The 138588-nt window shown below is 44.3% G+C and overlaps 33 protein-coding genes across 34 annotated transcripts; 15 read left to right on the top strand and 18 right to left on the bottom strand.

Annotated features, from left to right (window-relative positions):
• Positions 1-2764: 2764 nt before the first annotated feature.
• L3040_000250 (uncharacterized protein) lies at positions 2765-3857 on the bottom strand (the record flags this gene model as incomplete). The annotated part of the gene is made up of 3 exons (XM_007297428.1): positions 2765-3434; positions 3530-3611; positions 3665-3857. The coding sequence occupies 3 exons, from the start codon at positions 3855-3857 to the stop codon at positions 2765-2767; spliced, it is 945 nt and encodes a 314-aa protein (XP_007297490.1).
• A 3538-nt stretch (positions 3858-7395) lies between these two features.
• On the bottom strand, positions 7396-9774 carry L3040_000249 (uncharacterized protein; the record flags this gene model as incomplete). The annotated part of the gene is made up of 4 exons (XM_007297429.2): positions 7396-9244; positions 9301-9412; positions 9463-9616; positions 9766-9774. 4 exons carry the CDS (start codon positions 9772-9774, stop codon positions 7396-7398), a joined length of 2124 nt encoding a protein of 707 aa, XP_007297491.1.
• A 1187-nt stretch (positions 9775-10961) lies between these two features.
• On the bottom strand, positions 10962-12924 carry L3040_000248 (uncharacterized protein; the record flags this gene model as incomplete). The annotated part of the gene is made up of 2 exons (XM_066155073.1): positions 10962-12835; positions 12915-12924. The coding sequence occupies 2 exons, from the start codon at positions 12922-12924 to the stop codon at positions 10962-10964; spliced, it is 1884 nt and encodes a 627-aa protein (XP_066013132.1).
• Positions 12925-13706: 782 nt separating this feature from the next.
• L3040_000247 (uncharacterized protein) lies at positions 13707-15972 on the top strand (the record flags this gene model as incomplete). The annotated part of the gene is made up of 9 exons (XM_007297431.1): positions 13707-13711; positions 13759-13901; positions 13951-14513; positions 14562-14729; positions 14781-15154; positions 15200-15485; positions 15533-15721; positions 15774-15849; positions 15902-15972. 9 exons carry the CDS (start codon positions 13707-13709, stop codon positions 15970-15972), a joined length of 1875 nt encoding a protein of 624 aa, XP_007297493.1.
• A 14331-nt stretch (positions 15973-30303) lies between these two features.
• L3040_000246 (uncharacterized protein) lies at positions 30304-33504 on the bottom strand (the record flags this gene model as incomplete). The annotated part of the gene is made up of 6 exons (XM_066155072.1): positions 30304-31638; positions 31691-32260; positions 32315-32953; positions 33012-33131; positions 33181-33432; positions 33490-33504. 6 exons carry the CDS (start codon positions 33502-33504, stop codon positions 30304-30306), a joined length of 2931 nt encoding a protein of 976 aa, XP_066013131.1.
• Positions 33505-35325: 1821 nt separating this feature from the next.
• Positions 35326-35815, top strand: L3040_000245 (uncharacterized protein; the record flags this gene model as incomplete). Its single annotated transcript, XM_007297433.2, has 2 exons — positions 35326-35353; positions 35442-35815. 2 exons carry the CDS (start codon positions 35326-35328, stop codon positions 35813-35815), a joined length of 402 nt encoding a protein of 133 aa, XP_007297495.2.
• Positions 35816-36646: 831 nt separating this feature from the next.
• L3040_000244 (uncharacterized protein) lies at positions 36647-37737 on the bottom strand (the record flags this gene model as incomplete). The annotated part of the gene is made up of 4 exons (XM_066155071.1): positions 36647-37050; positions 37113-37188; positions 37248-37645; positions 37698-37737. The coding sequence occupies 4 exons, from the start codon at positions 37735-37737 to the stop codon at positions 36647-36649; spliced, it is 918 nt and encodes a 305-aa protein (XP_066013130.1).
• Positions 37738-38015: 278 nt separating this feature from the next.
• Positions 38016-38559, top strand: L3040_000243 (60S ribosomal protein uL24; the record flags this gene model as incomplete). Its single annotated transcript, XM_007297435.1, has 3 exons — positions 38016-38034; positions 38117-38229; positions 38281-38559. 3 exons carry the CDS (start codon positions 38016-38018, stop codon positions 38557-38559), a joined length of 411 nt encoding a protein of 136 aa, XP_007297497.1.
• Positions 38560-39243: 684 nt separating this feature from the next.
• L3040_000242 (uncharacterized protein) lies at positions 39244-40164 on the bottom strand (the record flags this gene model as incomplete). The annotated part of the gene is made up of 3 exons (XM_007297436.2): positions 39244-39640; positions 39737-40031; positions 40101-40164. 3 exons carry the CDS (start codon positions 40162-40164, stop codon positions 39244-39246), a joined length of 756 nt encoding a protein of 251 aa, XP_007297498.1.
• A 1669-nt stretch (positions 40165-41833) lies between these two features.
• Positions 41834-42345, top strand: L3040_000241 (uncharacterized protein; the record flags this gene model as incomplete). The annotated part of the gene is made up of 3 exons (XM_007297437.2): positions 41834-42003; positions 42070-42228; positions 42300-42345. The coding sequence occupies 3 exons, from the start codon at positions 41834-41836 to the stop codon at positions 42343-42345; spliced, it is 375 nt and encodes a 124-aa protein (XP_007297499.2).
• An 875-nt stretch (positions 42346-43220) lies between these two features.
• On the bottom strand, positions 43221-43633 carry L3040_000240 (uncharacterized protein; the record flags this gene model as incomplete). Its single annotated transcript, XM_007297438.2, has 2 exons — positions 43221-43468; positions 43549-43633. 2 exons carry the CDS (start codon positions 43631-43633, stop codon positions 43221-43223), a joined length of 333 nt encoding a protein of 110 aa, XP_007297500.2.
• Positions 43634-45036: 1403 nt separating this feature from the next.
• L3040_000239 (uncharacterized protein) lies at positions 45037-46846 on the bottom strand (the record flags this gene model as incomplete). Its single annotated transcript, XM_066155069.1, has 3 exons — positions 45037-46557; positions 46617-46696; positions 46750-46846. The coding sequence occupies 3 exons, from the start codon at positions 46844-46846 to the stop codon at positions 45037-45039; spliced, it is 1698 nt and encodes a 565-aa protein (XP_066013129.1).
• Positions 46847-49318: 2472 nt separating this feature from the next.
• Positions 49319-51741, top strand: L3040_000238 (uncharacterized protein; the record flags this gene model as incomplete). The annotated part of the gene is made up of 4 exons (XM_007297440.2): positions 49319-49870; positions 49922-50026; positions 50089-51460; positions 51542-51741. 4 exons carry the CDS (start codon positions 49319-49321, stop codon positions 51739-51741), a joined length of 2229 nt encoding a protein of 742 aa, XP_007297502.2.
• Positions 51742-53089: 1348 nt separating this feature from the next.
• On the top strand, positions 53090-54205 carry L3040_000237 (uncharacterized protein; the record flags this gene model as incomplete). Its single annotated transcript, XM_066155068.1, has 3 exons — positions 53090-53142; positions 53195-53342; positions 53396-54205. The coding sequence occupies 3 exons, from the start codon at positions 53090-53092 to the stop codon at positions 54203-54205; spliced, it is 1011 nt and encodes a 336-aa protein (XP_066013128.1).
• Positions 54206-54967: 762 nt separating this feature from the next.
• L3040_000236 (uncharacterized protein) lies at positions 54968-55831 on the bottom strand (the record flags this gene model as incomplete). Its single annotated transcript, XM_007297442.1, has 3 exons — positions 54968-55422; positions 55500-55671; positions 55784-55831. 3 exons carry the CDS (start codon positions 55829-55831, stop codon positions 54968-54970), a joined length of 675 nt encoding a protein of 224 aa, XP_007297504.1.
• Positions 55832-56266: 435 nt separating this feature from the next.
• L3040_000235 (uncharacterized protein) lies at positions 56267-56751 on the top strand (the record flags this gene model as incomplete). The annotated part of the gene is made up of 3 exons (XM_066155067.1): positions 56267-56276; positions 56358-56665; positions 56716-56751. 3 exons carry the CDS (start codon positions 56267-56269, stop codon positions 56749-56751), a joined length of 354 nt encoding a protein of 117 aa, XP_066013127.1.
• A 106-nt stretch (positions 56752-56857) lies between these two features.
• On the bottom strand, positions 56858-57578 carry L3040_000234 (uncharacterized protein; the record flags this gene model as incomplete). Its single annotated transcript, XM_007297444.2, has 4 exons — positions 56858-56918; positions 56991-57005; positions 57098-57321; positions 57480-57578. 4 exons carry the CDS (start codon positions 57576-57578, stop codon positions 56858-56860), a joined length of 399 nt encoding a protein of 132 aa, XP_007297506.2.
• A 2327-nt stretch (positions 57579-59905) lies between these two features.
• On the top strand, positions 59906-61970 carry L3040_000233 (uncharacterized protein; the record flags this gene model as incomplete). 2 transcript variants are annotated; one of them, XM_066155066.1, is made up of 5 exons in its annotated part: positions 59906-59933; positions 59986-60030; positions 60174-60433; positions 60586-61075; positions 61126-61970. In XM_066155066.1, 5 exons carry the CDS (start codon positions 59906-59908, stop codon positions 61968-61970), a joined length of 1668 nt encoding a protein of 555 aa, XP_066013126.1. The 2 variants fall into 2 exon arrangements, with proteins under 2 accessions (XP_066013126.1, XP_066013125.1); XM_066155065.1 differs by lacking the exon at positions 59986-60030.
• A 7649-nt stretch (positions 61971-69619) lies between these two features.
• Positions 69620-71343, top strand: L3040_000232 (uncharacterized protein; the record flags this gene model as incomplete). Its single annotated transcript, XM_066155064.1, has 3 exons — positions 69620-69865; positions 70174-70771; positions 70832-71343. 3 exons carry the CDS (start codon positions 69620-69622, stop codon positions 71341-71343), a joined length of 1356 nt encoding a protein of 451 aa, XP_066013124.1.
• A 1203-nt stretch (positions 71344-72546) lies between these two features.
• L3040_000231 (uncharacterized protein) lies at positions 72547-74459 on the bottom strand (the record flags this gene model as incomplete). The annotated part of the gene is made up of 4 exons (XM_066155063.1): positions 72547-72610; positions 72662-73860; positions 73916-74082; positions 74153-74459. 4 exons carry the CDS (start codon positions 74457-74459, stop codon positions 72547-72549), a joined length of 1737 nt encoding a protein of 578 aa, XP_066013123.1.
• A 1976-nt stretch (positions 74460-76435) lies between these two features.
• On the bottom strand, positions 76436-78410 carry L3040_000230 (uncharacterized protein; the record flags this gene model as incomplete). Its single annotated transcript, XM_066155062.1, has 5 exons — positions 76436-76480; positions 76630-76674; positions 76791-76862; positions 76987-77004; positions 77115-78410. The coding sequence occupies 5 exons, from the start codon at positions 78408-78410 to the stop codon at positions 76436-76438; spliced, it is 1476 nt and encodes a 491-aa protein (XP_066013122.1).
• Positions 78411-81115: 2705 nt separating this feature from the next.
• On the top strand, positions 81116-83105 carry L3040_000229 (uncharacterized protein; the record flags this gene model as incomplete). The annotated part of the gene is made up of 2 exons (XM_007297450.2): positions 81116-82675; positions 82725-83105. The coding sequence occupies 2 exons, from the start codon at positions 81116-81118 to the stop codon at positions 83103-83105; spliced, it is 1941 nt and encodes a 646-aa protein (XP_007297512.2).
• Positions 83106-84703: 1598 nt separating this feature from the next.
• On the bottom strand, positions 84704-87160 carry L3040_000228 (uncharacterized protein; the record flags this gene model as incomplete). The annotated part of the gene is made up of 5 exons (XM_007297451.1): positions 84704-86540; positions 86587-86721; positions 86769-86909; positions 87033-87069; positions 87142-87160. The coding sequence occupies 5 exons, from the start codon at positions 87158-87160 to the stop codon at positions 84704-84706; spliced, it is 2169 nt and encodes a 722-aa protein (XP_007297513.1).
• Positions 87161-88024: 864 nt separating this feature from the next.
• L3040_000227 (uncharacterized protein) lies at positions 88025-90843 on the bottom strand (the record flags this gene model as incomplete). Its single annotated transcript, XM_007297452.2, has 4 exons — positions 88025-90287; positions 90344-90398; positions 90455-90475; positions 90531-90843. 4 exons carry the CDS (start codon positions 90841-90843, stop codon positions 88025-88027), a joined length of 2652 nt encoding a protein of 883 aa, XP_007297514.2.
• Positions 90844-92909: 2066 nt separating this feature from the next.
• On the bottom strand, positions 92910-95506 carry L3040_000226 (uncharacterized protein; the record flags this gene model as incomplete). The annotated part of the gene is made up of 3 exons (XM_007297453.1): positions 92910-93791; positions 93841-95285; positions 95392-95506. 3 exons carry the CDS (start codon positions 95504-95506, stop codon positions 92910-92912), a joined length of 2442 nt encoding a protein of 813 aa, XP_007297515.1.
• A 1431-nt stretch (positions 95507-96937) lies between these two features.
• L3040_000225 (uncharacterized protein) lies at positions 96938-97702 on the bottom strand (the record flags this gene model as incomplete). Its single annotated transcript, XM_007297454.2, has 6 exons — positions 96938-96946; positions 96996-97040; positions 97092-97217; positions 97266-97525; positions 97580-97646; positions 97700-97702. 6 exons carry the CDS (start codon positions 97700-97702, stop codon positions 96938-96940), a joined length of 510 nt encoding a protein of 169 aa, XP_007297516.2.
• Positions 97703-98086: 384 nt separating this feature from the next.
• L3040_000224 (uncharacterized protein) lies at positions 98087-99874 on the top strand (the record flags this gene model as incomplete). The annotated part of the gene is made up of 2 exons (XM_007297455.1): positions 98087-98099; positions 98151-99874. The coding sequence occupies 2 exons, from the start codon at positions 98087-98089 to the stop codon at positions 99872-99874; spliced, it is 1737 nt and encodes a 578-aa protein (XP_007297517.1).
• A 495-nt stretch (positions 99875-100369) lies between these two features.
• On the top strand, positions 100370-101326 carry L3040_000223 (uncharacterized protein; the record flags this gene model as incomplete). The annotated part of the gene is made up of 4 exons (XM_007297456.1): positions 100370-100407; positions 100496-100694; positions 100754-101070; positions 101125-101326. The coding sequence occupies 4 exons, from the start codon at positions 100370-100372 to the stop codon at positions 101324-101326; spliced, it is 756 nt and encodes a 251-aa protein (XP_007297518.1).
• Positions 101327-102654: 1328 nt separating this feature from the next.
• Positions 102655-103801, bottom strand: L3040_000222 (uncharacterized protein; the record flags this gene model as incomplete). Its single annotated transcript, XM_066155061.1, has 2 exons — positions 102655-103119; positions 103289-103801. 2 exons carry the CDS (start codon positions 103799-103801, stop codon positions 102655-102657), a joined length of 978 nt encoding a protein of 325 aa, XP_066013121.1.
• A 1253-nt stretch (positions 103802-105054) lies between these two features.
• L3040_000221 (uncharacterized protein) lies at positions 105055-106695 on the top strand (the record flags this gene model as incomplete). The annotated part of the gene is made up of 1 exon (XM_007297458.1): positions 105055-106695. One exon carries the CDS (start codon positions 105055-105057, stop codon positions 106693-106695), a length of 1641 nt encoding a protein of 546 aa, XP_007297520.1.
• Positions 106696-106824: 129 nt separating this feature from the next.
• On the bottom strand, positions 106825-107733 carry L3040_000220 (uncharacterized protein; the record flags this gene model as incomplete). Its single annotated transcript, XM_007297459.1, has 3 exons — positions 106825-107173; positions 107241-107501; positions 107555-107733. The coding sequence occupies 3 exons, from the start codon at positions 107731-107733 to the stop codon at positions 106825-106827; spliced, it is 789 nt and encodes a 262-aa protein (XP_007297521.1).
• A 480-nt stretch (positions 107734-108213) lies between these two features.
• L3040_000219 (uncharacterized protein) lies at positions 108214-108534 on the top strand (the record flags this gene model as incomplete). The annotated part of the gene is made up of 1 exon (XM_066155059.1): positions 108214-108534. The coding sequence occupies one exon, from the start codon at positions 108214-108216 to the stop codon at positions 108532-108534; it is 321 nt and encodes a 106-aa protein (XP_066013120.1).
• Positions 108535-108692: 158 nt separating this feature from the next.
• Positions 108693-109053, top strand: L3040_000218 (uncharacterized protein; the record flags this gene model as incomplete). Its single annotated transcript, XM_007297460.1, has 2 exons — positions 108693-108812; positions 108877-109053. The coding sequence occupies 2 exons, from the start codon at positions 108693-108695 to the stop codon at positions 109051-109053; spliced, it is 297 nt and encodes a 98-aa protein (XP_007297522.1).
• Between the last annotated feature and the right edge of the window lie 29535 nt (positions 109054-138588).

Here is a 138588-nt window from a genome sequence, read left to right as displayed (position 1 = left end):
TAGTAGCTACTAGTAGTAATTAAGTATTCGAAAGGAAAAGAGTTTATAATCGTAAGTTTTAACCGCAAAAAGTGGATTCCGATTACAAGAGTGCAAATCAAGCTTATTAAACCCGCAAGATTATCTATTTTCTTATAAATAAGCGATTAATTAGGTTTTTGATGTTCTTTGATGGCCCAAGCTCAAATCGATGCACCCAATCAACGTAGCGGCCGTAGGTCAGGTGACCGCATTTTGAACAGTTTACGGTCTTAGCCAGGATCCACATTAAGCTCAACATTATACCGGTATTAGAAAAGAGAATACTACGTAGATACCGGTAGAGGACAGGTAAACATGAGACTTTAAACATGCCTCACCCTTTCAGAAATACCCGAGTTGCACCTGCCGAAAATTTTAAAGACATAAGTAGTAAATACTACGTAAGAGCTGGCTTTCATTTACGTACGTGGTATTTGCTGAATCACTGTGCTATCGTGGCTTACAGGGAGTAACAAGGGGTCCTAGATCCAAGATCCAAGAGTTGAAGGCCCCTGAAAAAAGGCCCTGAAGAGTTTAACCCGAATGAACTTGAGCTTTCAAGGTTCATTTCAGAGGAAAGGGAAGGACGTACTGAATGCAGGGCAGACTTGTGAGAGTCGATAAATCTACCTTCTCAACCGGGCATAGTACTATAATGAAGCAGTATGTCCACCCGAGGCCACCCGAGAACGTCATACTCCAACATTCACTTTAGCTTTCTTAATAGTTTACCATCATCTGTCTTTCTCCACCTCTGTTTTTATCCACGGGTCTCTATACACTCCCTCCAAAATAAAGTTCACTCTCTTCGCCATCGCCATCGCGACTATCGTCGCCCCCTGCGTCGCATCCCCCAACCCACTTTAGAAGCCGCGAGAAAGCTGCGTACTAAACAACGGTCTTGTCAGCTGTTTCCGCATCTTATCAAAATCTCAGTATCTAGTACAGTAGAAGATACTACGTAATTAGCACTGAACACAGGGCTCTCATCTCTGCCAGGATACTATGACTGGGGTGTCCACGACCCATGCTTTGATGTACTACTACTACAAACTACTACGTACGTACGTAGTACGTACAGTAGTACTATAAGTCTCTTTTCTACCCATGCAAGAGTTCAAAAGTGCAAAAGCTCATCAACTTCTTTTCTAGGACAAATGCGCGAATGATTGGTGCAGTGATTGCAAACCAGGCTTCATCGGCTGCTCCGTGAGTACTTCCAAGCCGGAATCTTTCCCAAAGCATAAACAGATACTGCTTACTACGTAGTACGTAGTAGTAACATCACAACGTTAGGACTGCTGGGTCAACTGCGTACGTACACACCGGTTGATCAAAATCTTAATTATAAGCTTCTAAGTTAGATCGGAGCCCTGGACATACTACGTACAGTACGTAGCCCTTACAAAATTATACTTTTGCCTCTTATTGTATTGATACGGTCCGAGCCTTTCGGCTAGCGAGATCAGCGCTATTTCGCGCTCATTTTTATAGCCGACACTTCACGACGGAGAAAAAACGGGCACTTCAAAAGGGACAGACCCCCATGTGGGCAAGGCCTTGTCTTTGCACCTCCGCATCTCCGAGGCATTTTGACGGCCAACTCCGTAGTTCGGTAGAAAAGCGGTGAGGCCATTCCCGTAGTTTATTTGTTAACGGAATAGAAATACACGCACGGAGGATGTGAGGAATGGTTTGCAAACGACCTGAGAGAGAGAAGAGATTAATCAGGCATGCGAAAATATCGGCCCGTGATATGATCCGTACGAAATATACGGAGTTTGCTGACAAGAAGCGAAAGAAGAAGCCGATGTCTATAACGGTTCGGGTTTCTCGAATAGGTATTTAAATCCTCTCCGAATCCCCTTGCGCTTTCCAATATGTAAACCGAAACATTTTCAGGCAATTCGATTTCGATCATTCTACCAAGATGATGTTGATCAACGCTTTCGTCGCCGCAATTACTCTCGTGTCTCTTGCCGTTATAGCAGCCGCTTTCCGTGGGCTTCTGGGCAAAATCCCAAGATCAAACTTTGCGCGGATGCTAGCTCCGTTCATTGCATCGAGCCTCCTGCCCTATTCAGCTTCTTATACGGTAGTATAGCTTCATTTCCTAGTCTTCTAAAAGACGAAGCTTACCCTAATGAAAAGAATATCGGACCTGCTTATGAAAATCAGGTTACGTCTCTTTTATAATTATAGCAACTTATGCCGCTCCTATTAATAAGATCTCTTTCTTTAATTACAATTCAAGCTATTAATTGAACCTGTCTTCTTGATTGCGACCAACGAGCCAGCTCCCACTCATTCCGGCTCGATCTATGACTTGACCAAAAGCGATTATGCCGCTTACAATGATGCGATCTCTTCTTACGTGTGCTCTTAGCTACAGCGGTCCGATATTCTACTAGAAATTTCTATACTAGACCATAATGATATTGCAATTATGTCTGCTCGGAGCTTCTTATGATCCGTGGTTCGAAGGCTACAAGGGTTACTGGTAGTAAGTGGTTTAGAGGGTTGATTGTGGTAGTGATCGGTCAAGGTCACGTGGTTCTGCCGGCATTCTTCGAGGCATTGGAAACAATCAGCCTGTATTCTAGTTAGCCGGGAGACAGGAGACTTGGCTGGTGATACGATGGTGTTAGCATAGAAATCAACGAATGCATTTCACGAAAGCCTCGTGTTTTTAAAACGCCCAAACCCGTGATATCGTACCTTATGATACATCTATCTGCATAATTTACAGCTTCGCAACCGGCTTGATCCCCTTGTGAATCGCTGCAATCCCTCCAGTGAGATCCTCCCACCCCTTTCCAGGCACAACAAAGCCCGCTCTCTTGATCATATCCCTGAATTCCTCCTGCTTCGGGAACTTCTCGATACTCTCTACCAAATACTGATAGCTGGCCCTATCCCCCGCCACCAACTGCCCAATCAAGGGAATAGCACCAAAACTCCACCTCTTATACACGGCATCAAACACCGGGTTCGTCACCCCGCTGAACTCCAAGCACGCAAACACGCCTCCGGGCTTCAACACCCTATACGCCTCCCTCAGCGCCTTGTCCTTGTCAGTAAAATTCCGTATGCCGAAGGCGACGGTGTAAAGGTCTATGCTGTTACTTTCCACGGATGAAAGGGTCTCGGCGTTGGCAACGAGCCAGGAGAGGCGTGGGGAGTTAGCGTAGGCGGTCTGCAGGGAGCGTTTCTTGCCTTCAGCAAGCATGGCCGGGTTGATGTCCGAGATGGTGATGGTTGATTGCGGCGAGTTGTTGATGTGAGTGGCGTGGTCGAGAAGGCGAAATGCGATGTCGCCCGTGCCGCCGGCGATGTCGAGCATAGTCCAGCCAGGGGAGGGAGAGGAGCTACTGGAGGATGAGCCTGGGTTAAGGGAGCGGACGAAATAGTCTCTGATGACGCTGTTAGTACGGAGCTTGGTAGGCATCCTACTAAAAGAGCTGGTTGTAGAGAGTGTGGAGAGTAACCAAAGACTTGGGTTACTGACTTCCATAATCGATGGATACCGAGAGACATAAAGTCGTTCATCGTGTCGTACGAGGCTGCTACATTGCTGAAGACTCCCGCCACTGCATATAACTCCAATCAGCTCAGTTGACCTGCTGAAGAGCTGGAAGACTACCTCTAGCTTCCTTATCTGCTTCTGCGACTGTTTCGAATCCAAAATGTGTGGTTTTGACATTATCCGTAGGCTGGGCTCGACCAGGAGAGTCTGTTCTTCGGGTGGTGTTGGATAGACATCGGGTGGATGTTGAAAATAGGAATCGCGGTTGAGCTGCATGCAGCAGAGGTCGTATAGTTGATCTAGCTGCCATTGGAGCTCGCTAGTTTACAACCAATTGCCTACCAGGTTGTAGGCTGGACTGCAAAACTTGGGGAGTGAAGTCGCTGGCCAGGATATACAACAATTCTCCTCAGCCTCGTCGCCTAACAAGCATTCTCGGACTTGGCGATGGCTGCGGTATCACGTGTCACTTAGGGGGTCAAAGCATTACGATAGACACTTTCCTCGAATTCGCTAAAGGGTGTCATGGTTTTGTTCTCAAAGTAAACAGTGCTACTCCCTGACCAGATACTTCTTCAGCAGCTAGCAAATCCAGCTCTAGCGTCGCCCCAACCAGCTTGATGCCAACCTGCAACAATGCTCCGTTCTTTTCCAAAGCTTCCATACAAGCGCAGCCGAGGAGAGTATATAGCTTCAATTCTTCGGCGTCTTTGATCAGCTTTGTTACTTCGGAAGCGCAACTCGCTCTCACGGGTGTCGGAGATGCGAAGGTTGACTGACTTTGCTTTTGTCAGAGACGAGCACGAACTTCGGGTAATTAGCTTGGAGGGTTACTGCAGGATGGTTTAAGCAGTATGTAGAGTGGCCTCTCCGGTAATAGTGACATGCTTGACGGGAAGCTGCAAATAGAACCACGAGGTCACCTTCTTTGAACGACTCCCCGACTTTGGAGCTGCCAACCCGCAGAACTCGACCAGCACCTATTAGCAGCCAGTATTGCAGGCTCATTTGGACTACTCCAGCTGGGAACATACCTTCGCGACCTATTACACGGGGTTATATTCTTCTATATCCAATGATGTCGGTATAGCAGACTCCCGTTGCAATAACCTCTATCAGATCTCATCCTCATGCGGCTGCCGGGTCAGCAGTTCTCAAACTTCCAGTCATGCTCCCTGTAGGCTACAATGCCTTTGCATGGAATTATGGATCAGGAGATCTTTCAAGTGAGAAAGCCGAAATAATCGTAACTGACGACAGAATCATACCAAATTGAGAACCCTTTATTGAGGACCCTCAGATCTTCAATATAGATGGACATCCATCAGTTGCACTAACCTTTTAGTCTAGGATCCATATATCAGTGATGAAAGTGTAGTGAATGTTTATTTCCTACCGCGTGGAAGATGGCGACTTGTCTCCTCAATTCGGTCCAGACTGTGATGTTCAACGGAAGCAAGTGTTTACATTGCCCCCGAACTAGTCCGAGTTGGACGCCCTGCATGTGACAGCAGGGTTCGGTTAACCAGCACCGCCTGCTCGATCTGGTATTTTTTAATCTTTTCATGAAGAAAGCACTGTTTGTCTTTGCGGCTACCATACCATGGTTCGCTCGAAAGGCTCGCCATATCAGGACTCGTGGGATTTGGAACCTCCAGCTACCGAGCAGGTCGATATAGAGGAGCCACGGGACTGAGCGCTCATCAATTTCTTTGTGAAGGCGTACTTTGATATATCAACGGCTCAGGAAGCAATCGACACTGGGGAGCTGGCAGGGCTCTCGATGAGGGCACTGAAGCCGGTACAGAGAAGGGAAAATGTGGTGTCATAGCCGTGCTCTTCAATGCTGGCACACTCTTGACGACCGGTTGCCAGGCTGTGTATTCCCTTGCTGGGAAACCAAACTATGAGCATTCTTCGTTAGTTGCGTAGTAGTTACTCATGGTCCTATGGCAAACTTCTCCTGCAGTACACACCGAGAATACCCACCGGTGATTCTCATCTGCATCGTAACTATCTATCAATTTTATTCATTATGGAGGCGACACAAAGCAAGAAACGGTCTGATACTAAAGTAAGCTCTCTTAGCTATAAAACAACGACCTCAAATTTATCAAGCCTTCAGCTTTTTCGTCACAACTTTTAATCTTCGACTCTATTTACTACGTACGTACTATCCCCCCCTTTATGAACACATGTCGGACCCAGTTTAGGCCCATAAATCGTAGAGCGGTGGTTTCTGAATGGCTCAAAGCCCTGTCAAATCAATTGCACAGATTAAATACTGACCTAAAGATACTTTTCAAGGCTGGATTCTTATAAGTTGATTGGTTTAAGCCCTGGTAAGATGCCTTGCAAACTTATACTTTCGACATGTACTGTACAACGTCACAGGCGTACCTACTACGTACTACTACGTACGTACTTGGACTACGTAGTAGGTTCGCAATACTAACAACATCAAACATGCCGTTGCAAACAAATCACTAGTTTCGCATAATAGTAATAAAGTTCCGACCAAACGACTACCGATTTTGCAATGTCTCTACCCACTACTATAGTACGTAGTACTACGTATATCGTTACCACGAAACCTTGAACGCCTTTAATGTATCAGGTCAAAGTTTAGGCTCGACACTCCCCTTTCTTTTGTCCAGGGACAACACTTGACCGCTGTACCTCACCATTCCGTCCGTAGTTGTACTACGTCGCAGGCGTAATTGTTACACCCTTGAGGGTAGGGGAACCAGGTAGTAGTACAAGAGGCATTGTAAGCTTAAGATTAAATCTTCACTTTGCGTTGTAAACCTTCTTCTACCAATTCCCGTACCTTACCTTTAGGATCTGAAACTTACGCCTGGGATGTTGTACTACTGAATCTGAAACTTTCGAAGAGAATAAATACACTGGTTTAAGCTTCCAGTACATGATTCCAGGGTCCCTCGACTCTTCGAACCCCCTGTAAATAGACGACACTTACCGTGCTGTATCATCTCGACAGAGTCGCGACTCGCGCATACTCCTTTCGTAAATATAATATAATGACTTTGAATGTACAGAGTAAAACAATTTTTAAGTTGAGAAATTTTCAGAACAGGAATCCATAGGTATTAGCGATGGCTATCTACGTGATAAATATGATAGAAGGTACGAAGTATAGCGAACGGTGAAACCAAAAAAAAAACATTAACGTTGGCGTTGGCGTTTTAGAGTACTTGGATTCTTTCGGAAAGAAAGACTAACGCAAACGCTATCTCAAATATTCACGCGAATCTAACTTCAGGGTACACATTAACCATTCCCGGGGAGCTACGGAGAACCGCATAGACCCTTTAATGTTGCTTCAGGGCACACGACACGATTGAGTTTTGACCCCTTATTTGCATGCTACGATATACGTAGTACAACTACGTATTTACTTCTATACGTACGGAGTTGTACAACATCCTTCTGCCAGCCTTGGCCAGGAAACACCTAGTACCTTAAGTGAACATCTCAGCGTATTGCGTAAAGTAGTTATGGAAGAGCATTTTACAACGATTCTGCCAAAGATTCTGCCAACGATTCTGCCGTTTCAAAGCGGTGAAAAAAGACTATTTGAGGCAAATCAATGATGCAAATAAGAGGATCAAGTACATAGAGCAGAAGAGCTGTCATCGCTTCCACATCGTGAAGCAAAAGCTCGTTAAACTCCGCCTCCATCCCAAAGCGCAAATACTGTGCAAGAAACCGAATATTGATCGGCCTAATCGACACCTTCAGCTCACATGAGGTGGCAATTACGAAGATGAATCGAGTGTGGACTTTTGTTGAAAGCAAGGGAAACTCGTGTCGGGGAAAGAAACTGTTTAAGAATCACCAGCTGCGGCAGGAGTGGCGTTCGACAGTGCCGGCGAATCCTTTCCTCCGAAACCACGGCCTCTTCCTCGTCCACGACCCTCGCCACGTGCACCTCTTGGAGCACCGCGTCCCCCACGTCCTCCTCGTCCACCTTCACTATCGCTCGCACCACCGCTTCGGTATCCGCCTTGGAGGTTGCCCGAGTTGTTGCTGCCTCTGCTGCTGCCCCAGTTTCCAGCTCCGCCGCGGTTACTCGAGAATGGTCTGCTGGGCTCTTTTGGTTGAAAGATCTTAACGAGAGGGCGGCTTCGGTCTTCTCCAGTTCGCGACTTAACGTCATCTGGTAGGCCCGCAAGGATATTGTCTCTCTCCTCCAGAGTCTTGAAGTGTGCGACCTTGTTAGAATTGCCCCATTTTTCAATCTTCAAGATCTTTTCCTTATCCTCGTCCTTAAACAGATCCCGAACAGCCTCATCTGAGGTCACGTTCATGATAAAGAGGCCAATGATCGGCTCACCGGCTGGCTTAGTAACTGGCGAGGTTGGATCGGCTCCATTGGTTCCATTTCCGTTGGTCGAGGCCTTCTCGTTCTCCTTCTTGTCACCTGGTCCGGGAAGGTTTACCACGTTGGTCGGAGGCTGGGGGGTTGCTGACTTCTGTTGGGGAGCTGGCGACTCTGATTTGATGTCGGGAACAGCTGGTCCTCTAGGTGGTTGCTGTTGAGGACCACGCTGGTTGAATGACTGAACAGGTTGAGCGGGCGGAGGTCTCTGTGCTGGTCCAGTAGGCGGAGCCGCAGCTGCAACCGCATGGCTTGTTCCAGGAGTTCCAGATCCAGTTGAGGGAGCCTGAGATGCTGGTTGCTGGTTGGCTTGGGCTGGGTGTTGCTTTGCGCCTCTGTGTGCGAAGTTGAATCCCTGTGCTCTCATCTCCGTGCCAATGCGACCGTCTTGGACCTCCAGGACCAACCATCCAAACGCTGCATCTGCCAAGTTGAAGTTCCACATGTTTTTGAAAGCACTCTCGTCGACTTGTCCAACGGCCGCCGAATTGGCTCCTCCAACTGGTCCTCCGAAGGGGTTCCCACCAAGAGCAGTGCTTGGCATCTTCTCGACTATTCCAAGTGCATTGTTCAGAAGACCTTGTTGAGCTTCGTTTGCCGAGATGGCAGGCTGAACCTCGCTCTTGACCGTCTCCCATACATCGTTGAAAGATGCCTTCGAGGCAGCCAGCTTTCCGCGGTAGTGATCCAATGTAGGGTTGACACTGAATTCGTTGTAGGAGCTTCCATATCTGAAATGGAGACCGGCGGAGATCGAGAAGTCGGCCTTGAGCGTAACAGACAGCTGGTTCAAGATACCTTCCCGGGCAGGTGAAGCATGTGTAATGAAGATTCGAGTTTCTGTAGGATCGTATACACGATTCGCAGTATCGACCAGCTCACCCATCTGTAAAAGTGTTGTCCACATAGTGCCTTGTCCACCGGCAATCGTTGTTCGTCCCTCACCATTGTCGAATAGCTTGTGCATAACAACCGCCCCACCGAGCCCCAAGAGTCGCAACTTGACGCCACCGATTTCTAGCAGCATGGAGCGTGCCTCGTCAATGATGTGCAGCTTTTCGACCTTGTACTCTCCAGATCTAAATTTCTCCAATACGCGCACATCTTCACAAGCACCCCAGACCGTGTAGACCGGAACATCGAGTTTCAGACTGCCATCAAGGAATTGTGGGAGTTCGGACAGAGGGAGCTCGTTCGGATTGAATCTCTGCTTCACGGGTCCTCCAGGAGCTCCAATCGCCTTCTTTACGGGCTCCGAGATGAGGGGTGAATATTGCGCGACGTGCTTGAGGGTCCTGAGAGCATCAGGTTAGCACGGGGTCGGGTTGAGCTGATGATATTGCCATCTCACTTTTCAGCAATACGATCCAGAGATGTGTTGTCGTAGAAACCAAAGTCGCCAGTGTGTATGATGTGGTCTGCGCGAGCTTGCTTTGCGAGGTCGTTCAACGATCTAAGGTTTCCTTCCTGCTGTCAGCTTGGTCTGTTGAGGAGCGCCTCAGCTTCAGCTTACCCCGAACGTCTGCCACGCAGAGCACTCTGACACCACCGGTCTGAATTACGCGTCCGTTGTTGGGGAGAAGAGGTGCGGCTCCTGGTGGCAAGCCAGTATGTCCTGCGCTGCCGTTGGGAAGATAGCCGGGGTTGTTGTAAGGGTGAGGGCGTTGCTGGAAGAGATTTCAATTAGTATTGTACCGAAGATGAGCGCGCAGGCGAAGCAATGGGAAGCTCAATCTGCAAGTGTGCAGATAGCCTCGAGCTTGCGATAGAATCAGGGGTTTAAAGAAGGCTGGAGCTCTTGAAGGACAATACATACAGAAGCCATGATTGCGAGGTGAAGTGAAGCGTGTTCGAAGGACGCCGAGATTTAGATGGTCGAGTCAAGGTAAAGGTCGTGGTCGGGAATCGTAGAAGGAAAGCGACCTGTGGGATGTGGGATGTGGGATGTGAGATGGTGGGATGTGGGATGGGGATGAGGGGGAAGGAGTTTCCTTTTCTTAAGAAAGTGCTTTACAAAAAGATCGCGGTTGCCAGATACCTACCAGCTAGCCTGCCCCTGCTGGTCGTTGGCTCGCTACGACTATGACCAGTTACCACGCTAGTCTGTAAGCAGTAAGTTCAGTAAGTAGTAGCTTTCTGCCCCTGAGCAGTGAGCACCTCGCTCATGCTCACATTCTCACATTCTCACATTCTCATGGATTGCACATTCATACAAAATTCGTGTCCCAAAACAAATCGGTGCTGCAATGCGTGGTATAGTATCTATAGGTATGCAATAACCAATTCGAAGTCGAGGAGAATCATTGCAATTATGATCCACGACCAGATAGATACCTGAGGTGGTTCATCGAATATTAACGCTCGGTTTGTTTACTTTTATTTCCGCTTCTGCCTCCGTCCAGGTGTTGAATTTCCATCGTGCTATGTAATGGATCAAGATTATGACACCTGAGTATGGTAAGGCAAAACATGCATGCTTTGTTGTTCAACTTAGGGGGAGCTGGCCTGGCCGTGGCTCCTGAGCTTTTGCCTTGTCTCTGATTGAATCTTGGTTCAGAAACGTGCTTGCAGGCAGGCATCCTTCACCCTTGTTTTTTCTTGTCCTTGACGCCTCCTTCACTGCTACTGCTGCGCGGCAACCTCATGAGAATGCCTCTAGTTCGTTCTCTCGAGATCGACCTCGAACGTCAACACCAGCTTCCTCACCTTTGAGCCACGCGAGTGACGTGCCTGATACCATCTGACATCCAATTTCTGGAGGTATCGGATGTTCATGCTTTCAGGGGCAACAAGAGCAATCGTTCGAATCAGTGTAGACATGAGGCTCCAGAACTATCATTTAGCACATCAAAAAACCGGGAGAGACTGAAAGAGAAGTTGTACAAGAGAAGGGATGGGTATCATCAATTACAATTACCATGAACAGAATCAGATCCAACGCACCGCATTATTCTTTCCTACCCTCTCCTGACATCCGCCGGATAGTCAACTCCACACTGCCCATCTCCACCCCTAATTCGCATTCGTCGCCCTCTTGTAAATCATACCCGCCGCAAGCAGCGCGCACGCCGTCGCTCCCAACGCAATGTAAACGCCTGTGCGATCCGGTGCCTCCTCCTCACTCTTCGGGAACGCCGAGCTTGGATTCGTCGCCGCCTCCGCCAACGTGATGAACAACTCGCTAATGCTGTTCCACGTAACGCTCACATGCAGCGGCGCATTCATATTCAACATCATCGTATACTCATCCGGCTGACTCTCGCTCCTCTGTGTCGTCTTGTCTTGATCCGCCTTCAGCGCCGTATAGATTGCCGGCAACTCGTCCAGCTGTGGGTATCTTTTTCGTAAACTCACGATATGTGAAAATGAGTCTGGGTCAGAAGAGTCGTACGTGTAGCAGATGAGATCGCAAGCGTCGAGCTTGGCTTGGTTCTCTAGGATGGCGGGCTCGAGCTCGCCAAGTTCTTCGAGGATTAAGTAGCATTGTTTGCCGCTTTTCTCAACGCTGTTCACTGCTGTGCGGGGTTTTATAGTGGGCCGGTAGAGTGAGTCGAACGGGCGCGCGAGGAAGGCGTCTAAGAGGGACGATTTTCCGGACGAGGGGGCTCCGACTACGTAGCAGAGGACTACGTTGCGTTCTACGCGGCCGGCACGCCGGCGACGTTTGCGAGCTTTTGTGATCTTGAGGGCGGAGGTTGTCGAAAGGCGAGGACCACCTGCTGGCTCAAACCCTAGGTAAGCGAGGTAGGAGAGGGTTGTACTGGGTGAGACGAAGGTTGTCATTGACCATTGGGCGAGCCAGCCTTGGAGCGTGATGTCGCCGGCTTCGTTGCGGACCGTGGAAGACGGAAAGGAAGTTTCAAGCCAGAAAGATGGAAGGCCTGGAGTAGGTGCGAAAAGGGCGTCAAGCTCTGAATTATTGAGTCCACCGTCGTTGTCCTTGTCAAACAGCAGGAATAGATCCACGAAAAATCGATAACCCGCTGGGCTTAGTTCCGCCGAGGAGTATTCTGGTATCTCGAATTTGGGATGAAGAAAGCTGTCCTTCAAGCTCAGGCTGTCCGTGTAGTGGAATTTCCGTAAGATAATCCAAATGGTCTCGTGTCGTCCTTTTTCTGCAAATAGTTTGTTCAACTGAATGAACCCTCTCTGATTAATCCCCTTGTCGGCTTGAGAACCCGGCGATTCTTTGCTGATAGATAGCTTGATATTGTCCAAATCCCCGGGTGACAATGGCTTCTCAAAACATTTCGCCTGAAAGGCGTTCATCTCTTGGTCATTCAAATATCCATCTTGATCCTTATCGCATAGATAGAAGATTCGTCTCAGAGCAGCTACCGCAGCAGGCTTAAGGTTCCCCTCCTTGGAATCGAACAGAGGTGCAATCGGATGTGTAACAGCCTTCTGGCATAGGAAGAAGACCTCATTGACATTGTGGTGTTCCCTGGCACTTGTCCGTATGCAGGAGTCAATCTCCTTGAACTCTGCCATCACAGGTAGCATCTCATCCTCAACCACCTGAGCTGTATTCCCGTTCGTGGTCAAGTCCGACTTATTGGCACATAGCACGACCGGCACATTGACTCCCAGGGAGCGAAAGTACGGCATCCAAAACAGTGCGACCCGCTCGTAGCTGTAGTGGTCAGAGTATACCAGCAAGATAACATTTGACTTCCGGATTTCCTTCCGCAGTGTATTTCGCTCTTGGGGCAAGGCAGAGGTATCCACGATCGTGGTAGTGACATTCTCGGGAGTTCCGATGCTGGGTGGTATGGTAATCTGTGGAAGGACGGACTGGATCTTGTTCGTCACGAAGACATCTTTGACCAGCGAGGTGATGAGGCTGCTCTTGCCCACGCTGTCATCGCCTACACAGACGATCCTCACTACAATTTGGATTTCCATTAGCTTCTATATGCAAAAGAGGAGGAAGAGAAGAGGAAGAGAGGAGGGAGAGATTCTTGCCTGCAGACATGATGTTTCAATGTTTCATTCAGCCTTGTGGACCGCGGCTATCCTTTTTACAAGCTTTGCATCTGTAAATAGAAGTGAAGGTCGTCATCTATTGTACTGTGCTTATCGAGCCGACTTTTGCTTCGAGACAAGACAAGATCGGACAGCCCACACTGCGCTTAATTGATACTGAACTGAACACCTATTCGAGGCTTGACGCGCTTGATGTTGTGAACCGTCGGATAGGCGACCAAACAAAGCAATGCAGTGCAGTGTAGTGCAGTAGTAGCTTTCGGGACACCACTATCCAGCCGGCATTTGAAATCCAACGTGCGTGATCCTGGATCTTCGCAAGGGGTTGGCTCCTCCACTCACTTGGCTTTGACTTCGGCTTCGGCTTTGGCTTTGGCTTGTTTTCCCCATCTTCCCCATGGAAACCTCGTCCGCCCTTCTTCACTTATAATGTTTTTGTACTATCTCCTATCATCGAATGCACTTTATGTCTCTACACACACATAATATATGTACATATACATCCGTATATTCGTACAAATAAATTACTGGCGCATGCGGGTGCACTTATCACCATCTAACTATACCCTTACGAGTCACTGCGTCCATCTTACCCCACACTCTCCTTCTCGTACCTTGCAGACCGACGACCACAGTTATCTCAACGGCTCTACGAAGTTCGACATTGCACTGCTCACTTGCCCGCCATCTACACTTCCATTCTTTTTTGCAGACTTTGCAGACTTGTAGCCCGTCTGCGTCTGCGCTTGGCAAGCATCAAAGTGAGCCACCATGTTGTGAGTGAAATGATCTCTATGTGTGTGTGTATTCACTAATCATACAGTGTTTTACCTCCTCCTCCACGCTACCCTTCCCTCAATGCATATAACGCTGCCGTTGCGAATGGCAATGCTCCGACCCTCATTGAGACCAACAACATCCTGTCCCACCCGTCAGGACCCGAATACCAATTGATTGTGGGCGAAGGTATTGCGAGGCGCATCCCCAGGACGGAGCTAGGCTGAAGTCAATACAGGAACCTACGTCCTGAAAGAAGACCTACATCTATCAACACCACCCCCACATCCTTCCGAAGCTCCAATTATCAATCCAAATCCTCTCGCGACAACGCCCCAACCTGCGACAGCTGGAACCAAGATCTCGCTACTTTCCTTCAGCTCCAAGAGCTCGGCACCACTCTTGAACCGAGTCGATACAAATAGGAGTGCGATATCAGGAGCCTTAGACACTAGTATTCAAGAATATCCCAGCGAGGAGCGTGCTTCCGGAGACATTGTTGCTGGCAGTAGCGATGGAGGACGTACTTCAGTCACCGGAAGTGCGAGAGCGACAGTATCCATTGGTTCTGCTCCGGCATTTGGGGAAGGTAACTCAATGCTGTCTGCCACTGGGAAAGATGCCGGGAAGAAAAAGAAGCCGAAAAACAATATTGCGAAGAGCAATTCATCCTTTATTTCACGGTGTATAGTAAATGAAAACATAGGTAAACGGATACAGGAGAGGCCAGCAGATGGGTATTTTGCTTTCGCGAACATCAATCGAGCCTTCCAGTGGCTTGACCTGTCATCTGCCCAAAAGGTACTGAGTACCCATGTTATTGGAAACATGAGCTAAGCGAAAATACAGGCAGAACACTTGACTAAGATTCTGTTTACCAAGGGCCACTGCCTTTGCCATGACATCAACCAGGTTACAAAGGCTCCAAGCCACATCGACCTTATAATGGGATTCTCGACGGGTGAAATTATTTGGTTCGAGCCTATATCTCAGAAGTACACTCGATTAAACAAGAACGTATGTATGTCTTTTGATGATCTAGCTATATAGGCACTAAACGAGTACCAGGGAATTATCAACGCAACACCCGTTTCAGAGATACGTTGGATACCTGGATCCGAAAACCTCTTCCTTGCAGCACATATGGACGGCTCTCTTGTTGTGTACGACAAGGAGAAAGAAGACTTGGCGTTCCTTCCCGAAGAAAACGGAAACCACACCAATGGCGACTCTGAAGCCAACGAATTCGATGAGCCAGGTATCAAAACGAAGCTCCATGTTGATAAGTCTGTGCACTCCAAGAACCAGAAGTTTAACCCTGTGTCTTTTTGGAAACTTTCAAATCAACGCATCAACGCCTTCGCATTCTCTCCAGACAACAGACACATTGCTGTGGTGTCCGAAGATGGAACGCTGCGGATCATCGATTATCTGAAAGAACAGTAAGCCGTCCGGATCGTAAAATCTCAACTTCGCTAACGGTCCAGGCTTCGGGACATCTACGCAAGCTACTACGGTGGTTTCCTATGTGTGTGCTGGTCTCCCGACGGTAAGTATGTTCTTACAGGCGGCCAAGACGACCTCGTGTCCATCTGGTCAGTTGCCGAGTCTACGATAGTAGCACGCTGCCAAGGACACCAATCTTGGGTCACGGCTGTATGCTTCGATCCGTGGCGCTGTGATGACCGGAACTACCGTTTTGGTAGTGTTGGTGAAGATTGTAGGCTCCTGTTGTGGGATTTTAGCGTAGGGATGCTGCACCGTCCAAAAGCTGTAGGTCGACCAAATGGTCTTTGAGGCCGCCGCTAATGATTAGACAGGTGTCTGTAAGGCGCAAAGAGAGCATATCCTCACGATTTGCAAACCCGCTTCAGAGAGCAGAAACTCAGAACACAACGACAAGCATGCTTAGGTCGAATTCCAGTCTTTCTGCTGAGGGTGACGTCGAGCATATGATCGAGCATCCAGTGGAGCCTAGAGCAAATACTGCTATGCTGCCACCTGTCATGGTACGTCCATCCTCGTCCTCATTCATCAAACGCTGCTAATACTTGTTTTCAGTCGAAAATTATCGACCCAGACCCACTGTGCTGGCTAGAATTTACGGAAGATTCTATCCTCACGAGTTGCAAGAGTGGTAGGTTCAAGTTCGACGATGGGACAAGTCAATCAATAACATTACTCTTTAGGTCACATTCGAACATGGGATCGACCCCGAGATGGCATGAACCAGAGTGAAGCCACTTTGTACTCCAACTAATTTATATACTATTCTGGGCGTTGCTTAGATCTTCTTCCCGCATAGTCAGCCGGAAATAGAAAGATATTTTCGATTTTGAACCCATGCCATTATCTTTTTCTGCCAATATGCTCATACATATCATCCAAAGAGCTCCATCAGCGAGGATGAAGGGCGAGTACAGTCAGTCTTGTGGAGGAGAAGATGCTAAGGGATCTTTGTGAGGGAGGGGAGGCGGAACTGTGGAAGATTGGCGCTGAGAGGATGGGATGGTTAGTGAGCTGTATTCGACGGGAGATTGGAAATGGAGAGGTTAGGTGGTGTTGCTGGTGGCGAGTAGAAAGGGACTGTGGAGGCTAGGAGGAATAGGGAGTGTACAGGACTCGTCACGCGGAGCCGAGGGTGAAGGACCTACAGAGTATTATTATATACTGCTTTCACTAGCCGGCAGTTTGATTTGGACTATCGGCGATTTCCCGACCGGAGATTCATGCTCATGATTAAAGCTTTCTCCGGTATACATACGATGGCCGATGCCTCGCCTCGCCTCGAGTTGTGAACTCCAAAAGCTCGGAGTATTCCACTGAGTTTCTTGATATCGATCAAGATGCGCCGAAAATACAAGTTGCATGTCAAGTATTGAATATTAAATGATCAGACCACGTCGCCTAGCAGCCGCCCGTAAAGGCACCTACGGTATGGTAGGTATCAATATCTACTTCGGTCACGTGAGTGAAATTCCATGCACCCAATCGGGCCCCGAAACTCTGGAATCCAAAACAGACTTCCCGTCTTTAAGATGAGAATGACGAAAGTGGCGCAATCTGTAGACGTGCAACAAAACTCGATGTTACACGGATGATGATAATAATGATGATAATAACAATACTAATAATCATAATGAGCTGCGGAAGTTTACCTGGTGGCCGTACAGATACTCTGTACTCTGTACGGAGCACACGAGTGGGACTTGAGCAAGTCGACGACGATGCGAGGACAGACCTAGGTAGCCTGATGATGATGCTGGTCAAATGGAAGGAAAAAGGAGGGGAATTCGAAATTTACAATGACAGCGAGATATCCTCACAGCTTGCTTTTTCTTTCCGTCCATCTGGGTGCACAGCTCAAGACTGATAAGAGGAAAACTGCCTATCTTCTAAAAGAAGCCTCAAATCCTGAAGGTTCGAACCTGGCAAAGTTCCGTTGATCTTGTATGATAAGAGGTTTACCATTGTAAGAATAGAAAAACCAGACGAGCTGATCCAAGGTATGTGGCAAGCAGAATCTGATTGATCGTATTCTTTTAACTTGGGAGAGTTCTTTACGGCCCACCACTTTCAAATTAGCTTCGATTCCATACTTTGGCGTTACCCAGCTAAAATCAATTCGGCTCGAAAGATCGAAAGAGCCGGCCAGGTAACTTCCAGACGGCATAGCATGCATCCATTTCGGTCAGTCTGGCCTCGATTTAACCTTGCGATCGTGATACTGCATAAGGAAGGGAGACTCTTATTGTCGGACTACTGGCACGTGGGGAGGCAGGCACGTGTGGAGGCACGTGCTGCCGTGGCTCCTGCCCCCTTAAGGGGCAGCCCACTTTGTACAGAGTAGAAGGATCATCAAGAAATACAACAACCACAACACGATTGATTAATTACTCACTCCCCTTGTGACTTACTAACACTGATCAGTGGTTAGTAATAACCATAGATTCGCAAGGTACTAACGGAAGAGTCAAATTGAGTCTGGGGCATCTGCCGCTAACCTTGAATTTGAGTTAAAGGTTACTTATAATTGGTAACAGCTAGGTAACTTAAGAATTAGACAACTTTGAAAGAAGAACTAGTTCTGCGTCAATTACGCACGAGAAGAAGCAGCAGCAGATAACTTTGAAAAAAGACCTGACGCTACTTCTTATCACTAAAATTGTTTCTTAGGCAACTAGAGCTAGCAGTTCCTCGCTTTCCTCTTCTATTCACCTTCGAATCAGCTCTCTCACACAGATTCGATAAACCTTACTTTACATCCAAACTCGACCCCTTTTACTATACTATCCCTTTACTTACCGCGATCATGTCATAACACTCTCGCCGTCCTTCGTTGCAATCGCAACGCTTATATAACACTATTACAACGTCGGTGCGACTTATCCCGACAAGCTTAAAATACAGTGTCAATGTAGCAACTTAAAGAGAAGCTTTTGATATTATTAATCTAAAATAAGTTCTTTACTTATTTATAATTAATAGATATATTACGATGTATTTAGAAAGCTATAGATATATTTATGCCGGAAAACAAAGTGAATCCTTTTTAAAAGCCTTCTTAAAAGACTTTAGTAGATGGATAATAGAAATCTAGAAACATGCTTATCGATCTGCTTGTCGTTAGCTCCGAGAGCACCTTGTACTAAATAAAGTATAGTGTAAGCTAGCTAAAGGTTACTCTTAGGCATTAATCTTCTACGCTTTAATCTAAAAGGACACCTTCGTGCTATAGACCTTAGCGCACGAAGCAGCTAAGCAAGTGATTATTAAAAAATAAGAAATCAAAGAAGCGAAGAGAATTGCATACGAGCAAAAGAGTAAGGGAGCTGCTTATATACTTGCGCTTACAACTACGCTTTTAGTTGCACCAATTGTAATTGCGCAAGCACTAGCTACGCTTACATTGCACATACAAATAATAGACCCCTTTTTACTAACCACAGGCGCTAACAATACACTATTAAGCGGACCTTCTTATTCGAGCAACCTTACAAATAAGCCCAAACCGGAATCCACTTAGCGCTTTGCTCAACTTTAGACTCATATTTAGCAGAACGCTTAACATGTACCTTTAGTACCGCACTTGCTATTAATAATAATGCTAACCTTGCGCACTAATATAGATACCGAGTACCGAGTCACCCTCTCTTTTGATACTAATGTTCTCTTTTATATAAGACTGCTAAAGCCATTACATTCGGGAACTAAAGATTACGTCAAATAGATCGGTGACTTTTCTAAAGTATACTTGAATAGTAAAAAGAAGTACGGTAGTGCCGAATACGAGGTTTTCAGCGACAAGCTAAAGATTTTCTATAAAAACTACACACGCTTTAGCATACCTTAAGGCGATAAGACGGGCTACGCAATAGCTTTCTCTTTGATGCTTAAAGACGAGGCACACTAGTACTATATGATTAATATCTACGGTAAAGATATAGAGTTTTAGATAATAACTGCATTCATGAAGTTTAAGTTTAAAGTTCTAAAGTTTACTTAAAAGTACTTATCGGAATAAAGATTACTCACACTTTAATCAGTGATAAGTCGTAAAGAGAATGCCGACAAAGATAAGTTAAAATGCTTTACGCTAATAGTCAAGAAACTCTCTTTTATTCAACGCAACTTGACCCTCGAATATCACTCCGACAAGGCTTTGAGAGACGTGATTTTGAGCGCGGTACAAAGCGTTCTTGAATGCGCGTTTGCTCAATACAATCCCGCACTTACGACTACCGCTCTCGTCTCTCAATTACGATCATCGATTGCTATTACTATTACGACTAGTGTGACGACACGCCAGGTCTCCTGGACGCACTTCATATGCGCCAAGCTACTTCCCTCCTTTTTTCCTTCGTATTCTTCGTATTCTCTTATTCCTCGCTTTTGACCTATGAACTATGGTTCACGAATCCTTAGCGCTTTTATCTTCGTGTATATAGACCTTAGCTACTTTCGACTTTTACACTCGGTAGTTGTTGATTTTAAGTCATTACTTTAAGATTCTCTTAAGCTTTTATATAAACCTTCGCGCTCTCGTAAGTTCCTTCAAGTAATCGCTTAAGATCGTCACATTATCAACAACTACTTTACTCCGCCGAGAACGGCTTTAATAATATTCTTCCTTTTTAGAATTCCTTAGTAGTTAGACGTCAAAACACTCAAACGACTCTAACGGTTACGAGAAGGCTTATTTTAAGTATAACTTAAAGGATAGCACTTATACAATACAGTAACCCTCGCTCCGCGGGCAAAATCTTTCGCATACTTCTTAAAGCTGCTTTAGCAGCTCCTTCCTCTTCTTTTACGGCTTAACTAGCAGTTCCTTTTACTCAAGAAGAAGCTACTAGTAAGCAAGACGATAAAGATGATCCCTCGGCCCTTACTAACTTCGAAGAAGCTTTGGCTTAACATTAAGCTTTCTTTTAGTCTTAACGAAAGGCCGCTAAGCTTAAGAAGCTTTTCGTAGACATGAAAACTCGCAACGAAGAGCTCGATAAAAGCGCTAGCGAATAAAAAACCTTCGCTAAAAAGGCTAAAAAAGAAGCCCGTCGAGTTCGAAAGGAACTAGACCAGCTTTAAGCGGTCCTGCCAACTACGGAACGCTCGTTAGAGCCTTTTCAAGTCTCTTTCGAAGATAACTTTAAAAGCAAAGAGCTATACAAGCCCTCGATCTCTTAAACTACTTTTTTTACTTATGAAACCGCTAACCTTCGCCGCCTTTTCGCCGACGACGATAAACCACCTTCTTTTTATAAGCTAACTAACTTTCGCATTCTAGCTAAGTTCAACACTTTTAAAGCTTCCTTTTTAGCTTTTTAAAGTCGGGCTCGTATCGAGCGAATCCTTAACCTTAAACAAAAGCTCTTAAACGGCGTAAGCTACTAAGCACGTCATTAATAAGCCCGCGTCTTCGACAACTTAAAAGCTTTCGATAAATACTTTTTTACAAAACGCTAGCGCAAGAACTACGTCTTTAACTAAACCGAAAGAACAACCCACCTGTTCTTAGCCCTTTTAGTTATGAATCGTAACAACTTCGTAATCGCTTCGAAACTCGTCTAGATCGCTTTCGAGTTCTTGAACGACTTCGTTAAAAAGGTTAAAGCGTCAATTGAGTTCGAAAAACTTTATATAAAGCTTAACTAACAATTCTAAGACTTTTACTTTGTTTTCTCGAAGCTTGCCGCTACCGCCGAAATCAAAAACAAAGACCGATTACGTAAAGCTTTGCGTTTTAAGATTATTAAAACGCTGCGCGACCAGCTCTATTTAGAATTTGCTAAGACTATAACCTTTAAGGACTTTCAGACCGCCGTCTAACAATTAGCTGCTAGCCAATACGCGTTTGCAAAGCTTTACGACGCTTTATAAGCTAAGTATAATACTTAATTCGCGAAAAGCTTTTATAATAAAGCTCGTAACGAATCCCGCTCGACTTAAAGAGCAGCGGTTAAGCAAATCACTTATTACGAAAACCGTTAAAGTAGCTTAACCTTCGTTTCTTTTTCTACTTTTCAACGTTAAACCTTTAATAGCTTTAGCGCTAGTGCAGATCGATTTAATCGATCTAATAAATTCTCTTCTCTCGGAAACGCTTTTAAGTTAGCAATCAAGACTCTTAGATCGTCTCGTAAAGACTCGAATACGCCGAAGCTCTTTCGCTACTACTTAGTTAACGAAATAAAATACGGCGCTAGACTTGAATACGGCTTTTATTCGGATGACTCGGACGATAAGCCTTACTCCGACGCTTTTAAGGATTATTAAAAGCTCCTTTTTGCTGACTCCGACGCTTTCGATAATAAAAGAAACGTCGAAGCTTAAGCAAAGCCTCTTTCTTAAGCTAGCTTCGAGATATGCGATACCTCGATCTTACGAAGCTCTTTAATAGTAAAGCTATGATTATACTCGTCACTTTTACTAAGAATAGCTTTTCGTATAAAGTATTTGCTTTGCTCGACTTAAGAGCTAATAAGTACGCGCTAATTGACTTAGCGCTATTCAAATTACTTTTTTTCTTTTTTAAACCTTTAATTCAACTCTTCTCGGCCTTATTTTTTATTAAATCATATAATAGAGCTCGTAGAGCTATTATCTTACATTTTGCACTTCTTAACCTTACGGTTAACAAGCGCGTTTAATCTTTTACTTTTTTTCTTATTATTAACCTTAGAAATCATAGCGTGATCCTCGGACGAGTATAGTTAATTAAGCACTAGATTCTTCTTAATTGCGCTCGCCGTAAGCTTTATTAGCTTCGTTTTAACCCTTCGACCGCTACTTACGCTAAACCTATTAAGATTACATACTTGAATCAGCGTAAAGTAAACGCTCGTTACTAGCACGACGCTAACAAGCGTAACCGAGCTTTAGACCGCTTTTAAAAAGCTTACGACGCTAATTCACTCGTAAACTATAGTTTACGAGCGGATTAAGCAGCAACGATAATCGCAAAATCATTTCTTTCTTTTCGAAATCGTCCTCTTTTTCTTTAAAATCGTCTTCCTTCCGCTTCTTTTTTTAAAATCGTTGAACCTTTTTTTTTTATTTACTTTTTCGTAAAGCCGTCACTCTTTCGCTTTACGAAAAACACTTTTTCTAAAGATTACGCTAAATCAATATCTTAAATAAACCGTAAGCTTATGTTAATCGATATCGCTTTCGTAGAACTTCTTTTACTCGTTAAACGCTTTCGCTAAATATCTAAGTATAAAATCAATAGAAACTTTAAGATTAACGGCGTCTTCGGATACGCTTTTTATATGATCGCTCGCTAAAAAGACGTAAAATTATTTTCTACGTCCTTTTACGAGCTCGATTGCTTAATCTCTAAGCGTCAAACGATTGCTTTTACTTAAGCTGACTATTAAGCAGCGCTAATACGCTTTACTAACGGCTTTATCTTTGCTATTGACTTTACAACGGAACTATTAAAGCTTATTAACGACCCTTTTATCCTTTTCGAATACTCCGATTACGTATACGTATTCTTTAAAGCCGCTAGCAACGTGCTAGCATTATATAAGCCTTACGATTACAAAATCGAGCTTCTCGAGAAAGAAGAAAAAGCGTTTCGGTACTTATTATTATACAAGATATCGATCTTTAAGCTAGAGCTTATTAAAGCTTACTTTATCGACAATCTTAACAAAGGTTTTATCGAACCTTTAATAGCGCTATTTGCAGCTCTAGTTTTGTTTGCTAAGAAGCAAAACGGTTCTTTCCGCTTTTGTATTGACTTTCGCGCGTTAAACAACTTTACTCGTAAAGATCGATACCTTTTCCTTTTGATCGATAAGACCTTCGTACGTTTCTTAAGAGCTAAAATCTTTACGAAACTCGATATTCAGCAAACCTTTCATAGAATACGAATAGACCTAGCTTTAAAAGAGCTTACAACATTTAAAACACGCTACGGTGCTTACAAGTGCAAAGTTCTTTTATTCGGACTAATTAATAGACCCGCCACTTACTAACGCTATATAAATAACCTCTTCTTCGACTTCTTAGACATCTTTTGCACGGCATATTTAAACGATATCTTAATTTACTCTTTCGACCTTTTAAAGCACGCTTACTACGTCCGTTAGGTTTTTTAACGACTCGACGACGCTAGCTTTTAAGCTGATATTAAAAAATGCGAATTCAATACTATTAAAGTAAAATACTTAAGCTTTATTATTTCTATCGAAAGCTTAAAAATAGATCCGGATAAGACGTCGATAGTAAAGTATTAAGCGCTTTTCACAACCGTTAAAAGCGTCTAAAGCTTCTTTAGATTTTATAACTTTTACCGCCGATTCATTCGAGATTACGGCGTAATCGCGAAGCTTTTAATATACTTAATTAAAGCTAACGTTTCTTTTTCATTCAATTCTTAATGTTAAAGAAGCTTCGACTTTTTAAAGCTCGCTTTGATTATTGCGCTAATCTTATAGCATTATAACTAAGACCTTTCTTGTATGCTAAAGACTAACGCTTTCGATAGCGTAGTCGCTTTAGTCCTTTTTTAAAAGCATAGTCTCGACTAGCTATTAATCGCTTACTACTTTAAAACCATAGCTCTCGTTAAGCTCAATTACGTCGTTTATAATAAAGAAATGCTAGCTATTATACGCTTTTTTAATAACTTCCGCGCCGAACTCGCCGGCTCCTTTTACTAAGTTTAAGTAATCACCGATTATAAAGCCTTAAAGTACTTTATAACCTTTAAGACCTTTAACGCTCGTCAAGCACGCTAAACAAAGCTCTTTTCCGATTATAATTTTATTATTACGTATAAACCAAGTAAAGACAACCCGCTAGTTAACGCGCTAATACGCCGCACCGAAAAGCTCTTTTCTTAAAACAGCTTTAAGCGTACTTAACGCTTGCAAACGCTACTCCGCGCCGATAACGTTGACTTACGATTTTTAATCGAAGAGCTACGCTAACTTACGCTTTCGAAGACCGCCGTTACTATCGAAGAGATCGCAAAGCTCTTACCGATATTCCGAGTTATTAATTAAGTCTTAAAAGCTAACCGGACCGCTTTTAGTTTTATAGCACTTCGAATTTAAGCTTTTAAAACTAAGTCTTTACTCGTGAACCACGGTTCACGAATTAAACTCATTATAAAAAGCGACTTGCTGCTTTATAACGGCCGCTTATTAATTCCCGACGTTTAAAACTTGCGCTCGTTATTCGTTCGAGAAGTTTACGATTAAGTATTTACGACATACTTTAGCTTTTGCAAAACCTATAAGCTCTTTGCAACATAGTATTACTAGCACGGTATAGCTAGATTCGTCAACTAATATTGCCGCAACTGCTACGCTTGCAAACGAGCTTTAATGCTTCGCGATAAGAAACTTAGTTTGCTTTAATCTCTCTCGATCTTTTCGCGCTTTTAAAAGCACGTTATTATGGATTTTTATAGCTTTAATAAAGACAAATACGGCTATAACAACGTCTTTATAATAATCGACCGCTTTTTTAAGCAAGCAATTTCGATCTCTTATCACAAGTCTATCGATGCTAAAAGCTTCGCTAAGCTTTATATCTACTATATCTACAAGTATTTTAAAGCTTTTCTAACACTGACTTTTAATAAAAGACTTTAATACTGGTTCGAGTTCTAGAAAGAATTTAATAAGATCTTCGGCATTAAATTGATTTTTAGCATCGCCGTATACTTTAAAACTAACGGTTAAATCGAAATCTATAACTAATACTTGCAAAAGCGCTTCCGTCCTTTCGTAAGCTACTATTAAGACGATTAGAGTGAGTTCTTTCTTATAATAGACTTCGCTTAATTGACGCTCTTTTACGACTCTTTCGGCGGCCTTTTCTTTTTTAAAATAATTTACGGTTACGCTTTCCGAACCACTTAGAATTAAAACTTAAAACGACTTGACGACCAAACCCTTTCTCGCAAGCTCAATTAAAACGAAGCTCGCGCTTACGTTAACCGCTACTTCGGAGCTTGGAACCTCGCTAAAAAGCACTTTTAGCGCGCTTAAGACCGCATAGCTAAACAAGCTAATAAATCAAAACGCTCGGTTAACTTCGACGTTAATAATAAGGTTTGATTAAACATGCGCCCGTTCTTTACTTTTCGATCGTTAAAGAAGCTCGATAACCCGACGAACGGGCCGTTCGAAATTACCGACAACGTTTATAACAGCTTCGAATTTAAGCTCTTCGAGTTAATAAAGGTTTACTTAGTCTTTTACCTTAAACGGCTACGAAAAGCTTTTAATAACTTTACTTTCGAGCAAATTATTTTTAAACCTGACCCGATTAATATTATTAACGAACTTAAGTACGAAGTAAAAAACATCTTAGCCGTACGTTAAACTAAGAAGCACCTTAAGTACCGCGCTTCTTAACTCGGCCGCGATATTAACTTTACTTAATACCCCGCTTCCGACTTCATATACGCTCTTTTTAAAGTACGTAACTTCTACTTAGAACACAAAGAGCTCTTCGGCCCTTTCGCGAAGCTTTTCGAATAGATCAAAGCTTATTCGAACGGTATTAATGATTACGATCACTTAAATAGTAATAAAGCAATAAATAAACGCTCGAGGACGAGCTTTTTTCGGACGAAGAGGTAGTGTGACGATACGCTAAATCTCTTAAACGCACTTTATATGCGCTAAGCTACTTCTTTCTTTTTTTCTTTCGTATTCTTCGTATTCTTTTATTCCTCGCTTTTGACTTATGAACTATGGTTCACGAGTCCTTAGCGCTTTTACCTTCGTATATATAAACCTTAGCTACCTTCGACCTTTACACTCGGTAGTTGTTGATTTTAAGTTATTACTTTAAGATTCTCTTAAGCTCTTATATGAACTCTCGCGCTCTCGTAAGTTCCTTCAAGTAATCGCTTAAGGTCGTCACAACTAGACCTTCCACCGCTTACCTTATCGATGCTACCGAGTCGGGAGACCAATACGAAGACGAGGTCTATTACGTGGACCGCTAGTATAGAAGCAGCGGAGGCAATAGAGGCCGTGGCTATAACGGTAATAGTAAAGGAGGCTTTAGAAGATACTCGAGAGGAAGCGTTAGAAGCTAAAGTAATAAAGGAAACTACGGAGGTAGTAATAGAAGAGAAGGCAATCGTACTGATCGCACTAACAAACGTTGTTTTGTTTATAGCGAGTTAAGTTATTTCTTTACGCAATATAGCGCCGAAGAGCGTAAGAAATCTTACGATAATTAGAAGCGCTAAGCTCAATACTATACGGAGGATATAAGACTTAAGGAATATACTTAATACCTTATGCAAGTCGAAGGAGTGCAAGGTTTTGATTAGCAACTCTAAATTACTTTTGATTAACAATTAGCGGCCGCAACTCAATTCTTTACCGAATTAAGAACCATTGACGGCCAACACTTTATAATAGCGTTGCTTAAGAACGCAACCTATCACACTTTTATCTTTATCGACTTATTCAAACCACTTCTAAACATCATCTTTTTAAAGCATTTTTTATTTGATAGATATTCAGCTTGCAAATTCCAAGGGTTTATTCCCGATTCTAAAGCAGCCAACTTCTCTATAGCGAGAGAGCAATAAGTTGAGGCTCTGCGAAAACTCCTCCTTTTCCGAATCAATCGAGAAGCAGCCGATAAGAATACTATCAAATTCGAAGGTAATACGATACGGGTTATAAGCTTAATAATAGTCGATACACCTATTAAATCGATCGAATTTCATATTATTAATGTAAAGACTCTTTTCCTTATCTTACTCGAAAACATAAACCGACTTTAAGTCTATTATAACAATCTTGATAATATGCTCGTCTAAGGCTACAAGCGTATTTTAATAATTCGCAAATAAGGCTACCCATTTTTTATGCTACAACTTAAAGACGCTTTTGCGGACGCGCATTTTACGGAATAAGAACTACGCTAATTACACCGCAGATTCGGCCACTCGTTTGTTTTACGCTTGCAAAAGGTTTTTAACTTTAGCGGCTACGATAATTTCGATCTCGAGACGCTTTAAAAGATCGAAAAGTTTTGTTATCAATATCAGATATACGGCGCAGCTTTTAATCGCTATAAGTTCTCCTTGAAAGATAATCTCGAGTTCAATTACTTTATCATCGTAGACGTGATGCACTTAGATAGCAAACTAATACTATACGTAATCGATTTAGCTATTACGTTTTAAGCTAGACGCTTCTTAAAAGATATATTAGCTATTATTACGTAAAACGCACTTAAAGAGTGCTGGATTGATAGCTACTTCGGTCCTTTTAACTTAATTGTTCACGACTTAAGCACGAACTTTGCTGCAATTGAGTTCCGAAGTCTAGTTAAAATGATGTCTATCGATATTTAAAAGATGCTTACGGAAGCTTATAATAGCGTAAGAAAAGTAGAAAGATACTACTAACCTCTTTGACGGGCTTACGAAATCATCTTTAAAGAGATGCAAGACTTAAGATTGATTAAAAAGCAAATCTTATAAATAGCAATTAAAGCTGTTAACGATACCGCCGGACCAGCAAGCTTAATACTTACCTTTTTAATCTTCGGTGCTTACTTCCGCATGACTTACTTAGATCCGCTAGCTCTTTCTATTATTATTAAAGCGGAAGCTATTAAAAAAGCGATGCTAAAAGTAAGGAGATTACAAGCTGTAAGGCAAGTGATAGACGCTTTAAACATGCGCAACGGCCTTTTTACTATTAAAACACTCGCTTTTCTTTTGCAAAGCCAAGTGAGAGTATAAAAGGAGAAGAAAGGAAAGCAACGCGCGTAATAGATTAGCCTTTACACTTTTCTTGCAATTGAGGATTATACGTGCACGGTCTAAGTTAATAACAAGGCAATTAAATTTAAAGCAACGGTAATAAAACCGTACTATCAAGAGGATGGCCTAGTACGAGCTAAAGAGGAACCACCGGAAGAAAAAGGTACACTAGTACTAGTAGAAAAAGCGCTTCGACGAAGTGGCAGAAATAAACGACCTTTAGATCGCTATTATACTGAAGCTAAAGAGCTAGTATAATTTTAGACCGCCGCGGCAATTAAAAATATAAGCGCGTTCTTAACTCGAAAGGAACAGACCGATCGCGAGCTAGCTACGAAGCTACGAGCTAAAAGCGTAATCATTACTTTTAGCGAGATTTTCGAAGACTCTTAGCGCCGGGAGATCGAAGGCTTGATTACATAAGACGTATTTGAATTCATCTTTTACGATCCCGTAGAGCACGTAAGTTAGCGTATTTTCGGTTCTCGACTTATCAACGAGCTAAAAAGCAAAGAAATAGCCACTTTATTCGAGAAATCAAGATTCGTTATCTAAGCTTTCGCGGACTAAAGAAAAAAAGTAATTTTAACTTAATCACTAGCTATTTAGCGCTTAAGTCAACGATTGATTATTGCACTAGCACTAGCACTCTTTAAGCTAAGGATTTGCTTTTACTTTCGGGATATCATACAAGCGTATACTTAAAGTGAGCACTTGCTAAACAAACTTATATTAGCACGACTGCTAAAAGAGATAATTAAGTATTACTTCGAAAGTACGATCATAAGAGTCTTAAGAGCTTTATATAAAATCTTCGAAGCAAAGACCTTTTGATAATCAACGTACTACACTTATCATAAGGAAAAGCTGTCTATAATCACTTCGACTTACGATCTTTGCCTTTTAATTTGCACCGAAAAGGATATGTTCGAACTCGTAAGAATGCAAATAAACGATACTTATTACCTCGCCGACGATCGATTTACAGCTAAAGAGAGATCAGAGCTTAAGAAGGCTAGACTAAAAGCTAAGGACGAGACCAAGCTCAGCTACACAACCGACATCGGCTTTAATAGCTGTATTTTAAAGCTATAAGAAGACGATACTATGCTTCTTACGCAAAAGCAATAAAGCTAAAAGCTCGCTTTTATATCAGACGGTCCGAACTTTAAGCAAGAGTACTTCGAGCAGCGCGCACGCGGAGCATATATTGCTTTTACTTGTTAGCTAAAAGCTTTATTTGCTTTCTTAATAGCTGCTTAACACAAGGACTTTAATAAAGCTGACGTCACCGTACTAAATAAATGCTTTTAATAGATGATCGACAATTAAAAAAGAAGCTTCAAATACGTCTTAATCGACTTAAACTTAGCTAAACTTTTTGTATTCGTCGATGGCTTATTCGCGAATAATAAAGACTTAAGTAATTAGATTAAATATATCATCATACTAGCGAATAAGACGAATACCGGACCTAATACCTTTCGAATTCACGGCAACGTAATATACTATAGCTTTACAAAGAGCAAGAGAGTAACAAGAAGCGTATTAGCTTCCGAAATCCTCGGAATAATAGCTAGCGTAGACATAGTAATTGCTTTTAATACGACTTTAAATCAAATCACGGCACAACTCTCTTTACAAAAGATTCCAATAGTAATGTATACCGACTTTTATTCACTCTACGAGTACTTAATAAAACTTAGTACTATTAAAAAGAAGAAATTGATGATCGATGTAATAGTATTGCGTTAATCTTACGAAAGAAGAGAGATCGCCGAAATACGCTAGATTAACGGGAAATCTAACTTAGCAGACTATATGATAAAAGCTACGCTAAATAGAGCTTTCGAAAGCTTTATCGACTACAATACGCTAAAGGTCAAGGTTGAAGGATGGGTAGAACGCGAGAAGTAAGGAATATAGAATAGAGCTATTCTAGCCAGAAATAAAGAGTTGCCAGTGTCGGACTACTAGCACGTGGGGAGGCAGGCACGTGTGGAGGCACGTGCTGCCGTGGCTCCTGCCCCCTTAAGGGGCAGCCCACTTTGTACAGAGTAGAAGGATCATCAAGAAATACAACAACCACAACACGACTGATTAATCACTCACCCCCCCTGTGACTTACCAACACTTATTATGGTGACGCGGAGCCATCGATTTACCCCATGCACGATAAACTATCAACCATAGGTTCACCCGGGGTGTCGAGATTTTTGCTGCGGCATACGTTTTGGTGGTCCGAATCCATGCAGGGGTTTACGACCTGGGCGAGTAGAAAGATTGGGTAGCAATTAGAGGTCAGTTGGCTTGAATATCTTTGTTCAATTACTCCAAGGTAGGAGGAACCTCCATAACACCCCTGCCAAAAAACTCGCTGATGGTTCCAAACTTGTCATTACTCCGAGCCAAAGCATCCAGAAACATATCGTGTCTATCAGCACTCTCATCTTGTGCCCTCCTGATGGCTCTGATGGTGTCATTGTCTTTCCGACAATTTGGGCAGCTACCCTCGACGTTACCGTCTTCGTCAATGTCCATATTGAGACAATGCTGATGAAAACTATGCTTGCACAAGAAGTGCACTGCAGGTAATCCCAGTTGGTTTCCGCAAGACGAGCACCTAGAGTTGTTAAAGGTCTGCGGCTTGGTAGACAACTCTTTTATCTCTTGGCGTTTGTCAAGGGTTTCGTTGCGATATGAGGTGATGAGCCGACGATTCGATGCGATTTCTTTGCGTTCACGCTCGATAGTTTGCTGTAGGTAAGGCTTTAACATACCCATAGTTGCCACAGCATTAGTACTAAGTGTTTGGATAACCTGCAAAGGTGCCATGAGCCCGTCCTCGTCAATCTTCTTCAGGACAGCATCGAGTTCATCACCGGCCTCTTCGAGTATTCGCGGGTCCGAGGTGAAGTATGCTAATGCGGCGGGGTATAGCTGTGGTTCTTCTGAGCCGTACTTCCTCAGCGCCTTGATGGCGCCACGTGTGTCCTTTGCAGATGTATATGATCTGAAGATATCGAACCGCAGACCGGCTTGTTCGCGAACCAGAACGGTGCCGTCTTGAAAATTTGAAAGATGGGACAGAAGGAGCACGTTGGAGGTGTCGATAGGAATGTCTTTTCCGGAGATGAGTGTCTTGGCCTTCGCTTCCCACTCCTCTCTATTGGCGCCTTTCTTTTCATTCGACTTGTGCAGATACATTTCGAAGAGTGTTGTGTAAAGATCTATCTTATCTCGTTGTTTCAAATCCTTACCTTGCAGACACGCTTCGAGAAATACGATGAACTCGTCTGGATGGTCCACAAAGGAAGAAAATGCGGTCCTTGGCTGTGGTGGGGTGTACTGAGGAAGGGCAATTTGGTCTAAGCTCTCCACGAGTTGGTTGTCACTAATGGTAGTAATTATGTTGTCTTGTGGAGGTGGTGAAGCCACTGCCGATGTGTTCATGTATGGTAGGGGGAGAAGATCTCTCAAGTTTTGAACAGCATTTACGGCTCCGGCGGCGTACCCAGGCTGTTGCACAACCACTGTCCGGGGGGCGACAATCTCCTTCTTTGGTTGATAAAGTCCTGTGAAATATTCAATGAACAAGTCTGTCGTATCTTTCGAGCAATGTTCCAGAAGAACTCTTGCGTACTTCATGAAGTTGGGATATGCCTGAATCGGGTTAGTACCATACATATTCCTGACAATTGACAGCGTAACTTACTGCATCTGGCTCAAGTCGCCAGATATACTGCAAGGCCTCCGAGTAAAGTTTCGAGTCCTCGATTAAGATATCGACCACAAGCTCGTGCTCCCCGTGTTTGGTGGCAAGGTAAGCAGCTTGATCAAAATATCCACCCTGTCTGCACATTGAAATCGCCGTGTCAAGGTCAAATTTCAGATCACCGGGTGACTTGATGAAGTTTTCAAGTTTACCGATATCTTTAAGCTTTGCATAGCAGTTCAAGAGAAGAGTGGTGTGGTCTGCTGCCGCTTTGTGGTGTTCGTGCAATTCTTCGAGATACTCGATCAGATTGTGTATCCTCTGCGTATCCAAGAACTTTCGGATGACTTGCGATGGCTCGGTATTGTCAATGGCTTTCAGATACTGCTCCATGGCGCCATCATAATCTGCCCTCTGGTACAAGTAGTCGCCATATTTGCGATAGATAACGTTCTGCTGATGCGAATCCATGCCCGACCTGAGAGCTAAGCTAATAGCAGGCATGAACAGATTTCTTTGATACAGTATCTCTAGTCTCTGTTGCAGAGACTTCTCATGGTATCTCCATATCTAGATTGTTTGTCAGTAAAGCCCTGCTGCCACTCATTTCGCAGATTTTCTTACCTTACCATCTTGAGTGAGCGAGAAGAGGTCTCCCCAAATTGAAAACAATGTCTTGATTTGGGACACCAAAGATTCAGAAAGCGAAACAAACCGTAGACCAGTATCTAGTAGCGTGAAAGTTGACGTGTTGAAAAGGTCTTCGGCCTGAGAGCCCCCGAAGCGCCGTAGCCCATTTGCCTTGGCAGAAGTGGTGGCGATCGCGGGTGGACATGCAAGAGCAACATAGTCCTTGTAGATAGTCACCAAGCTTTTTGGGCCATCGTAAGCGTAGCATGGACCCCGTCCATCGACTCCGTAGTAGTAAATCGCATCATCTCGGACAACGACAATATCCCCCGTTCGTTTGTCGAGAGTCATACACCCAACACCACATCCCAACTCCTCGACTGTTTTGGCAGCCTGGCCTGAACGCCCAGAGATAGCAAGCTTCAGTATACGTGATGTAGTCGATATGTATAGGGTGATGATCTTGTTCTCGTCTCGAAACTCGACTCCAGTGATAGGCTCCTCGGATTCATGAACGGTCCTTTGCTTTGCGCCCCGGTCATGTACCAAATCCCCCCTTATGACGGTCACGGATCCATTGGCAAATCCCACGGCTAGCTGCGAAAGATCATCGAGGGCTGTGAAGGCTGAGATCTGCCATTGAAAATCAGGGAAATATTCCGCACAGCGTTTTCCTGCAGATACCACATACCGGAAACGGTTTCCTCCCATTTTGTATACTGAGTGTTGACTGGCAGGTTGGAAGTCCGGTCTTCTTCACTTGCTTGTCCAGCGCCCATACTTTCAGTACCGGCTCATTAGATATGTCTTCCTATATCAAATCAGATCCATAGAGTAGCAGCGCTGTCACAGACACACACCGATATTGTTACTAACAACGCTGTCCCTTCCACCTGCTTCATATGCGTGATCGAGCCGCTTTCGTGCGCCTGGAAGGTTCGCAATACCTTGAAAGATGGAGAGAGGATACGAACGCTGCCATCGTAGCTACCAAGGAAGAGGTTCTCGGAGCCCGAGCAGACGCAGCTGATTTCGTTGTTCTCGAAGAAGGACTGGCTCTCGTCGTCCGCAGGGTTGACTTGGCTCACTTCGAAGAAATCGACCGTTTTCCACTGCAGTGTATTAGCAAGCTGATATCCAATAAGACCAAGGTTGAGAGGAATAGTCACCGAAAGCAAGGCCATCTTCGCAGTCGCAAGAGATCATGGCAGGTCTTACGTGGTGGAAAGTCTGGGTTCGCGCGGCGTCATGTTGTATTGATGCCATCAGGTTGCAGGTTACGTAAGCCCAAAATACAATAAGTGGGTCTTGCCCTAGAAGTCTGAATGAAGCTCATGTTCTCTCAACCTCTGACAAGAGAAATAATGGCCAAAGTCTTCCGCAATGCAGACAAGAAATGATGCTTAACTTGCGGTTGCCGATTATACAATATTGACCTGGCTCTCCGCATAAATCTCTGAGCCTCACAAACCCGACTCGCTAATTTCAGGAGCTTCCCTTCTCGCTTCTGTATTATTTAATTGATGCTGACCATAGGCCCGTCTACAAGGTCTTTCTTTACTGCTAAGATATTGGAGATGTTCGTCACATGCTATTAATCTCGACTACTCTACTTATTTACCGGACCTACCTCAAAAGCAGTCATCGACTACCTTTACGGTTATCGATTACTTATCTTGAAGGTCGCTCGCGGCTCGAATTCGACGGCTCCGAGCTCCAATAGGCCTCTCGCCGTCTCACTCTCATTTTAGGCTTGCGCTAAATCTAAGCTAATGCGTTAATGATCAGAATAATTATCGTCAACAAACGTTTCTTTTGGTTCCATTTTGCTTTCGACGGTTTAATTACGCTCAGCTGCTTTGCGAGAACGGCGTCGTCTAATCTTAAAGCTAATCGATCAGGAAGGTTTAAAATAGCGAAGCTCAAAGTTAGCGAAAGACTAGGCCGAAAGAGGGGATTTTTTGAGGTACCGGTAGTTAACCCGGACAAGAATCCCACCAGCATGTTCTCTATACAACCTCTTAAAGTACTGTTAATCAGAGATTAGTAACATGCCCATATATCCTCTGCGACCCGTTGAATATCATAGGTATCGTAAATGTTTTTTTCGTTCCGTATCAATGTCTGACACCTTCTGATCATCCGGCTCGATTGCCTCAGCAACGTTTGATTCTTGTCAGTTGACTTGTGGTCGCTCCTTCTTCTACCTACACTGCTTCTTCTGCTTAACTTTGACGAGCTTATCCAGGATATTGCTGTTACTGACATGTTTTTATCTAGGGTTCTGCTTTCGATTATAATTTTACCCTCAGCCCTCAAGACTAACGTACCGGCAGTCTCCTAACATGAAGCTTTTTTTATCACAATATACTACGTCGCAGGCGTAAGTATTACCCCTCGAGGGTAGGGAAAACAGGGGGTTTAAAGTAGAAACTAAACTTTTGAGGCACCCTCGAGGGGTAATACTTAGGCCTGTACCGTGGTAAATGCATAAACAGCTCCGCCGAAAGCAAACAAGTAAATTTCGATAGTCTGAAATGGGTTTGACTAGGACCCTCCAATGAAGTGATTTTGAACGTCACCTGATAAACTTTACAATTTTAGACGGAATTCGGATGCTTGGTTAACTGATTTAGTCACCCTGACTAGACCTCCACCAGAAGTTTTCTAAAGAGCTTGCCAAGGACGACTCGGAAGATAGCTTTTATACTCACGTTAGTGTGGTCCAGGTATGATCATCTGATTCTGTTTTTGAGGTCGAATTGTTAACGGCTCAATAGGTGAGGCTTGGCTACAACAATTGACCCTGTTGCCCAAATGTCCTCCTGGAACTGTCGACTATTTAAGGCGATAAAACCCCCGCCACCGAGTCTCCTCAAACTTCATCATAGCAGTACTCTTTCTTCGGCCTCTAGAAACCTTTATTAACACCCGAACAAGTTCAGGTGTCATCAAGTATTTTCATCAAGCCTTTAAATACAGATTTCTCTACTATCTCAGCCAAGATGGGTTGGGTTGCTGCTAGCGCTGATGGTAAGGAAATTCGGGTAGTGGCCATCTGTCATATTGCCATTGTCTCAACAGTCTATGCTTTGAACGACTGCTGACTTCCAATCGTCAGAATATCTGGCCATAATTGGTGCCAACATTCACAGCCTGATCCAATACCTCATGATCGAGAAAGGAGTCTATACCGAACTGGCCAAGGCCAATGCAGACGCTGCGCGTGGCTTGAACCTCAAGATGACAATCTGGAACACTGATGCTCAAGCTGGCGGAGAGGGTGGCTCCAAAGGTGCTGGCATGGGTGGCATCGATTCCATCCGAAATATATACGAGATGCTTCCTACATTGATGTCGACAACCAATGAACAAACAAGTGTCACACTCCCCGAGTGGCAATCCGGCAAGCTTGCCAATCAGATCTCCGAGGGTGAAGTCAGCGACAAACAGTTCAGCGGGAAAAAGCTCAATGGCATCAATGGCAACCACTAGATCGCTCCTCTCGACGCAAACACTGCACCGTCAACGTCGTCGTCGTTGTTGTTGTATTCATTTGCGTCTAGCGGGATACAGCGTCGCAAGCTCATCGCCTGGGACTTCCCGAAGGGTACGGAGGCGTGCAAGGCGAAGGATTTATTTTCAAGCCCGATCACCATTTGCGGCAGACGTTTAATTCCCAAATCAACAATCGCTTTTTCTTTTGTCATTGACAGCAGATAGAATATCCACTTCAAATTGTTGGTTACGAGTAGGGTGCCCTTATTCTGCACTGTGCATTAGTTTGGACAGCTTGATGTCGGAATCTCGACGTCAGGGGCTCATCAGGGCTACTTGTACCGTGTGTGTACTTGCAATGATGAGAGATATCTCTTACAATTCTATGTTTCCAGCGGACCGTAACCACATAATACAAAAATTATTTATATAACCCAACCATTCCCTTTAATCAGGCTCCACAGATGTTTCAAATGTGATCTCTAATCCGTGACATTGGCTGGTGGCGAGGTAAGTAAAGCTGTTACATAGTAAAGAGTCAGGTCATCCATCAAGAACCCATCGCGGTCAATTAGTTTACCAGAGTAAGAACTTGTTCGGTGATGCGATAAGTATCACCAGCTGATCATTATGAAGTGTAAGTCATAGTACGCCTATACCACATGGCTTGTGCATCGCAACCTCAACAGCCTCGCTTAGCGACTCTGTGACAACAAAAATTGCTCCCCAGCTCAACAGTTCCGGCTTAATAGATCGAGCTTTAGCGACCTGCTCAGAGTCGCCGTCCCACAACACAGGTGGCAGAAAGTAAGTGGATTCTCGTTTCCTTCACTTCCCAAAAACCCCTGGGAAGAGATACTCTACGTTCTTTACTCCCTCCTCCCCTCTTCCCTCTTCCTTCGTCATGAATTTAATCATGCCCGTGGTGCTCCCCTCCCAATGCTTCCCCTTCACGAGATCCGTGTGATCTTCTTTGATCAACTCGTCAAGCACTGCGCCCACCAAGCGCCTAGCGTTACCGCCGTTGGCAGACATGTGGCCCATGACCATGGCGACGTCGACATCATCGGTACTGTGCCAACAGTCGTAGTCGGTCGCCATACAGATCATTTGGTAGACCATCTCGGCTTCGCGGGCGAGCTTGGCTTCGGGGAGGGCGGACATGTTAATTACGGAGCCGCCCCAAGAGCGGTACATGTTGGATTCGGCACGGGTTGAAAACTGTGGCCCTTCTGTGCGCGGAAGATGCATCAGGACTGGTACCTCCAGTGTCCATGGAGCTAGGAGAACGAACCCATGCAAATAATTGTTCCCTTGTCATGCATCGTTACTCCCTCTCCAGCTAGAGCATGCCCACAAGCACTAATAATCTATCCGTATGAATCAGCACTAGCCTCCCAAGATGTCTCATGTGCAAGTTGTGTAATACCTTCCCAATCTTTGCATCAAACGGATCCGCAAACCCCACATGTCCAACGATCCCCTTTTCAAAAAAAGTGAATGGCCTTATCCCCTTCGTACGATCAATGACCTGATCCGGCACAACAAAATCTCTTGGCCGGATCTCTTCCTGCAAACTTCCCACGGCACTGAACGCAATCACCGTTCTGACCCCAATACTCCTCAACGCAGCAATGTTGGCGCGGGAAGGTACTTCATGGGGAGCATACTCGTGGGAGGCACCATGACGGGAGAGAAAGGCAACGGGGACGTTGTTGTGTTGGAGAATATGGATGGGTGCGGAGGGATAGCCCCAGGGAGTGAGCGGGTTGACGGTTGCGATTTGGACGAAGCCTTCGAGTTTTTGGAGGCCGGTGCCGCCGATCACTGCGATGTGAACGAGGTCTGAAAAAGGTTAGTAAAGTAGAGGATAAAGGACAGACGTTCTTCCCTTCGAAGGTAGTTGGGAGATCTGCCATTTTGAAAGACTAATAGCTAGTCGCTGAAGAAGGGGCAATACGAAGTAGAAGGATCGAAGTGTAAGGATCGATATAAATTTTTACTTGCTTACCCCTCCAACCAACCCCACCATCCCACTTCGTCTCACCCCGTCACATGACTGGGCCAGAAGTCTCGCTTCTGAGCGCTTACTAAGCACGCACAAATGGCTACTCAAAACTCCAGCGAAGTTTTGTATCTTGCGAATCCATCGACCAACGACAACACCGCCGACCGACGTTCATCACCAACCGCCAAGATGACCAAGATCAACTCCTGTACGTCTATATTCTGTGGTCACCTTCATCAGAAACCAATCGTACAATCGATTGCGCCAAATCATAAAACTAACATCCGCAGCCCTCCACTCCTCGCGCAGAAAGTCGCGCAAGGCTCATTACGATGCCCCCTCAAGTGTCAGACGCACGATCATGAGCGCCCCTCTCAGCAAAGAGCTCCGTGAGAAGTACAACGTATGGACCACTCTCCGCATACACCTCTCGGCCCCCCTTAACATCTCCCAGGTCCGCTCCATCCCCATCCGAAAGGACGACGAAGTTACCGTTGTCCGTGGCTCCAACAAGGGCCGCGAAGGCAAGATCATCTCTGTCTACCGTCTCAAATACGTTGTGCACATTGAGCGAGTCGTTAAGGAGAAGTCCTCTGGCCAATCTGTCCCCCTCGGCATCCACCCATCCAAGGTCGTCATCACCAAGCTGAAGATCGACAAGGACCGTGAGAGCATATTGGAGCGCATTAAGGCTGGCCGCGAGATCAAGGAGAAGTTGAAGGCGAAAGCTTAGATCAGACCTGACGACAAAAAGCGACCGAGCGATCTTCGAAAACTGGGCATAACGGCGTGTTGGCATGATTTGTTATTTGCACACTGGGTTGCCTTGCTACGGCTGGCGCCTGGCGCTGCTAGGCACAGGGAATGAATACAAGAACAAAACGTTATGGCCATTTCACATCCTCGGTGCTTGCACTCTGGTTTTACATGTGAAATGTTCCATGGGAGGTCCTCCCGAAGCAAAGTGCCGTGTTTTATACACACGGCCCGTTGGCGTTTTGCTATACCGAAATTTTGCTTTGGGAGGTTGCCCTCTTGCTAACTTCTGCGCAGGATCGAGAGCAAGTGCTTCAGCTATGTCTGTATGCCCGCGCTAATTATCTCCGCGTCAACCTCCTTGAAAAAGGCCCATGGTTCTCGAGGTAAACAATAGCGCGAGAGGAAACACGAGTTCGGATCTTCGGATGATGAACTCCCTTACCTGCAGACTGTCTCTAGATTTTATCTGTGATGAAGAGAGTTTTGATGGTGAGGAATATGCTTAATTCCTCACGTAGTCCGGTTTTCTAGCGCAAGTGGCTTGCTGGTGAAGTTACAGTATCGTCACTGCAAAATTCCAACTTTCTCGATGCCTCATTTCATCCTTTATGTTGGTCGCTTAGTCTCAATGTCTATCCTGCAGATATATGTTCCCTGACTAAAACTTCTCCACGAATGGCCTCATATCCAATTCTTGCGTAAAGTGGCTTCTGGGCTGCGTATGCAGATACCAATATGAATCAGCAATGGCATCTGGGCTGATTTTCCCATCCTCGACTCCCCCATTCACAGCCCACTCTTTCGTTCTCGGGATATCAATCACGCCATCTATAATCGCATGTGCGACATGGATTCCTTGCGGACCGAACTCCCTCGCCAGACTCTGGGCTGTTGCTCTCAAGGCGAATTTGCCGCTCGCGAATGAGGACATAGATGCACCCCCTCGTAGCGATGCGGTGGCGCCTGTGACGATGAGAGAGGGTGGGTGTGGAGAGGACGGGACGGAAGACAAGAGGGAGGGGAGCGTTGCTTGGGCGAAGAGGAAGAATCCGGTTCTATGGCATTGTAAACACCAATATACGCCCTCTCAAACTTACCACGTCTACCACATCTCGCGCGAATTCCAAAGCAAAGAGAGAGAGAAAACCTACCCATTCGCGGTATACCCGGCCTCGTACTCATCCTTCGTCAACTCCAAGAACGGCTTTCTAATAAACTTGCCCCCAACGTTGTACACGGCAGCCGCGAGCTTCTTCCCCTTGAATTCCTTTTCTATCTCTGTGAATGCGTTCTTGACAGAGGATTCAGACGACACGTCCGTGGAGACGCCAATTGCTTTCCCGCCTGCAGCATTGATTTCTCTGACTATGGATTCGTAGTTCTCGGGGTTGCGGGCCAGGAGGGCGACGGGGTAGGTCCTTGCGAACCTGAGGGCGACGGAACGGCCTGCACACATAGAGTATTGGTATCAGCGTTATGCTTTAGCTTTGGAATGGAGAGCAGGTTCGCAAATACCGGTTCCCGCGCCCACGCCGGCGACGATGCTGTAGAATGTGTTTGCAGCTGCTGCTGCTGCCATTGTGTCGTTGAACTGTGGCGTCGTTGGTTATTGAGCGGATCAGAGGGGATTGGACGAAGAGGTCGATTGGGGCAGAGTCAATAGGGTGCAATGCCGCTCGTTGATTGATAATGCTCCCTACTCGTGATGAGGGGTCTCGGATGACGTGATTGATCAGAGCTGCAAGTGCATTTTCTTTCACGATAAGTCAATACATGTTATTTGTCTTTGAATTATACAACAGAAGCCTTCGGAAGCTCACGGGGAATAGAGAATCGATGCGCTCAGATCTCGAGATGTGTTGATGTTGCAGCCGTACTTTACATGCTATGCTACCGCTATCGCTACCGCTACCGCCAACGTCTCGATACCTATCATACCATTGATACAAATCAAGTTGCTTATTTTGCTGCACGTCGTAAAATCCACCACCAAGTTTCCCCAAACTCGATCTTGGTCCTTGTTATTGTCAGAATGCAGCATTGTTGGAAATCAACGGTATTGTCGTCACCGCCGTTGACATTGACGTCGACTGTCGCACCACCCAACAGAGCAGGCCGTCGGGCGATTGTGTGACCTCAGCTGGCACTGCGATGTGCAACAAAGTGTTGAAAAGCTTGGGTTGTGGCTCATACAAAACAAAGGTGGCTTGTTGTCGGTGCTGCTGTGTGTACTTTCTTGCGTACGGCGCATTCTCCGTGCAACAACAACTCAACCTGCTGTGGAACCAAGAACCAAGAACCAAGAACCAAGAATCAAGGATCAAGACCCAAGAGCCAACCGCTAATTAATCGGCTGCTCTCTGTTGACTTCGGATTCCTGATCCGACCAACATCTTCTTCCGCGGCTTACGAAGTATATTGATCAACGTCAAGCACACCTGTTCTCTTCATGGATCAATTACTAAGGGCGCGCTTGGTCACTCCCCTCGAGTCCATTTTCGAGGGCGTTTGGTAAAAGGGATTAGAAATTGAAACATGGAAACGAAACCTCGAAATCTCGAAACCTCCGAAATCGTCTCGAAACTAGAAACTGCGCGTTCCGTCTTGAGATAAGGCCGGACGAACGATCTTCGGCATTGCGATTCAACTGGGTCCTCGAGACTGGACTTGTTACCCAAAACGCGAATGACCATAAATCGCCATATCCATCTCACCTCGAAACCAGCTGCGAGGTTTCATTTCCACGTCTTCATTGCGAGAATTTCATGCTCCCCGATTTACCAAACGCCATCTAAATACCGCCCCCCAAAAAAGACATGCAATCCTTGAGTATAGCCAGGCTGACGAGCGATTCACATTCCCGTGATGCATCAAGGTCACACTATACTCTCGTCCGAAATGCTCTTGAGTCTTTGCGAATATTCAAAATGTACTCGCTCGCATCGGACGATATCCGTAAGTAGCTCGGCTGAATTAGCCAGGCCGATGCGCACGCAGGGAGTACTGTGATAGCCCTCGATTTGCACCTGAAAGCTGTGGAGCACATCCATCGACTCCGATCTGTTGATGACAGAGCTATGTCATCCTTGCGAATGGAATGTTTCGAGAGATGCGAATCTTTAGTATAAGATGCTCCATCCTCGGGCAGACAGAGAGAGAGGCACAGCATTCAAACCGCTTCTCTCGTTTTCCATCTACTACCCCTTTCGTTCATTTTCGGTCAATCCGAACCCCAAATCATCACCATCATGCAGTTCTCTATTGCCACCTCAACATTCTTTGCCCTCCTCCTTGCCTCAATCTCAAGCTCGTCTCCCATCCGGTCTCGAGACGTAGCTTCATGTGAAGTAGCAGCGTCAGCAGAACACGTCAAGTGCATAGAAGAGGCGGAAAGGAACCCGGCCGCTGTCCTCGCATGGTCAGCTCTCTCTCCTGTTCTCGCTCCGCACATCCTGTGATATATAAACTAACGCCTGCACTACAGTACCGCGACAGCTGTTGGCAGCTACGTTGGGTGCGCCGGCGTAGCGGCGCGAGACGTCTCACCTTGCAAAGCCTCGGGGGCATCCGACGAGGCGGCTTGTGTAGGAGCTCTGCCGACGGGTGATGATGGGAAGAAAGATATCGCCGCCGTCATGCAGTGGTGAGCAGGCAGCATCTCTAAACCCCCTCATCTTTTTCACTGGGTTCCAGCGACTGACACCTTTCCCGCAGTGCGCTTGCAACGGTCCAGAATTATGAGACGTGTGCTAGGAGATAGACCTGTAGATTTTTGAACGGAAGGGAGAGATGAGATGTGTATATGGTGTCTGCTCGTCCCTCGTACGAAAGATCTGTCAGATTCCTCCCGTGGCAAGTAAAATATGAATCACAGTATCCTAAGCGACGAGTCTTGATCTGGTGCAACGTGGAGAAAGAGCTCGTGGCGAAACTGCCACCAGAATAAAGTAGGTCGCAGCCCACCGTATGATATGATCTCCAGCCTGAACCGGTCTTTTCAAAAGACACTTGAACCAGCAAAACTTCCAGCAACATGTGGTGTTCTCCAAACCTCCCCAACGCCACATTCCCAGTACCGTAATCCCCAAAACATAGTCTCTAAGCCGGGAATTCTGCAGCTGAGAGCCCTTAACATAACCCCAGCTCCGCCCGGGGATTGAATAGATAGGAGAAGACGGCGCAGAGCCGCCGACGCGCAGTCGAACCGCGGCGGCTCTTCTCGGAAGAAGAAAACGACGACGACGACGATGATGATGATGATGATGGTGATGGTGATGGTGATGATACAGCGACCGGCACCACCAACCCACGGCCACGATCCAAGTAGTGATCGAGAAGAGGCAGAGAAGAGGCAGAGACAGAGGCAGAGACAGAGGCAGAGACCCAGGCCAAGGCCTCCACCTGCGCCACACGGCCGAGGACGCATAGAACTCCATCTCAGGAAGCCAGGCGTCGCCCGACGTCTCTCGAGGAGGGTCGCGATCCTCCTCCTCCTCCTTCCCGGCTGCAGCTTCGGCGGTGGCGGTGGCGGTGGCGGTGGCGGTCCCGTCGGTGGCAGCGAACTCGGCTCCCCGCTCCTCGGGAGCTGTCGTCGAGTCTAGGTCCTAGGATGAGGGTATTCCCCCCCGGTCGTCATCATGGCTGTTTCTGCAAATCGTCGCGCGGATGGATGTAGAGAGCGCGTCGGTGTCCCGTGGGTATGGATGGGGTGCGTACATACGTGTCTGTTGCGCTTTTGCAGGCGCTTGGTGGGTGGTAGGTGTCTGGACTTCTTTGGAGGGCGTGCTGGTTGTTGTTGTTGGGGGGGGGGCGGGGTTCGGGTGGAGGGGTCTGCTTGGGTAGGAGGACTGGTAGGCTGGGAGCACTCCTCGAGGTTTCGACGGCTGTGATGACCGTTAGCGCTTGATCATCTGGTGTTGGGTAGCCATCGATATCGACATCGCCATCGGCGTGGTTGTCCTACCTTTTGGCCTGTCTAGACACAATCTCCACCCGGCGGTGGGAGTCGCCCAGATGGCTAGCCAGAAGACGCCGTGCAAGTTTCTCATCCTGTCAAGAAGCAGAAAGGGCTTCCCAGCTTCTGGGCAAATTGGACTGCGAAGAAATCGATGAACATGAACAATGGATGGCAAGGGTAGATATCAAAAGCCAAGGAGAGATCCCTCAAGCGATGCATGCGAAAGACTGTGAGAAATGTCCTTGCAGCACATTCATCCCCATTGTCGAGTCTACTGCAACCGAATACCGTGCCACGCCTCTCCCGCGCTGATGGAAGGTAAGGAGAATATCCGGTCGGAATTCATATGAGATGTCACTTGGACTTGGAAGAGCGGGTACCTTCCATAAACGTCAGCCGGCTGCGTTCACCTCCCACACCCCCCGATGTACAGTATCCCCCTTCCCCCCCCAAAAAAAACAATGAAGACTGCCCCTACAGGAAAAGAATGGAAATATGAGGAAATCCTTCTCGAGATTTATATAAAGCAGAGATCCTAACGAGTGATCTTTGAAAAGCTAACCACGCCAGTTGTTCAGAGTCGTCGACACGTCCTCCAGGAAGCCCCACCGCGGCGGCTTCCCAAGTCCAGAGCAGCGGAGTGAAAAGAAAAAATACCCAGCCGCGGCCCCTGATGTGAATCAATCGTGTCTGAATACCAACAACGATCACTTCAAGCCCGAATATGAACGCATCAGGAAAGGGCGAAGCATTCGCCAAGCTTGATGAAAATGAGATTTCTGAAATAGGAGCGTGATTTCTCGCAGTAGGACCTAGGCAACTTCTGCTCTCGCCGTGGACTCGAGAGAATCAGACGTTGAAAATTTAAGGGGGGAAGGCTGACGCAGGTAGGCTAACTCACTCACACTCGACAACTCGCAGGCTTTCGGTCGACTTTCAATCTTCTCAACCAGTTTTTTGTCAAGAAATGGATCGTATCCGTCGTCCTCCATCTGTGGGGGCCAGGAGTGAGGAGCAACAACAACTGGCAAGTAAGATCTGCAGCCACCGCGCCGCACGAATAACTTTTTCCCCTTCTCGTGCACCACGTAGCGCTCGGCACCACAGCCTCGAACACCCGCTCGCCCTCGTTGAATGCCTACCTACGACGAGGAAAGACAGAACAGCTGTAAAAGAGAAAGAAAGGACGAGGGCCCGGAGCGGTTACTTGAAAGTTTGTTCATTCGTTGTTCTGTGAAAGTTCAATTTTTGTCGGAAAGACCTGACTGGCTGGCTAGCAAGCTAGCTCTAGCTATACGCGCAGCAACTCCTGGAATTTGCGAATTGTGATCGAGAAACCCAGTTCCAATCAAGGACGGCATGACCACCGGCCTTGTGATATATCAACATGCATATGTACCCTTACTTGACAGTGACTCCGTGCCGCATTCATAACATCTCGTACATTGTGGGATTTCCCATCGGCTGTTGATCTCGGCTGATCATCCATGCCGTCTAGGCCGATTCCTCATCGTCGATGGCCTCCTCCTGCTCGACCAGCCCATCGAGCTGATTTCTCAACTCGCCCATGTAGTCTTGTTTCGACTCCATCTTGGCAGCCACCAATGCAATGAGTGCAGCCCCAACACCAGACCCGTCGTGCGCGATGCCGATGCGGATCTTGCGCTCCCCCGCAGCGCCGATCTCAGGCATGGAGCGGAGAGCCTCGCGCATCGAGTCCATGAAGCCAGGGTAGAACTCGACGAGGGAACCGTCCACACCAATATCTACAATTTCATCCTCGTTGACGCTGAGACCGGCTGTGTCGGCAAGCTTGCTGGCGGTGGCGGATGCGGCGTCGGCAAGCTTGAGGTTCTTGACATCGCTGATGATGGAGGCGGCGGTCGGTACGGGCTTCGTGGGTGGTCCGGTGTTCAGGCGACCGGTGTGGATCACGATTGCGCCGATGGCCGCAGCCGCGAGGCGCGCAGCACGAAGTCCAATGGCGTGGGAGATTTCCTTGACGGCCTGAGCATCCTCCACACTGGCTGCTGACACCCCCAGGTTCATGTAGATGGCCTGCCGCACAGCACGGAGTCCATCACTGTGGTCTGCCTCGGAGAAGGATAGAATACTACTATCCACCGCGTTCTTGATGTGCAGTGGAGCATTCGCTTCAACGGATGCTGTGGACCGGTAATCATTCTGGGAAGAGTTGTCGTCGCTGAACAAGGGGACGGCGGGATCCTTGATCATGGAAACCAAGGTCAAGCGCAGAAGCTCACCCAGGAACATACCGGAGATGCGCTTCTCAAACATTTGCATTCCTGGGTTGATACTTTCTGCATCCAGTTGGATATCGGCGGGAGTACTTGGAAGCGTCTTGAGACCATTGTCGAAAGAGCCCCATTCTGTGTTCACCACCATCTCTCCCGTGCGCTTGTCAAACTCCCCTTCCAGTGGCTTAGTGATAGCTGCTAGCTTCTCAACATAAGCACCATTGGTTCCCGTGCCGAAGATGGCTCCAAGCAGAGATCCAGTCTTCCCAGGCGAAGTGTAGCCACGGGCCATGAGAGTTCCAACCGTGTCGTTCACGAGGGCCGCTACCTTGACGGGCAACTTGAGCGCATCAATCTCCCTTTGCAGCAAGATGCAGACATCTTGTCCAATTGCGTCGGGGATATCAAAACCCTTTGTCCACCTCATCAGTCTTCCTCTGTTAATGCCAACTTGGTGGACCGGAAAGCTGAATGTGAAGCCCAGACGGAACACATGTTCATCACGGAACCCTTCTGGTGTGCTGATTGTCGCACGCCGTCTGATGTGAGCAGAGAATTGGTCTTGGTGGTGGGTCTTCAAGAACAGCTCAATCTGCTTTGCTAAGAAAGCGAAGAGTTCCTTGGCCGTCTTGGCCCTCATCAGTTCTTGTGGAACCGCAACCTTTGATTGTATCAGGTTGAAGGTGGTATCGCCATTCAGCTGGATCGAGCAGACTCTGAAGTTGGTTCCTCCCAGATCGACAGCCATGTACAGACCCTAGGCCCGGGGTCAGTATGCCATATTGAGAGAGAGGTGTGCGCAATGTAGCGACATGCCTTTTCTGTTCCGTCTGGTACAGCTGTGACGTAGGTTGGGATCTGTGCCATGGTCGTGTCATTCTTCTCCAGTCCCTCCTCTGTAAATATAGTCAATACCACTCTTCTGATTGCAGATCGATCTGGGACTTGCTCATTTCCCAGATGAACTCCTTGACAATCTTCTGCAGATCTTCATCCAGAAGGGTAAACTCCTTCACCACCTTCTGTGTTGCTGCCTGGAGAGCCATGGTGTGTGGTTTCGATATGGGCGATGATTGGGAGGGGACAGGACCAAAGGGTGTAGGATTTTCGCAGGTGCCGCTTCCGACTTGCGCCGGAAGAGATTCGGAGGTTGAAGAGAAAGGATTCACTCGCAGGTAGTTTGGTGGGTTATCTGCGAAGTAGAACTGGGCTATCTATGACCTCCGGGTCAGTATGGTTGGTGTATAATCTCACCCACCTTACGATAAGTGACTATCGGGGGGAGGGGGGGGGGGGGGGGGGGGGGGGGGGTTGCTCACGAGGACAAGCGCAAGTAAGGCGAAAGATGCAAGCTGAACGAGGCTGAAGGGGTTGCGACTCAAAGTCGAGACGCGGTAGGACTGATAAAGATTGGATTCGTCAATTTGAGGGCGAAGAGGGAGTGAATGAGAGGGAGATGAGAAGGGCTTGGGCGAGAGGGCCCGTCGGGTTCTTAAGGACGTAATGATTGAGGTTGTGGGAGTTTGGCAGGCCAAAAGTTGGCGGGGTGGGGGAGGGGGAGGGGGAGGGGGAGGGGCTGTCGTTACCAGCTCCGGGCGCGAGAAGGCCCGAGATGGGTTTGGGGAAGGGGAGGGGGGGGTGGATTGCGGAGGGGGATGCGGAGGGATGGAGTGGGAACGTGGGAATGGGAGTGGGAAAAGGAATAGGAATGGAATGGAAGGGAATGGCGAGTGACTCGCGCCAGCCGCCGACAAAGCTTGAGAGTTTGAACTTGGCACAGTACTTCGTATCTCTCTCTATTCTCTCTACCCGGGCCGGCTCTCTGAAAGTCTTTGGCTCTTTGGCTTGTCGGGACTCGGAAGGGGGACGATGGCGGTTAATGGTTGACGGGTGGAGTTGACAAAGGATGGCATTGTACCGGTAATGGTACTGTCATCGTGAGCTAGGTAGTTAGCTGATCTAGCTAGCTAGGTAGTTACCTAGTTAGTCACACGGACTCGAAACCTCAAACCTCCGCCTAGTCGGAGCTGATGATCCATATGCGAGTTGTATGTAAGGTTAGTTTAGTTGGTCGATCCGGGATGTCATGCAGCTTCACGGCTCAGCAGTTGATGACTTGGTTGATGAATTGAGAGAGAGATTGATAGATAGGTAGATAGGTAGATTGATTTGATTAGCTATCTATGAGTGACTGTGAGTTGAGTAGTACTTACCAGTAGTGGTAAGTACCTAGTACCTACCGGTACCTAGGTGAGCTCCGTAGCACAACCAAGAGCGTGCATGCGCCTGGTTTGAAAGGTCCGCGAAGGAAGCGCCTGGCTGCTCCCAGGATCGGGATCCTGCATCCTGGGTTTGGATCTGGACCCGGATGACGGCGGCCCAACTCGGCCTCGGCTTGGGTTCTATGGAGACACCTACCAGTACCGGTACTGTACCGTACCGTACCTACCGGTACCTACTACCTAGTCCTTTGCTTCCCCAGTCTCCGTGTCCGTGGAGAGGTCCGGGGACTCATCGCGTGATTTCTTTCTTTCTTTGCATCCTTTTCTTTTCACTTCCACCTCCACTTTCACTTTCACTTTCACTCTCATTTCACTCTCACTTTCGTCTTCATCTTCATCTTCCTCTTCATTGACACCGATACAGCAGGCAATACGGAAATTCTCAAGCATCTGAGGCTGAGCAGCGACTAGATTCATGTTGAGGTCCAAGAGCCACACACAGCCCAGCCAAGCCCAGCCAGGTGGAGGGTAACAAAGATGATGATCATTCGTTGCGAATGCCCTATTGCTCCTTTTACCTTTTGCCTTTTGCCTATGGCCTATTGCCTATTGCCTATTGCCTATTGCTCGCCCATTGTCTATTGTCTACCTATTGTCTATTGCTACCTGCGGAGCTGCATCGGGAACAAAGCCAGCAGATTCGGTTAATAAATAGCACACCTCCACGCTCCACCAACGTACCTTTTCTTTTTCCTTTCAGCCAGAACTGACTGATTGCTGCTCTCGTATCCCCCCGCCTTGACCTCCAACTTCCAACCCCTCCAACGCCAACGCCAATCCAGCATCTCCTCTGCCAGAGCCAGGAACCACTACCTATACCTGATCCCTACGTCCCTACTCTACCGAGCAAACCAAGCTCAGCCCTGTCGCCGCCTCATAGCGCCGCGGCTTCTTGACACTGACAGCCGCAGCACTTCGAATCACGAACCCGAACCCTCCAACCCTCCAACCCTCCAACCCTCCAACCCTCCAACCCTCCAACCCTCCAACCCTCCAACCCTACCCCCCCCCAACCCCAACCTAACCTAACACCCGCCCCCCCCCCCTTCCCCATCTCCCGCTCCCGACGCACTTTGCTCACCCACTAACTCACTCACTCACTCTCACTCTCTCACTCTCTCACTCTCTCACTCTCTCACTCTCTCACTCTCTCACTCCCTCTCTCCCTCACTCCCTCACTCCCCTTTGTCCCTTCTCTCCATACCTGAGAAACCTCGTGAGCAACCCCTCGACCTTATGAGTTCCATGAACTCGCGCTTCAAAGGCCTTGGATTCGGCTCCAAACGCAAATCGGGCTCCAACGCCCCGACCATCGCACAGAACCCTGGTGGGGGACCCAACTCCTCCTCAGCGCCACAGATACGACCCATCTCCGCGTCAGCAACCTCGTCCTCGTCCAGCCTCCCCATGAATCACTCAGGAGCAGGTGGGCGACCGCCCAGCTATACCAATAACACCTATCCGCCAGCGCCGACTGGCATCAACGGGGCCCGCACCACGAGCCCTATGGCGCAACACCCAAGAACTCCTCCGTCGCAGGTCATGGGCGGTCCGCCTCCTATCAACACAGCGTCGACAGGTAACTACCCTCCTCCGGGACATCCTGCAGGCATGGGAGCACCTCAGCAGGCTGCCGGACCGCCGGGATACGGTCCACCGCAGTATGGCGCTCAGTTTCCTCCCGGCGCGAATAGCATGGCCGCGGCCCAGTATGCCAACAGAAACAATGCAGTGGAGGTGGAGGGAGCCGGCAGAAGTAAGGCGCAACTGATTGTGGGCATCGACTTTGTATGTACTTCACTACCAGACGGATAAAATGGCTCCATCTAACTAACGCAGGGAACTACATTTTCCGGTGTCGCATTCGCCTTTGCAACAAATACCGAAGCCAAGGAAGATATCATTACAGAATGGCCCGGTGCTGGATCGTACACGAAGCAGAAGGTACGCGAGAAACCCCCCCGCCCTCCCCCTCTTTCCAAATGGATATCACGCTGATGATCTAGATTCCGACGGTTCTGTACTACGATCAATACCAGAAGGTTGTCGGATGGGGACCTGATATCGCAGATGCGCTGGCTCCGACCGGCTATCCCAAGCCAGGAGTGCAGAAGGTGGAATGGTTCAAACTCCAACTCATGCTTTCCGGAAACACCTACATCGATCCGATCAACCTTCCGCCCCTTCCACCCGGAAAGTCCGAAATCGACGTGGCGGCCGATTACCTCTTCAAGCTCCGACAAGCGATGCGGATTCAGCTGCAAAAAACCCTCGGAGAGGTATTCAACAGAGAAGAGCGGAACATCAGATATTACCTTACAGTACCTGCGATCTGGAATGACGCGGGCAAGGCGGCGACGCGAGCTGCTGCTATCCAAGCGGGTTTTCTCCGCGATGAGAATGACAACCGACTGACCCTCATCACCGAACCAGAAGCTGCCGCGCTGTTCTGCTCGAAAGCTGGACTCTTGAACCTCAAGGTCCACGACGCTGTGCTTATTGTTGATTGCGGTGGTGGAACTGTGGATTTGATCGCTTACGAGGTCGAAGAGGAGTCTCCCTTCACGGTCTCCGAGTGTACCGCCGGCTCTGGCGATTCTTGCGGGTCGACAGCGCTCAACCGAAACTTCAGTAACATCCTGCGAACGAAAATCCGAAAGATGAAGCTGCCAGACGGATCAAAAACGGCTGGCCGAGTCTACGCGAAGTGTATCATGGATTTTGAGAACAGAATCAAGGCTGATTTCCGAAACAACAATCAGAAGTGGGCCGTTGATGTAGGTATCGAGGCAGAGTTCCCCGAAGCCGGTATTGAAGAAGGATACATGACTTTCACCAACGAGGAGATCCTGCAATGTTTCGAGCCGGTGGTGAACCGAATATTGGAGCTGGTCCGAAATCAGATCATCGCCATTCAAGCGCAAAACAGAACTCTCCAAAACGTTCTGGTGGTCGGTGGTTTTGGTGCTTCCGAATACCTCTTCCAACAGATCAAGCTTCACGTTCCACCTCAATTCCAGGCCAAGGTGGTGAGACCCATGGACTCCGTCGCTGCCATTGTCAAGGGTGCTGTGACCGCTGGTATCACCGAGCGAGTCGTCACGTCCCGTGTCGCTCGTCGGCATTACCTCATGGCAACTCTCCAACCTTTCAAAGAGGGACACCACCCCGAAGCTTACCGCGTTCCATCCTTGGATGGCAAGGACCGATGCAAGTTTACTCGACAGATTTTCGTGCAGAAGGGACAGAGAGTGAAGATTGGAGAGCCTGTCAAGGTCTCTTTCTTCAGACAAGTTGCCCCGGGCGCCACTCTCATGTACGAGGATATCTTGTATGCTTGTGACGACGATGTTTGCCCGGAGTACACCAAGGATCCCCGTAAGTGATAACGATATTCTGCTTTACCTAAGTGTCTACCTATAGGTATATAGAGATGTATATACTAACAGTATATTGCAGGAGTCAAGGAAGTCGTCACCCTTACGTCAGACCTCTCACGCAAGAACCTCGAGAAGGACTTCGAGAGGATGGATACACCGCAAGGAACGTTCTACCGTGTATACTTCGACATCTACCTGACGCTCGACGGATCCGAGTTCAACGCCGAGCTGGTCTGCCAGGGCGAGGTCATGGGACGATGCACATCTCGATTCAAGTGATGGCGTTTTTCAAGAAGAAAAAAGATACCATGGATATAGACGAATTTCTTTTAGTTTGCCCCTGCAGCCCCAATGCGATATTGATGGTCGGGGGGATTGGCGAGGCATGTTTGAGATGTGTTGTTGGCATAGGATGCAGTTAGTGCAGAGGGAGCAAGAAGGGAAAGCATGGGTCAGATGGAAGGGAGATGGGGTAAAGGGCTATGGGCCAGGCGCGGTTACCCACATGTGTCGATCTCTGTGGGTTCTCTATATTAGAGGGATAATGAGGGTGGCAGCGATGTCGGCCAATGTGCCGCCTTGAAATTCTAAAGCAATTTTCCATATGATTTTCGGTTCGGAATAGCTTCAGAACCAAAATCGAGCGGGATGGACGGACCCTGGCAGTCCTTATTAATGGTCACAGGACTACTGGGATCGTGGCTGCCGCTGTCACGACCCTTGCACTTGCGTCATCTCTCTCCCTCTCTCTCCCTCTCTTCTCTCCCTCTCCCTCTCCCTCTCTCAAAGTCAAAGTCAAAGTATCCGGATAATCAATCGCCTCTTATACCACATTCGCTCACGACGCCGGCTCGGCACCTACACTTTCTTATCTCCTGTGCCATTCGGACTTCCTCCTTCTATCTTCTCCCTCTTGTCGTCAGTTTTGACTCTTCACAAATAAAACAAATAAACCTTCCTTTATCTTTCTCTGGTCAGCGCAATCAGCGCGGACCCCAGAGACAGATACAGACGAGAGACGAGACAGGGATTTTGCCTTGCCTTCGTCCTATCTTCTCTTCCTCTCGGGCTCGATCACTACGGCCATTCCACACTACTGGTACTGTATACGGCTAACATCGATCGGACATCAGTCACTAACTGGAGATGCTGGCCGTCTCAAGGACATAATTGCTGATTGTTAAACAAGGACGAAGTCGAGGACGAGGACGGAGACGGGCACAAGACAGAAGGCCCGCCTGCACCTTCCTCCCCCCAGCTCCACCGATCTTGAATAGTGGAGATCTTGGCTGGTCGTTGGTGGAGACGGCTTGACGCCTTCTTATGTATACCTGCTTCTACTGCCCATACTTTTTTTCTGGAAAACCAAACCTACGAACCACGGCTTGTACAAACATCTGCTACGACTATACGAACTGATGATAGAGATGCGCCTCCGAGACTCGACTCGCCGAGCGCGCAGGTCTCCGACGTTGCGCTCTACCTTCCTTCTTTTGAATGTGATACCGTCTGCCTTCTGTTATACCACGAATCCCTATTTTGCGAGAAATCCAAATCCCAAGCCTCGGCCTGCAAGATTCGGTCCCCCTATTAAAAGAGATAGCGTTCCCCTCGTTATTAGCAACAAATGCGAACAGAAGATATGGCCTGGCATCGGAACCCAAGCTGGAACTGGCGCAGGTACTGGGGGGTTTGAGCTTGATTCGGGGGCATCCAGATTCCTGACAGTCAGCGCAGACTGGCAAGGACGAGTCTGGGGACGAACTAATTGCAGTTTCAACGACCTTGGAACGGGGGCGAGCAATTTGAATGGGAATAACGGTGCTGGAGCAGCTTGCACAACTGGTGACTGTGGAGGGGTAATGAGTTGTGTCTTGACTGTTCGTGCCTTTTCCTTTCCTCAGGGGAAGCGGAAAATGCTAATACTTCTTAGGGCGAAACTCCCGTCACTCTGGCTGAGTTCGATCTGGCAGGTGGCGTGGATGGTAACCAGGTCTTCTACGACATCTCTTTAGTTGACGGCTACAACATACCTCTTTCAATTATCTTCATTCCAGGCGATAATCCGAAACTCAAGGATATTCCCCCAAACCTTACGAATTGCGCATGTATCGCAACAGCGGGCTGGTTAGCACCTCCAGCCGCTTCCGGCACCTCAGGCAACGCGACAACCGACGCCAACCCACTTCCGTACGAACCTTCGTACACCAATGAGAAAGTCGCCGACTGGTGCCCCTGGGACCTTCAAAAGGCGCAACCCACCAAGCCAGGCGACGGCGTCTACCCCTACCCCGACGACAAAATCCAACGTCCAATCTTCGACCCCTGTCTCTCCGCCTGCTCCAAATCTCTGTCGCCTGAAGATTGTTGCACAGGCCCCTTCAACGACCCTAAAGTCTGCAAGCCCAACCTCTACGCCAGGTCTGCCAAAGCCGTCTGTCCAGACGCCTATTCCTTCGCCTTTGACGACCAGACATCAACCTTCATCATCCCGTCTGGTGGCGGCTGGGAAGTCATTTTCTGTCCGCCGGGACGGAGCACGAATATCCTTGCCACCTTCAAGGCGCAGATGCAGGCTCTGAGCCAGTCGGGCGTGTCGAAAGCGATTGCTGCAGACACTGGAAACATTACTTTCATTGAGGGGGCGGCGAAGAAGAGTGGTGCTGATGAGATGAGGATTGATGGCAGGAGTTTGAGTCTCGGGGCGTTGGTTGTGGTTGTGGCTTGGGCCGTGTTGTGGTAGACCGTGACTCGCTTAACGAAGTTACGCTACGAGTTTGGGAACAGGGGCTGGCTGGATTGTATACGGATCTTGAGAGATTGGATTAAGCGAGAAATGGATTGGATGAGAGAGGCTTGGAGGCGAGAGAACCAGAGATGGACAAGAGGTAGATTTGCTTTTGCCTTTCGGCGCGGATACCCTATGAGTTACGATTCGATACCCCTTCTTATTGCATAGATAGATGCATGCTCCAATGAATCAGATAGACAGACTGCAATGAGCTAGAATGGCGACGAGAATGAGAGCCAGATTACGATAATGCCATGTACGCCTCATTCGTCACTGTTCAGCTACTATTGACATGGGCTTAGATGTAATCTCGCTTAGCGAAAAGAGTTGTTGCGGAACTTGACGCTCTCTGGCTGTGATGATGAGGCTGAGTTGATGGGTAAAGCTTTCTGCTTTACATTATCATGTTTCTTGGCGAATGCAACGCTATCTAGCAAGTAAATCAACGCACGCAGATACTCTACCGCTCCCGGTCCCCAACATTGGGCATTACCCCGCACACCCGAGGAGAGATGAAGATGTCACCGCCCGCGCTATGCAAATGCGACCGCAAGACATCCATCCAAACAAAACACCCAAGCGGTGGCTGCGCCTGACATCTGAGCCCATCATACCATAGGATACGTACAGTGCGTGAGTCAGTCCGATGGCCTTGTGTCTTGCTCCAACGCCGAGATTCGTGCTTTCGGATCAGAGAAAGCCACAAATCCCCTCTCAGACCTCGTTTGCGCTCTTGTCCTTCCTTCTCTCCTTCTCCCTCTTGTACTCCTCCGGGTCGAAATCGCTATCGCTCGCACTCCCTACATCGTCGCCCTCTCCGCCCACGCCGAAATCCCTCGCGTCATTCCTCTCATCCTCGATGTAATCGCCCTGGTTCTGCGTCACGTCCACCGCGTCCTGCAGCTGCTGTCTCAGTTTCTCGTTTCGCGGGTCTACTAGTTGGTAGGGCGTGAGGTTGGCTTTGTTTTTGAGGCGTGGGTCCGACCCCGCTTCGATCATCATGCCAATCAGTTCTTGCGAGAAGGTCGTTACGGCGGGAGTCAGTGGGGAGGATTCGGTGAGTGAGTTAAGGTAGCGGATAGCAGAGTGGAGGGGGGTGTCACCGTCGATGCGGGTGAGGGGGTCGCATTCGAAGCCCGGCTGGTCGAGGAGCATATCAATTACTTCGTCTGTGACAGTCAGTATACATTTGGAGGTAATTTTATACTAGGCTCGAGTTCTGATTTGCGGTGGTTTCTGGACATACAATTCCCTCGCAACGCAGCCTCGTGGTAGATGTGGTTCCCAAGCACGGTCTTCGTCTCGTTCAGGATTTTGGCGGCTTTATCCTCGTCGCCAATGCTGTCAATGGTTTCTTTCAGGAGATCGGTATTGTTTCGGCGCGCAGCTTCGATAAGGACTTCGCCTATAGAGGCTCCCTGTTATATAGTTAACATGCCGTCCTACTAGAGAAAACATATCCACCTATTTCGGGGGATAGTTGTTCAAGGAACCGGATGGCGGGGTAGATAGAGGGGTTAAAATACGGACCTCGTGCTCCTGGTCCTGTTCAGGATGTGCCCTCAAGTCTTTAGCCATTTCGTCGTATTTCTCTGTTCCTCCTTTCGGTAGAGTTGTTGTTCCTGGTGAAAACTTAAGGGTGCGTGTCTCGTATTCAAGATAAAGGCTGGCTGAACTGGCTGTTTGGGCGGAGCTAGCAATCTGAAAGGCTAGGAGAGTCACTCTGGAAGCCGGGCAAGTTTTCGGGATCGAGAGGATGTCGAGGGTATCAAGCAAGAGGAGGATTGGGAGAACAAGAAGTGGTCAGAGGAAATGACCAGCGAACGCTTTCGTCATGTTAGTGAGATGCTTCAGGAGGTCTACGGAGTAGCGAGGCTTAGCGCGGAGTTATGTCGGGCCGGCGATTAGATTAGCCGGAGCTTTGGTGGATTGGTGGGATGGATATATTTGAAGTCAGAACGTTGTGCTTTGGAAAAACTTCGCTCATGAAGTCCGAGCCTGCGCATATTCAAAATGTTGCTCTGTAGGTACTCTTCTACCCTCCCCCGCTCATAATCTCTAGTACTAGTACATTGCATCATCTAACTGCGCCGCAAATACCAAGTCTGCCCTTCCTGCAGCAACCTTCTCACAGTGTCCAAGACTGTTAACCCAAACGACCCCACGAACGGCGAAATCAACCGCCTTGAGTGCCAGACCTGCCCCTACCAATACCTACTCGAGAGGCGTTACTTTGAGCGCAAGACCTTTGTGCGCCAGGAACGGGATGATGTGTTTGGAGGCCCAGATTCTTGGAAAAATGCCGATAAGACGAAGATCCAGTGTCCCAAGAACGGATGCAATGGCGATGAGGCGGCCTTCTTCCAGATGCAGATTCGAAGTGCAGATGAGCCCATGACCGGGTTTTATAATGTGAGCTCTTGTTGCTGGTGGTGAGGTAATTCAGAGCTGATTGGGTACAGTGTATGTCTTGCGGAAACCGATGGAGAGAGGGTTGAGCTGTGGGAATTGATGAGGGGAGGAGAAATGGAATGTTGGTCTGGCTGGGAGTGCTTTGTGCTTTATTTGCATGCGATTCAGCAAGGCGTACGGAAGGTGTGAAAATCACGTTGGGTTGCAGATAAATATGTCTGCTCCTGGCTGTTGCACAGGTCTCTCTAGTCGGCTTCGAAATGCAAAATCAGATTCCCGTACGAAGTCCGGATATCCCCTCGGCAGGACAGCAGGAGTATCTAACCTAAACGCCTCGTATCTGGGTATCATTATGTTCCATCCCCACCCGATCTCCATGCGCCTTTCTAATTCCCAGGTCTCGCGAGTGCACTTCTGGCCCCCTCTTCAAACAGTCTAGCCACCGTTTCTGGGCTCAAGATATCCTTCCGGAACTGCTCTTGCTGCAACAGCTCTAGGTTCTTCAGCGTAGGGCCGGGATAGTTGATGTACTTGCTGTAGGGAGGGTTGGCCCAATATTGTAGATAGCTGAGGTAGGCGATGAAGTCTGGATTCTCGAGGTATTTCTGCGAAGCTAGGTGGTTGAGGTAGAGAGGAGAAGCGAGGGATTGAATGAACTGGAGGGCCATCAGCTGAAAATCCATTGTGATGAGAAAGAAAGGAGTCGTGGGAGGGCTGTTGGATCGGAAGGGATCCGAAGCTCCAAGCAGTGAGAATCTGCCTGCTAGATATTCTGCAGCGGCAGAGCACATCGGAGAGTGGATTGTGTGTGTACCTCAAGCTCGATCTCGAACCTCGTAAAGCCCCCATACTTTGGTTCGTCTGGTGGGAGGGGTGGAGGCGTTGGGTTGCTGCCTATGTTGATGCCCTCCATCTTATCTGGTGATGCTGAGCCAGACATTTCCTGGAAACCCCTCTCGGCGGAGAATCTATTCGGAGAAGATGGTGTCGATGGTGAGGACACCGACTGATGGTGATGGTCTTTGAATGAAAGAGACGAGGCTGAGATTATAGCTTCTTCAGAAGCTTGGCTACGGAGGTCCGTTCGAACACTGAGGTGGTCAGTGTCATTCTGTTTCAAAGGGCACCTGTGACGTTCCTTTATTATAGTTGTACAAGTAGTAGTACCGTACTACTACCAGCTTGGACATTCCTTTCAGCTGGGATAATCCTTCCACCGCCAGAGACGTAGTATGCTTATACTCAGTATTCAGTACTCTGCTCTCTGCTCTCTGCTCTCTGCACTCTGTACTCTGTACAACCACTACCATGTTGTACGGATGATCCCAATTCCATTTTTTATCCCTGGCGCCCCTATCACGGGTTTATGCATCATTGCAGATCAAGTAGTCCGTAAAGTATGGATGAACCTCACCGCTTTGCATCGTACAAGATTCCAATCTCGGCCACCTCATTTCCAGAGCTTCAGAGTCAACACCACCCCGTCTTCGTCACGGGTACGACTATTATTATCCCGAACGGATGAGTAATGCGGAATGATGTGTTGATAGGGTACGGGCGAAGCAGCTCTGCCACGACGTCGACGTCGCATTAGTAAATCCTTTGAGCTCTTGGTATAGCTCAAGGGGACGATTGATGCATCTGGTGTAGCATTCTAAGTATACCTACTCCAAGTTCCGGATGCGTTTGTGGTATTACGTATGATGCAAGCAAACGAGTACCTAGTACAGGTAGTCGGTAGTCGGTAGTCAGTCTAATTCTATCTTTCCGAGCCCAGCCAAGGGTCCCAGGGATCCCTTCCCTCATACAGTAGGTAGTAGGTACCGGTAGAAGACAAGCAGACAAGGAGGATAAGGCCCATTCGTACATGTCTCGACGTCAGTTGTGATGAGCAATGAGCAATGAACTTCTATATCTTTTTTTTGGGGGCGGGGATGGGGGAAAGGAGAAATGAAAAATGAAAAAAAAAAAAAAAAAAAAAACCTAAGAAGAAACGCCAACCGGTCTATATATATATATATAGGATTACCCCTACCTTAACCCCTCCTCCCCCTTCGCTTATTCTCCCTTCCGTGCCCCTGGCTAGGGCAATGACCATTGATGTTGATATTACGACGTATATTGATGGGATAAGTAGCATTGGATCCGATTGTATTGCATTGCACTGCATTGTGTTAGGTATTGATTGCTCTCTCTGTTCTGTGCAGTCAGCAGTACTGTGCGACCTTGCTACCTACCTAAGGTACTTACCAACGGCTACACCGACTCCGGCCAGCCGGGCTTTTAGATTGGGGATACGGATCTACTACGTACCTACCGTAGTGCCCTGCGTGCTTCCTCTCCCTCGGTATTTGGCTCACTTCTTTACCCTCCTCCCTACCTCCCTCCCTACCTCCCTACCGACCTACCTCCCTACCGACCTACCGACCTACCGACCTGCTCCAACAACAATTCTATTGCTTCCCCTATTTATCGATCCGAATCAAGTCAATACGATACGATACGATCGGATTCAATTCAAGGCTGCGTCCATCTATTCAGCCAGCCGCAGCCCGAACTTCCTTTATCCTCTCTTTTTCCCTCTCTTTTTCCCTCTCTCTCTCTCATATCCGCTGCCCCTCCAAGACCGACACAGACCGACCTCCCCAGACCTTCCAGACCCCCCCCGCCCCTTGCCCCTCGCCCGTCGCCCCTCGCATGTCGCATGTCGTCTCTATCCACCCAGAGATCAGATGGTTTTCTCTTCGCCTAGAAATCGACAACATCACCTTACAGAGTACGTCGTCCCCTGAATTGGATCCCATCTCCACCTGGGTCACCCCGGCTAAACAGTCACTGCCTATTAAGTACTTATTTAAGGTAGTTGGGCGCCGCAGGACACTACGCGCCCTGACTCCCCCTTAGCTCTACGTCTCGGCCTCGGCCTCACGAACGCCTGACCGACCGCTCACTTTCGCGCATTCACTTCTTCACTTCATTCCCAACCCAACCCCAACAACATCCAACCCACCCACCTCCCTCCCCCCCCCCCCCCCCCCCCCCCCCCCCCCCCCCCCGCCCCAGAATACATACCGGTACAACTCGGCGCTGGATTACTTTATCCCATAGCAGGATAGTGAGGCTTATCGCCGGCCCGCCTTTCTTCTCCTCTCGATAGGCATCAGCAATCATTCATCTCCTCCTCTTGTTAATTTACAACGACTCTAAGAACCATCCCTGGGTCGAGTGCACATTACCACCATGTCGCTCGCCCAAACAGATGGAGCAGGTCAGTTCTCCTGTCCCCGTCCGTGAGAGACACATTTCCATCCCTATTTTAGAGAGCGCTTCGACATGCTCCCACGACCTCCTTAGTCCCACTTATGGTAGGGTCTGGTGTATCACATTGGCAGTCGTTCTGTTTCAACTCCCGGCCAACTCTCGTCATGGACATGGACATGGACATGACATGGACATGAACATGGACATGCATGAATCCGCCTGCTAATGAGATCCTTTTGGAATATAGATTCTGCACGCTCCCACCCGTTGCAACTCAACCTCTCTTCGAACAATCCCTTTCGCAATCGGGCTGCTTCTCCTGCTCCCAGCGGTCAACTCTCACCACTCGACGCTCCTCCAAGACCCGTGTCGCGAAACCCATTCCTTGACTCTTCCGTAGAGCTATTACAGCCAGCCACCTATTCCGGAAGACCTATCGATTCTCCTAGCAACATGCCTTCTGCTCAGCCAAGACCTGCACTGAGTGGTGCCGCCGCCGATCTCTTTGTACGTTATACTACTCCAATTTAAAGACTGTTGTATTCTCTCAACCAGTTGATCCCTCCAGTTTGCTTCATAATTTGGTCGCAAGCTATCTTGTGGAGTTGAATTAAATGGAAGCTGAGGTGGAACATCGTTCGCTGATCGAGATACTGCAGGATAACCTGACCCTCGACGACAAGCCTAAGGGCAGCAATATCACGCGCCCTCCCCCCTCTCGACCCAACGCTGTTGATAAGATGCCTCCTCCATACACAACCCGTGGCGAGAACATCCCACCCCCAGGGGCCTCAAAAAACTCACCTGGTCATCGTCCGTCTCGATCTGAAGAGGAAGCTATGCGTGCTCGCAGGCTGGCTGGGGGATCTAAAAGCAGGCCCATGCTACGAGAGGAAGTGGACATATTCGCCGACCCTTCTGACTCATCACCGGGACGGAGATCCGGTTCTAGACGCCCTCGCCGAAATTCCGATTCTTCAATCATGAGCAAGACGATGGACTCCGAGGAAGAGAGGAGGCGACAGGAGAGGAGGAGACGTGAACGCCGAGAGCGACGAGACCGTGAAGCCAAGGATCCCAAGAGAAAGCCCGACCGAAAGCTAGACATCATCGATAAATTAGATGTTACGAGTATCTATGGCACTGGATGTGAGTAGTTGAAGTCTCTGACGTCTGTGGGCAAACTGACAAACTTATAGTATTCCATCATGATGGCCCATTCGATGCTTGCAATCCCCACCGAAACCGACAGGGCAGCAGACGTGCCCCAATGCAGGCATTCCCCAAGGATTCATTGAACAATATCATGGGAGGCGGAGGACCACTAAACAAGAGGCCTGATCACTCTACTTTCCTTGGAAACAACGACGAGGAGGCTTTCAAGGACTATTCCAAGGGCGGTGTTGGGCTCAATGGCTTTGAGTCTTACTCCATGGACGGCTCTAGATCCGGTAAACAGCCAGATGTACACAGCGCCACCACCCGAGTAGAGCCAATCCACGGAGACGAGTCACTTGGTCTGGGAACTTCGACTTTCTTGGAAGGAGCCCCCGCTTCCCGAGCGGCATTACAGCGCCGAACTAGTGAGCACGCATCGCCAAACGAGTTCGGCGGTGGCTTGGGTCGTAAGAAGTCATTGGCTCAGAAGATCCGTGGGATCAATGCCCCCCGACGTGACTATGGCCCATCCGGTAGAGCTACAAACCCCGAAGGAGCGTACTACCCCGAAATGCGTACACCTGGCGGCAACAAAGTCAGCGAGTCCAACCCCTTCTTCAACGAGTTCAGCACGGGTGATGACACTACTAAAAAGGGGGGCGTAACTTTTGTTGAGCCGGAGCGAACTGGTAGAGCTCGCGCACCAAGCAGCCCAGGACAACGCTACGGCGATCGCCTTGAGAGGAATGCTACAAACGACTGGAATGACCCCTCTATGCCACCATCCGTCACTCCGAGGATGGGCGGTGGGTTCTTGTCACGCGTCAAGTCTCTGAAGGGTGGCCCGAGAAAGCCCAAGGTTGATCGGCCCATGCCACAAGCGTGAGTCTTGCAACCCCGGCGAAGAACAGAACGAACCATACCGCGAGCATACAGCCGTGGAGTGCATATTCCCTATGGATGACCGAATCTCATTTCCCCTACACCTTCTCTTTTCCTGCTTATTCCGTCTTGGATAGCATGGTTGGAGATGGACCAGGAGGTCCGCACCATGACCGGTTGACTGTTGGTCACGCTAATTTTTCTTTTTTTCGCTCGACGAGTCGTTGAAGAGATCACAATTCAATGAGACTGAGGAGATGAGTTGTGTGTGGGGCGCCGAGGCCTCAATCCGTTTGGTTCTAGATTTCGTTACACGCCATTGGGAGGGACGCAGGCGCAGGATGGATGAGTTCTTTGTTCCTGTTTTGCGGACCTCCGTTTCCCTGAGAGATGAGTTGTGTAGACGGGTACGATGGGAGGGGCAAGGAATACTTTGGGTGATGATACCAGGCAGCCGGCGTACGCAGGAGCGGTGGCGACGAGGCTCTCGAGGGAGCGAGAGAACTAAAGTGATTTGGGAGTTAAATTGACTGACTGCATGAATGAAATGACGATTCAGTCTCTGGGTTTCGTTTCTTCGGTGACGCTTGGGGTTTGTCTGCTGCAAGTGACCGTTCCGTCGGCTTTAATTGTTGCGGTTGCATGCCAGGCTAATGTAGGGTTCCACGGCCTGCATTGCTTGCTTGCCATTTCTTGCTAGGCGGGCCTGGGCGAGGCTCTTATACTTTTTTTTTTTTTTTTTTTTTTTTTTTTTCTCAAAAACGTGTGTGTGCGCGTGTGTGCGTGTGTGTGTATGTATTATATTACGCCTCTATCTTTACCTTTACTTTTACTTTTACCTTGACCTTTACCTTTACCTTTACTGACATTTACGGAAGCGTGCTCTCCACCAGCCAAGAGCCAGGCCGAAGTGGCTGGGGAGATTGTCTGTTGCATCTCGCAGCATTATTCACTTTTCACTTCGGCTACCGTATATACTACGTACGTCTCCAAGCCCACGTGGGCAGACAGATACCGTAGCGAGCGGATACGGTCCCGTACGGTACGGTACCGGTACTCCACTCACCTTTTCCCTCGCCAGTTTCAGCTAGAGCGCACCTGTTGCACATCGCCGTCTTGTTTCCTCCGGGGAAGCGAGCCGGCCGTCACAGTACAGTACAGGCCTCGCGCCGATGTAGCGAACCAGCCAGAGCGCCGAGCCGAGCCGAGCCGATCTGAGCCGAGCCGATCCGATCCGATCCGATCCAATCGATCGATCGCAACGGCTTGCGGAGCTGGTGCCGTCTTACAGGTACGGTACCGACCGACCGTCTCAGAGAGGGAGGGTCGTTTGGCAAAATCGATTTCATCAATCAATCAATCAATCGTGCTCTGCGCGCGCCTCGGTGCCGGCTCGGGGACTCGGGGCTGGGAGATGCGGCTGTGGGTTGTGGCGCGACTGGTTGGTTGGTTGGCCTTGGTATGTGGGATCCCGAGCGCGGGGAGGAGCGTGGGGTGGTGAGAGATGTACGGTGGAGAGTGTGGTCGGTCGGAGAGGAGGGAAGATGAGGTTGGTGGATGATAAGTAAGTAAGTAAGTAGGTGGTCCTGTTGGCAGCCGTGGACGCCATGACGTTGTGGGCGGATGCCTGTCGGCCGGCATGTGAGATGGCTCGGAGGTTCTGTTGCATGTCGTAGAAATGGCCAAGTTGAGACCAAGAACGTGGTCGTCGACTTGTCGGTCGGGCCGCTCGCAGGGAAGACGGGGAGACGGGCAGACGGGCAGACGGGCAGACGGGCAGAAGGGCACAAGGGCAGACGGGCACAAGGGCACAAGGGAAAAAAAAGGGTCAAGAGGCAGTCACGTCCATGCGGCACTTGGCACCCATCCTGCCCAGATCTTCCCAGAAGCTTATTTCGCCCCAGACTCGGCCTGAGGTACGGTACCGGTAGATATGAAGTTCACTAGCTTACTTACTAATACTGTAATACTGTACTGTATTAGACGGACTGACTGTGCTTCTCTCTAACTTTTCTTCTTCTTCTTCTTCTTCTTCTTCTTCTTCGTCTTCTTCTTCTTCGTCTTCGTCTTCTTCTTCTTCTTCTTCTTCTTCTTCTTCTTCCGCCAAGTCTCTCGTCACTTTCTCGATCACCTTCAACCCGTCTGGATCACTTCCCACTTGGCGGCTGCTGCTGCTGCTGCTGCTGCTGCTGCTGCTGCTGCTGCTGCTGTTGCTGCTGCTGCTGCTGCTGCTGCTGCACGTCGCAATCCCGGCCAAGCAACCAATACATCCACTCAGGTGATCCACTCCATCGACGAGCTCGTGCCGGGTGCGACCACAGAGATGGGCAGGCGGGCGGGCTGGGCGTGGCCTTCCTGCACATGCCGTTTGACAGAGGCCGCGGGAAGTTGGCGTGCTTCCCTCCTTCCTCTCCAGCCAGGGATGCCGGCCGTCTTTGTTGCACGTCGCAAACACGGCCAAGGAGATACCGGAGGAATGCATGTTCGAATTCTGCAATTCACTCCGTCCGAGTGCCGAGCTTTGCTTCACCGATCGGCGCGGGGTGGTGGGAGTCGGTTGTGGAGAGCTACTACGCCTTACGAGTGGGCTTCTGACGGAAGATCAATTTGCAACTGAGTCATGCGCACATGTTTACCGAGGCGTGACTGACGGTGAGGGTGAGGGTGAGGGTGAGGTGAGGGTAAGAGTAAGGGTGAGGTGAGGGTAAGAGTAAGGGTAAGGGTTGAGGCCACCGGCTAACATTCTGTCGAGGCTGGTAATCGACCGGTTCCATTCAATATCGTGAGATGGGAAAATGGAAGAAAGACGTCTTCGCCCCATGCCAAGCTAAGGGACACGACTGATACGGAGGAAACAGGAAACGGGGAACAGGAGTCATAACATGATGATTCTCACCTTCACCCCCTCACTGCAAGGTCCTACGGGAAGGGAAGGGAAGGGAAGGGAAGGGAAGGGAATGGATGAGTGAGTGAGCCTGCAAACTTCAGTTTGCCGCTCCGCTTCGTGGGCCTGGCTGGGCCTCTGATGGCATGAGACGAGCGTCAGTGCACGCTCGGGAATCGAGATCGGAGGCGTCAGAGGGGCGGTCGTGACGTTGCTTGCATCTACCTATCTGAACGCAAGATCATCATGTGTATATTTACGGTACAGTATCGACTTTGATAGGACGATGTATTCTGACCCGCGGATTGTGTTGCACTTCGCAGAAAACGCCCAGCAGACGACGAGTGCTGACGATGGGCGTGCGAAGTCTTGGTCTTGGTCTTGGTCTTGGTCTTGGTCTTGGTCGTGGAGACGGGCTCGTAACGGGCAGTCAGACAGATCCTTCGTGACGAGGCCTTTGCCGACGCGGCACCAACCACTACGTCGGATCATTCCTTCCAGAGCAAGCCGCTTCCAGCTTCCAGCTTCCAGCTTCAAAGATCGGCAATTTGGTGCGAAGTCAACTTCGGCTTGTTGCAGTTCGCAGTTGATGCCAATCAATGACTTGGCCGTATCACTACCAAATCCGCAGTTGGCCGGCCTCTGGAACGAACTTCAAGCACAGCACCCGAGCCGCCAAGCTATTTCGAGAATGCAGGATGGGCTGAGGATGCCAGCCAACGCGATGCCAATCCTGCGCACGCATTTCGGTCATTGGTGAGAGACGAACAGACTCTCTGACGCTCGCTGTTCTTGTTGCCCGGCTCGCATTTGCCCAAGGGCTTGGACTCATGCTAGCTCGCTAGACTCACGCGCGGGCTGGATCCGTCGCCGGCAACACACAAGTTACAGCCTGCCTGACACGAGTTGATCCCCATTATTACTCATGCCAACTTGGTCGTGCAGAGATGCATCAATCAGCGTCGGTAAGTCAGTACAAAGACAGTCTCTTGTTGCACGTCGCGATGAGTGCCAACTCTTGGCTTCTTTCTCGGTGACTGACGGTGTCCTCGGTGGAATGACTGAATAAATGAATGAATAACGGTCTCCTCGGAGGAATGACTGAATGAATGAATGAGTGAATGACGGTCTCCTCGGTGGAATGAATGACTGACTGAATGAATGAATAACGGTCTCCTCGGTGGAATGAATAAATGAATAATAAACGAATGAATGAATGGATGAATAGGAACAGAACCATGGAGCCGACCCAGCCAAGACTGCCCGCCATACTCCTACAGCGAAAATCAAGTCAAGTCAAGCCTGACTGATTGGCTACCATGAGTCCTTGTGCAGTCCGGGGAGAGAGAGAGAGAGAGAGAGAGAAAGAGAGAGGTCGAGCTTTTGTTGCACGTCTTCATTTCTGGGCGTCAGTAGTTTGGACCACCACTTCTTGGGTCTTGGGTCTTGGGTCTTGGGTCTTGTCTCGCTGTACGTACTACGTACGTAGTACATACGCGGTACAACTACCGGTACCGGTACTACTGTAACTAACCAGCCGAAGGTTCGGCGGGGAACTTCCGGGCAGCAGCAGCCAAGCCTTGGATCAACATTTCCTGTATGTACCGTAAATCTCCGTATGCTTGGTGCTTGGCTGGGGGCCGGGGACGCACAGAGAGAGAGAGAGAGAGAAAGAGAGAGAAAGAGAGAGAAAGAGAAAGAGGAGAGAATGGAAGTTCGTTGCATGTCGTACATTCTCCCAAGGATTGCTTGATTCCAACGAAAGCCAGCCCAGAACTCTCTCTCTCTCTGTCTTTAGCGAGATCAAGGCTGCTGCCCCCTTTTCCCATCTTCATCGGCGGGAGCAAAGACTCGTCGTCAAATGACGGACACGGACGACGGGCTGCTCTTTAGGTTCCGTAGAGCTGCGTGATATTGTACAAGTACAAGTGCAACTACTACAACTAAACTAAACTACTACAACTACGTCCCAAAAGCTATGTCCACAACATGGTCCGGCCGTGGGATTTGACAGAAAATCTTAACCATCGACGATAAGGCTGAGAGGACGAGGGCCCAAAAGCATATTCAGATTGCGCTCAGCTGATCTCGACGCCCTTTCCAAATATTTCTGTTTGTTGCACATCGCAGCTCGCATGCACGAGAGTGGATTTGGTCTCTGTAGTAGTTTAGAGTCATTCCGGTGTCTCAGCGTGAACGGCGATGTTCCAGAGCATAGGTACCGTAGAGCAGCATCGTGTGCACTTGTGAAACGAAAACAACAAGAACAAGAACAAGAACAACAACAACAGCACATGACCGCCAACCTTTTCTTTTTCTTCTTTTTTTCTTTTTTTGATGCACGTCGCAGTTTTTAAGGATCTGCGTCTAGAACCTGACGGCGGCTGCTAAGCTGCTGGGACTGCTGGTGCCGGGACCTAGACCTGGACGGGGACCGGGGCTCTGATTACTCTCGGGCGCGTGCATCGTGTGCATTTGCCATTCTCCAAGCCCTGCACACGGCGGCGGGTGAGCCAGCTTCAGCTCTCCAGGCAGGGAGGACTTAGGAGGAATATGATATCGACCGGGCTGCACTTCGCTTGCAAGTGCCTCCCCAGCTCACCTGTCCTGTCCGGTCCGGTCCGGTCCCAGGAGCGGACGAGAAGTGCTGCAGAGACGATGCATGTATGCGGGATCAAAAGTATCGTGCGATGCTCGGGTCAGCAACACGGTTTGGGCGACGGTGAGCTGGGGATCACAGCTGGATGGTCACACAGAAGACCGGCAAGGGATTCTGTTGCAAGTCGCGATTTTGTGGAGATGGTCGCTTGGACCGGTCTAGAGGCCGCCGTTATTGTGTGACCGATCGGTCGCTTCCATGACTGCATCTCAGCCTCTCTACTGTACAAAGCCTATCAACTAGACCTCGCCGGTCAAACGGCATGGCAGCCGCCGAGAGGCTCTACGCTAGGATGGGGATGGGATGGATAGATTTGGATTTCTGGTGCACGCGGGCAGTTCGAGTGATCTACCGGTACCGTACCTATGCTTCCAGCCGGGCATATGTGGGTGGTGGGTGGTGGCCTGAGATTCGCGGATCCGCCCTCACCAACACTCCTCATCCCGATCTGTTACACGCACGGCCGCCTGCCGCCTGCATCAGCAAGAGAAAGATGCCGTGGCCGAAGCAGGGTAGAGAGATGTTTCCAGACTTTGTTGCACATCGTACGCATGATCTTGGGTTTCTAAAGGTGCGAGCTCGGTTAGGGAGACTTTGGTCAAGGCATGATGAACCCCGTCGGGTCTTCTTGTGTCGTCTGCGATATCACCAAAGTTTTTTTGATGCATATCGCACAAAGAAGATCTGCGCAGCATAGAGCGTTCGAGTCCCTTCAAATGCTCCCGAAGATGCAGTCTTGGTTAGAGCCACATGGCCCCCGCTCACACCTGTCTGTATATCAAATACTTACAGCGTAAGTATGCCGTAGATGATCGGCAAGATAGAGATAGAAGAGGTCTCAAGTACGGTACCGTCCGTCGATAATGTTGAAAAGGGAGGGCATCTACCAGTTCCCGTCGCGAGTGACTACGATGTTTACTACACACTCCCAGGTCCGCTAGGACTGGCTTGGGAACAGGACGTACTGCTACCGGTAGTACAACAAGCTGCTGCGGAGAAGGTCAAGTCTGAGTTTCTGTCTCCCCGGGAAAGAGTTCTGATGAAAAGTTTCGTCATCATATCGCAACGATCTGGAAAGCGTGTGTGTGTGTTGGGAGCGTTCGAAGATCACGCCGGCTAAGTAACGCTGCCGGCCATCATCACGACTGAACCCCATTGTTTTTCGGTTGTTACAAGTACCGATTCTATATTTAATGTAGATCTATTTGCATGTACGGATATATATCCCCTTATACGTCTGTTGCACATCGCAGAAGATCGTCCAGTTGCCAAGCGGGTTATTGATTGGAGAGCCGAGACCATCCGGATCCTCAGAAGTATCCAACATCCGATTCCCAAGCCTTCCCTTCCCTTCCCCGGGAAAGGCCAGGGCTTTGTTCAACCGTCGGACGGATGGACCGATGGACGGGTTTGGAGCAGTCTAGACCACGGGTTAAGAGGTTCGGGGCGTCAGCCACGGTCCGCGAGGTGTGAGGTGTATGACTGAGTTTGACTGTTCCGTCTACTCCGTACTTTCGAGCTGGAACTTTGTTGCACATCGTGAATTTGGGGATCGACAGTATAGAGTGTGTGTGGTCTGAGTTGCCAGGGAAGATCGTCGTCGCTAAGGGCCTCCAGCTCAGGGCGTATCACATCACGGAGATATCACGTGTCCCAAGCAGCTCCATGGTTTGAATCGAGCGGGCCGGTCGGGGCTGTTTTCTGGGATAGTCCAGATCTGTTTAATGTGTCCAAAATATAGATCTTGGAATAGACGCTGAATGAAGTGCGAGGTTTGCAGATCTGATATGTCACGAGCTAAAAAGCTTGGCATCAAACGACCGTCTCGTCTCAAGCGAAGGAAAAGCTCACCTCCATATTCACGTTAAGCACTCTTTCATCGGTGGTGAGTCCTTCAGGCGCCTGGACGACTTGGATTCTCATTTTATCCTACAAGTCATAGCCATGATCTGTTCCTTCCCCTCGTTTCTCTTCATCTCACACGTTCCTGGATGAGTAGTATCTCATCTCGTTCTGATTCTCATTCTCAAAACATCATCCCTTCTTCCCCTCGTCAACCAGCGCGAACCAGCGCGTGCCAAACAACATCTTTCACTTCCGTCCATCCACCATGAGACACATTGACCACAACTTTTTGAGCAATCAGCCTCCTCCGCCTCCCGAGCCTGCAGCCCCGATCCTCGCCTCACATCTCCTTGAGCTCGAGGAGAAGCAGCATCAGCGATTCGAGCGAAATGGAGGGTCGGGAAGACTGAGCACTGGGTGCAGAGACATCGATGAGCTGCTCGGGGGAGGTATCGAAAGAGGTGTTGTGCTGGGGTTGAGCTCAAGTGTGGAGGGGTTCGAGGGCAGATTGGTGAGTGGGAGTCTCGTTATTGCTACGCAGCGTGGTATTGTAAGGGCTTCAGTTGAATCGGCTCTCTCAGGTGGGAACAGTAGCGAGCCATCATGAACTCGTGATTCAAAGTCTCTTGTTGGCATGATACATCACATGCTCTCTAGGGTTGAAATGGCTCGCTTCATGGTGACTTGCTCTTAATTTTTGGTTCTCGTGATGGTCTTCTGCTACGAGAAATCTCTTCCCCAATCCCATTCATCTGGGAAGCTGGCATTCTAGCCCGAACTGCATCCTCTTTACACGAAAGCCTTGCTAACTCACCCAAGTTGTCACTACATATTCTCGCTTCGGCTCTCATCCCTCGACTCGCATCATCGAAACCTGGGACAAAGGCAACTATCATCGACACGACTGGTTCCTTCCCTGTAGCCCTCTTTTATTCGATCCTCCGGTCCCGGATCCTCGCCAACCGTTCCCAGTCGGCCCAGAACACAGGAAAGCCTGGGAATCATCCGGTCCAGAGGCCTACTAAGGATGGCGGCGGTACAGATCTCGATGCAGACTTGCAGAGATGTCTTGAGATGGTCGCCATCAGCCGGGTGTTTGATATTGAGGGGCTTTGGGAGGTGCTTGGTGAAATTCAGCAAGACATTTCCTCGGAAGTAAGCCCGAAAGGTGGTCTTGTACCAGGGCGTGGTTCCAGTGGACATGAAGGAGATCTAGACCTTTCACCCGAGATTTTCGACAGCCAAGAAGAAGACCTGATGTCGGAAGATGGACTTCCCATCCCATCCCCAGCGCCGAAAGCAGCCGGGCCAGGAGATGTACAGTGTGACGAAGTCGTAGACGGGATAGAATTCATCATCATAGACAACATGACGCACATTATGAACGAACTATTCGCCCGCAAGGAGAGGAGCGATGGTAAGGCCTCCCTCCGAGCTCTGGCTCAGGTATCCAGATACAAAGCTAAGACCTCAACAGCCCACAGCCTCCTCACCCCCCTCTCATCCACACTCCACACCCTCACCAAAACCCGAAATCTCCTCACCATCCTGCACAACACCACCACCACCACCGCCGCCCCCACCAAAGTCTCCTACCAGCCGCAACCCAATCGACAGCAACTGCACACCACGACGCAGAAATCCATCTTCGCATCCCCCACCACCAAGCCAGCCTTCGGGCAGGTCTTCTCCCAGTTTCCCGACCTACACATCTTCCTGCACGACCTGCCGAGGGGCCGAGTCGATGCCGAGATCCTCTACGGGCAGGACGAGGAGAGCTCGCTGGGTGAGACCGACGCCGTGACCTGTTGCACCGTCGTGGAGGTTCTGAAAGACGAATGTCCGCTTCACGGCTCTGACAGGGATATCATGACGACGGGGCAGAGGTTTGGATGGCGCGAGCAGAGGTGGACGGCAGTCGAGATCAACGAGGCCGGGACGGACCTGGTTGCGACTTTCCTCGATGGGGGCGGGGGCGGGAGGAGGTGAATACCTATCGATGGAGGGGGCTGCTTTTTTTTTGGAACGAACGGGGGGTGTATGTAGGAGATGTGGTCCAGGATGGTGGGGATTTGAAGGGCGGAGGGGTCGAGGCTAGGTCACAGAGGGGATTAAGTACGCATAGGTAGACTACCCGTACCGGTATGAGCACCGGTCGGCTTTCCAATCTTCTTGCCGAGAGGGATAGACGGTTAGTTAGTAATAGATAGATAGGAATGGATCAATACTTTGCGCTCCTTGTCAGATATCGTCCTCGTTTCAATTTTATTGGAGATGCCGTTTGCAGCAAGCACGCCCTGTCCGTCTATCTATGATTAAGGTATCTATAACAAGCAGTAAACCGCCATATCCCAGCTAGCACAAAAGCACAAAAGCACTTCCGTAGTATACCGGTACAATCACCATCCCAATCCACAAGCAGCAAACCCCTTTCCCCCTTCCTCCCCACAGCCCCCATCCCAACTCGGAAAGCAAGCGTGCATATCAACCTACCAGCCAAAGTGGGGAAAAAAAAAAGCAAAAAAAGAAAAGAAAAGTCCTCCCTTTCCTTGTCCTGGCGACGACGACGACGACGAGAGGGAAGTGAACTGCTCGAAAAGTGTATTGGGATGGGACGGGGACGATGAATAAATACCAGGTACAAATTACCCCCCCTTTCCTCACATCCGTCCGTCCCTCGTGACAGAAGTGATAGAGTAGGTAAGGTAGGGAGCTCGTCGGTGCTGCAGCCGTGAGAAGGCCGCTATTGAAGGACCCCAATCTCAACCAGGCAGTTCTGCTGCGACATGGGAAAGACAATAACGACCTCCATGATCGGGCCACATGGTTGCCCAGTCGTCGTTCCTGTCGCACGTGACTCACTCACTGTCAGCTCCACCCTGACAGAATCCAATTTTCCACGGGCAACCGACGTGTCACCCGGCATAGAGAGGTATTCCCCGAAAGCACAATACGTCAAGGATATCAATTCACCTCCGCCCATCTGGTTATTATTCACACGAATTGTCTTCCACTCTCAATCTTCCAAAGCAGCCTGAAACGCCATGCTGTCGCAAACGACGAACTTAGGTATACTCTAGAACCTTTTTGCTTGCCTGCCCGCTCCCATCCCTATTCTGTACACTTGCCGGATATCGTCGCGAAGAAAATATAATTTCGAAGTCAAGGAAACGATCAAAAGAAAAGAGCCGTTCATGCCGCCCATTCGACTACTTCCAGGGCGCACATTACGAGGATGAGAGTTGAAGGCAGGATCCTGCTTCCCGTTAGCAAGGTAGAGTGGAGAACTGGGGACTGGGTAGCGTACCAGATAACGTAGCTCTGAAACAGCAATTTGCTCATTACGCCCTCGTAAACACCGTTGATCTGACAAATCTGCGCCAGTTGCAACGCGCTCGGCGCACCCGTGAGTAAGAAGCAGACGATGACGAAAATGGGATCGTCGAGGATGCTGACTGGTACGTATTTCGCCGCAAGAGCAAGCAGAGGCGCCATGATGAGCGTCGGGAGCAACATGCGCGAGATAAGCGAAGCAACCAGGAGCTTCGTGCCAATCTTGTTCTCCTCGGAGTTCTCGTCCAAAGATTCTTTGGGGAGAGTGTTGCGAGCCAAGTTGGCGCCGAGAACGACTAGAATCAAGGGGACAGCGACGCCACCGGATTGCGAAATGGCTCGGGTAACGGAGTTCGCAATGAAGGAGCCGTCGGCGAAGAAGAGGTGCTGGAGTTTGGGGATTGAAGCTACGATGATGGCGAGCAGCATGGCCCAAAGAGGGGGGTTCATGAATTCCCAAGCGCTGGCGAAGAATCTGAAGAAGGCGGAGTACGTGTATGCCAGCGCGGTTTGCACGGGGGAGGGAAGAGCCCCAAAGACCTTTTGCGAAATTCGCTTGCTTTTGTGGGTGACATGGAAGAGTCCACGTCTGGACTTCAGATGGACCATTGGAATGATTCCTCGGACACCACGGGGAATTTCCCAGTCGTCGCCCGGAGCAGGGGCTCGGATACTTGGGAAAGAGGTTATGTTGCCGCTCAAAAAGTCACTAGGTAGGACATTTCCATTTGCGGGAGTCGGATTGATAGTTTTGATGGGCTCGTCATCGTCCGAATCCACCGAGTCTGGATACTGGGCGTTTGTGATGGGGGTCCTTCCTCCAGACTCAAACGACACCGTAGACGAGGAATTGTTCCCGTGCAACCTCCGGTGTTCCTCGACGTTGGAGCCATCCAGACCAGGAATCAGCTCCGGGTCGTCTGTATATCGGGCTCCTTCAAGATCCGACGTCTCCACCACTTCGTACTTATCGGGTGATGCGAGCAAGACGTGGTACCCCCAACTCCAACGTACCAATTGTCCAAGTTGTTGGAAGATCAGCAGGTAAAGAATACCTCTTGCTGCCACGTCGTCGTCGTTGTCTCCTGGTATCTTGTCCCAATGTAATCCGCGCAGGGTTTGCGATAGCGAGATGACGAGCGAGATGGGGAGCGAGTTGGAATTTCCAAACACCTGTAGCGCTTAGCGACTTGCAGAGACCAATTAATGCATGGAGCACCAAACTTACACCCATAGCCGTGACGAAGTTGCCAGCTCTCTTATTGAATCCAAAGCCCCTTGAGACAGCGATGGACACCAGGTAGGAGACCGTGGTCTGGATCACGAAGATGACTGGAATTACAGCCAGCTCCAGCAGCTTATCCGCAGTCAGTTGGGACGCCAGTTTGGTGAAGACTGTTGCATGTTAGTTAGCCAGCTATCCTCATTCGCTTCCCCGGAGATCCATCTGTCGTCGTGCACGTACTCAGACACGGCGTGAACAGAGAAACGTTCAAATTCGCCACGAATTTCTGCTGATCGGCATCGAACATGCCTTGCCTCGCGACAATATATCCCGGCAAGCTAACACACACCACTTCCATCACGGCCTCGAAGACCAGCAGGATGAGATGGCCCAGGGCGGGATGCGAATCATGATCGTTGCGTGTATGGAGGGAGGCGAAGTTGGTGAGGGTATGGGAAGTGGCGATATGTGGGCTGGAGTCGCCGCCTGCAACGAGGACGTTGAGGGGATTGAGGCGGAAGGAGGTGGGGTTTGTGAAGAAAGGCATGGTGGTGGTGGTGGTGGTGGTGGTGGTGGTGGCGAAGGCGAAGGCGAAGTGATATTGAGGTAGAGCTGGCGGGGCGGGTGAGGAGTGACCTTCTCGACCGTTGGAGTGATTTTTGCAGTTGTTGTCGATGGGCGAGGAGAGATGCCGGGGCCCCTCGCGAAGGAGGAGGTGGAGGTGAAGGTGGAGGCAGCTTTCTACAGTACGTAGTATGTTGAAGGTTCGACAAAGTTTGAAAAAAGAAAGGTTGAGTTGTTTTTTTTTTGGTTGGGCGGGTAAGATAGATCAGGGGCCGGGACCGGGACCGGGACCGGGACCGGGCACAGCTGGTGGGGGGGGGGGGGGGGGGGGGGTGATGAGTGGGTTTGGCTGGTGAGTGGGTTTGGCTGGCTTGACTTGGCCCCAAGAACAGGGCTGGGCAGGGCTGGGCAGCTGAATGATTGATCTCTGGGATGTTGAAACTCGATGGTAATCTCGATGATCTCGATGATCTCGTTTTCAAGTCAAGGTCGAAGATACAGCCCGACCGACCGACACCTACGTAGTACTACATAATCTGGGAGGTGACAGCAAGAAGAGGGGAACAAAGAAGCAAAGAAGCAAGAACCAAGGCCGGGTCCTGATCCTGATCCTGATTCTGATCCTTTGCGGTATCCGCATGTAGTACTACGTACGTATCGTAGTAGTATATGGTTTGTCTGGTCGGTTTGGTCGATGCACCTCGTCGTCAGAGTGTCAAGCCGTGCGTCTTGTTTTCCTTGTGATTGGCCTCCTGGCTTGGAGCTGGAGCTGGGAATGATTACTGGTGGATTGACAACGCAGGTGGCAGTCGCATTTGGCTCGAGTCACCTGATATCCATGTGCTCGTCGGAACTGCAGTCAGTGTGGGACTCTGTCTACTACGTATATCCAAGTATACTACGTTTATAAAAATATGTGTGTACCTTACATACCCTCTTTTACCAGTATCCCCTCACTTTCCCTTCATTTCCTGCAGTACCGTAATCGTCGGTGACCTTTAAATAATTCCTGTAAAGTTAATCCCCACTTGCCCTGCAAGTCGGCTCCACCAAGGCGGAGCACCCAGCAAAGTGGAGACACTTTCATCAGATCACTTACAAGTAGGTACCGGTATTTAAAACAAACAATTGATAAGAATATGTATATTTTTGGGGGGGCAAAAGTCTACATGCTCGTAAAACATTGCTTTACAAGTGTGCGTATCATAAATGTAAAGAGGCATCCACTCATCGCAACTCGAAACATGGCGATGTCGTAGTGAAAACACGGCATACCATCAGACCGTACCCCTCCCAAAGTCCCATCTTTACTACTTTCACCCAGCACAATAATGGAACAAAAATAGATATACAAATTCGTATTAGGTACGTGATTGCTGCTAAACTCCACACGGTGCATATTCTCATACAGAAAACAACATGCGATCTATAAGTGTGGAAACGATCGTCGTGCAAAGGGCTCTGATCGCCTTCTGCGGTAATCCCCTGGGCTAACCTTGATCGTGACTAAACCCCAGCCACCCTCCTTCTTCTTGCTGATATTCGGCGGCTAATCGTCGGCTCGCTTAGGTGGGCCCGCGTCCTACCTAAGCCGGCTAGCCGACGATCCGCATTAGTAGTAGGAGTTACCGGTGGTTGAGCTCAGAACTTCTGGAACCCATCCCGATCATCTGCTCCCATATCAAGACTTGTCTTGGGTATAAAACAAAATTTCAAATTTCAGTACAGTACAGGAACCCCATCATCCAAAGCCCAGCAGTCAATTTTATCCTCCGTCCCAAAAAAAAAAAAAAAAAAAAAAAAAAAAAAAAAAAAAAAAAAAAAAAAAAGGAATGCCTAAATACAGATATCCGCACGATTGTATTTACATCCATTCACGAAGCAACCAATAGACGCCGGTGACCCCTCTTTGCTCGTCCTTTCTATAAAGCTTTCCATAAAGATGATTGTCCGCTGTATTTAACAGTTGAAGAAAAGGCAGAGTGCTTGCTTAAGGACGGGTTCCTAGAGATATCTCGTCAGCTTATAGATTCTCATGGCTGAGGTACTTGTTGGCGACTAGGCAGTTGTTGGAGCCGATGCTTGGTGGTTTTTCGCAAAGAGAATAACAAAGTTGAAAGTCGCCGGGGGTGTGGGGGGGGGTGAAAGCTTACCTTTTCCTTTTTCGGTGCCTCCTCTGCGTTCTCCCCAGCGCCCTCCTGTGATAAAAAGTAAGCATGACATTCGTATTATTCGCTGAGCAGACGAGGATTTGCTCCGGAAAGAAAAATCGAGGGCCAAGAAGGGAATCTGCGAACTGAGGACGGGGACTTACTGGGTTACCGGTCGTCTGGGCAGCTCCCTCTACTCCTTGTTGCTGCTCCTCCATACCCATCTTCGCAGGCCCCTAGAGATATCTTGTCAGCTCACAGAGTCTTGTAACTTTACTTATTTGCGAGGAGGAAGTTCAAGCCAGTCTTGATTTTTTGCGAAAAAAAAAAAAAACAAGTGTACAGGAGGGAAATGCTTACTTCGGTCTCCTCGGTCTCCTATAGTAAAAAGTTAGCTTGATATTCGTACTACTTTCTGAGCGGACGGAGATTCCTTCGAAAATCGAGGGCCAGAAAAAAGAAGCTGCGAATTGGGGACGTAGACTTACAGAGCCCTGGGTCTTTCCGAGTCTCTCATCCTCGCCTCCGGCCTGTGTGAGTCTCTCATCCTCGCCTCCGGTCTTTCCGAGTCTCTCATCCTCGCCTCCGGCCTGGGTGAGTCTCTCATCCTGGCCTCCGATCTTTGTGGGTCTCCCATCCTTGCCCTCGACCCGTGTAAATTCCCCATCTATGCCGTCGGTCTTCGTGAGTCTCTCATCCTGGCCTCCGGTCTTTCCGAGTCTCTCATCCTCACCTCCAGCCTGTGTGAGTCTCTCATCCTGGCCTCCAATCTTTGTAGGTCTCCCATCCTCGCCTCCGGCCTTGGTGAGTCTCTCATCCTCGCCTCCAGCCTTTGTGAGTCTCTCATCCTGGCCTCCGGTCTTGGTGAGTCTCTCATCCTCGCCTCCGGCTTGTGTGAGTCTCTCATCCTGGCCTCCGGTCTTGGTGAGTCTCTCATCCTCGCCTCCAGCCTTTGTGAGTCTCTCATCCTGGCCTCCGGTCTTTGTAGGTCTCTCATCCTCGCCTCCAGCCTTTGTGAGTCTCTCATCCTCACCTCCAGCCTTTGTGAGTCTCTCACTCTGATCTCCGGCCCGGGAAGGTCTCTCATCCTCGCCTCCGGCCCGAGAAGGTCTCTCATCCTCGCCCTCGGTCTGTGAGAGTCTCTCACCCTGATCTCCGGACCGGGAAGGTCTCTCATCCTCGCCTCCGGCCCGAGAAGGTCTCTCATCCTCGCCCTCGGTCTGTGAGAGTCTCCCACCCTCACCTCCGGTCCGGGAAGGTCTCTCATCCTCGCCTCCGGCCCGAGAAGGTCTCTCATCCTCACCCTCGGTTTGTGAGAGTCTCTCACCCTCACCTCCGGCCCGGGAAGGTCTCTCATCCTCGCCCTCGGTCTGTGAGAGTCTCTCACCCTCACCTCCGGCCCGGGAAGGTCTCTCATCCTCGCCTCCGGCCCGGGAAGGTCTCTCATCTTCGCCCTCGGTCTGTGAGAGTCTCTCACCCTCACCTCCGGTCCGGGAAGGTCTCTCATCCTCGCCTCCGGCCCGGGAAGGTCTCTCATCCTCACCCTCGGTCTGTGAGAGTCTCTCTTCCCCCTCTTGCTCGTCTTGGTTGTTGCGGAAGCCGGTGGGGCCGCGCGCGTCCCTGTCATCTTCGCGTCCTTGGCGAGGTTCAATTCTCTCCGAGCCCCATGTTGGAAAGCCCTCTGCGCGTTTCTGAACCGATCGGCTTTGAGCAGGAAGAGGTGATGTGTTGACGGCCACCATCGCCACAGTGAGGACGGCGAGTGTTGAAAGATTGAACTGCATGTTCACGGTAATACGATTAGCTTTAAGCTTTAAGGTGAAGATCAAGTCTTGAAAACGAGTGTGTGTGTAGGTCTTGAAACGAGTGTGTGTGTGACGATGTCTTGTAAACGAGTGTGTGAGTTGATCCTGTAAACGAGTGTGTGAAGATGTCTTGAAAACGAGTGTGAGTGATGACTGTGATGATTTGATGAGACCAGGTGGAAATGGACTTATATACTTCTTCACAGGCCAAATACCACAGGGTCTAATTACAACTTTTATTCCTAGGACGTTACAATTACAGCTCCCGAGGGTCAGAAATAGAAACGTCTATAATAGGGTAATAGGAATCCAAGCCCCCAAGGAATTTATTACATGAGGCCTTGTAGAGTATTTTGGTACCCATTGCATCAGAGGGATTTCGCTACCGAGGGAATTCATTATGCGTAATTACTGAGTGAGCCCCATTCTTAGTTAAATGAGTTAAATCTCGAAAGTGGATTTCGCAAGGTCAGTTAACTTGTTTAATTATCCTAACTAAATTCGGAATAGAAAGCTTTGGCTTTGTTTTTGGCGAGTATCTATATATAAAAAATCATGCGCGATCATGATAATTTTAATGCAATCCATAGCTATATTTAGCGAATTAGAGAGGCTTTCGTGTTGAAAGTCTGAATACACAATTACAATCTAAAGTAGCAATTTACTACGTACGATACCATCCTTTGCTCTGACAGTCGAGCCAAAGATAGACTAGGCCGTGTGGAGTATCCGTATCTCGAAATAGGCAACTCTTGCTTATAAGCGAGGTCTATTCCCGGGGCGGCCATCCGCTGCGCTCTTGGGGCCTGAGGACCTTGCTCCGCAACGGTCGCGTATAAAGGCTGTTGACATATCGCTACATCAATTTCCTAGGTATAAAAAATATGCATTGTAAAATTATGTGTAAAGGATGCAAATTATCTTGAACTTCAGCCCGGACGTACTCTTAATAGTAGCTCTTTGAGGTGCAATGCAATCAGCTATCCTTCGAGCTTTGAATCCATAGCAATAGCCCCCTTTCAGCCTCCTTTAGCGCGATGCAGCCAGCAGTTTCTCGAGCATGTCCCTCCCTATTATTAATTAGTTATTAACTAGCCATCAATCAGGTATTCGAGAAAAGAAGAGTCCATAATCGTGGTTTTCAACCGCAAAAGGTGGTTTTCGATTGCAAGTGTGCAAATCCGGCCTGTAAGATAGGTAGAAGATTCCTCCTTTTCTCATTACTCAGCGCTGAATCAAGTTTTTGGTATTCCTCGATGATCCACAAAACGCTCAATACGTACAATATACGAAGTAGAAGAGAAGATACGCAACTCGATAGGTCAGTGATCGTTGTCTCTTGAAGCCGTCCGTCCATCTTAACTAAGCTCTTGGCTGTGGCGTCGACTTCATATTTAGGATAACTCAGTGAGCTGATTCGGCAGCGAAATGCCTCTCCTGTAGGTATGGTATCTCCGTATGCTCGGGCTGGTTAGTCCGTACAGAGTATATTATTCCGACCGGCGACCAGTCTCCATGCAGAAAGAGAGAAGCTTGACCACGAACTCTGAAAATCAAAGTCAATCGTGCAGATGCCGGTGAACGGGCGAATTGATGGACCGGACTTGACTCGTGGGTGAGTGGGGGTGACTGTGAGGTCGACAGTACTGTATACAGGTAGCAAGTAGTAGTAGTAGTAGTAGTAGTAGTAGTAGTAGTAGTAGTAGTAGTAGTAGTAGTAGTAGTAGTAGTAGTAGTAATGATAATAATAATAATAACACAAGTACCGGTACCCGACGAAGGATATCGAATGTGGCTTTGGCGGGCCCGTTCGGAAACATGGCGAGGAGAGACTATAGAGACTGACTACCTACTACCTTACCTAGAAATTCAATACAGACTCTGTATCCTCACTCTTGAGTCTTTCTTCCATCGTATCGGCCGGATGCACTTGTTACCGATCAAGTACTGACGGCACAACCAACTGTCCGCCGTCGACTGGTACAGTTCTCGTACCGTTCAAGTACTTAATTTGAACATTGTAAGAAACATACCGTAGTTGCAGTACAATTCTTATTTTCACTTTTCGTCAGGCTCGGACTCGACTCGACCCGACCCGACTCGACTCGACCGGACTCGACTCGACCGGACTCGACTCGACTCAACTCGACTCGACGCGACTGATTTACTTGGCTTTGGGCAAAACCCCTTCACCCCACTCGCATTACTGACGCCGTCCCGAGAGGGTAGGTAGTCGATCCAGTCGCCCCTCTACTTACTTCTCTGCCGACTTCCAACTATCCAACTACCTACCCATTACCCACCCACCGCACCGCACCGCACTGCACTCGAGGAAACTCTACAGAAGAAACCCTAGAAACCCTAGAAAACCTAGAAACTCTAGAAACTCTAGAAACTCTAGAAACCCTAGAAACTCCCCTCCTCTCCCAATCCGGCCTGCCTGACCCGAAGCTTGCGGCGGCATTTTGACAACAAAGTTGGTCAGTCGAATTTTCAGGACCTCACTCCCACTCCCACTCCGCGCGGACCCTGCACTGCCTTGCTGACCATGTGCCCTCCCCCGATCAGATACCTCGAAACCTCTCCATTCCCGCCATCGAGGCCACATAGTCTGGACAATTCCCATCGTTCGTTGCTCATGTCATCGAGATAGACAGATAGCTACGGAGCATTCTGCAACAACCATGGCTACCCCGCCAGCCCCCGCGCAAATCCCTTTCGAGGACTCCATCGAGGCTATTGATTTCGCAAACCCACAATCGCCAGGCTCTACCGACGATGAGGATGAATCGCCGTTACCAAGCCCGACCAAAGAAACCCCAAATGGCCCTCGTCTCCCCTCACTGCGACCCGCCCTCGGCCCTCAAGGAACCACTTCGATGACTGCTTCCTCGACACCCCTCGGCCTCCTCAACAACGCGCGAAAACCACCCGCTGCAGCGAGCATGTCGAGTGCGCGGACTGGACAGATGCCGATGGCACAAAGCATAGAGCAGAAGATGAAGGCATTCCACCTCACAAGACAAGGCGCGCCACCGACTCGCCCAGGCGTTGGTGGACCCTCACTGTCTGCCGGCCCAGGACCCGTACCCGAAAAACCTAGGTTCGGCGGCGGACCAGCTTTTGCAGGCTTGCCTGGCGGCTTACAGATGCCACCGAGCATGCGTCCAGTAGCCCATAACTTCAACTCCGCTCCCGCAGTCCCGAAGATGCCTGCGAAGGGTGGCGGGTTGAGCGCACGACGAGGTATGAAACTACCAGGAGGATTACCGGGTGCAGGGACAGACACCCCAAGTACACCCAATATCAATGGCGACTCAGGCGTTCCATCCCGCGGGACCGGGACTGCGTTCGACAACTTCACGGAGTTTCTCGACACCAAGAATGGGACTTTGAAGTTCAAGGGCAAGGCAATCATTGGTCGTGATGGTATTGATTTCAGTTCCGGCAATACCTTCAAGATCTCGCTGGACGAGGTGGATACATTGGAAGAGCTGGGCAAGGGAAACTACGGGACGGTCTACAAAGTTCGTCATTCGAGACCTCGGATGCGTAGACCCGGACTCGGATTGGCGGGTAATAAGTTTCCCTCCTCCATGTCAACAGCCTCCCTGAAGGACATGCCCTCGGAGATTTCGCCCCAGGACATGGGCTCGACCACTGGAGTTGTTATGGCTATGAAGGAGATCAGGCTGGAGCTTGATGAGGCCAAGTTTGCAAACATCATTATGGAGCTTGACATTCTTCACAGATGTCTAAGTCCTTACATCATCGACTTCTACGGAGCTTTCTTCCAAGAAGGTGCAGTCTACATCTGCATCGAATTCATGGACGGCGGCTCTATTGACAAGATCTACGGAGATGGTATTCCAGAGGGGGTCCTAAGGAAGATCACATATGCCACGACTCAGGGGTTGAGAACACTGAAGGAGGACCACAACATTATCCACCGAGATGTGAAGCCCACCAATATCCTGGTCAACACAAGAGGTCAAGTCAAGATTTGCGATTTCGGTGTGAGTGGAAACCTGGTTGCCAGTATTGCCAAGACGAATATTGGCTGCCAGTCTTACATGGCTCCCGAGCGGATCTCTGGCGGTGGGATGAGTGCGTCGGGAGCCCCTGGCGGCACTTACAGCGTTCAAAGTGATATCTGGAGTTTGGGGTTGAGTGTCATCGAGTGTGCGATTGGAAGATATCCTTACCCACCTGAGACATACAACAACATCTTCTCGCAATTAAGCGTAAGCCTCCCTACTTTGAATTGCGTATCAAGTTCTAACAATCCCACAGGCAATCGTAGATGGCGAGCCCCCCGGTCTCCCAGAGGAAGGTTACTCCGCCATGGCCCGCGACTTCGTTCGTGGCTGCCTGCACAAGGTTCCCAAGCTCCGGCCCACGTACTCCATGCTGCTCGCCCACCCCTGGCTTGCCGGCCTCTCTAAACCGCTTACCATCTCCGAAGAAGACGAAGACCAAGAACCCGCGTCTCCCGTCTCCGGCAGCGAGGCCCCGAAGAAGGAAATGGGCGCTGGTAGAGGCACCGAAGACGAGGAGGTGGCGGAGTGGGTCAAGAATGCCATGGAGCGCAAGAAGAATGGACTGATGGGCGAGAGCGCAAAGCCGGCTCTGCATGCGGCACCGCTGGTTGGGCAGGCTGCGACTCCAGAGTAGGCTGGCCTGCTGTCATGGTCACGAATCCAGTGCGTACAGTACTGGCCTTCGAGAGCATGATCTTTGGAGTGGGAAGCAGGTCGCTGTTTCCTTCTCCAGTGTTCCCGTGGATGGCTATCAAAAATCTGAAAGCCTCTACACACTCTCCGCTTTTTCTCTTTTAAGTACGGGGCTTGGGGGACAAGAGACGAGAGGGTGAGGCGACGATGGATGACTTTGATGATTGATGCATACATTTGGAACGTTTACGGCTTCGTTTTGGGTGGATTAGATTGTGCTCGTGGGCGAAAGGAAAGATACATGACACACCTCTTACGACCTCTTTCTCTTTTGTTTCTCTTGGCGGAAGGGTATGCATGACGAGCGATGAGTTGAGATTGGTTTTCGACGAAGGGAGGCAGGGAGGGGTGACTGAATAAGGGATGGCTTTGCCGCAAAGATCTCGTGTTGTATACATGATCGAGAGAGTGGGGGAAAGAGAGAGAGAGAGAGAGAGAAAGGAGAGCACGGTGAAGAATGGATGAACAAATGGATTGGCTGATGAGAGTTAACATTAAGACATGAGTCTTTTTTCTTTTCCCGTGTTACTAATAAGTGAACTCATTCTCCGCCAGTAAGTACGTACGTACGTGCGCGGCCTCCCTTTGTGCGTAAGGTATATGATATAATTGAAAAAAAAAAAAAAAAAGCTTGCTCGAATCGGCCAGGTACTGCGGTTTGGTAGGCAGGCAAAAGCAAGCTAGCTGGGGGAGACGATGGGTCCGCTCCACTGTAACCCTACTTACTACCTTCCTACCTACCTACCTACCTACCCAACCCTACTTCTTTCCTTCTTCTTCTTCTTTCCGTCTTGACTGTTTTTGTTTGTTCTTATTCTTGTTCTTCCACGAGAAACATCAGTAATGCTTTTTCTCGGGACACATCATTGCTTTCTTTCGCCCTTTCTTTCGCCCCCTCGCCCTCTCGCCCACTGTAAAGAAGGGAAGGGGCCTAAAAGCTGCGAGGTCAAGTCCTGCTATCAATCAGGTATATGGTATATTCCGTATGGTATGCGAGATAGAAGGCATACACGGAGGCCGGCTCATTCTCAAAGTTTGGTTTCTTTGTTGTTGAGTAATAGGAGGCGTGTTGGTGGGTAATCTCTACGGAATTTGTTGAATTTGGTGCGAAGTTCTTGAGTGAGGGAGGAATGAGGTACGAGGTTTGAGAATATGGTTAGTTGGTTGTGTGGATGAGAGCGGGCGGATGTGGGTTTTTCTTTTGAGACTCACAATGTGGAAGATTTCAGATATCCCCCCCGCCCCCTACCCAGTTGCTATAGTCACGGACAGGGATCTATTCAAGTCGCAGTTTGATAATTCAGTAGTACAACGTATGTGTGTATTCAGCTTAGCAAGTTGTTTATAGCAAAAGGGTATCTCCAGAAACAAGAGCAGGCCCTTAGATTTGTAGCAATTGGGTATCGTATCCATCCATCATCAATCGTCATCATAGTAACAGCCCACAGATCCAAGCAATATGTATAGCTAGCAAATGCATGCATCCCTCTTCCAGACTCATAATACTCGAACATTAGATCGTCCATAAAACGCACACTCTCAAGCTAGTACACCAATTCGGATCTCTCCAAACGGCTCCAGCAGCTCCGCATCGACATCCTGCTCAACCCACACACGTCTCTTGGTCGCAAGACTCAACACATGGTAGAAAGCCTGCGCGGCAACGACGCTGGAATTAGACGCCGTCGCGAACAGCTCCTCGAAAGTCACCGTCTTGCTCTCGACCTCGACATCCTCATCACCAAGCTCGTCGCCGGACTTCTCCTCGATGGTGTTCTTGACATACTCGAAGAAATTGTTGCTCTCCCGGTCCATGACATCCTTCATCCACTGCGAAGAGCCAGCAGTTTGGGTGTCGACGTCGGCAGCGGCGCCGAAAATCTCAAAGTCGTCTCCGGCACCTGCTTGGCTTGAAGTGCCAAATCTTGGGGCAAGAGCAGATATTTGGCTGGACATTCCTAGCCCATCGTCGGAGCGGCCGTACATGACCATGTCTTCGTCGTTCATCATTTGAGAGAAGTGGTCCAGCTCGCCAGGGACGTTAGAGCCACGACCGATGAGGGGCGAGGTGAGTCGACGATCCTTGATGGAACCACGTTGAGAGCCCAGAAGACCGATACGACCTTGGATGGAAGAAGATTGACCACGCTGCAGGGAGTGGAGGGACGAAGACATGTTCCATGGCATAGCGGAAGGCGGGTGATCGGTCAAGGCACTTTGGGCTTCTCGGCCTATCTCGACGCTATTGTCGCGGTATTGATCGTCGTCCATGTTGAGATTATTGTCGTCCTCGTATTCACCACGGCCAATCTCACCTTCTCTGGCTCTCTTGTTGGGTATATCGTCCCCGTCAGGTGATACGGGTGCTGAACGCTTCTTTGACTCCGGCTCAACAATTGGCTTGCCAGTGATTTTGGCCAAGAATGCATTTCCAGAGAACATAGCAAGCGGGCTGGCGAATTTTGAAGATCCAATGCCTTCTCCAACACCACTGATACCAGAGCCGCAAACGTAGTGAAAGGCGTTCTTCTTTGCGTGGAGCGTGGCCTGCTGCTTGACTCTGGCATTGTTACCCACTTCCATATTCTGAACATACTCTTTTTGCCACCGTGCGATCTCAACGGTTTTCAATATTGAAGCTTGATCAGCCTTGATAGTCTTGACTTTTTTTGCCTTCTTCTTCGTCATCTGAGCTTCGGCAGAAACTGAGGAGTCTTGAGAGGCATCGAAAACGCAATCCTCATCAGACAGATGCAGAGGAAGATCGCTACTACCTAGAGCACCAGTCATGACAGGGAATGGGTCAGCTCCCGGGAACATTGGCAAGTCTTCGTCGCCATAGACAGGCATATCATAATCGCCATCGAAGTCAAGTGCGCGGCCAGCAATACCAGCGAGAGCATCCTCGTGTTCCTTCCGGACGCGTCCACTTGCAGCAGAACCACTCCCCGGGCGGTACTGTGGCTTAGCGCTACCAGCACGACGACGTGCATCATGCTCACTTGCCGGGATCTCGCGAAATTCACCATCAGCACCAAACTCGAAGAGTTCCTCGTCTTGAAAGGCCATGTCCTCCTCATCGTTGAATATACCCGGACCGGCACCGAATGGCTTCTGTATAGAAGAGCCACCGAAAGGATCGAGCATTGGGAGTTGGTATGATCCGCCGTTGCTTGAAGGAATATTGAGACCGAGAACTGAAGAGGTGTGGGAGACGACAGAGCCACTTCGACCGCGGATGGATAGCATGGACTGAGACGAGCGCTGTGAGTCCCCCTTGGGGTTGAGATCCATGTTCGCGAAGTCGAAGTCGGGCAGGGGCGCCGGCATATCGATGGCAAAAGCCGGATCGTCCATCATAATGAGCAGGTCAGGGCTGCGACGCGTCAGTTTCGCACTTTCTCGCGCGGACGGCAACTTACTGGGACTTTCCAGCACTGACATCAAGATCGTTATTGCGCGCAGTTTTAAACAGAGTTCGGACCATGTTCTGGGCAGATTGCGCGTCTACGAGGAGGTATTCCCATTGCTGATTGTAGACTCTGGAGACACCGTAGCTGTGATCTGTCAGTGGGAGATCACCGGCGCAGGGGGAGAGACCTACAGAAGATTGCTTTGAAGTCTCAATGCCATTGGTGCTTCTGGCTCCATGATGGTCTTACATGCCTTCTTGACGTCGACGTCGAGGATGGCCTTCTTCGAGACTTTCTTCGTGTTTGACTTTGCGCCGAGGGTGGCAACCAACCTATACTGTCAGCTCAGGTACCGGTTACTAGGGACCTGTCGAGGCGCAAGAGATGAGGGAACTAAGCGGTGCGCAGACCAAGGGACGCGTTGAGATGAGAAGAACAAGATAGGAGGTACGTACCAGACGGTTGCAACACCATACTTGCGACTGGTGAGGACTGGTGAACAGGGCAATAGTAAGTAAGCTATGCCCACTTGTATGTAAGATAGACGGAGTGGAGGGGACTTACTTTCGTGGCTGTAGAACATCTTGACTCTCCGTCGCGTACAATGAATGGATGGATGTGCTTAGGATGAGATGGCCTCCGACTCTCCTAGAAAACGGCAAGGAATTCTAGGAAGGAACAAGAGAAGGAGATCAAGAAGGAGACGAAGAGGAAGAGGAAGAGAAAGAGGAAGGGGAAAAACGAAAACACCAGGAAAACAGTAAAGGAACGAATTGTGTACGAGTGAAGAGATCAAGAGGTAATTATATGGAAGAAGATGGGAACTACAGTATTCACGACGAGTGGATCACGGTCCGGTCACGTTTACGGTCACGCTCACGTCACGCTCACTTCTCGCTTCTGCTCGGTAGCGCCCATGTCGTTCATCACTTACAACTCCAAGGCGACGACGGACAGGATATAGTATAAACCACAGCAACAATATTCAGCGAACAAGAAGAGAAAAAAAAAGAACCATGAAATTGCCTGAAATTGGTATAGGGAGAGGAGGGCATCCGGGAATCACTGGTACTGTATACATCTCGGCCAACCCCCCAATGTCTGTCTGCCCGCAGATCTTGCCCGAACGCCTTTGCCACAACGCCATACCGTGCCATCGACCTGGAAGTTTGCTCAATTAGTTACCATCGGAGCCGTGCTATACTTGCAAGCCCCAAGCCGCGTCCGAATGCAAATGCGATTGCTCGCCGAGCGGAACCCCAGTTCAACGGCTGCTGTCGAGGCTGACCGAACTCCATATGGAACTGGCTGGATAATAACGCCTAGGCTTTGCAAGAAACGGTTCTCCTCACATTACAACCCTTCTACTTTTCCTCCCTTATCGCATCTCTAATTCGTAAAGTCGTAACCACATCAAAATGTGTCTTTGTTTAGCGGATGCGACACGTTAATTTGAGAATTGCCTTTGATGATCTCTCGTCGGGGTTGAATGTCGCAAGTTGCTGTGCGAAGCAGCAGGTCGAGCCAGCGGTGCGGGTGATATTGAGTTGTCTGCTGCGTGTTGACCGCTCACGTTTCTCAAGGGGATCGTGAGCGGCGAGCCTGCTCTTGTACCATCATCACGCCAATTCTGAAAGTCGCGAGAACTCCAGCTTGCTCTGTGTACCCTGGCCCCATAAGGAACATTGCCGTATTGACTTCGCATGCTGCCTGCCACACTATTTGCCACACTGTTGGCTCTGCTTCCTCGCGGGCCAGCCAACGAGGATGCGGAAGCCATGGAATTCAGACCGTTCGTGCCGGGGACGAAGTCTAAGTCCTCATCTTCGATCTTTGGAGCGCGACGGACGCTGTTGACGTTGAAGTAAGGTTCTCTTGGCTCCTCGGGCTCGGGCGGTGGAGGAGGGGGAACGTCCTTCTCCTTGTTCTCCAGATGTCCAAAATACTTCATCCGAATCTTTCGTAAACCACGAGGTCTGAAGTTTTCGCTCTCGCGATTACGAGTAAGAGACATGTAGCTGGAAATAGCTCCGAGGACGATCAAGACCAGTAGACCAATAACGAGGAATCCTTGTATGACGATAATAAGGACGCCAATAATGGTAGTGGGGATTCGTGCGAGGTTGAGTTGAGGAAGAAACGCAATTGAAAGACCAGCAGTCGCGACTTTACTGACCCCAAGCATCCACACTGCTAGAGCCGTATTCCGTGCACCCTCGAACGGATTGATCCAGGCAATGGCCACGAAGGAGAATATTTCCCACACGAAAAGACCGATGACTTGTGACTTGGGATTGTGGCGCGCGCCACCAACGAAGCAAGCCCGGATGAACTGATAGATAACCCAGAATGCGAAGAACCACCATCTTGTGCGACGATATCGAGCAGAAAGCCAGCCAAAGCGTGTGGTGAATTTTACATTCTGATGAACGCTTTGTTCTGCCTCGTCATTATCGATGAACTTGATCTGGAAGAACGAAACAGACCCAGCGGTGTTTGCCTTCTCCTCTTCGTCCAACGAGCTTTCTCGAACGGCTTTGTACCATGGAACAAACCTCATGACCTTCTTTGGCTGGAAGTGGATCCGATCAGGAGAAGACTCGTATTTTCCGAATCGGACCCTATAGAAGCAGGCGTAGGCTGAGACTCCCAAAGCTCCGACGAAGAATATGAGAAATACGATGACTGCAATTGCAACTGGACCTGCTTTTCCACTGGAAGAAAACTGAAACAAGGTCAGGGTCATCATCATGAAGAACGCAATAAACATCGTTCGAAGGACGATGAGACCGACGAAGCCGAGCCAGTGATCGCGGAAAAGCAGAAAGCGGTCCCGCTTGATCAATTTCATAGAGCTTAGTCCTTCGAGAGACCATTTGAAAAGCATCGTGGCCCCAATCAAAATCGCAATGAGGATCAGCAGCCAAAGGAATCCGATCATGAAGGCATCCGCTGCCGGAACCTCGACAAATTGGAGCGTACCAGCAAACCCAGACCAGTTCCCGGGCGTGGGTAATCCAGGAGAAACAGGAAGGCCAGCCCAATCGAAAAGTCTAGCTCCTTGGGTCTCATTGACGGCACGTCTGTACAGATGACTAGTAGCTTCCTCGCTGTCTCGGGCCAGAGCCTCTATTGAACGTCCATAAATCTGCTGCTGAAGTCCACCGTTGTTATTCAAGACGGTAGATCCAGCACCACCAACCTGGCTTGAGTTCCCTGATACTCCAGCAAAGCCGTTGATAGACTTGACCATGGACGAAGTGGAGATCATGCCAGCTGACCAAGCAAAATTGCTCCAGAAAGCAGGCAATACACTAGGCCAGTTTAAGGACAAGGCGCCAGAGAAAAGGATTGACTGGAAGACTTCGAAAATCACAAGTACGGACAGGGAATGGGCGTAATGGGTTCGAATGTGAGGTACGCTGACTCCGTAGACTGCCGTCGCGAAAGATGCGAAAAGAGCAACAACAGTGAAAATCCCGAGGACAGTACCCACTGCTACAGGATGGGAAAAGCTCGCTCCATTTCTCATGACGGCCGAGAAGCATGCTATCTCAGTCTGCGAAGAGTTGGAAAAGAAGCTTAGCTGCAAGGTTCCTTCGAAGTCAGGAATACCTAATGCAATATCAGGAATGGCCGCGACGTCGTTTGCTGATACGGGAATGACAGCTCCACCAGCAATTGGAACACTGGCATTCAAAGGACATAAACTGTGTATGTTAGAAGCTTTATCGAAAGGGTCTGCCAAAGTCGAAGAGGTACTGACCTATAAAAGTTTGCATTGCAGGGGTTGAAGATCATGCTGAACCTATTCTCTCCATCTGCATACAAAATCAGTAGTTTATTTCCCATTGGGAACACCAATTGGCTAACTTACAGGCATACACGGATATGTATACTAAAGTATAGATTAGTCAGGCTTCTGAAAACAAAACAAGCGCTGGGCGGCTTACGCATCAAGGATTCGTCTCGCAGATTGGTTGTTCCTGCGAGGTTGAACAGCACGGTCATATTATCAGCGTAATAGGCTCCGTCGAAAGACGTAAGGTTAATCAAGCTCTGTCCTCCCATACAGTCTCCGAAGTCCCCACTGTAAAGGGCTGGATATCTGTCGACTAGCAACATCTTCGTCTCTCCCTTGCCGTTGGTCCCTTGTATCGTATCCAGGTCTCCTACCGTCGCCGAAGCAACTAATGTACTGAAGAGCGCAATGAGGCAGACAAACATAGGCGCCCACGATACCGAGAACCGCGGAATTCGTGCCATCTTCGGAATAGGGTATGGATGATCGCCAGATAGTTTTCGACTCCTGCTTAGGCAGGAGAGAACAATGGGGAAACTTTTGTATGGTAGCAGCCCACCCAGTCCAAACCTTGGGTAAGGTGAACTTGCTAAGGTTCGTCCCGCCTCCAGACGATCAAGCGATAGGCGTTTCGAAACGTCTGATTTCCTTGTGCCGGATCGCGAGAGGATGTCGAATCCCCGTCTGCAGCTAGGATAATTGATGTTGTGGTGCCAGAATCGAGTTGTTATGAGATTGGATTGATCGTAAGTATGTATGATTCGTAGCCAGTGCAGTGATTAGATATGTTGAATGGGTGAGGGGGGGGGGGGGGGGGGGGAAAGCGCTCGGACATCCAACAGCATTCAACTTCCAAGGAAGACGGTGTATTAGAGAGGGGACTGAGCAGAGATCTCCGTATCATTGAACGAGTGTCGTGCGTGCCTTAGGGTGGTGGTGAGCGAGAGAAAGAGAGAGAGAGACGGAGAGAGAGAGTGAGAGAGAGAGAGATAGAGAGAGAGATACAGAGGTCGGAGTTGGGAACGAACCTCTGCTTGGAGCAGCGAAGGGGAATGAATGGAAGTGAAGGAGAAAGAGAAGGGAAGGCTGACTGACGATTTTCCTTGGCGGGGCCTGGGATCCATTGGCGCCGGGCTAAGCTTGTGGATGCTTGTCATTGCTTGTGGGGGTGTCACGTTTGTCACGGTGTCACCTGTGTCACGTGTACCGAGATGCAACCGACAAGTCAACAAGTCAACAACCGAGCACAAGCTACCGACTAAGGCTATTGAGTCAAATACTTCTAGGTAGGTGCGACGGCGAGTCATTATGACCCGAGATCACGGGCCAGTGAATACACGAGTAAATATACAAACACATACTCCGTACGTAGACACATATATGAAAACCTATATCTAGGTGGCTTCTAACCTACTGAAGAATTCTCCGGCAGCCACAGAAACAAGCTGGAAACAGATGCCGTATTGACACCCTGTGGCCTCATCCTCACCACCCACCCCACAGTCCGGGTCCAGTCTACCTAGCCTCCCGCCCAGCCCGTATCACGCTCGTACTGCCATTTACCAAGTAGGTAACCCCGCGGGTTGTGGGATATCTAAAGCAAAAGTACTACTTTAGCACTTACCAATGCGCTTCTGAAGCCCGATTGCGAGAAAGGCATATATCTGCTATCTGCAGGCGTTGGAGCAAAAAACTTTCATGCAGTTTGCTTTGCTCTGCTGGGGAAGGGGAAGGGGTAGGGACTGCAGTAGAGCTTTGCCGAGAACTCGATTGTGGTCGAGGATTCCCATTCTCCTTCTGGCGTTTTCCCCCGTCTCATCAGTATCCATGCACCAGGACACCCATCCCTCCGACCCTGACTCTTTTGCGTCCTGTCTTTGGCCTTTCGCTGCCTTCCCTTCGGCCCGCAGGGCATTGTATTTGCTCGATAAAACATCCCGGAGACGGCCAGCATTGACATTGGCATTTCTTGCCAGATCCGGCGGCACCACCGGAGCCTCGAAGCGAGAAGAAAGTACGCCCTTGAAATCTGTGATCGGTAATAGACATAGCCTTCCGACCAACACCAACACGTCGACCACAACTCCCTACGCCTTGCTGTCTCTCCTTACTTCCAGCCCAGCCCAGCCCAGCCCCCCCCCCAAAACATAAGCTCGTCCCGTTCAAATCGCGGCAGCTGAAAGGTAAAAAAAAAAAAAAAAAAAAAAAAAAAAAAAAGGCGCGCGCCTCCGTGCTGAGGGTCAGGAGTCAGGAGGCTCGGAGGCACTTGCCATTCTGACTTAAATGCACTCCGTCGTGGCATGTAGAAGACGGTCGGGGGGAAAAAGGTAAGTACCGAGGGACATTCGTTCAGTCGCTGCAAGGATATTCTAGGTACGCATCGAAGAAGCTATCTACCTACCCACCAGCCCTAACACCAGACTCATCATCATCAGTCATAAGCGTTGCTCGGAGAAAAGACCCACTTCCCACTCGCCGCTCAGTTAGGTTCCACGGAGCAAATGCCGAAACCTGTCTCTCGTATGTGAACCTAATACTCGACAATCTTCAACTTCTTCAGCAGATCCTCCGGCAACTCCTCCTTCTTCACAATCCCCAAGCCGACCACATCACCCCAGAAGAACAAGGCCCGATCCTGCGCATAAGCGAGGTAGTCAAACTCGTCCTCTCCGTCATCCGCTGCCTCTATCTCCTCCTCCCCTCCATCAGTCTTCGTCTCGCCGGCAAGACCTTTGGCCTCACCAAGCGCCCCGTGGACCTGACAATCTTCTTTGGGCGCATTCACACTGGCATCTCCCAGTGGCGCTGGCTCCTCGCCTTCCTCGGGACTGGGAACCACCGGCTCCGCGCTCTCATCAAGACCAGGAACTTGAGCTTGCACGATACCCCATGCAACCCATTGAGCGCTGTTCGCAATACGCCAGATGCGGACTTCCTTAATTAGGTCCTGGACTTGAAGTTCCGTCTCGTGCTCTCTGCTGGCCTCTTCCTCAAAGTAGTTGCTGGGAGAAGGGAAATCCGAGGTGCTGCCGCCCGGGGTTCGAGAGTCAAGGTAGAAGTCCGAGATACTATTTCTGGAAGATGCTTCCAACGGGTTCAACTTGGGTGTTGTGGACGCCCTTGGGTTGAACTGCGGCCGGTGATTGAGGTAAGACCGAATAAAAGTCTTTTGTTGCTCCAACGTTGGGTACGATTGAGTATTACAAGCCCAGGATCTGGTGGCATCATGGTAGTTGTAGCACCACTCAGTGAAATGATTGGCAAACTCCAGGCCCGGGGTATTGGCTGACGCGTACTCGAAATCAATGACAATCAATTGCTTGTGCCTGTTCTCTGGGAGGAGCAGTGGAGATGGTGCTGATCCTACGGTTGGAGATTCAGGTACGAGGCGGAGGATGTTGCCATACTGTGTCTGTCCAATAGTTAGAAGGAGCTGGGATGAGAGCAGAGATGAAACCTACATCGTTATGAGCAAATACCAGTCTCCGGTAGACTCCCCCTTTCCCGTAGTAGCTGTCAAGCCACTTACGGTACCTGTCAATAGCAGCCTTGAATTGTGGCCATTCGACTCCACAAATCAATCCTCTTGATCGCCATAGCTCGCCCTTTACCTCTTTGCCGCCACCAATCTCCTTATCAAGATAGCTGATGATCTTCTCGCAAGTGTTAACCCACTTGTCCCAGTTCAACCAGACAAATGGCCCGTCTTCTCTCTCCTTCTCAAGTAGGTCAATGCCATCATGCAATTCTCGCATTCGTTTTGCAATCTGCTTGCTGGTGCTCTCGATCCGGAGATCATCGAACGTCAGGGTCTCCGCATTGAAAAACTCCTCGAAGCGTCCATTTTTGAAAGTACCGAGTAATCTCGGACCAATTCTTTTACGAGCCAGACGTCTGAGAATGGAAAGCTCATTCTCGCGATCGATGAGGTGCTCAACCTGGGGGCCATAGATACGTAGAAGAAGCTTGGCAGGAGGTTTCAGCCCAGCCTTCCCCTCTGGAGTAGGCAAGTCTTGAGGTGGTGAAACAACATAAACAGCGTTGGTAAGAGCACCGCTCAAGCGCTTGACCTCAATATCACCTCCACGCTCCAGTGGTACACGCCTCCAGCCCTTCAACCTCAAGGTATGTGCCAAGCGTAAGATCTCACCCTTGAACGCCAGCCAAGCCTTACGTTCCTTCTCGGCTTTCTTGCTGTTGCTCAGAGTCACTGTTTCCATGGCCGAATCCGAAGCCCCGCCTCCGTACGACATGGTCTTCGAATTATCCAGTACCACATCGCACGAGGGCAATACCACATCACCGTCCTGATATTCAGTATCAGAGCTTCCCACATACGCCTTTCTCATTGACGGCCGCCTTCGTGAATTATGACTTGGATGACGTGCGACCGGTGATGGAGAGGTCGAAGGGACGTTCTCAATTCCAAAGGAGCTCATGTTGTCTTCCAGAATCTGCTGCAGCTTTTCTAGGGAGATAGCGCTGGCGTCAGAGCTTTGGCTAGATGTCCGTGGTCGAGCGTATCTACTATTTTCTCGATCCTCTGGCCCATTTCCTTGTTTATGCGCCTTCCTCGCGGCCCTCTTGGCCTTCTCTGCTTGTAGCCATTCCGCGACCTGCGACAGCAACTTTTTGTGGCGATGCTCGTGGTGATGGTGGTGCAGTGTCTCATGGTTAGAAGGATGTACATGGTGCTTTGGGGCAAGAAAAGAGGTTGTTGAGTTGGAAGCAGGAACTGAATCGTCGGCGCTGACTATCGACAGCCTAGAGGACGCGCTCGAATGGAAACTTGGTCGACCCGTCATCCTCCTCTCTGATACACCTGCTTTGAATTGCTTCGGTCGAGTTGTGTCCTCGGAGCCAGATAGAGGGGTTATGCTTTCTGGCTCTTCGACGATGGAAACAACTATGTAGTTAGACGACGAATTAGCTATAGTAGATGGATGGTTCGGTTGGTTGGTTGGTTGGTTGTCGTATGGATGTGAGCATGATACCACACGCGCATGTCTTACCTTTCACTGGACCGCTCCTTGGGCTTTGCGCCTCGTCCAAATCTCTCAAGGCTGGTCGCAAAGGCAGAGGCAGAGCCGAGCCGTTCTCTGAGGGGCCGGGGCCAGGGCTGGACATGGTATCCGATGCGTCCTTTGTTTGTCGCTGGGTTCTATTCGGCGGCGCAGGATAGCGCAGAGGGGGGCTGAGAGAAGACGAGTTCGAGGGAGAGAGAGATAGGGAGAGGGAGAGAAGAGGAGGAGGAGGAAGAGGAAGAGGAGACGAAGAGAGAGAAAGAGAGACCAAGTATTCCGTAGATAGATAGCTCAAAAAGTTGAAGGAGAGCCAGCAGCAGGTTTCACCATCTGCTATCGTAGGTGGTGCTATCGTAGGTACCGACAAGCTTCGGTCTTGGTCTTGGATACTTTATGTATATCACCCATGACATCGACAGATCCAGGGACTGACCCAGGGCCATGTCCTAGGGTCTGATGGGCTGTGCGTCACGCACGTGGGCTGGGTGTACTCGGTAGTACATATAATATATTATTCAAGCTCCGTAAGTAGGTACCTATAAGTCGATCAGTCTGATATTACAAACTCGTAATATGACTATTTATGAGTATTCTTATATCCATCTACCCCAATCATCTATTCTAGGTACCTCCCTACTAAATCTCAGCTAAATGCTTGCCAGTTCCCGAGATATCTGCCTACGGGTAATCTCTGCTGCGCCGTTCTCTTCTTATTCCTCTCGTCCGCCCTCATCGACATATCAATCTCTCCGCGAGATCACGAGAAGTATGTAAGTAACATTTCGGGGAGAGTGTCTTCTTGTTCCCCTACTCACTCTCCTGAAGCTATCCATCAACTGTATGTATCGCTTACAACGTCCTTGACGGCTACAAAGTGTACGGCCGCTGATGCGTTACACAGGCGAAGAAGTGCAAGCCTCATGCTGGCCAACTCCACGACAGGCAGTATTGTCTATAGTTACCCAGTCGCTCTACGACTTCGCGCTGTCTGATATGGATGGCCAACGTCAGCGTTGATAATCAAGATACTGATGTCATCGAAGCATCGCTCGAGGAAATCCAGGGAGAGTACATCACCGATGCAACGTGCTGGAGTCGAGCGAGATTGGTTGAGGCATAGAGGCTGTTCAAACGATTGCCGAAATCTATCTTTTGTGGACGTCGACGGTGTTAATTATTGGCATGAAGGAATGGATTGACGAAGTGTCTTATCGCGAGTAGAAGTATTGCATCGAATATTCTATTTCTCCTCAGACCGCCCAATCAATCGAAACGTGCTTGACCAGTGATAACAGTACCGCCCGTGAGCAATTCAGCAATTGTGACAAGGACAACTTGCCCATGCCAGGCTTGACACCACAGGATGAAAGGTGATGTGAGATAACATCCGCCCACAAATTTATTTCATTTGTGATACTGAGTTGATCACTGGATCTTGTCTTCTTTCTAATTTCCCAAATGCCGCATGATCCATTCGGTGCTGAAGACCTGCAACCACCGAGCAAAGCACCACACCCCAACCGCAATGTCGCTTTTAATCGAACTAATGCGGCATCAGTAACAAACGGCCACCACAAGCTGAAGTTACTCACAGGTGTCAAGAAGGATTCTGCTACGAATCTTGCTCGTGCATTTAGCTACACGCTTGTCAGTAGTGATCTCTGACTAGAAAGCAGACAAATACCCACGAATAGCTTCATTTCCGAAATCTCCTTATCGACCTCCTCCATGAACTGTATGATGAAATCCACCAGCTTATGCTTCAGCATCTCCTCGGTATGGAAGTTCGTGATCAGGAATGAAATGTCATAGCCCTGGCATTGTCAGTTTGGTCTCTGATGATCAATCCATCCCCAACCTACCTTGACCGGCTTTCGCCGCAGGATGAAAAAGGCCTCTGCTCTTTGCGTGAGAAACCTCGTAAACTTGTGGACCAGGATATGCTCTATCTCGTCTGCTTGTTTGATCTTGATGCTGATCCGCACACTGTTTATGCTCGGCTCGATCAGGACTCGCTCGTTCTCGTTCCGGGCGACGGTCAAAGGATTCAGCAGGACCTCGGGAGATGTCTGGGCCTCCACTTCTGGACAATTGTGCCGTTCACTGGTCTGCGATCCGAAGTCTGTTGAATGAGCGATGCGCAAGAGATATATCTATATCAGGGAGGGGGGATTACTGGAAAGACAAAGCGCGCTGGTCAAGGACGACCTGACGCACTGCAGATAGGGCCTCAGTGATGTACTCTGCGGCAGATTAGCAGAAAATCGAGAACTGGAGGTAGGGTCCTTGAGCTCACCATGGTGTTCGTTGTGGAGTTGATTGACTGCTGCCGTTGTCTAGACCCCGTCGTCGCTTTGGTGGGGTTGAAGTTCGGCGTTAGGAGGCAGGCATCGCTTGCCGGTCCTCAGTCACGCTAAGTACTGTAGGCGCCTTGCGTCTCGGTCTCCATCTTCTCCCACACATCCTCTCCATCTCTCCTCTTCGGATCACTTGTCTGATCAACTCCCTGTGCGGCGTATCCTGGGCCGACATTGAAAATTCCCCTCCGCAAAGAATCTACGATCGGTGATTCCAAGCTTCTCTAGACGAGAACTTCCCCCCACCGCCTTGGACCCCGAGGCCACTACAAACATTTCCAAAGTGCCGGCTCGTTTTGAAACAACGAAAATACCAGCTAGGAGCTATGTCTATCCCAGGTAAAGCCCTCCCTGTGCTCTAAATTGTAGTTGCTTGCTAACATTTTGCAGTCATCGTCAAGCATCAGGGCAAGAAGTACGAAGTTGACCTTGACCCTACATCACTCGGTGAAACGTTCAAGTACCAACTATTCTCCCTCACTGGTGTTGAACCAGAGCGGCAAAAAATTCTCGTGAAGGGAGGACAACTCAAGGATGATACGGACCTCTCAAAACTCGGCGCGAAGCCGGGCCAGACGTTCATGATGATGGGCACACCCCTTGGTGCAGGTGTTCTCCAGCGACCCAAGGAGGCGATCAAGTTCGTGGAGGATATGACTGAAGCTGAGGCCGCTCAACAAGTTGGTGCCACGCCTGCTGGTCTACAAAATCTGGGGAACACTTGCTATATGAACTCGGCTTTGCAGACGTTGCGAGCGATTCCCGAGCTGCAACAACAATTGGCCAGTTATACCGCTGCTCCCACTCCTGGTAGCGCGGGCCCATCTGGCTTAGGGGATCTCGGTATGTTCGGACTGGGTGGCTTAGGAGCCTCGGCGGATCTTACAGCAGCTCTTCGGGACCTGTATACACAGATGGGAAAAACTCAAGACGGATTCCCGCCATTGGCCTTCCTCAACGCCCTACGTACCGCATTTCCCCGTTTCGCTGAGAAGGCTAAGAATGGCCATGGCTTTGCCCAACAAGATGCTGAAGAAGCTTGGTCGGAGATAGTTTCGCAACTGCGTCAGAAGCTGATGATCAAGGATGGATCAAAGGAAACTACATTTGTCGATAAGTACATGGCTGGAAGATTTTCATCCATTACTGAATGTGATGAGCAGGCCGCGAAGGATCTCGGAGAGGAACCGGTGAATGCTGAAGTCGCATTTCTGAAGCTCGATTGCCATATCAGTGGAACAACAAACCATTTGAGAGACGGCATCTTGGCTGGTCTGGAAGAGAAGCTGGAGAAGAATTCGGAACTTCTCGGCAGAAATGCCGTGTATACCAAAAAGTCCAAGATCGCGCGTCTGCCAAAGTATCTGACGGTACATTTCGTTCGATTCTTCTGGAAGCGCGAGGCTCAAAAGAAAGCAAAGATCATGCGCAAGGTAACCTTCCCGGACGAGCTGGATGTTGTGGAATTTTGCACAGATGAGCTCAAGAAGATGCTGGTTCCAGTCCGAGACAAGGTCCGTGAGGTACGTAAGGACGAGGAGGATATTGAGAGAGCTCGTAAACGCCAAAAGAAGATACACGATAAGGCGGTTGCCGACGAGGCTGCAGGCATCGTTGACTCGGCATCGGAATCTAAGAAAGCCGACGAAAAGAAGACGGGAGATGCCAAGAAGGACAGCAAGGCTGCGTCTGGTGAAGACACTGTCATGGAAGATGTCGTCTACAAGACCGACGCCGAAATCGATGCCGAGAAAGCTGCCGCTGTCCTCGAGGCCAAAAAGGAGCTCCATGCTATGATCCATCCTGACCTGCTTGCAGATGATGGGTCCAATACGTCAGGACTCTATGAGCTTCGTGGAATAGTCACTCACCAGGGTGCTAGTGCAGACAGTGGTCATTATACTGCCTATGTCAAAAAGCAAGGTCCGCTTGATCCCAAGACCGGAAAAAGAGGCGAGGAAGATGGAAATTGGTGGTGGTTCAACGATGACAAGGTCTCGGAAGTTGAGGCGGACAAGATTGTCACCCTCTCTGGTGGCGGAGAGTCTCACTCTGCTTTGATCTTGCTCTACAAGGCCATCCCCTTACCATCAGCCGAGGGCACCGCGGAATAACCTTTCACGACGTATGAGAAGATTCATGCATGGTGAGGCGTTTGTCGGCGCAATTTGAGCAAAATTGGTGTGGTGTGTCATTGATAGATCGAATGGGTGCTGAGAGTCAATAGATCATTGATATCAAATACTTGAGCACATTCGTCCATCTGCTTGCTTTTGAACGGGCGCTGATCTGATAATTTACTGCTACTAAACCAGGCTGCTCACACGTATGAGTTGTGCCTTGTCAATTCCTCTGGTCTCTTCAGCCCATGTCTCGAGTAGGTACATGTATGTTGACCTGGGCTGCCTCTGATTGGACAGCTAGAGTCTAGGGTATAAGTAGGCGAGAAGTACCCGGAGTTAAGCGAGTTGGTTTTCATTGACGCCGGCCCTCCATCACCACCATCACCTCCATCACCTCCGTCACCTCCACCACCCCCATCACCCCCATCTCTACCTTCATGATATTTAACTACGTACCTACGCCTTCAGCTTTGTTAGATAGAAGAAATGTCCGAAAGCACTCAGCGTAACCACGCCCACTGGAAGTAGGTTTCTTCTACTGTTACAGTTTCTCGCCTGTATGAAATAGGCTTCATATCAGACAGGGTCATTGCTGACTGCTATTCAATGTAGTGAGGCGTCCTCAACGTACAATTCTAGGTTCGCTAAAACCTTTCAGCAAGTCATCGACGAGATTCGAAAGCATCATGAATGGATCGGTGTAGACTGGGCTGAAGACTCTTCAGGCTCTGAGAACGAAGATTCGTCGGTGGCACCGAAGAAGACTGTGCGATTGCTAGACTATGCATGCGGAACTGGTCTGGTATCACGTGTTGGTCGCCCTTCTTCCTCCCTTTAGGCAAAGGTCGGGAATTCTGACATATTGGACAGGCACTCGCACCCTATATCACTCAAAGCATCGGTATCGACCTCACTGAGGGCATGGTGCACGAATACAACACCGCAGCCCTGAACCAAGGCATCTCAGAATCCGAAATGCACGCCACACGTGGCAATCTTATAGACGCAAACAACCCCAACCCGCCAGAGCTTGCGGGGAAAGAGTTCTTCGACTTTGACATCGCCGCTGTGGGGTTAGGGTTCCATCATTTTGACGATCCCGCTTTGGCAGCGAAGAGATTGGCGGAGAGGTTGAAGAAGGGTGGCGTGCTGATGATCATCGACTTCGTGCCACATTCTCATGTTTCGTAGGTCTAGTACTTCGTTGCTGGTTCGATGAGAAGGAGAGCTGATTTAAACAGAGGGCATAGTGATCATAGCCATACGGCTGCTCATACGGTTACCCATAATGGCTTTTCGCAGGATGACGTGAAGAGGATGTTTGAGGATGCTGGCGTGGGTGCGAAGTTTGAATACAAGGTGATTGGGCATGGGTTTGTGTTTTCGGAGAACGAGAAGAAGAATAACAGGAGTTTGTTCTTCGCCAAGGGGGTGAAGCTATAGGTAGGGTTGTTTGTGGAGCAGAGCGGTATATGCAGTCCCGCCAATATTCAATAGACAGCAATGTTTATATGCAGGCAATCTTTGATCAGGAACTATAATTGCTGCCATGATCATTGACACATTCGAACCTTTTTCTTGATTCCTCTGCAGGTACAGGCTTCTGTGATGGTTGTATGATGTCCGCAATATATCTGAGCATATGCTTCATATTCCTGAACAGCGTTTTTACTCGTCATTTTGAAAGATGAGTCCTAAGCGTACCTTTCACTTGGAATACATCCTGGACCTTGTGGAGGGACATGAGCTCGCGAGCCATATGGCTGTTTAGGCTCGGGGGGGGGGGGCGCCTTTGCTGGAGCTTTTAGCTGCCTTGCAGCTGTGAATATCCTTCCGAGATGGCTGACAATAGGCCAATACGGCGCATGATAGGAAAAGGCGTTCGAGATGAGCAGTGCAAAATAAATGCTGAAGTATTGGCCCCAAGTCTAGAGCTGGGCGACCCCCAATGTCACCCCTCCACGTAGCCCATCACGCCTGTCGCGTAAGGAACTAGTTGCAAACGACAGGAAGTGCTTGAAGAGTTGAATGGGAGGGTTGATTTATGCGACTCTTGATAGTGGAGATAGAAGGTACTCTCGCTGGGCTGGCTGAAAGCTACCGGCAGTGAAGAAGGTAAGTATGTGATAAGAAAATTACGGGGCGTCAAAAATAGAAGAAAATCCTAAATCACTCCGAATCACCAAATCAACCCATTCATCAGCAGATTTAGCGAGGCATCTGGTCCCAATACTGCAGGATCGTATTGACTGGCCATCTGCCTATTCCCATCATAGGCTTGAAGTTGTAGTAAATCACAGTAGCTGAAAGCCTCATCACAGCGAGTACGGCAATAGGAACATGATCCTGCCTGGCTCGGAGCGTCGAATTTGGAAAACTAGATACGAAGACAATATCAACATGCACCTCAGGATAAGGCAAACCAACGATCATAACACGGCACGCCCCCAAAGACAGAAACGAACACTTTGATCGGCTCGCTGAACCAACACTGGTCCACCACTCTCCACACCTGGTCCGAAGATACAAACAGACTCGAGATAGAAATGCGTGAATCAATAAAAAACCAGAGAAGAAATAAAGTGTATGTGAATCGAGAGATAGCTGCAATATATTTACGAAAGTGAGGAAACAGATTAATCAGTACAAAAGGGAGGTATAGGTCACATGAATCTTCCCGACATCCCACGCTATGTAAATCAACATGTCCTCGTGGGAGTTTCTACACGCGCTCGCTCCGGCCTGGTATTAACATATCCGATATCCCCTCGTTAATAATACAACTCCCGTATAACCTCGACAATGACACCGTGATCCTCATGTTGCTTCAATCCACTTACGACAACGACAGCAACAACCCCCTCGACGCCTGTGACCCTGATCGGAACTCCGCCACCGTGGATAGCATATTCCCCAGCACTGTTGCCCAAGCCATACCTGTCGCGAAATGCGAATTCGTCGCCCTCAAACTTGCAGTGCATATACCACGTACTACAGCCCCATCTCAGGACCGTCTTCCGCTTCCTCGAAACCCAATTGTCATTGTCTGGCATCACGCCAGGATGTGTACAGGTGTGGAAGAGGACCTGGTTCTGGTTCGCCAGGGCGATGTTGATTACGACGGGCGTGGGGATGGGTAGCAGACGGTTTCGCAGCGCAGATCCCAGCTCCCACGCATCGTTCGTGGTGAAGTGTTCAAAGACGAGAGATTTGTCGATGTAGGCTATCGATTCGAGCTGTGAGACGGCATTCATTAGCTTTTCCATCTTTGCATCCTTTTTCCACTTATCCGTCTATCTGTCTATTCATCTATGCATCCGTCCATCCTGCCCTGCTTCTTCCCGCGGCAACGTCGTCGTCGCTCTACGGGGTCTTCATCTCTGGTGTTGATATTCACACACTCACATCTCTTGGTGGGGCCGCAATAGGGCGCGGGGTCTCGGGCGTCCTACGACCGGACATTATAGACGACATATTCGCTGCTGCTCGCGATTGCTTCGGATTGTTTGCTGGGCTCGAGAGGCGTTCTTCAAAGCGAGTCCTTTTCGTCCGAGGTCGAAAGCCGCGGGCCTTTCTCGGCTCGGTTTCTGGAGTGGTGGGCGTGACAGGAGGTGGTGGTGTTGGGTGGCCGTCGGAACTTCCGTCTCTCTGGCTGCCGCCGTCTTCGAGGTTCTCCAGGATAGTACTCAACTGGTCTTCTCGCTCCCAATCGAATTCAAAGTCCGGCGAGGATTTGCGAATTCGTAGCTGCTCGTTCCGTTCCGAGTCGTATATATATTTATCCTCGTCGACCGTGATGAGACCCGCATCGCCGCACCCATCGAGGAGTACTGGCTCTTCCTTGCCTTTTCCCTTGTCTTGCTTTGCCTCTCGTCTCGGACGTAGAGGCGGGGGTCTGCGCAGGCCGCAAAGCGACATGGAGCATTGTTGAGTTGATTTTTTGTCGAACAAAACGATTACTTCGAGGAAGTGGTGGGCTGCCGTGCAAGTCGATCCTGAGATTCTCTCTTAATACCAGGCGGATATTACCCCATCGTCCGCCTGGGCTTTCCAAGGGGCATCATATTTCGGGAGAAGCCACCGCGTTGGGCGATCATGGAGAGGTCCTTCATGCGAATAAAGTGTTATCGTGTGCATCTTGCAAAAGAGGTACGCCGCTGTGCACTTCCGGGCTGGCCGAAAGGGACGCTGGCTAGCCAGTCCCTTGTGGAAGTGGCCGTACATAGGACATCGAATCTGAGTTCAGCCTCGATGATCCTTGTCCAGTGAGATTGATATCCCCCCTCCAAGATGACCGCAAATGCAAAAGGCCAAATGCAAAGGAGACGTGTAGGAAGCTACCTATTGCAAGATTCGAATGCGAATGGGATACTCTTACTCCCCATGAGTCGGGACTCGAGGGGCGGAACACCATGTTTGTTTACATCGGCTACGTATGTATTTCATTCAGCTCGACCAATCTCGACGACCATCAAGCGGTGGTGGATGGGCCTTATCGGAAGGTTACTCGATTACCACTCGGCTCTCGCTCTCAGGTAGGAAGAGGAGAGGGCAGGAAAGTTTTGGGTCACTGAATTCACCGTATTTACAATCCTACCCGCGACAGGCGAGGTGTGTTTATTGGATATACAGGTACAGTACATGCTGTACCTATATATACCGGTACCGGTACTGCCTATGTTGCCCAAGGAGAGTGATTAGTCAGCACTTCCGTACCTTTTTACAACCTAATCGACTCTGTACCCATGCGTCGATCAACCGTTCGCTTCAACCCGGGACCGAGAAACTTCGTTGACTGCAGGATATTTTTTTATCGTTTTGATGCATCGGCTCTCACAGAATGTCTGGAATATCGACGGGCTCGGGTGGACACGATTCAGTCGTTCCCCCGAAAGGCGGTCAGACTGTCTGGCTGTCTCGACCCGGACTCGACTTGACTCGACTCGACTCGACTCGACTCTTCCACAACCCCGCGGGGGCGTTGTGGTCTTTGTCTCAACAGTCGGCTCCCTTATATACATGCCTATGATGCCCTTCCACTATCGCAGAGGATGAGATTCCTCTTCTCTCCTCTCCTCTCTTCTCATCAACTCACCTTCTCATTTAAAGGCACTTAGCCGCATCTCGAGAGTACACCTACCCACCCATCTTCACATCCACCGCCGGCCGAGATGGACCCTGCCATCACCACCGCTCTACACGAGTTCAAAGACGATATCCCCTTTCGAGCAGTGAGAAATCATACCCAGTCGACCTGGGCCCGTACCTTCCACTCCTCCCCCGAGCTATATGTCCAGCCTCAGTCGATCCAAGAAGTCGAGAAGCTGGTGCACCTCGCGCGACGATGCCGGCGTCGCCTGACAACCGTCGGATGCGGGCATTCGCCCTCAGACATGACATGCACCTCGTCGTGGCTTGTTAACCTCGACAATTTCAATCGGATTTTGAACGTCGACAAGGAGAGCTGTGTGGTCGTCATGCAGAGCGGCATACGCCTCTTCACCGTGGGCGAGGAGCTGGACAAGCTTGGCCTGGCTATGCCCAACCTGGGCAGCATCAACCAGCAGAGCATAGCTGGTGCCATTTCCACGGGGACGCATGGAAGTACGCTTCGCCATGGCATCTTGTCTCAGTCGATCCTCTCTCTGAAGATCACTTTGGCGAATGGCAAGACGGAAACCTGCTCGCCATCCCAAAACCCGGATCTCTTTCGGGCAGCTCTCATCTCCCTGGGAGCCTTGGGCATCATCGTCGAGATCACTTTCCAAGCCGTGCCGGCATTTACACTGGCCTGGCAACAGGTTGTCGACTCGGACCGGAAGATGTTAGATTCGTGGGAGAAGGAACTCTGGACACAGACCGAATTCGTACGAGTATGGTGGTTCCCATACACCCGCCGCGCTGTAGTGTGGACCGCCGAAAAGACAGAATTGGCTCCGCAGCCGCCCCCAAAGAGCTACTACGGTGACTGGCTCGGATACACCGTCTACCACAACCTCCTCTACTTTTCACAATATGTGCCGTCAGCTCTCCCATGGATCGAATGGTTTGTTTTTGGTATGCAGTACGGCTTCGCCGCCGGCTCGAAGACCTGCGCCATCCAGAAATCGCGGGAAGCTCTCCTCATGAACTGCCTGTACAGCCAGTTCGTCAATGAGTGGGCGATTCCCTTAAGTAAGGGTCCCGAAGCCCTCCGTCGTCTCAGCTCATGGCTGAACCACCTCACGCCCTCGGACCAAGACTACGTCCCCCATGGGATTCCTTACTCCGCAGACGGCCTATACGTGCACGCCCCCGTTGAAGTTCGTGTAACCGAGACCTCGAACTCGACCACTCCCCGTCCACACCTCGACCCAACCTGCACCGAGGAAGCCACGCTCTACCTCAACGCTACTCTCTACCGTCCGAAAGATGCAGACCCCCCGTGCCAGTTCAGATATTATCAAGGCTTCGAGTTCCTGATGCGAGAACTTGGCGGGAAGCCACATTGGGCGAAGAACTTCGAGTGCACGAGCCACGATATCGAAGAGATGTATGGCGAGCGTTTGCAGGAGTGGAGGAAGATCCGGGCTAATGCGGATCCTGAAGGTATGTTTGTGGGCGAGTGGCATCGACGATTTATCATGGGCGATGGGCCGAGGTTGGCATTAGAGGAGTGTGAAGTTCGTAGAGAGAAGTTGGCGAAGGGGGGTGTGATGGTCACGGGAAAGATTTTTGACATTGAGGATAGTGAGAAGGAGTTGAGCGGGAACAGTAGCGAGGGGAGTTTTGACCATTTGAGAGCGAGCGATGTCACGATTATAGCGGATTAGATGAACCATCTACCGATCGCTGAACCTTTGCTGGCACGAATTCCCATTAAAGTCCGTTACTCAGCAAGTCTATCGTTCAACTATCTATATATCTCTAGTCGTTATTTCTAATTGCTTCCTAAAGCTTGTTCAATTTTTCTCTAGAAGGTTCATTTCTTCCTTCTTCCCCAATTCCTCTCCCATCTCCACGGCGTCAACCATAAAGCTACCACCCAGCAGTATGGCTGGCTCATCCAGGCTGTGATGTTCGTAGCTCAAAGTCCCAACGCCACCAGCCTCAAGCAAGAATGTCGGTCCGTCCTGGAGCGTTTTGCCTACCCACCGCATCGCAAAAGCTCGCAAGATATGGCCGTGGGCTACTAGCAGGACGTCTCCGGGTGGCGTCTTGCACTTCGGCTGGCCAATGACTGAGGCATGATACTTTTCCCGAATCTCTTTGATGAGGCGGTCCAATCGGTAGGTGACCTCCTCTGGGGATCTGTGCGGTCCATCAACTTCCATTGTGTGAAGCAGCAACCTAACGGGGGGGGGGACTTTGGACTGACTCTCCTCCCGGGCATCCGTCGCGCCAAATATCCCAAGGAGGCAATCCCGCCTTCTTCCTCATCTCTTTGATCTGCGGACTTGTGATACCCTCATAATCTCCGTAGTCCCATTCCCGAATGTCTTCTGTGATCTGAACATGGGCCTCAGTCCTAATGTCTCCGTCACCGACCGGTCGCTTCTCTTGCCATGGCAGTTTGGCTCGGCAGCCTAGGTAGAGGAGTTCGAGGGTTCTTTGGGCGCGTGTTCTTGGGGAGACGTAGCTAGCTGAAGCTTAGAATTGGACCTGAATCCTGCAAAAGGAGAGGGGATGAACATGTGTGCCAAGTTCTTCGGGACAATCAATCGATCGTCCCCGACCAAGGCCTTTCCAGTGGCAATGATTCTCTTCTCCCCATTTGGAGTCAAGGGGATGTCGGAGGTGCCCGTATGCCTGCCATTCAACGACCATTCCGTCTCGCCATGACGCACAATGAAGACGCGGGGCGTGGTCATGGTTGGTGTTTGTTTCCGAGGTTCGAATGGTCTGGTCAACAGTCTGAAGCGAGTTGCACTCGCAGTCGCAGAACTGTATCAGTCGCAAAACAGTATCAACAACCACCGTGTTGAGGTTTGGAGAGGGCAGCTTGAAACGGGAACCCGAGAGGGAGTGATGGCGAATGGTTATGATGCTGCTGCCCACCCTACCCGGCCCCCACCAAAAAGGCCCGCCTGGTGTGCTGTTTTCGATGCGCTTGCAAAACGATAGAAGTACAGCAAATGTAATACTATCTTTGCAACTTTCCCTTTGTTTCTCCTCTCGTCAAAAAGACAAAGGAAAAAAAACCCACCCCCTTTCCCCGTATAAAGAAAGGTACCTGAGCTCACCTCCTCACCTCCTCAGCTTCTCACCCCTCCCGGGCACGGCAATACCAATATTGACCAATACCTACATGTAGGATACTACGAATTCGAACTGAAGCAAAAGTGAAGAAAATGGCCGACGCTGCACTCCGCTTGCTCACCTCATCCCTTCACATCATTGCATCTGCGGCCAGCTCCGTCGCCTCTCCCTCTTCCACAACAGATCCACACCTGCCACACCTGCCACCCCTACCGCTCTCGCGCAGAACGTCGTGGGGATCCGTGGTCTCTGCATCTTCATCGACGGACACCACGGACACGACGGACACCGAACTGCGCCCGTGGGATTACTCGCGCAGAAGAGAACAGGACGAAGTGAGAAGGAAGCGGCAGGAAGGCAGCGTGCTGAAGGATAGGCTGGCAGAGCGGACCTGGAGAGAGTTCTGGGGTTGAGCGCTGGTGGTGGGTGCAGCACGACCCGCCCAGGCAGCCCCCCAAGCTCTGACCTCCCTGCGCCTGACGCTTGACAACGACCGTGGAGTACCGGTACCTACTGTGCGACGACGAGGATTCAGAACGGGCTGGGCTGCCTTTGATAACATCGGAAAGACATGGCTTCTGCACAACAGCAGAAGATCCGCCGAACTGTCTGGACTGGAGCCATAGCTGCCGTGACAGCGACCGGAGCTTGGTATGGGGCTGGGCTGAAGACTCGGTCCGAGATCAAGCAGGTACGCTACTCGAGTATCCCGTCGAGCCTGCATGTTATCCTCGCAATGCTGATATATCGTTCAGAAGGTTGAGAAATCCCGCGAGGCGACAACTGCCGACAAGATCGCTCAGCTCGAGGAACAACGAGGTGCATTGATTGCCAAAAGATTGGGCCTCGAGAAGAAGATTAAGGAACTGGAGATGAGGGCCAATGGAGCAACGAGAGAGGAGAGTGTGCAGGGACAAGAGAGGAAACGATGATAATCATCTGGAGAAGGGCCCAGGAGTATCGACTGCGGCGCTTACTTGAGCAGGACAAGAAGATTTCCCAATAGAGATGGCAGAAGGAACAAGGCTTGCATCTGGTAGAGATCCGAGCCCGGATCGCGATGAACGCATGCAAAATTGCTTCGTCGAGCACCACTGCCGGATCATGTAGAGGTTTGTTAAGGAAAGCATACAAACTTTAGAACTGGAATACAAATAGGCATAAGCATAATATAATCTATATTCTTTTGATTCTATATTTAAAGTCATTAATTCCACCTTTAGTATACCTCCGATATATACTTAAGATCCTAACTTACCTTTATAGCAACTTTCGAATTTGAAGGATCCTGTAAGAAGATAATTCTTCTTAATGATGGGGAAGCAGAAGGTGGTTTTAATTATATTAATTTCGGTTATCTATGACCGTTTGACGACCTTAAGCGATTACCTAAAGGAACTCACGAGAGCGCGGGGTTCATATAAGAGCTCAGAAGGATCTTAAAGTAATAATTTAGAATCAATAACTACCTTAAAGGCAGATAAGGGGTTATTTAAACCGTCAGCTGACAATCCGATGACGGTCTCTTTAAAAGACGGTTTCAAGAGGTTGGCATAGCTAGTAGATCACCTTAAGCCGATACTTAAAATTGAGTAGAATCTGAAAACAAACGATTTAAATTATTTAAATCGTAGCTAAAATAAAACTATTTTAATCGATTAATTCGTTTTTTATAAAAGCTCGTCTTTTCGTTAAAAAATTATTATTAAAATAAGATTGTTTTGATCGATTAAATAGTCGTTTATAAAAGTCGGTCTTTTTATGAAAAGACCGTTTTAAGACCGTTTTGTAGCCGTTTTATGGCCGTCTTAAGGCCGTCTTAAGGCCGTCCTCGAACTTGAAACCGTCCCCGAAAACGTACATTAATAAGCAAATAATCTTTATTTTCTTTCAATTGCATAGCAATGTACCCTTTACTATCACCCCACCCCCCCTCTTTCCTACTTAGCAAGCGATACAAGGAACAACATGCGCGGGTGAACTTTTGCTCAATCGATCGATTCCGATTATAAAAAATTTAAAGCGTTGATATACCAGGGCAAAGGACCAAGTTCTTTGTAATGTCACCAACGGGCTAATTACTCGATTACCAGGGCAAAGGACCAAGTTCTTTGTAATGTCACCAACGGGCTAATTACTCGATTATAAAAATCTTTATATATTTAAGTAAATTATAAAATAAATAACAATAAAAATTAAATAAATATAAAGGTAATAACGTAAGAAATAATTAATTTAATGATTTATTATAAAAAAAAACCCTTTTCAAAACCTCTTTTTTACCGGAAAGACCTTAGACCCTTTTAAAAATTACTTATATTTAATAATTCAATATAAGGGGGAGACCCCCTTAAACCCCCCTTTTTGCTAAGGAAATCTTATACCTTGTTGCGAATTACTTATATATAATAATTTATTATAAGGGGGAGACCCCCTTAAACCCCCCTTTTTACTAAGGAAATCCTATACTCTTTTGCGAATTACTTATATTTAAGGCAACGACGTGCTTTACGTGTGGCAGCCTAGCTGCCTTACGTATTACGTAAGGCAGCGACGTGCATTACGTGTGGCAGCCTCACGTAGGTTACGTGTGGCAGCCTTACGTAGGTTACGTGTAGCAGCCTTACGTAAGTTACGTGTAGCAGCGACGTGCGTTACATATGGCTGGCAGAATCAATAGCGGTGGCTGAATTAGGCTTAGCTGTTGTACATGAATTAAACGGGCCGACTCGTTCCGAAAAAAGTTCAATGGATTGATATGGAATAAAAGTCTTGGCACGCTCAGACATCTTGCCAGACCGGTATAGAATAGTCTCACGTGATTGGATGACTAACCACTACCATAACTACTGGAATTTATCTTAGGTCACCGTAGGTGACAATAAAATAAACAATAATAAAAATTAAATAAATATAAAGGTAATGATGTAAGAAATAATTTATTTAATGATTCACCAGGGCAAAGGACCAAGTTCTTTGTAGTGTCACCAACGAGCTAATTACTCGATTCATAAAAATCTTCATATATTTGAGTAAATTATAAAATAAATAATAATAAAAACCGAATAAATCTAAACGTAATTGGCGCAAGAAATAATTTATCTAATAATTTATTATAAAAAAGAAACCTCTTTAAATACTTCTTTTTATAAGAGAGACCTTAGACCTTTTTACGAATTACTGTAAACACCTTGCTTGATGGGGCACCTGCTATGGCACTAAGGCCACACTAAACGGACCCATCTTCTATAAGAGAGGGCACACATCTTTTAGCTAAGACAATCAACGAGCTTTCTACTTATTTTTTTTAGCACTTCTTTTATAAGACTATAAGGTCTAGCTTTAAAGCTAAGCTTTTATACGGTATATCTTTTTTAAGTGCTTCTATATTTTTAATGACTTACGCAAAGAGTCAAACCTTTAGTCTTTGTCTTTATACAGCTATTACAATCGCTTGATTCGCAGTCAAGTTGACTTTCGTTTATCATTCGGTTCTTTTTTATACTCAACTACAACTTCAAAACAATCAAAAACCTATTCTCGATAAGTTCGGACACTAAAACGCCGCAATAGCCGAAGTGTAATATTTCGGCTCTTCGGCAAAAACTCTTTTTTATTATTAATAAAAAAGAATTTTCATTTATTAATAAAAATACCTTTTTATATTTTAGCTTTCGTCTTGAATTGAAGCAGTTGATATAGTCTAAAGTAATTAGCGAAGCTAATCAATTAATTCTTAAGTTTTTTATAGTTTTAATTTTAACTATTAATTTACTTTTATAAAAAGTCTACTTTTTTTAATCTCGAATCGAAAATACTTTGTAAAAATCGCTTATTTAGCTCGTGAACCCGGTTTACGAATTAAAATCAAACAATTCAAAAACCTTTTATCAACTCGATCATTTTTATTACATATACATGTTTGATCTTTAAAATACCGAAAACTTTTTTAAGATTTTTAATATCGAAGTCAACGCCGAATTACTTTTTTTTTTATTAGAATTCTTTAAATTTATTAAATCTTTTAATCGTATTCTTTTAAGCTTTAGATTATTTTTATTTTACTTCGACTCTTAATTAAAACCTTTACTTTTATCGGAAACAATTGCTTTAAAAATGCTTTTTAAAACTAATACTAGTTTTAAAACCAATACTACTTTTTTTCTTTTTTCTTTTCTATTAGGTCTTATGTTAGTTATAATCGATCCTGTTATCTTGCACGCTTTTATAACTGCTCGCATGCTATTGCTAAGTGCTTTAAGAGCTCTTTGTTTTAATAGTGCTAATATTATCGACTTTATTAAAAAGTACGAAAAGACTTGCGATAACTTTAATATTTTTATTAACGATCGCTTCGTTAAGCTTTTTCGTTATTATAATAACTTTCGCAAAAAAGTTATTAAGAACTTGCTCGAATAAAAAGTTAAAAAAGATTAAGCTGCTTTCATTAAGGCTTTAAGAGCTAAGTTTCGTAAAAACGATACTTAGCAGATTAAAAACTCGATTGCTTTCTTATAGAAATTTGCTATGTAAAAACAAGACGTTAATAACTTGAAAAACTATTATCGCACTTTCTTTCGAGTCTTCGAAAGACTTACTTTAATGCACTTCTTAAGCAAAATCGAATAAAGCCGCTTGTTCTTTTTTAAATTGTTCGTCGGAATCCGAAACAAAACGATCAAGCATTATAAAGTCGACGAACTTAACTTAAACTTTTATGCCGCTTTCGAAAACTTCGCTGCATTCGCTTTTAAAACCGATTAAAGTGCTAAGACTATTAAAGCTATAAACCGAGAAAAGTCTTTTTTAATTAACTTTATTAAAGATATTTAGACTTTAGTTAAAGAGCATACCGAGCTAGCTAGCGTGTTTGAGTCTATTAAAAAAGCTTTAATAGTAATGCCGTTTACTCGTGAACTACGGTTTATAAATGAAAAAAAAGAAATTAATAAAATAAGTTTTATAATTAAAAAGTTTTTTAATTTGCAGATCGGTGCGATTTATAATCGAATTGATTACTTCGAAGACTAAGTCGCTAATTTACTTTCTCGACGCTTTATTTAATCTTAATTTTAAGTTCGATTCGAAAACTACGACGAAGCTTTTATTAAATATATTACTTAAGATGCTAAAAGTAAAGTCAGCTTCAAAAAGAGAGTTTATATTGCTGCTATCGGCTACGGACTATAAAAACGAGAAAAAAAAAAAGTAAAAGATACGAGAACTAAATGTAAGATTATAACTTTTGCGAGAACTTCGAAAATATAACTTAAGCTTTTTATTAATATTAAGATAAGTATAAAGCTTTTAAAGACATAATTAATAAAAAATATATTTATATTAGTGATTATAAACGCTTTTGCTTAAGACTTAAGAAGATCGATGCTTTTATTATTTAAAAGAAGCAAAAAAAGACTTAGTTTAAATCTATTATGCTAAACGTTCGTAAAACAAAATACGATAATATTTTAAAAAATCGATTTATTAGCGGACTTAAGACTTATAAACATTTGCTTTTTTATTAACAACCAATCTAATAGCTAGCTTAATATCAGCTAGATCAAAATACGCAACGATTAATTAATTAGTTAAGTGAGCTTATTATTATCTTTAAAAGATTAATCGATATTAAAAATATCAATATTATAAGATAAATTAATACGCTTAATTATTTATTTAGTATAAAAGTTGCTTCGGTCGAGATCAACGTTACCGCAAAAGACAAAGCTAAAAAGCTTCTTTCGCTTTCGAAAAGATCTAAGCTTATTAAGATCAAAAAGAATATCCGATAATAAAAAGAAAAGAATTACGGCATTTTTAAGGCGCGTGCTTCTTAAGAATCGAGTATTACTATTAAAATAAACTTAGAAGATAAATTATTCGATAATATAATTAAAAAAAAGTCTTTTAAACTAGCTAAAGCCGACGAAGCTATAAAAGATATAAAAAGAGAAGTTAAGATTACTTAGCGAATGTTAAAAAGAAAGAAGAAGAAGACTTATAAACGAAAGAAGTTTATTGACCTTTACGTTATTATTAAAGCTTAAGAAAAAGCAATAGCGGCGATTGTAAAATCGAGAATCGAAGTTTAAATTAAAGACTTATTCGGATTTAATTTTCGCTTCGATAAGCTATTAAGTTATTATATTTTAATAGTCTTCGATGCTAAAGAAAACGTAAAAGTCTTTTAAAATAAGCTTATTTTAATAAACGCTTTAACTATTAGACGTTTAAGTCGGAATAAAAAAAGCAAGCTAAACTTTTTAGCGACGCAAATTCGTAAACAACTTATCGTTCGCAATTGCTCTGAAGTAACGATGAAAACCTTAAAAGTTTTTATTAATATCGACGGTATAATTAAAAGCAAATCTTTTTTCGATAGCGGATCTAAAGTCAATATAATAAACAAAAAAGTAGGCTGCTCCATGGGGTGAGGGCCCTATAAGGTTTTCCTCCCCATTCCCCTTATAAGGTCTTGGCCGATAAAGGACTTTTTTTTTTAAACCTTATAAAGAGGATTTTTTTAAGTCAAATTCCTTACGAAAGATAAGGAAACCCTATAGGTTTAAAATGAGATAGCTAAAAATAATATATATAAGGCCGCTAAAAATAAAATAAGTTTACGAATATTTATTAATTTTATTTAATCATTATATTTATTTATTATATTTATTAATCATATATGTTATACTTTATAATTATATTGCATTATATTATAATAAACTAAAATTACTAAATAAAACTTTTAGTTATGATTTCTCGCAATTTCTTAACCAACGTTATATCTTTGTTTTAAATCGTTACTCGTTTAACGTAAATAGCATATAAGTTCGTTATTAAAAGTGATTAGTAAATCGATTAGTAAATCGATTAATAAATAAATATATAAGTACTTACTTTTAAACTCTTTTACGAGGAATGCTTTTAAAGCTTCTTATAAACATTTTAAAGCACCGCTTTAAAATTTAAAGTTTTGTTTAAAATCGTAAGTGATCTTTCGAATAAGACGCTAAAAAAGAGTCTTTTTAATAAAAAGCTCGATGCCTTTTTAATATCGTCGGATCTCTTTTAACGCAATAGCTATATAAATTAGTAATTGTACTTAAGAATTAATTTATTAATTAATTGAACTTACTTTTTAGCTTATAGCGACGGCGCTTTCGTTAGCTTAGACTTTTTTTTTTTGCAACAATTGCAGACTTTTTAAAATACTTGCTTTTTTTAGATTTTTAACGAAAAGAAGTTTTAGCTGCCGAAAATGATTTGCTAGCTAATAAAACGAAGCGAGCAGCTTTAGCCGTCGAGAGTGATTTTTTAGCTCTTTTATATTAAGAAAAAAGAATATTATTTTTACTTAAGTTTTCTTTATTATCGCTTTACTCTTTTTCATTTGTATTATTATAAAGCATCGTTTTCGTCGCGGTTTTTATAGCTATAATTAGGCTCGAGATAGTAAGAGACCTTTTAAGAGCCTTTTGCGCGAAAGCTTTTTTAATACGATTGTTAATAAAAGCAAAAGAAAGTTTAGCAGTTGCAAAAGAATTGTTTTTAATATTTAAGTCGTAAGACGGATCTTCGTTTTAAAGCTGAGCTAATGCATTCGCTTAGCTCGTCGATTATTATATTGCTTTTAAAGCAGTTTTAAAACAATTAGCGAACGAAAGAAAAAGGTTTAAAAAGATTAAACTTATTAAAAGCTATTAATACTTATGCTAGTATTATTAAAAACGATGCTTTTATTTATTTCGGATTGAATAGCCGAAGTAAATTTGATTGCGTTTATTAAAAAAAAATTTAATTAATAAATATTTATTAATTATGAATTAAAAATATTATCGAATCGAGGTTTAAAAAATAATAAATACTAGTTTATATTTGCGCGAGAGTTTATTAATATTTAAAAAGCGTCATTTAAAATGATAGAAATTAGCAATTATTAATTAATAAAGTAATTAATACTTATTAGCTTGACTTTAAGAAATTCGGCGGGAAAAGGACGAAGATAAATCGGTTTTTTATTATATACTTGTAATACTGCGCAAGGTTTTAAGAATTTTTGTAAATGCTTATTAGCTATTTGCAATTGATTTATTAATTAATTTATTAATTAAATATTAATCGGATAGCTATCGAGTTATAATAGCGCGGCGCTTAGCAAAAGTAAGGTTAAGAATTTTTGTAAATGCTTATTAGCTATTTGCAATTGATTTATTAATTAATTTACTAATCAAATATTAATCGGATAACTATCGAGTTGTAATAACGCGGCGCTTAATAAAAGTAAAGTCTAGCGCATCCGTAGCTAATTAAGCTTTGCTAAATTAAAAATAAAGATTTGCGTTAAGCAAAGTAATTGAAAAAGTATTAATAATACTTTAATTAATTAAATATAAATTTATTTTATTTACTTTGCAAATTTAAGTTTTCTTTTTCTACGCTTTTATTGCGTATTATATTTGCTTTACTTTCTTGTGCTTCGTTTTCATTTGCTTAACTTTTAGCCGCTTAACCTTTAGCCGCTTAACCTTTAGCCGCTCGACCTTTAATCGCTTGATTTTTAATTGCTTTATTAATTAACTTATTTTAGCTTGCGTTATTTTCTTTAGCCGTAGTGCTTGATATATCGGTAAAAAAAGGTCGGTCCGAAAGCAAAGGTTCGTTTAATAAAAAAGCTATTTAAAAGTATTAATAAAAAGACCTGATCGCGATAATCTAATTTACGATTAATAAATTGATAATTTTAAATAAGAAAAGGACGACCTTATAAAGCAATAAATAGCGTTGTATTTAAAAGCGTAGCAAATAAAAAAGCGATAGTTGTAATTGATTATTAAATAATAATAAAAAGAAATTAGACTTTACTTTATAAAGTAAAAATTGCGCGAGGCGGCCGCTTTATCTTAGCTGCGGCCGTTTTATCTTAGCTGCGGCTGCTTTATTACTTCGTGAATTTATTAGCGGCCGCGTTAAAATGTTTTAAAAATAGAATGTACGAGTTTACTTTTAATCTTAATACTTTTATTTTATTACTTTTGATTTTACTTTAAATAATTACTTTTAACGTTTAGCTTTCTTATAATATTATTTAATATGGCCGCTTATCAGCTTGATTCGATAGAAAGTATTATTGCAAATACAAATCAGCTTGATTTAATAAAAAGGATTAAAAAATCTATAATAAAAATCATTTTCTTATTTATTAATCTATTTATTAATTAAAAACGTTTTTCTTAAAAAAAAAATGCGGCCGATACAACGGCAATCGTAGCGGCAAGCAATCCGGTGCTAAGAAACTTTAGCAAGCGCAAAGTAAGTATTTTTTTTACGAAATATTTTAACTTTTATTAATTTATTAATTTTTTTTAAAAAGGAAAGCTAAAAAGAAGTTAATTATCAACTAATCTTTATACGATAAAAGCTAATGCTCGTATAGCAAAGCTGAAACAAGATTTTTAAGCAAATAAGCTTCGAAAAGCTCAAGGACGAAATCAAGCAGCCGTTAATTAGCTTTTTGCAATTTAAAAACAAACTTTAAAATATTCTTAAGCATTAAAAGCTAAAAAGAAAACTCGATAGGCCGAAATGCGAAAAAATCTTATAAATAAACGGTACTTTTTCATTTTTTTTCATTTACTAAGCAATTTATTAATCGATTTTAAAAAAAATCGAAGCATTCACGCGGATAATCTTGCTATGCAAGCCGTTTTTTTGCAGCTAAATTTAATAATAAAAAATACTTGAATAGCGATTGAATTAATAAAGCATTTAATTTAAACGAAAAGGTTTATAAAGAATTTAATTTGCGAAAAGACGAAAAAGAAAATAGTAATATACTTTACGATAAATACGTTTCGATTACCGATAAAAAGATAAAAAAGGTTACTCGGCAATTAATACGTTAACACGCATAAGTAAGCTTTTATTTTATTTAAATATTTATATTTTGCTAATAATATAAAGTCACGCTATATAATAACCGTTTAGCAATTTCGTCGCTATTAATAAAGTATAGCGCGGTCTTTGTTAATAAATTGCCGAGCTACTAATTTAAAAAGTAAAAAAGCTTTCTTTAAATTGATAGCTTAAGACTTAGCAAGCACGGTTTTAAAACGAATTAAGTAAAAATTCATTTTATTATGCTTTTAATTAATTGAACTAATATTATAACTTTTAATTTTTATTTAATCAAGCCTTTTTACGTTTACTTTTCTTTTAATAAAAAGAAGTATTAGCGAACTAAAATTAAAGCAAATACCGATGAAATTGAATACGAATTGCCGAGTTTAACCGCTTAATAAAATATAAAAAAATTCGAAAAGAATATTGAATTTAAAAAAGCTGATTGCGATCTTATTTTATTTTAACGCGTTATACAATTGATTTAGAAAAAGGACGAGCTAGCTTTAAAGTTGTTTTACGGCGTTAAAGATAGCGATACGGAATTAAGATTATTCTTAAACTCAATGCTTAAGTTTATATAAAATAGAATTTACGATTAATTATAAATTTTATATTTTATAAAAATACTTTTATTTATTTTATTTATTAATTACATTTATTAATAATATTTATTAATTATATTTATTTATTATATATATTAATCATATTTATTAATTACATTTATTAATTATTATTAAAATGCTTTTCGCGATCGAAAGATATATTCGTAACTTCGGAAAGTCGTAAAGTATATATAATTGCAAAAGACTTTATTTGCTTTTTAAAATTTAAAAGAGTTGACTTTTTTTATATAATTAATAGAAATTAAATGTATTAGCTAACTATTAGGTTTTTTATTTAAGTTGAAGGTTTTTTAAGTTATAATATAGTAAGCTAAGCATATTAAATGACTTATAAATTACGGTTTACGAGTAAACTCTTTTAATTATTATTAATTAGCTTAAGTTTAATTATATTTATTAATTACATTTATTAATTATATTTATTAATTATATTTATTAATTATATTTACTAATTATATTTATTAATTATATTTATTAATTATATTTACTAATCACATTTATTAATTATATTTATTAATCGTCGGTTTTTTGTATAACGATACGCTAAGTCTTTTGGACGCACTTTATATGCGCTAAGTTACTTTTTTCTTTTTTTCTTTCGTATTTTTCGTATTTTTTTATTCTTCGCTTTTGACTTATGAACTATAGTTTACGAGTCTTTAGCGCTTTTACTTTCGTGTATATAAACCTTAGCTACTTTCGACCTTTATATTCGATAATTATTGATTTTAAGTTATTACTTTAAAATTCTTTTAAGCTTTTATATAAACCTTTGCGCTTTCGTAAGTTCTTTTAAATAATCGCTTAAAGTCGTTACATCTTAAAGTTTTAAATCAAAAGAATTAATCGACTTGCTATATTTAAAATCGATATAAATATATTAATAAATTATTTTAATATTTATATTTATTAATTATATTTATAATTAATTATATATGTATTTTATTTAATATAATAACGATTTTAAAACTATTTATATAAACTCATTTATCAATTTATAATAATGAAATTCAAAAGGCTTTCGCAAGCTATCGAATTTATTACTTTCCTTTTTTGCGATATCTTTTTTTTATATATAAAAAGTCTTTTGCTCGTTAATAATATTAATTTTATAATATCCGTCGTTATATTCGTTTTTATTAATTTATTTAACAAATAGCTTAATTTTATAACCGTTATTTAAAAATCGCTTAATTCGATATTCGTTTATTTTAATTAACTAGCTACAATTACGTCCTTCTTTGTTTAGCATTTCTATTGCATATCGAGCGTTTCGACCGTTCGTTCGTTTAATAGAAAAAAAATAATAAGTTTTATTATCTATTTCGATAAAGATCGAGTTTAATTAGTTTGCAATCTTTAATAAATTAATAACTTAATTAATATATAAATAATAAAACGGCACTTATAAATCAATCGGCAAGCGTCCGTTAAAATATGAATTTCTTTTATTTATTTATTAATTATAATAGATATTCGAGCTTGTAGATATAATTATAAGCTAATACGATTATAAAATGTTTTATCGTTTTATATAATAAATTTTTAATTAAATGCTTTTATTTTTAATATTTATTAAATTATATTAATTTTATTTACCGCATAACAGCAGCTAAAAAGAAAGCTGCAAAGATTATATTTAAATTAAGATTTCTATAAGCACTTTATCTTTATATACTAATTAAATTTTAATAAATTTAAGTAAGTATTTGTTATAACGACTTTAAGCGATTATTTAAAAAATTTATAAAAAAGCGAAAGGATTATATAAAGCTTAAAAAGATTATAAAATCATTATTTGAATTTGAAATTAATAATTATTAAAAGTAAAAGTTGAAAAAAACTAAGTATTAGATTTTTTTTAAGCGATTAAAAAATATATTCGTAATTTCGTAACGGTCGTTAAAGTACTTGCAATTGCAAAACACTCGATTATAAAAGTATTTAAATTTTAATTGCTCTTTAAGATTTAAAAGAGCTAATTTCTTTTATATGATTAGAAGGAATCACGCGCATTAGCTAATTAATAAGTTTATTAATTAAGTTAAAAGTCCTTTAACTAATGTAATATGCTAAGCGAAGCATATTAAGTAGCTCGTGAACTCTTTTAAATACTATTAGTTAGCTAAGGTCGATATAGATATACCGATATTAAAGTTTATATATAAAAAGGTTATTCGTAATAATCAATTTAAGTAAAAAAAGCTTAAAAGCGTTAAAAGATTTAATTATAATTAAGCTTTAATAAAAAGGAAATAAAAAGAAATGAAAAGATAAAAAAAAAAACCGCTAAGTAAAACTTAACGCTCGCAAGAATGCTGTTTAAAAAGAATTAAGCGTAAGCAAAACCTTTTTTAAAAATAAACTAATTTAATAAAATATATTTAAATTATAAAATAATATTATATAATATTTAAGTATATAAGACGTTAATATATAAGTTCAAATCAATAGTTTAATAACAAATTCGCTAAAATCTAAATATGTTTTCTTAAGCTATTGATTCGTTTTTATTTTAAATTACTTTAATTACTTACGAAGATACCGATTTATTTTAAAATCAAAAGTTCGAAAGCTTTATAATTAATTTCTTTACCTTAATATTATTAGCAATTATTAAATGTTTTAATTAATATTATATTTAAAATATTAAAGAGATTAAGACTTTTAATACTTGGTAGTTATAGACTTTATAGTATTTTTAATAATAAAAGGCTAATTAAAATCCTTTACGAATCGATTAAAATAAAAAGAAAACTTTTTTTATATAAATTAGATTCGTTTAAGCAGCTAAGAAATTAATAAAAAAGCTTATAATATGCTATAAAAAGTGCGACCGAGCTTTAAAGCATCCGAAGCTAAAAGCTTTTAAAACGAAAGCATTAGCCGATCATTAGAAAACGGACGTTTGCAAACGCGTCGTAAGTAAGCCAAAATAAAAGCTTCGGCAAACTTAATTAAGATTTAAATTTCTTTAACGCAATTTAATACGTTTGTTTTTATTTATAAATTCGGTTAATAAATCTAATAAATCTGATTAATAAATTTGATTAATAAATCTGATTAATAAATCTAATTAATAAATCTAATTAATAAATTTAATTAATAAATTTAATTAGTAAATCTGATTAATAAATCGAATTAATAAATCTAATTAATAAATAATAAAATTAATATCAAATAAATATATTTATTACGAAGAACGCTTTCGCATTAAGATTTAAAATTAGCATTTCGAAAAAGTGTTTTAAATATTATATTATTTACGCGAAGCTCGTTTCGAATAATTAATAACTTGAATTAGAAATCTTTTTGCGAATTACAAAACTTATATCTTAAGCTCTTTAATGCTTTAATTATTAAGCGAGACTTCGACGATAAGATTTTAGAAATTGATCGCTATTTATTAAATAATTTACTAGCTAATTAAAAACTTAGCATTTTATTAGATTATTAATTTAATATTAAGCGCTATTCTTTTATATACATAATCGAAATTGCAATTATAAAAGATTAGCATATAATTTAGCTTATACTTAGATTTATATACGTTAAGTTTAATTATATAAAAAAAGAATTAATAAGAATTATTTACGAACGCTTTATTAAATTAAGCTTAATAGAAAGGATAATCGCGATTATAATAGATAACGCATTTTCGAATAATATAATAATAAAAGAGTTGCTTAAATGCGTCGAAGATGCGTTTAAGAAAAAGCTTTTTATAAGCTAAAAGATTTTATACGTTTCGTATATAGCTTACGTTTTGCAATTATCTTTTAAAACGTTGCTCGGACCGCGATTATCGTTAACGAACGAAAGCTTAAAAAAGCATTAAGAAAAAGATTTTAATATAAACGAGCTAGAAAAAGCAAAAAGACGCGATAAACGAAAGATTGCATATACATTTACGATTATAAGTTTTTTTTTTTAAAAAAAAATATTTATTAATTATATTTATTAATTATTAATTAACGTACTTAAGTTCGAAAGTTTATTAAGTATATTACGGCTAGCTAACTTCGAAAATCGCGATTTAATAAAATAATAAAAGCTTTTATCGACGATTTAAAGCATTTTTTAACGAAAAGCTTAAAGCTTGTTTTAAATGTTATTATAAAATAAGATTTTATATTTTATATGCTTAATCGATTTATAACTTTTAAAAATGTTATTTAAAGATATTATATAAAGATCGATAAGATAAGTATTTTTAAATTATTTAAAACTTAATAGAAGCAAATCTTATAGCTATTCGATATCTTTCGATCGTTTCACTTTTTAATTATGCATTTAAATAAAGAGCTTAATTTTATTATTTAATACGGATTTTTAATATTCGATAAAATATTCGAACGTTTAAATAAAGCATAAGCACGATTAAAGTTTAAATATATAAAGATTTCGGAAAAAGATCGCAATGATTTTAAATAGATCTTATAATTAAAAAAAAGCGTTATTAATGCTATCGAGAAATTAAATAAGTATTATAAGAAAACGCAAAAGCCGTTAAAAGATATTTTTGCTTTCGCGATAATTTTATATTTTGCTATTAAGTTAAAGACTTTCGATTTAAAGTTTTTTTAGTTTTACGAAAGTAAAGATTGATTTGCAATATATCGAGCGAAATTCGAAAGGCTTTTTAACGAATATTATAAGTCTTTAATATTTATAGCTTAACGTATTAATAATATTAAAGCAATCGATCGTTAATCGATAGCCGCTTTATTATTTCGCGGCAGATTAATATTAAGTTTTTTTTATAAGCTTTTTTTAAAGATATAAATTACGAGTCGTCGGAAATGCATGATTATCTTTTAATTCGTAAGTTTAAAAGTTTAATTTAAAACTTTAATTTTATTGATTTTTATTAATTAGGTTTAACGGTCGACGGACGAAAGATTTTAACTTCTTGACGAAACCTTAAGCCTCGATACTTTAATTTAGCTCGAATAGCTAAAGATTTTCTATACATCTTTTTAATTAGTATTTGCGTAAAAAAAGTATTTAATATTATAAAAGATATTTGCGATTATCGTCGCGATAATTTATCGCTATTAATAATCGCAAAAGAAATAATTGCTTTATATTTTAAGATATATAATACTCGCTTAAATAAAGCTCGGCACTTATTCGAATCGATTTTAATAAATTATAATGATTTAAATAAAGATTAGCTTAAAAAAGAATTCGAGTAAAAAGTATAAAAGTTTTAAAAATAGCAAAATCGTTAATTTCAAAGTTTATTTTGTTTTAAATATATTTTTGCTTACGATAATCTTGCGATCGATTAAGACTTTCGAATAATAAGTTTTAAGCAACGAAAAGCTAAGTTAATAATATTAAAAGCTAAAGTGCGAGAATTACGTAAGTTTAAATAATATTGATTTTATAAATATTTATTAATTATATTAAATAAAAAAGAACTTATAATAAGTTTTAAAATATTAATAAAGATGTTTCGTTTAAAATGCGATAACTACGGTACGGAAAGTCTTTAAATTACGAAAGGCATTTAAAAAGTAAGTTAATTTACTTGCGATATTTTTACTTTTTATCGATTTATTAATCGATTTATTAATCGATTTACTAATTATTATATAAAATTATATAAAGCGCATTCTTCCGTTTTTTAAAGCAAAGTCGTAGTAAATCGATTATATTTTTTATAAAGAAAACTAAGCAAAATAAATCAATCGAAAGTAGCTACGGATTTACTTTTCGATAAGCAAACTTAAAATAATACAAATTAAAACGTTCTTAATAATATAGAAAACGAAAACGATTTAGAAAATTTAAATTCGAACGGTACGAACGAATCGATTAGCTTTAAACGCTATATAAACTACAAAAATAAAATGCAATAAAGTACGATATTATATAATATACGCTTTTATTTAAATATAAATTCTAACTTAAATATTAGCGATAATAAATTTATACGATTAAAACGATTCGAATGATATTTCTTAATTAAATTTATTTTAACGCGAAAGAAATATTAAGCCTTAAGCAAAGTGATAAAAAGATAATAAATAGAAAAGAAGCTGATAAAATACCGGACTCGGCTTCGCTATTTTATAGAACTTTAAATGCCGTTTAAACTTCGAAATTTAATATTTCGAAACTTAAAACTTTTTTAGTTGTTATTTAAAATTAAAGTAAATTAATTATTATATATAAGTTTAACGACTTTAAATCTAATATTTTTATAAGCGAACGAATTATAAATCTATTATCAACTTTAAAGCGCAAACGAATAAAAGAAAAAGAAGATGATAAAGCGAGATTAGTATAAAATAAAAAAAAAGAAGCTTCTTTTAAAATCAAGCGTTTAATTGCAAAGAGTATCGCTTTTGCTAAGTTTTATAATTAGCGATTTTGATTTCGTTTATTAAATTGCTTTTTTTATATTATTAAGTTTTTGTATTTACTTGTTTAAAATCGATTGTAATAATTAATTGAATTCTTTTTTATCGATATCTTTAGTTTTTTTATTATTATTAATATATTTATATCGACTTTAATTAGCTAGCTAAGAATATCGGTAATAATAGTTAAAAGAAGAGTTTATCCGTGAACTATAGTTTACGGGTTAGTTAGCATGCTTCGCTTAAAATGTTATATTAATTAAAGGACTTTTAACTTGATTATAAAACCTTTTAATTAGCTAGTGCACGTAATTCTTTTAATTATAAGTATTACTTTTATTAAACTTTAAAAGAGCTGATTTTTCTTATAATTATTAAGTTTTTTAATAAAGTTAAGTTATTCGTAAAGCTATATAGCTCGTGAATTATAGTTTACGAGTAAGTTACGTGTAATAGCTTTACGTACGCTACGTAAGGTAGCGACGTGCGTTACGTAAAGCAGCTTTAAGTACGTTAAGTGTAGCAGCTTTACGTAGGTTACGTGTAGCAGCTTTAAGTACGTTAAATGTGGCAGCCTTACGTAGGTTACGTATAGCAGCCTTACGTAGGTTACGTATAGAAGCTTTACGTAAGTTACGTGTAGCAGCCTTAAGTACGTTAAGTGTAGTAGCTTTACGTAAGTTACGTATAACAGCTTTACGTAAGTTACGTGTAGCAGCCTTAAGTACGTTAAGTGTAGCAGCCTTACGTAAGTTACGTATAGCAGCTTTACGTAAGTTACGTGTAGCAGCCTTAAGTACGTTAAGTATGGCAGCTTTACGTAGGTTACGTATAGCAGCCTTACGTAAGTTACGATAGCAGCCTTACGTAAGTTACGTATAGCAGCCTTACGTAAGTTACGTATAGCAGCCTTAAGTACGTTAATTCTTTTTATGCAGCATTTATTAATTAGATTTATTAATTAGATTTACTAATTAGATTTATTAATTAGATTTATTAATTAGATTTATTAATTAGATTACGTACGGTAAAGCACGTGCTATAGCCGAGTTATAGCCGAGCTAAGCACGTATAGCAAAGGGACGTGCAGCAAGCAAGGTTTCTTTCCGTGCAGCATTTACTAATCAGATTTATTAATCAGATTACGTACGGTAAAGCACGTGCTATAACCGAGCTAAGCACGTATAATAAAAAGACGTGCAGCAAGCAAGGTTTCTTTTCGTATAGCATTTATTAATTAGTTTTACTAATCAAATTTACTAATTAGATTTATTAAGCGAAGCGTTCTTTTTTTGTTCCGCGTCGAGTTTGTATTTTAAATATTGTAATTTACCTTTATTAAATCGAAGCATTGCATCGATTATTATTAAGCGACGCGTTATTTTCTTTGTTTCGCGTCGAGTTCGTGTTTTAAATATTGTAATTCACTTTTATTGAATAGAGGCATTATATCGATTATTATTAAGCGACGCGTTATTTTCTTTGTTCCGCGTCGAGTTCGTGTTTCAAATATTATAATTTACTTTTATTAAATCGAAGCAATGCTCCGATTACGATTAAGCTACACTTTTATTTTTATATAAATACTCGCTCTTTTTCTTTTTCTTTTTCTTTTTTTTATTATCATCATAATTACATTTTATTCAACTTTTCAACCTTAATACTTAACTTTAACTTCTTAACTTTAACACTCAACTTCTTAACTTTAATACTTAACTTTTTAACCAACTTTAATACTTAATTACAATTATATTTAACTTAAGTAATTATTTTCCTTTTGATTCTTTGCTTTTTGATTCTTTGCTTTTTGATTATTTGCTTTTTGATTTTTTGCTTCAAGCTAATTTAGGCTGCTCTATAGGGCCCCATGGGGCCCCACGGAGTTTTGGGTCCTTCCCACGGGGGAACCCACGAGGGGTACAAAATTCTGCCCTTCCTTATAGGGAAACCTTATAAGGCGTAAGGTTACTTTATAAGGTTTATATACATAAAAATATGCATATGCATAATTATTAATCAAGTTTACTAATCACATTTACTAATCATATTTATTAATTACATTTACTAATTACATTTATTAATTACATTTATTAATCATATTTATTAATTACATTTATTAATTACATTTACTAATCACATTTACTAATCAGAGACTCAAAGTATTAGTTAAATTTACTAGTTATAAAGGCTTAAGGGTTGATAAAGACCCGTTCTTTAGCTTAAGTCTATTAGTTATAAAGAGTTGATAAAAACCCGTTTTTCTACAGTTACGTAAAATACGTTCAACTCGATCTCCGCCTTTAGCTTAAGCTCTTGCTTATAAGCATAGTTCAGATAAATCTCGTTTGACTTAAGTAGCTCTCTTAGCTTTTAGCACTTATTGGTTTATTTAAACTCATTTTCATCCGAGAACTTGAAAGTGAAGCGTTTATATGCTAAAGTGTTATCGATAGTAAAAAGGTATAATATTAATAGCTCTTTTAAGATGCTTTTAGCTTCGGTATAATCGCTATCGAAAAGCTTAAGAGTAAGATTACTTAAGATCAATCGAACCTTAATATCTTTATAAATGAATTGCTTTTTAATTAAGTTAAAGAAAGAGATAAAATAGTCGAAGAGATAAAAGACTTAAGCGCTTTCCTTTTAAATAAAAAATCAATTAATAATTATAGAATATAAATATTATTACTAACTTTGTTAGCACTGTAGTGTTTGATACCGAACTCGTCGACAAAACCTTTGCGACTTTTTTATTCGTAATCGAAGCCGATTAGTTTTAAAAACAAAGCGGTATCTTTTTCGTTATAATAAGTAAATATTGAATTAATAACGTTATTATTAGCATAAACAACTACGAAATCTTTATAGCGATTAAGTATCTCGTTGATTAGCTTATTGCTATCGGTACTAAAAAAGTTGACCTCGATTATAGCGTTATAAAAGAAAAGAATCGATATTGCTAAATAAAGAAAATAATTAGCTTGAAGCAAAGAATCAAAAAGCAAAGAATCAAAAGGAAAATAATTACTTAAGTTAAGTGTAGTTGTAATTGAGTATTAAAGTTGGTTAAGAAGTTAAGTATTAAAGTTAAGAAGTTGAGTGTTGAAGTTAAAGTTGAGAAATTGAGTGTTAAGGTTAAGAAGTTGAAGTTGAGTATTGAGGTTAAGGTTGAGAAGTTAAGTGTTAAAGTTGAGGTTAAGGTTGAGAAGTTGAATAGAAAGTAGTTGTAATGATAATAAAAAAAAGAAAAAGAAAAAGAAGAAAAGCGAGTACTTATATAAAAATAAAAGTGTAGCTTAATCGTAATCGAAGCATTGCTTCGATTTATTAAAAGTGAATTATAATATTTGAAATAATAAATCGACGCGGAATAAAGAAAATAACGCGTTTTGAAATAATGAATCGACGCGGAATAAAGAAAATAACGCGTCGCTTAATAATAATCGATGCAATGCTTCGATTTAATAAAAGTGAATTATAATATTTAAAACACGAACTTAACGCGGAACAAAAAAAGAACGCTTCGCTTAATAAATCTGATTAGTAAATCTGATTAATAAATCTGATTAATAAATCTAATTAGTAAATGCTGCACGAAAAGAAACTTTGCATATTGCACGTCCTTTTGCTATACGTGCTTAGCTCGGCTATAGCTCGGCTATAGCTCGGCTATAGCACGTGCTTTACCGTACGTAATCTAATTAGTAAATCTAATTAGTAAATCTGATTAATAAATCTAATTAATAAATACTATACAAAAAGAATTAACGTACTTAAAGCTGCTATACGTAACTTACGTAAAGCTGCTACACGTAACTTACGTAAAGCTGCTATACGTAACTTACGTAAGGCTGCTATACGTAATTTACGTAAAGCTGTTACACGTAACCTACGTAAAGCTGCTATACGTAACTTACGTAAGGCTGCTACACTTAACGTACTTAAGGCTGCTATACGTAAACTACGTAAGGCTGTTATACGTAACCTACGTAAGGCTGCTACACTTAACGTACTTAAGGCTGCTATAGCTCGGCTATAGCTCGGTTATAGCACGTGCTTTACCGTACGTAATCTGATTAATAAATCTGATTAGTAAATCTAATTAGTAAATCTGATTAGTAAATCTGATTAATAAATCTGATTAGTAAATGCTGTACAAAAAGAATTAACGTACTTAAAGCTGCTATACGTAACTTACGTAAGGCTGCTACACGTAACTTACGTAAGGCTGCTACACTTAACGTACTTAAGGCTGCTATACGTAACTTACGTAAAGCTGCTATACGTAACTTACGTAAGGCTGCTATACTTAACGTACCTAAGGCTGCTACACGTAAACTACGTAAAGCTGCTATACGTAACTTACGTAAGGCTGCCACACTTAACGTACTTAAGGCTGCTATACGTAACTTACGTAAAGCTGCTATACGTAACCTACGTAAAGCTGTTATACTTAACGTACTTAAAGCTGCTACACGTAACTTACGTAAAGCTGCTATACTTAACGTACTTAAGGCTGCTACACGTAACCTACGCAAGGCTGCTACACCTAACGTACTTAAGGCTGCTACACGTAACCCACGTAAGGCTATTATACGTAGCGTACGTAAAGCTGCTATACGTAACTTACTCGTAAACTATAGTTCACGGGCTATATAGCTTTACGAATAACTTAACTTTATTAAAAAACTTAATAGTTATAAAAAGAATCAGCTCTTTTAAAGTTTAATAAAAGTAATACTTATAATTAAAGGAATTACGTGCACTAGCTAATTAAAAGGTTTTATAATCAAGTTAAAGGTCTTTTGATTAATATAACATTTTAAGCGAAGCATGCTAACTGACTCGTGAATTATAGTTTACGAGTGAACTCTTCTTTTAATTACTATTACCGGTATTCTTAGCTAGCTAGCTAAGGTCGATATAGATATATTAATAATAATAAAAAAACTAAAGATATCGATAAAAAAGAATTTAATTAATTATTGCAATCAATTGTAAACAAATAAATATAAAAACTTAATAATACAAAAAAAGCAATTTAATAAATAAAATTAAAATCGCTAATTATAAAACTTAGCAAAAGCGATACTCTTTGCAATTAAACGCTTGATTTTAAATGAAGCTTCTTTCTTTTTATTTTATACTAATCCTGCTTTATTATCTTCTTTTTCTTTTATTCGTTTGCGCTTTAAAGTTGATAATAGATTTGTAATTCGTTCGCTTATAAAAGTATTAGATTTAAAGTCGTTAAACTTATATATAATAATTGATTTACTTTGACTTTAAATAACGATTAAAAGAGTTTTAAGTTTCGAAATATTAAGTTTCGAAGTTTAAGCGGCATTTAAGGTTTTATAAGATAGCGAAGCCGAGTCCGGTATTTTATTAGCTTCCTTTTTACTTATTATCTTTTTATTACTTTGCTTAAAGCTTAATATTTTTTTCGCATCGAAATAATTTTATTAAGAAATATTATTCGAATCGTTTTGATCGTATAAATTTACTATCGTTAATATTTAAGTTAGAATTTATATTTAAATAAAAGCGTATATTATATAATATCGTACTTCGTTGCACTTTATTTTTATAGTTTATATAGCGTTTAAAGCTAATCGATTCGTTCGTACCGTTCGAATCTGAATTTTTTAAATCGTTTTCGTTTTTTATATTATTAAAAACGTTTTAATTTATATTATCTTAAGTTTGCTTATTAAAAGGTAAATCTATAATTACTTTCGATTGATTTACTTTACTTAGTTTTCTTTATAAAAAATATAATCGATTTACTACGACTTTGCTTTAAAAAGCGGAAGAATGCGCTTTGTATAATCTTATATGATAGTTAGTAAATCGATTAGTAAATCGATTAGTAAATCGATTAATAAATCGATAAAAAGTAAAAATATCGCAAGTAAATTAACTTACTTTTTAAATGCCTTTCGTAATTTAAAGACTTTCCGTATCGTAACTATCGCATTTTAAACGAAATATCTTTATTAATATCTTAAAACTTATTTAAGTTCTTTCTTATTTAATATAATTAATAAATATTTATAAAATTAATATTATTTAAACTTACGTAATTCTCGCACTTCAGCTTTTAATATTATTAACTTAGCTTTTTGTTGCTTAAAACTTATTGTTCGAAAGTCTTAATCGATCGTAAGATTATCGCAAGCAAAGATATATTTAAAATAAAATAAGCTTTAAAATTAACGATTTTGCTATTCTTAAAACTTTTATACTTTTTATTTAAATTCTTTTTTAAGCTGATCTTTATTTAAATTATTATAATTTATTAAAATCGATTCGAATAAATGCCGAGCTTTATTTAAGCGAGTATTATACATCTTAAAATATAAAGCAATTATTTCTTTTGCGATTGTTAATAGCGATAAATTACCGCGACGATAATCGCAAATATCTTTTGCAATATTAAATACTTTTTTTACGTAAACACTAATTAAAGAGATGTATAGAAAATTTTTAGTTATTCGAGCTAAATTAAAGTACTGAAGCTTAAAGTTTCGCTAAGAAATCAAAATCTTTTGTCCGTCGACCGTTAAACTCAATTAATAAAAATCAATAAAATTAAAGTTTTAAATTAAAATTTCAAACTTACGAGCTGAAAGATAATTATACACTTTCGACGACTCGTGATTTATATTTTCGAAAGAAGCTTATAAAGAAGAACTTAGTATTAATTTGCCGCGGAGTAATAAAGCGGCTATCGGTTAACGATCGATTGCTTTAATATTATTAATACGTTGAGCTATAAATATTAAAAACTTATAATGTTCGTTAAAAAGCTTTTCGAATCTCGCTCGATATATTATAAATTAATTTTTACTTTCGTAAAGCTAAGAAAAATTTAAGTCGAAAGTCTTTAGCTTAATAGCAAAATATAAGATTATCGCGAAAGTAAAAATATCTTTTAACGGCTTTTGCGTTTTCTTATAATACTTATTTAATTTCTCGATAGCATTAATAACGCTTTCTTTTAATTGCAAAATCTATTTAAAATCATTGCGATTTTTTTCCGAAATCTTTATATATTTAGATTTTAATCGTGCTTATGCTTCATTTAAACGTTTGAATATTTTATCGAATATTAAAAATCCGTATTAAATAATAAGACTAAGCTCTTTACTTAAGTATATAATTAAAAAGTAAAACGATCGAAAGATATCGATTAGTTATAAGATTTGCTTTTATTAAGTATTAAATAATTTAAAAATACTTATTTCATCGATCTTTATATAATATCTTTAAATAATATCTTTAAGAGTTATAAATCGATTAAGCATATAAAATATAAAATCTCATTTTATAATAACATTTAAAATAAGCTTTAAGCTTTTCGTTAAAAGATGCTTTAAATCGTCGATAAAAGCTTTTATCGTTTTATTAAATCGCGATTTTCGAAGTTAGCTAGCCGTAATACACTTAATAAACTTTCGAATTTAAATACGTTGATTAATAATTAGTAAATATAATTAATAAATATTTTTTTTTTAAAAAAAAAACTTATAATCGCAAATGTATATGCAATCTTTCGTTTATCGCGTTTTTTTGCTCTTTTTAACTCGTTTATATCAAAACCTTTTTTTTAATGCTTTTCTAAGCTTTCGTTCGTTAACGATAATCGCGATTCGAGCAACGCTTTAAAAGATAATTGCAAAACGTAAGCTATATACGAAACGTATAAAATCTTTTAGCTTATAAAAAGCTTTTTCTTAAATGCATTTTCGACGCATTTAAGCAACTCTTTTATTATTATATTATTCGAAGATGCGTTATCCGTTATAATCGCAATTATCTTTTCTATTAAGCTTAATTTAATAAAACGTTCGTAAATAATTTTTATTAATTCTTTTTTTGTATAATTAAACTTAACGTATATAAATCTAAGCATAAGCTAAATCATATGCTAATCTTTTATAATTGCAGTTTCGATTATGCATATAAAAGAATAGCGCTTAATGTTAAACTAATAGTTTAATGAAATGCTAAGTTTTTAATTAATTAGTAAATTATCTAATAAATAACGATCAATTTCTAAAATCTTATCGTCGAAGTCTCGCTTAATAATTAAAATATTAAAAAGCTTAAGATATAAGTTTTGTAATTCGCAAAAAGATTTTTAATCCGGATTATTAATTATTCGAAACGAGCTTCGCGTAAATAATATAATATTTAAAATACCTTTTCGAAATGCTGATTTTAAGTCTTAATACGAAAGCGTTTTTCGTAATAAATATGTTTATTTGATATTAATTTTATTATTCTTTAATTAGATTTACTAATCCGATTTACTAATCAGATTTACTAATTAAATTTATTAATTAAATTTACTAATCAGATTTATTAATCAGATTTACTAATCAGATTTATTAATCAGATTTATTAATTAGATTTACTAATTAGATTTATTAATTAAATTTATTAATTAGATTTATTAATTAGATTTATTAGATTTATTAATCGAATTTATAAATAAAAACAAACGTATTAAATTGCGTTAAAAAGATTTAGATTTTAATTAAATTTGCTAAAGCTTTTGTTTTAGCTTACTTACGACGCGTTTGCAAACGTCCGTTTTCTAATAATCGGCTAATGCTTTCGTTTTAAAAGCTTTTAGCTTCGGATGCTTTAAAGCTCCGTCGCACTTTTTATAGCATATTACAAGCTCTTTTATTAATTTCTTAGCTGCTTAAACGAATTTAATCTATACAAAAGAAGTTTTCTTTTTATTTTAATCGATTCGCAAAGGATTTTAATTAGCTTTTTGTTATTAAAAATACTATAAGGTTTATAACTATTAAGTATTAAAAGTCTTAATCTCTTTAACGACTCAAATATAATATTAATTAAAACATCTAATAGTTGCTAATAATACTAAGCTAAAGAAACTAGTTATAAAGCTTTCGAACTCTTAATTTTAAAATAGATCGGTATCTTCGTAAGTAGTTAAAGTAATTTCAAATAAAAACGAATTAATAGCTTGAAAAGACATATTTAAATTCTAGCGAATTTGTTATTAAATTATTGATTTGAACTTATATATTAACGTTTTATATACTTGAATATGATATAGCATCATTTTATAATTTAAATATATTTTATTAAATTAATTTATTTTTAAAAAAAGTTTTGCTTACGCTTAATTCTTTTTAAGCAGCATTCTTACGAGCGTTAAGTTTTAACTAGCGGTTTTTTTTTTATCTTTTCATTTCTTTTTATTTCTTTTTTATTAAAGCTTAATTATAATTATATCTTTTAACGCTTTTAAGCTCTTTTTATTTAAGTTGACTATTACGAATAACCTTTTTATATATAAACCTTAATATCGGTATATCTATATCGACTTTAGCTAGCTAATAGTATTTGAAAGAGTTTACAAGCTATTTAACATACTTCGCTTAGCATATCATACTAATCAAAGGACTTTTAACTTAATTAATAACTTTATTAATTAGCTAATACGCGTGATTCCTTTTAATTATATAAAAAGAATCAGCTCTTTTAAATCTTAAAAAGCAATTAAAATTCAAATACTTTTACAACCGAGTATTTTGCAATTGCAAGTACTTTAACGATCGTTACAAAGTTACGAATATATTCTTTAATCGCTTAAAAAGAATCTAACACTTAGTTTTTTTTAACTTTTACTTTCGATAATTATTAATTTCAAATTTAAATAATGATTTTATAATCTTCTTAAGCTTTATATAATCCTTTCGCTTTTTTATAAATTCTTTAAATAATCGCTTAAAGTCGTTATAATAAGTACTTACTTAAATTTATTAAGGTTTAATTAATATACTAAGATAAAGTGCTTATAAAAATCTTAATTTAAATATAATCTTTATAGCTTTCTTTTCGGCTGCTATTATACGGTAAATAAAATTAATATAATCTAATAAATATTAAAAATAAAAGCATTTAATTAAAAATTTATTATATAAAACGATAAAACACTTTATAATCGTATTAGCTTATAATTATATCTATAAGCTCGAATATCTATTATAACTAAAGAATAAATAAAAGAAATTCATATTTTAACGGACGCTTGCCGATTTATTTATAAATGCTGTTTTATTATTTATATATTAATTAAGTTATTAATTTATTAAAGATTGCAAACCAATTAAACTCGATCTTTATCGAAATAGATAATAAAACTTATTATTCCTTTTCTATTAAACGAACGAACGGTCGAAACGCTCGGTGTATAATAAAAATGCTAGACGAAGAAGAGCGTAATCGTAGCTAGTTAATTAAAATAAACGAATATCGAGTTAAGCGATTTTTAAATAACGGCTATAAAATTAAGCTATCTATTAAATAAATTAATAAAAACGAACATAACGACGGATATTATAGAATTAGTATTATTAACGAGCAAAAGACTTTTTATATATAAAAAAAAAGTATCGCAAAAAAAAAAAGTAATAAATTCGATAGCTTGCAAAAGCCTTTTAAATTTTATTATTATAAATTAATAGATGAGTTTATATAAATAGTTTTAAAATCGTTATTATATTAAATAAAATATATATATAATTAACTTTAAATATAATTCATAAATGTAAATATTAAAATAATTTATTAATATATTTATATCGATTTTAAATATAACAAGTCGATCAATTCTTTTAATTTAAAACTTTAAGATATAACGACCTTAAGAGATTACTTAAAAGAACTTACGAAAGCGCGAAGGTTTATATAAAAGCTTAAAAGAATCTTAAAGTAATGATTTAAAATCAATAATTACCGAATATAAAAGTCGAAAGTAGCTAAGGTTTATATATACGAAAGTAAAAGCGTTAAAGACTCGTGAATTATAATTTATAAGTTAAAAGCAAAGAATAAGAAAATACGAAGAATACGAAAGAAAAAAGGAAAAAAGTAGCTTAGCGCATATAAAGTGCGTTTAAAAGACTTAGCGTATCGTTATATAAAAAACCGACGATTAGTAAATGTATTTAATAAATATAATTAATAAATATGATTAGTAAATATAATTAGTAAATATGATTAGTAAATATAATTAATAAATATAATAAGTAAATATAATTAATAAGTATTATTAATAAATATAATTAATAAATAAAATAAATAAAAGTATTTTTGTAAAATACAAAATTTGTAATTAATCGTAAATTCTATTTTATATAAACTTAAGCATTAAGTTTAAGAATAATCTTAATTCCGTATCGCTATCTTTAACGCCGTAAAACAACTCCGGAGCTAGCTCGTCTTTTTTTTAAATCAATTGCATAACGCGTTGAAATAAAATAAGATCGCAATCAGCTTCTTTAAATTCAGCATTCTTTTCGAATCTTTTTATATTTTATTAAGCGGTTAAACCCGGCAATTCGTATTCAATCTTATCGGTATTTGCTTTAATTTTAGCTCGCTAATACTTCTTTTTATTAAAGGAAAAGTAGACGTAAAGAAGCTTAATTAAATAAAGACTAAAAGTTATAATATTAATTCAATTGATTAAAAACATAATAGAATGAATTCTTATTTAATTCGTTTTAAAACCGTGCTTGCTAAGTCTTAAGCTATTAATTTAAAGAAAGCTTTCTTACTCTTTAAATTAACAGCTCGGCACTTTATTAACAAAGACCGCGCTATACTTTACTAATAACGACGAAATTGCTAAACGGTTATCATATAACGTGACTTTATATTATTAATAAAATATAAATATTTAAATAAAATAAAAGCTTACTTATACGTGTTGACGTGCTAATTGCCGAATGATCTTCTTTATCTTTTTATTAATAATCGAAACGTATTTATCGCGAAGTATATCATTATTTTCTTCTTCGTCTTTTCGCAAATTAAATTCTTTATAAACCTTTTCGTTTAAATTAAATGCTTTATTAACCCAATCGCTATTTAAGTATTTTCTATTATTAAATCTAATTGTAAAAGAAGCGGCTTGCATAACAAGATTATCCGCGTAGATACTTCGATTCTTTTTAAAATCGATTAATAAATTGCTTAATAAATCAAAGAAAAGAAAAAGTACCGTTCATTTATAAAATTCTTTCGCATTTCGGCTTATCGAGTTTTCCTTTCAGCTTTTAATACTTAAAAATATTTTAAAGTTTATTTTTAAATTGCAAAAAGCTAATTAGCGGCCGCTTGATTTCGTCTTTTAGCTTTTCGAAGCTCATCTGCTTAAAGATCTTGTTTCAGCTTTGCTATACGAGCATTAGCCTTTATCGTATAAAGATTAGTTGATAATTAGCTTCTCTTTAGCCTTCTTTTTTAAAAAAAATTAATAAATTAATAAAAGTTAAAATACTACGTAAAAAAGATACTTACTTTGCGCTTGCCAAGGTTTCTTAGCACCGGATTGCTTGCCGCTACGATTGCCGTCGTATCGGCCGCATTTTAAGAAAGACGTTTTTAATCAATAAATAAATTAATAAATAAGAAAATAATTCTTATTATAGATTTTTCAATCCTTTTTATTAAATTAAGCTAATTTGTATTTGCAATAATACCTTCTATCGAATCAAGCTAATAAGCGGCCATATTAAATAATATTATAAAAAAGCTAAACGTTAAAAGTAATTGTTTAAAATAAAATCAAAAGTAATAAAATAAAAGTATTAAGATTAAAAGTGAACTCGTATATTCTATTTCTAAAACATCTTAACGCAGCCGCTAGTAAATTCACGAAGTGATAAAGCAGCCGCAGCTAAGATAAAGCGGCCGCAATTAAAATAAAGCGGCCGCCTTGCGCAATTTTTACTTTATAAAATAAAATCTAATTTCTTTTTACTATTACTTAATAATCAATTACAACTATCGCTTTCTTATTTGCTACGCTTTTAAATACAACGCTATTCATTGCTTTATAAAGTCGTCTTTTTCTTATTTAAAATTATCAATTTATTAATCGTAAATTAAATTATCGCGATCAAGTCTTTTTATTAATATTTTTAAATAGCCTTTTTATTAAACGAACCTTTGCTTTCGGACCGACTTCTTTTTACCGATATATTAAGCACTACGGCTAAAAGAGATAACGCAAGCTAAGATAAGTTAATTAATAAAGCAATTAAAAATCAAGCGATTAAAAGTTAAGCGGTTAAAAGTCAAACGGCTAAAGGTCAAGCGGCTAAAAGTTAAGCGGCTAAAGGTCAAGCAAATAAAGACGAAGTATAAAAAAGTAAAGCAAATATAATACGCGACGAAAGCGTAAAAGAAGAAAACTTAAATTTGCAAAGTGAATAAAGTAAGTTTATATTTAATTAATCGGAGTACTATTAATACTTTTACAATTACTTTGCTTAACGCAAATCTTTATCTTTAATCTAACAAAGCTTAATTAATTACGAATGCGCTAGACTTTACTTTTATTAAGCGCCGCGCTATTACAATTCGATAGCTATCCGGTTAATATTTAATTAATAAATTAATTAGTAAATCAATTGCAAATAATTAACAAGCATTTACAAAAATTCTTAACTTTACTTTTATTAAACGCCGCGCTATTACAACTCGACAGCTATCCGGTTAGTATTTAATTAGTAAA

Source organism: Drepanopeziza brunnea (genome assembly GCF_022702325.1).
Source record: "Drepanopeziza brunnea f. sp. 'multigermtubi' strain 214-2 chromosome Unknown ctg1, whole genome shotgun sequence".
NCBI classification, from domain to species: domain Eukaryota; kingdom Fungi; phylum Ascomycota; class Leotiomycetes; order Helotiales; family Drepanopezizaceae; genus Drepanopeziza; species Drepanopeziza brunnea.
Note: the sequence above shows the minus strand (reverse complement) of the source record. Positions and strands in the feature narration are given on the sequence as shown.